This window comes from Amphiprion ocellaris, chromosome 5, assembly GCF_022539595.1.
Source record: "Amphiprion ocellaris isolate individual 3 ecotype Okinawa chromosome 5, ASM2253959v1, whole genome shotgun sequence".
In the NCBI taxonomy this organism is placed as follows: Eukaryota; Metazoa; Chordata; class Actinopteri; family Pomacentridae; genus Amphiprion; species Amphiprion ocellaris.
In genome coordinates this window covers 36,490,860-36,616,663 of record NC_072770.1, presented here as the reverse complement: position 1 = coordinate 36,616,663, position 125,804 = coordinate 36,490,860, and the positions used below count along the sequence as shown (strand labels likewise).

Here is a 125,804-nt window from a genome sequence, read left to right as displayed (position 1 = left end):
TCAGCCGTAACAGCAGTGTTTTCTCTGCTTACTGACACCCTCAGCTTGTGTGCCCATGAGGTCGTCTACGCTGGTCCTGTTCCTCCTGTTCAGCGCCCGGACGGTGGCCACCATCAGAGGGGAGCAGAAGGATCCAGGCAACTCCCCCAACTCCATCCCCAACGTGGACCCCAAGCTCTTCACCAAGCGCCACTACCTCTCGCCCAGGGTGCTCTTCAGCTCCCAGCCCCCCGATGCAGAGCCGGAAGGGTCTCAGGGTGGCGGCAGAAGGACCCGTAGGCGAGCGGGGCAGCCTCAGCACCGCGGGGTGTACTCGGTGTGCGAGAGCATTAGCGTCTGGGTGGGCAACAAGACCAAGGCGACGGACATCAAAGGCAACGAGGTGACAGTGCTGCCGGACGTGAACATCAACAATGTCACCAAGAAGCAGTACTTCTTCGAGACGACGTGTCACAGCTCTCAGTCGGGCAGCTCGGGCTGTTTAGGGATCGACGCGAGACACTGGAACTCCTACTGTACCAACTCGCACACTTTTGTAAGAGCGCTGACTTCGTTCGAGAACCTGGTGGCGTGGAGGCTCATACGCATCAACGTGGCCTGCGTGTGCGTGCTCAGCCGCAAGTCATGGCGGCAGTGAGGACTTCATCTGCACACACACTCAGATACAGAACGTACACAGACATGCTCATGCTAACATGCAGACAGCTGTGACTTTGTCTGCATGACTTCTCACCAAAGACTTCTCACTCTCTGCACAAAGTAAATTATTGGTATATGTCCAAGTATCAGGACTGCATGTATACACACCAGACCTGGGTCAAAGAGTATCTGCAGTTGGTTTGTTTGCTGTTAACTGTTTGGAGTACCAAGGGTGTAGCTGGGGTTCTATTTGAGCTATAGGTTGTAACACAGTGAAAAAACTCTAAATCTTACCAAGTCTATGTGTCTTATTTTTAGTCAAAATGTCCCATCCCACTTGATTTAAGATAAATTCACCTAACAAGTGACAATTCAGCAAGGCAATGCATCTTAAATATATTGTTAAGTCAAACAATCTTGAAATTATCTTGTTTTGAGTTGAATTTTACAAGAAAACTCAAAATAAGTTTAACCCTCGTGTCGTCCTGCGGGTCAAAATTGACCCGTTTTAAAGTTTGCAAATGCGGAAAAAAAATATATTTTCAGAGTGAAACTTCTGATGTTCACATTTTCAACATTTTTGGAAAATCTTTGAACATTTTTGGTGGGAAAAAAAGAAATGTTAAAAATGTTTCTTGAGAACATTCACTAAAAAATCAAACAAAATCCAGCAAATTTCGCTGGATTTTGGTTGATTTTTTTGCGAATGTTCTTAAAGAAAATATTAGAAGTTTTACTGATATATATATGGAATCACTTTAGATATTTTTAGGATTTTTACTCATTTTTTGAAAATATGTACAAGGATTTTCTTCCCAAATTTGGGGGATTTTTTTAAAATTAAACTTTTAAGGGAAACTTTTAAGGAACTAGTGGAGTTTTCTTCCTGAAGGTTTTGCAAATTTTCAGAAATTTGGGGAATTTTTTTGCTGATTTTTGGGATTTTTTTCAGACAAGGAAACAATGTTTTTTGGTGCCCGTAAATGAAGACAGCAGGAGGGTTAATATATCTCAAATTAGGAGGTTATATGAAAGCGAAAATCTATTTTTGAGTGAAAAACTGTTTTTCTTTTTAGCATGTCTGGCTTATTTTAAGACACCTAAGATTGACAATCCTGGTAAAATAGAGCTTAAAATAAGTTTTCCCATCTAATTTTAAGATCTCAATATTCTAAATATCATATCTTATTTCAAGAAATGTTACCAAGACATTTTTCACTTGTTCTATTGGCAGATTTTTTCACTTATTTCAAGGTAGACGTTCCTTGAAATAAGTTTTTTTTTCTTGTTTTGAGAGGAGCATTTTTTTCCAGTGTAGACTCTGTTTGTGAAGGTTTAAAATGCAGCTAAGCGCTAAGCTAGACCTGGACTGAACACAACTTATAGTCATCGCTCTGAAAAACGCTCTGAAAAGCTAACTTAGTAGGAAAATTATTCCTACTAAAACTTGAGACTAATCATTCAGAGCATGTAGGATCTACTTGTAACCAACGTAAAACACCTTTGGAGCGTGAAAGTGGAGGAATTTTTAATTTTATCTTTCACTTCCAAAACTTCGCTTTTCCCACTTTGACAATGACAGGCCCGAGTTCAGCTGAACCACAGCTAAACGGCAGCTTAACAAGATGTATGGTGATTACAAGATCCTCCCCAAACAGCCACAGGTGATGCAGACTCGGAAAACGGCCATTAAGGAAACTGGTTTCAGCTATCTGATTTTGCTTGATTGCTGAGTGCTCAGGAAGGAATTTCAAAATACCGCTGAAACAATACACAGCGCGCGCTTTATCGTTTGTAGTCTAGTTACACTTTTGATAAACACAGACATCTTTTTGTAGAATTTTGTTTGATAAATTTTGATACAGATGCAATTCCGTTTGTGTATTTAAACCTGCCATGCAGAACTTTTGTCTCTAACTTCTGGCAGTTACAGTATTTACATAAACACTGTCGACACACTTTTGCTTATCGATCGCTTTCTTTTTTTAGACTGTAATCTTTCTTTTGAGCGCTAAGTTTCCTTTTTATCTGGAGCATCAGAAACTTTTCTTGGATGCTTCCTAGGTTTTCCCACCTTGTTGCTGTAGTCTAATACATCTCCATTGCTATGGTTGCAAATCAATCAGTGCTGGTTTACATAAAATGCATCGATACTGCCGTGCAAACGTGATGATATCGCCACAGGTACCAGATTTAAAACTCCAGTAGCCTATAATGCAGAATAGAATGCTACATTGTTTTAGCTAATAGTGTTGAAAGGCTCATTGATGATTAGGAAACCCTTGTGCAATTATGTTAGCACATGGATAAAAGTGTGAGTTTTCATGGAAAACATGAAATTGCCTTTGAAACTTTTCAGCACTAGTGTACATGGATGGAATTAATTGATCTCCATAGTCTGTCGCTTAATTAGTAATTTTCTCTGAAGTCAAAAATAAACTACTAGTATGTGAAGTTTCTGAAATGAATGATGGCAGTTTTGATGATTTAGACCAGGGGTGTCCAACATGTGGCCCGCGGGCCAAAACCGGCCCTCCAGAGGGTCCAATCCGGCCCGACTTTGTAAAGAGTAAAAATTACAACGAAGACATTAACTGCAGATTTGTAAAACTTTAAAATAATTTCTAGACCATGACAACTTGTTTTGATCATAAAGTAAAATACTAGATTGTTCACTGTTCTTTTGTCATTTTGTGTCATTTTGTCTTGTTTTTGTCTTTTTTATGTCTGACTTTTGTTGTTCGTCTCACATTTTTGTCGTTTTGTTTTTTGTCTTATTTTTGTCATTTTGTGTTTTGCTTTATTGTTTTGTGTGTCGTTTCATTTCACGCTTTTGTCATTTTTTGTCTTGCTTGTGTCATTCACAGCTATGATGCTGTGACTTTACTGGTCACTGCAGATCAAATTGGGCTGAATGTGGCTTCTGAACTAAAATGAGTTTGACACCCCTGATTTAGACTAATCTGCCCTTATACACTGAGTTATATGCAGAATTATATTCTACCATTTTTCAGTCTTCACAGCAGCCTTTATTCAGGTGTGTTTAGTTGATGTCTCTTGGACACAGCATCTCGGTTTAGACTAAACCAGAGGTGTACTTTAACCTGCAGCTTCCAGCGAGGATTACAAGACCGTGTGATTGTGCTCCAGACAGCACAGGCTTAAACCTGTATTAATCCTAAACTGAGGCTAAGCTAGCGAGAGCAATAGCCTCTAGGAGTTTTGGCACAATAACACAGTGGAGCTACTTACAGTATTTTTCTGCTGCCTATTATCCCGTCTTATAGCACATCCCACTCACTGTAGAAGTCACACCCACTAATTTCACAAATACAATTTGACCCAGGCCTGACATAAGCAAAACTTTTGTTAAAATGTTGTTGTTGATATTGTTATTTATTAAACACTTACAAACATGCGCTGTGTGTGTTATGAAGTTGTCTAGCTAACCTGCTGTTCTTCCAGTAGACTGAGGAAAGCCTTGACATGAAAATAAATTTCCTTTTCGGCTTGTATGGAAAAAATGAAGAAAAAAACCCATATGGCTTCATTTTACTGCCATTAATGTGCTGCTTTGGCTTTGTGTTTGCCTCCTGTTCTTCATTCTACAGTGGATATTTTTAAAAAAGGGAAAAAAAACCAAACACAAGATTTCCTATGAGTCGAGAGGCTAACTCAGCCTGATAATATCATGGCTTGCCATTTTCTGTGCTTTGGCAGTGACATTTTGGTGTTGTCAGCAACAAATTATACTCCCAGCATTCATATCAACCATTATCAGTTGTGATTTATTTTTAGGCTCGCAGCCCAAATTAGTATTATGGCCACAGTCTATGATCACAGCTGGCATTTGGGATGTCTGACTCAGACAGCTTGGAGCTTAAGTGGAAACAGAAACAAAGATCAGCTGTTGAGATTAGGTCTGTGGAATCAAGAGTGTTAAGAGAAGCATCTCCTTTAGAGTCTGTCAACTGAAATTTCCAGAGAAAGCTTAGTTTCCTACTGATTTGTTCACCTCAAACTAATGCATCACTGCACTGCACTGAAAAACAAAATACAACACTTCCCTCTAGAGGTCAAACACTGGAACACATCCAAGCTGTCTGCAAATAAAGCTCAGGAATTAGGAACTCTGATGCTAATATATTGATCACATGTTAACCAGGACACAGAAAACGTATTTTAATTTATCGCTCAGACGTAAAAGTAGCTTAATTAAGTCGAATATCAATCATTAATCATGAATCCCGTCTAAAAGCAGCGCACAGGCTTCGTGGATTATATTAAATATCCAAAATATAATTTTATCCCTTATAACACGAGCTTCAATGGTTACAAAATAGTTGTATACGAGAAAAATGTATTTTATCTCAGTAACAGGTGCTAACTTTGGAGAAGCTAATTCCAGACCGTGTATACTACCTGCGCATGCGCCGTGGTGCGTTCATGGTTTGTGCGGTGCCCTCGGGAAAGACACGGTTTCTTTGTTTCGCTGCTCTTTGTTTCTTTTTATTGAACCCATTAATAACAGAGAAATGACAGGTAGTCATCCCTGTGGCGTCTTTTCAGCCATTATTTATAATATTACGTGACACAAACACAGGATATAAATCATTTTCATTAAAATTTAAGTTTTTGCAAGAGATAGTACGATGTCCGAGGCAACAGAATACGTCCTTAATGAACGGGTCCAATGAATTATTTTTTATTATCCCTTATTAATCCCTCGAGGGGAAATTCTGATTTTCGCATCTCTCCCCAAATGGGAGAGAGCGACGGGTCAGCCGCGGTACAGCGCCCCTGGAGCAGGAAGGGTTAAAGGCCTTGCTCAAGGGCCCAACAGTGGCCACATCGGGGCTTGAACCTCTGACCTTCTGATCAGTAGTCCAAACACTTAACCGTTGCGCCACCACTGCCCCGATTACTATCACAAGTCCTACAATACACCACAGAAAGCAGGACAATAGGTTTAGGTTTATATAATTAGTGTGCTGATAGCATTAAAATCAAAATGACATAAGTGAAATAATCTGTGTTTATGTCGCTGCTCTGTTGAAAAACAAAAATTATATTTGCATGTCTGGATTTAAGATGAGCCACACAAAGTTGGGGATTCATTTCATTTTGCATCAATTCATTTCTGATACATTTCATATATATGGCTGCTGACTACATTAATAACTCTATCTTACCAATAATAACAATAAAGTCATAATAATAATAATAATAATAATAATAATAATAATAATAATAATAATAATAATAATAATAATAATAATAATAATAATAATAATGGTGATGTGATGTGATGGTTATGATCACTGTTCCCTCTAAGCTGCGCGCGTGCGCAATTGCGCACTGCTGACACGGTCTCTGCGCACAGAAAATCTGCGCTGTGCACAAAAAAAAAATCCATCTTAAATTGTAAAGAAAATAAACACGTAACAATTCGTTCTGTGCTATTTTTCAATGTGAGTCAGTGAGTGACCGGTGACTGGCTGCTGCAGCCAATGATGCGATTCACATACGTATTTACCATAGACTGTATATAATGGTATTTACGCAGCTAATCAACGTCACGCGTCCTTATGTGCAGCCACCGTTGTTCTCATAGATATGAATGAGTAGATAGGACACGCCCCTTTGAGCTGCGTGCTACAGCGAGGCTAAGCTAGTGGGAGCAAAGTTTCAGTGCATTCCGTTGGTGTAGACGGCGTGAAAACGGAAACAAGTATGCCGGCTCACTGTGCTGCATACAGTTACACACTACGTCGTACGATTGAGACAAGGAAACTTGGAATGACTTTTCATAGGTAAGAATAGTTTTTGGTTCTTTTTTCATTATGAAATCTTGTTGAGAGCTTCCAGTCTATGAGAGCTAACGAGTTAGCCACTAGCAAAACGCTAAGGCGAGCTAGCAGCTTGACAAGCAAATACCAGACGATTAATAGTAGCTGTAGTATAGTTGTACAAGCAGTAGTAGTAATACTAAATGTACAAGCAGCAGTAGTAGTATGAAAAGCTGTTAGAGTCGTAGAAGTAGTATCAGCATTTGTAATAGTATTACAAGTTGTAGTAGCAGTGCCAGTATCAGCAGCAGTAATATACTACCACCACTACTAGTAGTAGTCCCATTACTATTACTACCACCAATACTACCAATAGTAGTTATAAAGCCTAACTCATGTATATCCAGATTACCATCTATGTTCTTCCTCCAAACCCATTTTATGATTGGGATTACAGGCAGTTCTTTAGGACTGCTCTCAAATAATTGAAATGTTACTAAACAAGGTTATACTAATCAAATTAAATAGCTCTGGTCTCCAGTATATTGGCGAATTCGGTTCTTTGTACTTAATTTATTAGCATGATTTCTTTTTAATATGCTGTGTACAGACTTAATTACTTCTCTGTCTACTTTTCTTACCTGTGCTCCATGTAGGTTTCCCAGAGACTATGGGTTGAGGAGGAATTGGAAGTTTGTCGGCTTAGACCTGGTGTCATTCCATCAGTGTTAAACTTCCCGGCTCATCTTGGAAGAGTACGTGCCAGAAAGACCACGACCAAGCAGCCTTGAGATCTTAGGCAGCGTCTCCCTGAGGTGGGTGTCAACGGTGTTCACGGTCAGGTCTGTGGTAATCCTGTCAAAAAACAAAACAGAAAAAAATCTAGATTATAAATCAACATGTAACCAAAGCACTCTGTGTATAACGCCATAGTATAGGATGTAGTTCAGAAAATGTCAAAGTATAGTATGCTTTACTTAAGAATAACATAGTATGGTCTGTAGTTCATAGTACAGCATGATGGCAAGAAAAAAAAACAAAACAGATTATTGTGGTTCAAAAAGCGCAAAATGATAGGATGTTGCCTAAAATTGTCATGTATGATATGTAGTTCAAAAAATGTCATAGTGCAGTATATTGTCAAAATAGCATGTAATTCAAGAAAACATCAGAGTATAATATGTCATCTAAAAAATACCATAGAATAATAATTTCATTGCACAAGTAAAAGTATAGTAACTTTTAAAACTGTTCGAATTCTTATATGTTGCTAAAAAAACAAAAAAAACTAAACCAAAAAAAACCGTCACAGTAATATGTCAATTAAAAAAGCCTATAGTATAGCGTGTCGCCCAACAAACATCATAGTATAGCATGTCGCTCTAAAAACATCACAGTATAGCCTTTAGTCCACAGCTGTCAGTAGGTGAGGAGCATCACAAAAACAGTCCAAACGCTGCTTTCCAGAGGGTTAGACGAGAATTTATTTCAAAGAGGAAGTTTACAACAACACAACATGTGAGGGGTTTAAAAACAAATGGTTGTTAGTAAAACAAAAATAAATAAACAGAACTAAAAGTGAACTTCATGTTGACATTGATGGGCATTCCAACCAGGAACAAATTAAAAGATAATCAATACTAAAAAAAACTCTTCCTGTTCATCTCTTAAAACCCAAAAACACACCTCAGTAGCACCTAAACTAAAACTACCAATGGGTTCCCTGTTTTCCTTTGTGAACAGTTCAAAGGTCCCTCTCTATCTCCCCACACATCCACCAACCACTGGAACACATCTCCAAAGTTCTGCCTGACCAGCTCAGCTTCCCCTCAGAAGAAGTGCTGCCACCTGCCAGATGAAGGAGCCTTTTGAGAGGCAGCTGGCATCGTGATTGGACTGTACTTTGGTCTGTTCCAGTCCAGCTTCAGCTCCAGAGACGGCAGGCGGGACGAGTCAACGGAGGCCGGATGGACGAAGGCATGCAGCTGAGTACAATCCAGAAAACAACAGAGGAGGAGTGCAGCAGCCCAGAGCCAGAATAAACAGAGAAGCACATTATGTCTCTTAGAAAACATCATAGTATAGCCTTTGGTATGAAAAAACACCATCATATACATCGTATATTGTACAAATAACAAGTCAAAGCAAAGAGACATACATTGTAGAATTGTAGTAATTGTGGGCTGACTGATGTACTGATTATCAGTATTTTATTTTTTATTGATTTACGGTAATAAATACATTTAAAAATGGCGCTACTTTGGCTCTGAACCTTTATCTACCTGTGGTCGCTCAGTCTTCTGGAGTGATTTGATTGGTTATACGTCACGAATAAAACTCCTTTATCTTAACATCTGTAAACAAAACAAGAACGTATCAACAACGTTTTCTGTTAGTTTGTGTTCTTGTAAGTTTAACTCCAAGATTTTAAATACTTTCATTTACTGCAAATGAATATCTACTCCAAATGTCTCACTAATAATCATTATCAGCCTTAAAAACCCACAAAACACCCCTTTATACTTGACCACACTTAGTACAGTCCGGTTCCCCCTTCTATAAATCTGCTTGGAATCTTCCACTTCCTGTTTGTCAAAGTGGCCTTCTACCTGGACAGGTTTTGTTGGAGCTCATGCAACAAACATTTTGGGTAACTGCACTTTAATATGGATGGATGACACTGAATTAGAGTCTGTTTTAATGAGACTGAGTTCAGATGTGTAGCTCTGTCATTAAATAGGAAATTATTTCTCAGAATTCACAGAGGAAAGTCTGAAATGTTTGCTAGGTTAGCGTCCCACATGTTCTTTGGCTCAGCTAAAGCTAACTCTCTCCAACTTCTGGATCTCTTGAATTGCTTGTTGTTAAAATATTTTGCTAGAGGTGCTGAAGCTCAGAAAGTCTGAGATGTTTGTTAGAAAATAAGCTCATTCTCACGTCTTATCTGAACTGCCTTCTTTTGTTTGAACTTTCCCTAAACTTAGGAGTTAATGACAGAGCAGCACATCCAGGCTCAGTCTCATTTATGTAGAGATTAAACTTCAGTGTCATTCATTGATGTTAAAGTGCAGTTTTTCAAATGTTTGTTGCACATGCTCCCGACCAAACCAGTCCAGGTGGAAGATGATGTGAAGAGAAAGCTCCAGAGGATGAATATCACACATTTACGTTGGAAATAAATGTCCTTTAATTAGACATTGTCATGCAAATGATGTTCAAATCTTTGAGTACTTTGCTGATGTTTGTTTCTAAGTGTTTTTTGACACGCGGCCCCAAAGATTAAAACCTTTTATGGCTCACAAACTGCAACAATTCACACATTATCAACTATCTTTCTGACTAAACTAAGATAAAAAGTGAGCAACTGCCTGATTCCTGCATCATGAATGTAAATCTTTTAGGCTTTTATGACAGTAAACTGAATATATTTGGGTTTGACATTTTATAAACCAAAACAAGAAATGAATTAGTGGAGAAAACAATCAATCAATCAGTTTTTAAGAGACTAATCGACAACTAAAATAACTTTCTCCACTAAAACTAATAAACGTGAGGTCAAATAGAAGGAACAGTTTTAAATACTGCAGTCCCATGACGACAAGAATAAAGTTTGTCAAAAAAAACTAAATCTGCTGGTGGATTCCATTAAAGTCCTAATAAATGATAATAAAGTGTGATACTAAAGGATTGTGGTGCTAAAAATCTCAGAGTAAAGATATGAAGTTGAACATCTGGATAGAGGCTGATAAAAGTTGACGTCCCTTCATTTCTCTGGAGCGACTCCATGGATTTTATGGATGGTGGTTAAAGACCTGCTCTTCTAGTGGTCTTCCTTCTAGTCGCTGTAAAAAGTCAGTCCATCCTGGCCGACTTCAACACCTCTTCATGACAACTTGTTCTGCCTCTGACCTGGTGGAAACTCAAGAAACTCGGGAAAACCCATCGAGACTCGAAGAACTCGTGGAGACTCGAAGAACTCGTCGGGCGGGGGAAGGTGTGGTGGGTGGTAGGGGGGAGGTGGGGGAGTAGAGGGGGGAGGCCGCCACCCACCTCCCCGCCTACTCTCCGCCCTGACTCCACCCAGACTCCGCCTTGGCTCCACCCATGTGGTGACTTCAGAAACTACGATGCCAAAGGGACGACGAATTTATTTCTTTTTATCTGATCTGTAGCTCAGTGAGTTAAGGATTTGCCTATGGAGCTGCAGGTCGCTGGTTCAAGACCAGACACTTCTTAAATTTTTTGAAAATCCTGACAAAGACAAAGAAAGAAAACTGCCAGTGGCGGGTCTTGAACCTGCGACCCTCCACTTGGGAGTCTGTCTTCTAACTCCCTGAGCTACTCGCTCAGATACTAATTCTTCTTTTTTTTGCGCATTTATCATCTATTTTTTGTCGTTTTCGACTTTTTTTTTAACTCGAGTCTCGTCTCAACTGTTTTTGTCAGGAGGTTGGACTTCAGCCTTTGTGCTGGAGGGTGGAACCCTCAGTTCCAAGACTTTACAAAGCCTCCACACCTCCCAAGTCCTCAGGACCTGAGCTTTCAGACAGTCTGAAGGGTGAAATTTTCTAAGTTACACAGTAGATCTCTGTTAGATTTAACTTCCAGACAGTCCAAGGACTGATATCTTCTAAGTTCCTGAGTAGTTCTCTGTTAGTTTGAACCTTTCAACAGTCTGAGGACTGAAAACCTAAATGTTCTTGAGTAGTTCTCAGTTAGTTTGAACCTTCAGACAGTCTGAGGGCTGAAATTTTAAAAGTTTCTCAGTACTTCTCTGTTAGTTTGAACTTTATGGTTAACAGAAGCCTTAAAACTTGTGACCATGAGTCTTGATTTCACATTTAGACCATCCATCTGAGTTCTTCTCAGACCTTCACCTGTGGGTTTTTTAGAAATCCTCAACAAACTTTGATTCTCTTCACTGAACAGTAAAGTTTGTGGAGATCACAAGGTAACATTAGTTTGATAAATGCCTTCAACTACTAGTAGACTTTATCTGGAAAGCAGTTTTCTTAAATGAGTTCTTAGTAAATCTGTCCACAATCAAATCAAGAACATAGAAAGAGGAAACGTTTGAAGAGACAACTTGATGTTTTCATTTCAGACTAGAAAACGCTTTAAGACCTTTATCTGTCATTGCTCTTTTTCATCGTTTTATTGTCTCTTCTGTTTAATTTTATCTTCTAAAGTTTAACTGGTGTCTTTTCAAATGTTTTGTCTTTAGTTTGATTCTTCTTAAATGTTTAGTTTTGCTCTTTTCCCACCTTTTATTCTTTTCTAATGTCTGATTTGATTTCAAAATGTTTTGTCTTTTCAATGTTTAATTGTTTTTTCAAATATTTTATTGGCTTGTTTGAATTTTTTTTTCTTTCCCAATATTTAATTTTTCAATTAAATCTTGAAGGTTTTTCTTTTTAAATGTTTTACCACCTTTTAATGTTTATTTTTCTTTTTAAATGCTTCATTGTATTTTCAGTTTAATTCCTATTTGAAGTTTTATTGTCTTTAAAATGTAATTTTCTAATTAAACATTTAATTTTGTAATTAAATGTTTTGTCTTTTTAAAGGTTTAATAATCTAATTAAATGTTTTGTCTTTTTAAAGGTTTAATAATCTAATTAAATGTTTTGTATTTTTTTTCAATGTTTAATATTCTTCTTTTTTAATTGTATTTTTTTGAATGTTTAATTATTGAAAATATTTTATGTATAATTTTGAATATTTGTATTTGAAAAATTCTGTTTAATTTCATAGTTACATGTATTGTATCTTGTTTAATTATCTATTTCAATATTTTGTCTGTTTAATATAGTTAAATATTAAATACAATTAAATTCTATTAAACAGACAAAATACTGAATTAGATAATTAAACAAGATACAATACATGTAACTATGAAATTAAACAAAATTTTTCAAATACAAATATTAAAAATTACAGATAAAATATTTTCCATAATTAAACATTCAAAAAATACTTTTTAATAATAAACCTTTTTAAAAGTTTTATTGTATTAAATTTTTTTCCCTTTGATTTAATTGCTTTTTGTTATGTAGTTTATTTCTTTAATCTTCTTTTTCTGGCAAGATTTTAACCCCAACCTTAAAAATGAAATAAACCCTTAAAATACAATGAAAATACTTCTGTTGTCACAATCATGAGTTAGTCAATTATTCAGTTTATCAATTCAACTTTATTTGTTTAGCACCTTTTACAGAGATGACAAAACTAAACAAGCAAAGAGAAAAAAATATGCTAAAACTATGATTAAAACTCAAAAACATTAAAAAAAAAAAAAAATTTAACATGGTAATAAAATATGTTGTGTCCAGGGGATGGAGGGAGTTTATTGAAGTCTTCTTGGGCTCACATGGGAAATCATTTAAAATATAAACTTGATATTCAGTCTAAGGAAACTGCAGAGCGACAGAAAAACCAACAATATCTCCTGTTTTCTCCTTTAATGAGTCGACTCTTCTTGTGCTTTCAGACCAAAGAACTACAGACTCTTCACAACCTGCTCAAACTCTTGGTACAGGACCTCACCACACGGGTCAAGAAGGTTTCCTTCTCCTCATTTCTACTCTGAAGCTCACCTTCTCCTGCTCAAACTGCTGACAAATGTTTCTGCTGCTCTAAAGTTTGGTCTCCAGAACTTCCTAAAAACTCTCAAAGTCTCTTCTGCTGCAGGTTGCTTTGTAGAACTGTTCCAGAAAACCTCACTAAACCACATGGAGGGGCCTCAAGATAGTCGTCCAAATGAAACCATACAAAAACCAAACTAGCACAACCCAAACGCTAAAGTCTCCTGCAGCCTACCAGAGAACCTCTGAGAACAGAGAATCAGGACAGGAACTCTTACCTTCTGGACAACCAACGCTGGTTCACCAACAAGAATACAGAATGCGTCTGACCAAAAACCTCTAAAGACTCACTACAGCCAAGATAAAGACACAACTCAGCTGCAGCAAATCCACTAATCACTGCACACATTAGCACCATGTGCTACCTGTGGCTAAAGAACCACCTTTACCAAGACAACTATCCAGTACAAAGCCCTAAAACACACCAAGAAACACATTAAAGACAATTTTACTGCTGGAAGCTGCAAGCCAACGCCTAAAGAGCAAACTAAAGCAATGGAGCCAAACCCAGGTGAAGAGAAGCAGAGGAAATGTTTGTCTGCAGCTAAATAAAGCAGGAAGACACTGAGCTGCTCAGGTGTTCCTGATAACACCAAGCAGCCACCTGGACAGCCAATAGGAACACAGCTTACTGGAAGTCCAGAGGGCTGGCTTAGTGAAGTAAATTTAGTTTAAAGTTGAAGCAGAAAGTTAACAAAGAAAGTTGAAAACCACCTTCTGATACCTGAAATCTCTGAGTTTTCACACAAAGAACACCTGAACATGTCAAACTGGTTCCATAGTAGAACCATCATTGTAAAAACGTCATAGTATGGTGTGTTGCTCAAAAAACATTAGGACCTGGCTGTCAGGGGACAAACATGTAAGAAACATGAGAACAGAGAGAACCCAACCAGTAGGTCACAGTTTATCATCATCTAATCATCTCCTGAAGTCCATATGGTGAGAGACATCAGTATCTGGTTGTTAATTTACCAGAGGATGCTTATAATCATGCTGATGTGGTCTGTACTCTACAGTATTTTAGTGACTCAATAAATGCCTAAGTTGTTTTTTTTTTTTAAATGCTTTTTAGTTTTTAATAAACATTTAACTCAGAACTCTGATATGTTAACAGTACTAAATAAATCAATAAATACATGCATACACACAAAAATAATACATTAACTGTGTTAAGATAAGATTTAGATTTTTAAAAAAGTTGTTTATGTTTTTGCAGAATCCAGTATTGCTCACTGGTTGGTCATTACATTTTATTAGTTTGATTTCACTGTTTAAAATGATGCCACCTCTTTTCAGACAGAACCTGTGATAATAAAACAATACAAAATTTTTAGTTCCGTGTTAATAAAGCACTTAAAGCTTTAAGTATGGCTAAATGCTTTTTTCAAAATTAAATATATCACTCCTTAGGTGGTAGTGGCCCCAAGTTCAGTAAAGCTGGAAAGATATTCACAGATTCAGACTTCCAGCATCAATAACTCATTAGATATAGGTTGTCAAAACATAAACGGTGCCTCTTTCCCATTGTTGCAAGGCAGACAATGTGCTACAAGCCCAGTTTTATCAAAAGTAGCTGTCTTTCAAGCTACAGAATAACATTGGTGTCTATGGAGTGAACAGGGTCCGTCTGCAATTTGCAAAACCGCTGCAACAGTAAAGAGAGACAAATATTCAATAACTTCACTCTTATACATTGTAGTGTCACTAAAATCACTGCAGCCTTCAACTGGCTCCTGTTGACAAAGTGTTTTAACAGAAATGTAAATGCTGTAATTTGATTCTTTTAATGAACCATGTAACTTGAATGGATGCGATGCTGGTGTGACCACAGTGCACACGTCTGATGTTGCTCACAGTGGTCCAAGGGACGCTCAGGGAGTTTGTGTGTTTGCTCACACTCAGGAAAAATTACAGGGAACATTGGTTATGATGATATTTTGTTGGGGATTTGTTAATATTTTTAAATGTTATTGTTTTTGTTTCATTTATTTTATTGTTTTTTTAAGATAAAGTTAGGAATTTAAAAAATGTGAGTATACAAAAAAATTGTGTTGAGGGTGATCATAGAGTTTATAGAGCAGTTTGAATTTGACACAATAATCTTATATCACTGAGACTGAGCTTTTTCTCTCTCTAATTAACCAATGCTTATTTGATTAATAAATAAGACAAAAAAAGCAAACAAACAGATGATTAGATATAGGATCAAAGGGAACATTTTGGGGAAGTGGCAGTAATATCTAATATTTACCACTATGACAAAGTGACTGTTTTCATATAAAGTAATGGATACAAACCACAGCAGACAGACTCCGTTGACATTTCTGACTCTGTCCACTGGATGGAGATAATGATATGTTCCAGGTCAGACCCATAATACTTGTATATAAGCCCAGTGTTGTCATTTTTGCACTTTGATTTGGTATTTTGTGTTGGTGATGCATGTTACAGATCATAGAAATGTATTGTTCTATGCTTCAGGATTCACACACACTGTTTATTTCCAATTCAAGTTGCCTTTCGAGACTTTGGTAGTAATTACCCAATTATTTCTGATAAGTATAAAACTAGAATGACCTGTCCTCAGACGGTTGTCCAGTTCAAGGATCTTTTGGCTGTAGTGTCTCTTCACCTCTCATACTGCTCGGATCATAAGGATGACTCACAGCTTCAACATATGGAGATCAGGTTCCATTATTGCACTCGATTTACATATCTGGCATGGTAGAAGAGGGTGAGGAGGATGAGGAGAGGGTGGCTGCGGAAAGATAATAGGATTTTGACTCCATTATACCCTGAGGATATGGTTTCAGTTTGGGAGTGGTAATTACAGGTCTGAATTCATGACAGGATTGGATGACCAACCTGATATTAGGTTAACATTGACACAGTTCAGTGATCCTATTCTGGGTCACATGGAAGCTATTAATCATTCTGAACTCAACAGTCGGTCTGTCTGTCTGTCTGTCTGTCTGTCTGTCTGTCTATCTATCTATCTATCTATCTATCTATCTATCTATCTATCTATCTATCTATCTATCTATCTATCTATTTATAGTCTGTCTATCTGTCTGTCTGTCTGTCTATCTATCTATCTATCTATCTATCTATAGTCTGTCTATCTGTCTGTCTGTCTGTCTATCTATCTATCTATCTATCTATCTGTCTATCTATCTATCTATAGTCTGTCTATCTGTCTGTCTGTCTGTCTGTCTATCTATCTATCTATCTATCTATCTATCTATCTATGCTGGCGGCATGATAAATGAGTCCTTTCATCATTTTTCTGTCTCTTGTTGGAGTTGTTAACAGAGGAGGTAGTAGGCAGTGATGTGATGTGTCTCATGATCCACCCAGACTGATCCTCACTGATACTCTGGCAGATAAACAGGGGGGTCGCTGTTTCCCTCCCACTTCAGTGCAGCGAACAAAGGCAGCGCAAACATGAGAAGCTTGAATGTCAGAGCGGCTGAACCCGAGCTGACCTCCCTCCACCCTGCAGGGAACACACAGAAGGGCTTTTGGTAGCTGCTCCACATGTGTTCTTCACACGCATGAACTGGCATGCATTCAGTGTTCAAATCCAACAATCCATACCTTATCAGATCAACTAATAACTGCATCTTTGTGTACAAAGCACGTCTCATATGCTGCGTAGAATAAGTTCACTGCAGCACTAAGACATGAGCTACAGCTTCAGCTCAGGCCTGTAGATCAGGAAGACTGAGGCTGGGGTGAATTTATAGGTTAATACCTTTACTTATTTATTTAAATATACATTCAAATGTGTATAAATATGCTTACTTTTGCGCCATCAAAAACAAATAAAGAGTGCTGGAGACCAACTCCGGAAAGGAATGTGGCGGAGTAATGTGACGACTGGCGTACTTGAATCCGTCTGTTAGCAACATTACTCAAAAACAGACAAACAGATTTGGATGAAATTTTCAGGGAAGGTCAGAAATGACACAAGGACCAAGTGATTAGATTTTGGTCATGATGAGACTTATAGTCTGGATCCACGGATTTGTTTAAAGATTTCCGTATAATTGCAAGATAGCAGCACGATGTCACTGTAACTATGACAACAAGTGAATGCTACATGATTGTGATCCTACTACAAATCCACCGCTGTGGACTTATCAGGACTTATCTGTCAGAAATTATACAAAGAACAACTGATTAAATTGTGGGGGTGTTTCTGAGTCCCATCAATTTCCACCACCTGCTACATATTTAGGTCACATGATTCGGTATCCGTACATAATGTACACATGCAGAACACACACCTGTGCTCAGCGCAAGGTCATTTTTTTAAATTAAAGTTTTCATCCGTTGGAAATGATACAACAACTGAGCAGCCTTGGTGGAGTGCTACGCTCTCTGAGTGCTTTTCTTGTTCATATTCTATTTATTTCGCATCCCGGCTATGACCCAGCTGCTTCTTCTTATAACTGTGTCAGACAGGGACTTATTTCAGGTCACTGTGTTTTTGGTGCACACAAAGTGCTTTGTTTTCATAACAAACGGTGAAATCAGTGACTCGCAAAGGACAAGTCTGATAAAACGTCTGATCCGAGGGTCATATAGGTGCTGGGTAAGTAGAATTTTCTCGCCAAATTTGGGGGATTTTTTAAAATACAACTTTTAACGGAAACTTTGAAGGAATTATTGGAATTTTCTTCCTGAAGGTTTTGCAAATTTTCAGAAATTTGGGGAATTTTTTTGCTGATTTTTTTAGATTTTTTTCAGACAAGGAAACACTATTTTATGGTGCCTGTAAATGTGGACAGCAGGGGGGTTAAATTCACTCTAAAGTAGCAGAAAACCGTGGGCTGCAAACAGATGGCTGTTTTCTACATCTCCCAGGCACTTAGGCTGCTGTGTAATTTGGTATTTAGACATATCTACAATCTCATTTCCTTTACAAATGAGGTTTACTGGAAATGTGATTAGACTGTGTGCTCTTGTGTGGAGTTTTTTTTTAAATTATCATTATTATCTTTGATTAAATATAGGCTATATCATGCTCTTTTTTCCCCACTTAGGCAGTGATATCACATTAACCTCTCCCTTATGTTATCTGCTGATCTCTTGGGGGGGTCCCAGATCGTCACTGAACCCCGCCTCAATACACGCACACACACACACACACACACACACACACACACACACACACACACACACACACACACACACACACACACACACACACACACACACAGAGGAATGGGCGGTGCAAGGCGGCGTGCAGCCCGTGCAGCTTGTGCGCATGTTTTCATGTCTGGATGGTGTAACGGCGCAGGTCTTCATCATTGCATGGGGTTGATGTCCAGCTGGCAGAAGCGAAGGATTTGCAAAATAATAACTGGCCTTTGAGATCGGAGACAAGTCGACAAATCAGCTGACATCATGGGCAAAGTGCAGGGCGGGATGAAATGCGTGAAATATCTGCTCTTCGCATTCAACTTCATCTTCTGGGTAAGTCCGGTGTGCATGGAAACAAAACGCTGCTGCTATTTTTAATGTTTAAAGAGCCAGAGCATCTTTGTTTCGTTTTTTTGACAGATGTGGAAAAAAAACCTGTTCTAGTGTTTTGCATGTTCAGCATCGTGCAGGCTGCAGACTGTTGACACCGTTAGATGTGGTTATTAATTAACCCTCCTGTTGTCCTCATTTACAGGCACCTAAAAATATTGTTTCCTTGTCTGAAAAAAAATCCAAAAAAATCAGCAAAAAAATTCCCCAAATTTTTGAAAATTTGCAAAACCTTCAGGAAGAAAATTCCAATAATTCCTTCAAAGTTTCCATTAAAAGTTTTATTTTAAAAAATCCCCCAAATTTGGCGAGAAAATTCTTGTAAATATTTTCCAAAAATGAGCAAAAATCTTCCAAAAAATCCTAAAAATATCTAAATTGATTACATATATATCAGTAAAAGGTTTAATGTTCTTAAGAAACATTTTTTAACATTTCTTTATTTCCACCAAAAATGTTCAAAGATTTCCCAAAAATGTTGAAAATGTGGACATCAGAAGTTTCACTGTGAAAATTGATTTTTTTTTCTCATATTTTCAAATTTTAAAACGGGTCAATTTTGACCCGCAGGACGACATGAGGGTTAATTAACCCTGATGGTTCAGGGGAGACTTTGGGAGGGAATGTCATCCTGCAGATCCCATGATTGCACCTGCTCTGCCTCCTCCTGACTCCCTGAAGTTCTCAAACCACTCCTGAATTGTACGACTGATCCTCTCCTATTCATTTCTGCCAGTTAAAGTGTTTTAATAATTGATGAGTAAATTCATTCAACCTGTAAGCCGCCACCCTCTTAGCACTCCCTGTGATTTATCTTTACTGCAGCGCATGCATCACAGCTGCAGTCTGCTGCTACTTTTCCAACACAGATCCTCTCCCATGGTTTCACATTGTGCTGGGATGTCTTAATCTGTTTTGGGAACATCATGCCGGGTTTTGTTTTGGTTGTTGTGTGGCTCACATCAGGTTACCAGTGGGTTCACTTTCTGTTTTCTGTGCACCAACTCACCATCTGCCATTAATGTCAGGTCCTGTGATAGTCTGATGTTTGGTGGACAGGTTTCAGAGCAGTGCTTTACAGGTTTGGAAACAACTTGGAATGAAGATTCTTCCCTTTCATTTATTTGATTTGAGTCATTTTTAAGAGGCCTAAAGAAGAGAAACAAAGTCATAAAAGAAGAAGCGTAGCAGGTCAATGGAGCAGAAATATTATTCTTGTGAACACACATCAGTGTCAACTTCATTTGTTCACGCTGCTGTTGCAGTTAACTACTCAAATCAAATCAGTCAAATTAACCCTCTTGTTGTCTTCATTTACAGCCACCAAAAAAAATTGTTCCCTTGTCTGAAAAAAATCCAAAACTCAGCAAAATATTCCCCAAATTTATAAAAAATTTCCAACATCTTCAGGAAGAAAATTCCAAAAATTCCTTAAAAGTTTCCCTGAAAAGTTTTATTTGAAAAAAAATAAATAAATCCTCAAATTTGGCAATAAATAAAAATTTTAAAAATAAAAAAGTAAAAACAATGTAAATATTTTCAAAAAATGAGTAAAAATCTTCAAAAAAAAATCCTAATAATATCTAAAGTGATTCCATATATATCAGTAAAACTTCTAATATTTCCTTTAAGAACATTCACAAAAAAATCAACCAAAATCCAGCGAATTTTGCTGGATTTTGGTTGATTTTTTTCCGAATGTTCTTACAGAAAAATTTTTTAAGCATTTCTTATTTTTTACCAAAAAAATGTTCAAAAATTTCTCAAAAATGTTGAAAATGTAGAAGTCTTCACTGTGAATTTTTTTTCTCCACATTTTCAAACTTTCAAACGGGTCAATTTTGACCCACGAGACGACACGAGGGTTAAATACCTTTATTGTCATTGGATATATTTACAACGAAAGTTGAGTGAATCTCCTTCATGGGATAAAATATCTAAATAAAAAATAGATATACTATGCAAAATATACATTATATATGTATGAAAATAAATAGATAAATAACATACAAATAAATAAATAAATATTGCACAAACCCACCTCAAACTGCAAAGCTGCTTTTGTTAATTCAGAATGATCATTTTCTAATCTGTGAGGACGCAACGGTTGGAATAACAGCAAAGATGCAGGAAAAAGGTTCAATCTTATGTTTCGTGTGATATTTTTTGTCTTTATTTATTTTATTATTTATGTTTTTTATTGAGTTTTTAATGTTTTTACCGCATTTTTGTTGTTTTATGTGGTTTTTACTTTTTAAATTAGTTTTTTTATTGTTTGCTTACTGGAATGCTTGTGTAAACTGCTGCAAAACAAATCGCCCTTCAAGGGACAAATAATAAAGTTGAGTTGAGTTAAAACTGAACCCAACACTCCTTTTAATTACTGACTGGAGGCTTTGAGCTCTTTCAGTTCTTGGATACTGATGTTTTCCTGAAAGCGATACAGTATATATGAGTTTAGGCGGCTGCATTGACTCATCTGTGCTCTGTAAGATGATCACTTGTGTCACCCAAACTGACAGCGGCTTCTTTGTTTAGCAGTTTTGGGACTGAAAGCAGAGCTGTTGTGGTCGGAGCCAAAAGGGGCGTACAGTACGCTGTCATTTTGGGGTGCAGAGCCAACAAGCAGCCAATGCCAGTGCGAGTTACATCACCCAGGCACTGTGAGGCTGGCACAGCCTGTGGCTGAAATGCACCATGGGAGATGGAGCACTGATGCTAATGCTGGTCCTCAGATGTGACGCTCTGATGGTCCATGAGCTGTCGGTTGCATCTAGTCTTTCTTGAGTCACAGATTTTTATTTGTACAGTAGCTCCCTGGCTTTGATCTGGGCGAATATAAGGAATGAAGCCAAGAAAAGTGACTAAAAATACAGTTTGGTTAGAGATGAGATAGAATGCTGGGTCCACTGTTGGAAGTTTAAGGGTTTTTAAGTGTATTTTTTAACTTGCACAATCATCATCTCACTGTGACTATAAGATAAAGAAATACAGGTTGGAATTTTGTCTTTAGATTTTTAGTTTTTTCATCTGTGGATCTACTTTGATGCATATAAAACTGTTACAAGGCTAATTATCCTTTAGCAAACCCATAGACTTGTGGACATGTTTATTATCTGTCATATTCCTGCTTCATTTTAAAACGGGTCAAATCGACCCGTTTTAAAGTTTGAAAATGTGGAAAAAAATATATTTTCACAGGGAAACTTTTGATGTCCACAGTTTTAACATTTCGGGGAATTTTTAGAAAAATTTTTGGTGGAAAAAACAATGTTAAAACAAATGTTTCTTAAGAACATTCACAAAAAAGTCAACCAAAATCTACTGAATTTTGCTGGATTTTAGTTGATTTTTATGTGAATGTTCTTAAAGAAAATATTAGAAGTTTTACTGATATATATGTAACCATTTTAGATATTTTTAGGACTTTTTGGAAGATTTTTACTCATTTTTTGAAAATATTTACCAGAATTTTCTTGTCAAATTTGGGGATTTTTAATTTTTTTTATTTTTAAGTGAAACTTTTCAGGAATTATTGAAATTTTCTTCATGAAGGTTTTGCAAATTTTCTGAAATTTGGGGATTTTTTTCTGAATTTTTGGATTTTTTTCAGACGAGGAAACAATATTTTTTGGTGCCTGTAAATGAAGACAACAGGAGAGTTAAACTAAGCAATGCTATTTCAATGAATATAGAAGGTCAGAAGGATTCACTTTCTCAGGTTTACACCAGATTTCCATCGATCGGTTTATTTCTGGTCAAGTTATCCCAGGGAGGAATGATGCAACACAGAGAAGATACTTGGATTTTTTCTTTTTTCCTTTTTTTAGCTGTTCTTTTTGAAGAGCCTTTAGTCACTCAAGAGGAGAAGCATTAACATTTCTGGCAGGAGTTTGTCTAAAATAAATAGAAGGAAAAACCAGGCAGGGAGCATCAATACCCACTTTACTGACAGGACAAAGACGAGAGAGCCATCTGCAGAATCTTAATTAACTGACGATACAATAGAAAAAAAACAACACAAGGGGCTTCACTCTTTAACAGTGAAGCGATTCTGGACAAATGTCGTCAGAGGAGCTGTCACCCAAGACTAAGTCATACAGGAAAGTTTTGAAGTGTGCATTGTTATTTTAGTATCATTATTATTCAGTACAAGCGTGAAACTATGGCATGAATACTGATGTTATGATTCATGGACCCTCAGCTGTCGGGGTTGCTGGTGCTGGCGGTGGGACTGTGGCTCAGGTTTGACCCAGAGACTGTGGAGCTCCTGACAGGCGATGGCGCTCCTTACACCTTCTTCATAGGTACGTCACCGTTTGTACAACCCGCCTCACCTCACATCTACACAGCATGCAGTATGACCCACAGGAAGGTCATGGTACTGAATGAAATGCTTTCAGTTTTTGGTCAACATATATTCTGCACACATATATTAATATATCGCAGCATACCAGAGAAACAAAAGACAAATAAATTAGATAAATGGCATGAAACGAAACAAAAGACCCAAACAAAATGGACAAAAAAAGCCCCCCCAAAAAAAAAAAAATCACACAAATGACACAAACAAGGCAAAAAAAGAAACAAAATGACAAAAACATGAGACAAATAACTAAAAAAAGACAAAAAACAACAAAAATAATACAAAATATTTCAAAGATAACACAAAATGACAAACTCAAGAAATAAAATGACAAAAAATGAGACAAATGACACAAAACAAAACAAAAAAAGACAAAAAATTTCATTAAACACAAGACAAAAAAGTGAACAAAACAGACAAAAAATTGAAAAAAAAGTTGAAAAAAAACACCAAACGACACACAAAACAGCAAATAAAGCAAAACAAAAAATGTCAAAAAACAACAAAAAACACAAGCGAGACAATAAGGAAACACAAAACGGCAAAAACGAGAATCAAAATGACAAAAAGATGAGACAAATGACAAAAGTCAGACTAAATAAAACAAAAAACAAGACAAAATATTACAAAAATGAGACACAAAAGAACAATGAGCAACATAGTATTGTACTTTATTAATAAAACAACTTGTCGTGGTCTAGAAATTATTTTAAATCTGCAGTTAATGTCTTCTCTGTAATTTTTACACTTTGAGGGCCAGATTGGACCCTCTGGAGGGCTGGTTTTGGCCCGTGGGCCGCATGTTTGACACCCCTGTTTTAAACTGTTCAACATCTTGAGACAGATACACACTCTAGGTATAAACTGCTTTGATTTAAAGATGTAGTACGCAATTTTAATCCAATACAACCATCATCTATGCACCGCTTAATCCTCATTAGTGTCATGGGGGTCTGGAGTCTCTCCCAGCTGACTGAGGGTGAAGACAGGGGACACCTGGACAGGTAACAGTCTATCACAGGGCTACACATATGACACTTTTCCACTAGCACCTACTCGGCTCGACTCAGTTTAGGTCGTTTTCCATTACAGTTGAGTACCACCTCATCGTGGGTAGAATCCTCATAGCACAGCAGCCCGGAAGTCCCTTAACGTCCTTTGTAACGCAAACGCAACACAACAATGGAGGACATAGAGGCAATGCTACACCTGCTGCTCTGTCTGTGGCTTCTTGTCAGATTCAAAGTAAAAAAAAAAAGCGTACTGTTGCCAGTTTTTTTTTTTTTTTTTTTTTTTTTTTTAATGGCGAGTTTGGTTTTTGTGAAGGAGTCGCTCTCATGTGTCATCACTCCCTGTCCAATCAGTGTCCTGCACTCTGTAGACGTCACATTATCGGCTCCACTCAGCTCACTGTGAACCCTGGCCGAGTAGGAACTAAAATAGAACCAGGTACCAGGTACTACGTCCTAATGGAAAACCTCACAGACAGAGTAGAGTCGAGCTGAGTAGGTGCTAATGGAAAAGCAAACAATCACACCTACGTACAATTTAGAATCACCAATTAACCTCAGCATGTTTTTGGACTGTGGGAGGAAGCCAGAGAACCTGGAGAAAACCCACGCCTGCACAGGGAGAACATATAAACTCCATGCAGAAAGATTCTGGGAAGCTTCAAGGCTAAAGTGCTGACTACCAAGCCACTGTGCAGCCCTAATCCAATACAACTTTTGTTAAATTCAGTGTTTATCTCGGCGCTCTCTGCTAGCTGTCCATTCTGGCGTCTGTTCAGAGTCTTGGCTCTGTAAATCTGAAACAGATAAAGTTGCTTTACCTGATCCACACAACACTATGTCAGTGTGTTCTGTGCAGAAGCTCAAATGTGTAAAAGGAAGGTGAAGGGAGATGTGTTGGTAAAGCTATCTAAATGTGCTAAGTAGCTAAATATCAACAGAATTCAGAATTGTAGACTTCACCTTTAACCCTCCTGTTGTCTTCATTTACAGGCACCAAAAAATATTGTTTCCCTATCTGAAAAAAAATCCAAAAATTCTGCAAAAAAATTCCCCAAATTTCAAAAAATTTGCAAAATCTTCAGGAAGAAAATTCCAATAATTCCTTAAAAGTTGTATTTTTGAAAAATCCCCCAAATCTGGCAAGAAGATTCTTGTAAATATTTTCAAAAAAATTGTAAAAGTCATTAAAAAAATTCTAAAAATATCTAAAGTGAAACCATTTATATCAGTAAAACTTCTAATATTTTCTTTAAGAACATTCACAAAAAAAATCAACTAATATCCAGCGAATTTTGCTGGATTTTGGTTGATTTTTTTGTGAATGTTCTTACAGAAAAAATTTTTTAAGCATTTCTTTTTTTCCCCACCAAAAAATGTTCAAAGATTTCCCAAAAATGTTGAAAATGTGGACATCAGAAGTTTCACTGTTTTTGTTGTTTTTTTGTCTTTTTTTTATCCCACATTTTCAAACTTTAAAACAGGTCAGTTTTGGCCCGCAGGACGACACGAGGGTTAATAAAAAAGCTCTGTGTCTTTGCTGAAATATCTTTTTACTTTTGAGAGCGGCTGAATGAAGAGTTTCTTTGCAAAGCTTGTGGTAAAACACACAGTAGATTATTAAAACATACAGTAGACAAGACAAACAGCCCTCAGTGTTGAGCGCTCCATACAATAGGCCCTCTCTGTGTGGCCGAGCGTAGGAGACGACGCTCAGAATGAAGCCTATTCTTGTTACTCCCGTTCAGACCATGACCTAAAATGGTGACTTCACTTCATCAGCTCTGGGCTGTGCCTTCATGGAACTGGCTGCCCTCAGGACATGAGCAGCAGGTTGGGTGGGGCAGGTGACAAGAGACTAGACTCCTATAGGAGCAGTCACAATATCCTGCAGTGCAAGAAAGAGCGGCGCTACATGCAGCAGCTTGTGCTAATGTGAAGAGGAAGCCGCAATCAAAGGCGATGTCTTAGTTTGTAGCTTTTATTTGACATGTTTAAGACCTCACTGAGGTTAAAATCTCTTCTTTTGGAGGCATTTTGCCAAATATACAGCCTAAAAACATGACAGGAAATACAATTTAAAGTGAATATACACCGCAGAGGAGCTTCACCCTTGTGTCGTCCTGTAGGTCAAAATTGACCCGTTTAAAAGTTTGAAAATGTGAAAAAAAAAAATAAAAATTTCACAGTGAAACATCTGATGTCCACATTTTCAACATTTTTGGGAAATCTTTGAACATTTTTTGGTGGAATAAATGAAATGTTTAAAATGTTTATTAGGAACATTCACATAAAAATCAACCAAAATCCAGCGAAATTTGCTGGATTTGGTTGATTTTTATGTGAACGTTCTTAAAGAAAATATTCCAAGTTTTACTGATATACATGGAATCACTTTAGATATTTTAAAGATTTTTTTGGAAGATTTTTCCTCATTTTTTAAAAATATACAAGACGTATACAAGACGTTTCTTGCCAAATTTGGGGGATCTTTTTAAAAATAAAACTTTTAAGGGAATCTATTAAGGAATTATTGAAATTTTCTTCCTGAAGATTTAGCAAATTTTCAGAAATTTGGGGGATTTTTTTTGCTGAATTTTTGGATTTTTTTCAGACAAGGAAACAATATTTTTTGCTGCCCGTAAATGAGGACAACAGGAGGGTTAAACATTATCCAGATCAGATATTTTGTCACAGTTATCCGTTTAATGCAAAGTAAAGCAGTGGAGATATTTTTTTTTTGTTCATGCAAATATCCCAGAACTTCTCCACTGAAAACCACACACGTTTCGAACACGTCTACGCAACTTTTTGACTTCTCTTTTTCTCTTAGTCAGTTTTGTTTTTACTCACCACGTTTACACTTCATCGGGTTAAAGCAAATGAGGTATTCCACACGTCTAGACCAGAGGTGTCAAACATGAGGCCCACGGGCCAAAACCGGCCCTCCAGAGGGTCCAATCCGGCCCTCAAAGTGAAAAAATTACAAAGAAGACATTAACTGCAAACTGAAAATTAGTAAAACTATAGATTTAAAATAATTTCTATGCAAGCTGTTTTGATCATAAAGAATGAAATATTAGATTGCTCATTGGTCTTTTGTGTCTTTGTGTCTCATTTATGTAATATTTTGTCTTGTCTTTGTTATTTTTTGTCTTATTTTGTCTGACTTTTGTCGTTTGTCTCGTGTTTTTGTCATTTTGTTTCCTTTTTGTCACACGTGAATTTTTTGTCTTATTTTTCTCATTTTGTGTTTTGCTTTTTTCATTGTTTGTGTATCGTTTTGTGTAATTTTTTGTCTCGTTTATGTCGTTTGTCCATTATTTTGGCGCTTTGTAATTTTTTTGCCTAATTTTTTTGTCTCTTTTCTGTTTTGTTTCGTGTTGTCTCATTTTTTTTGTCGTTTTGTTCTCGTTGTTGTAATTTCGTGTCCCATTTTTGTAATATTTTGTCTTGGTTTTTAATGTTTTTTGTCTTTTCTTGTCCGACTGTTGTTGTTTTGATCACGACTAAATGTTTTGTGCCTTTGTAGACACGTTGTGATCTGTAAGTTGTAATGTGAGGCAAGTTATTGCTGAAATTGAATTTATTTTTCTGAAGAAACTTCAGGTTGTTCATAATGCTTTGTTCATTAAATGTAAACATTTGAAGAACATGCTTTTTTGCACAAAAAATTTGGAGTTTTATGGGTTATTATGCTGTGATTTTACTGGTCTGGCCCACTTAAGATCAAATTGGGCTGAATGTGGACCTGAACTATAATGACTTTGACCCCCCTGCTCTAGACTGTATTTCTGACTCATTTAATGTTATCTTCATTGAAAAGAAAATGCTTTTCTTTCAAAAACAAGGACATTTCTAAGTGACACCAGGCTTTTGAATGGTGGCGTTTGTCACTAAATGAAGAAATCACTCAGGCAGGATGTTAACTGTATAGATTTTGTTTTGTTAATCGTGGTTTTGTGGCTCACATACAGAAGGAACGTTCAGTTCTGCCGGTTCAGTGAACAGCATGAGACACTTCCTCGTGACAGTTGGTAGGCGTAAAGATTAGTAACGTCCAACTAATCTTGATTTAAAGCTTTAGAATTCAAGTGGCTGCACTGGAGGAGTGTGCCAATAAACTGTAGGGAGTAATTCTGCGTATTTAACCCTTGTTTCATCCTGCAGGTCAAAATTCACCCAGTTTAAAGTTTGAAAATGTGGAAAAAAAATAGATTTTCACAGTGAAACTTCTGATGTCCACATTTTCAACATTTTTGGGAAATTTTTGAAAGTTTTTGGTGGAAAAAAGAAATGTTAAAAATGTTTCTTAAGAACATTCACAAAAAATCAACCAAAATCCAGTGAAATTTGCTGGATTGTGGAAAAAAGACAATATTAGAAGTTTTACTGATATATATGTGATCACTTTAGATATTTTTAGGATTTTTTTGGAAGATGTTTAGTCATTTTTTGAAAATATTTACAAGAATTTTCTTGCCAAATTTGAGGGATTTTTAAAAAATAAAATTTTAAGGGAAATTTTTAAGGAATTATCAGAATTTTCTTTCTGAAGAAATTTTTTTGCAAATTTTCAGAAATTTGGGGAATTTTTTTTTCTGAATTTTTGGATTTTTTTCAGACAAGGAAACAATATTTTTTGGTGCCCGTAAATGAGGACAACAGGAGGGTTACCTCTTTTTTATTTAACTCCTTTTTTCCCCACTTTGCCCTTACGAAACAACTGGAGTGAGTTGCATAGTTGAACGATCCTGCAGAGGATCAATCACAGAGGAGCCTTTGCAACAAAACAAATATCACCATGAGGGGAATAACTGAGCGTCGTTGCCTATAGTGACCTCTAGCAAAGAGACTAAACAGTCTGATACCATAATAAGGCAAAGTGATAGCATTCCCTGTGGATGATTCACTTTCCACCTTTGTTGCTACGCTCTCAAACATGTTAACAGCCGTTATGTTTGTGTATAAGATAGGGGCAGAGTTCAGCTGAGAAATGTTAGATATTTATACCCACTAATTTGTATTTGTAGCTGACACCTGCTAACAGCTTTAACAGGCAGGAAATGCACTTGACAGTCGTCTGCTCGATATCAGCGGAATCATTAAGTTCTAAAAGAGTGAATATTACAGACGGCGATTAAGTGATGGAAAAAATAAGCAGCCATGATCAGTCCTGTGCAGACACTTTGTATAAACAGTGGAACTTTTCCTGGCTTGTGTATTTTCCACTGCTATTGCAGACAGTTTGCTTTGAAGCAACGTGTCCCTTTAGCTCAGCAGTCTCTTCACCTCATCTTTACCTCTCCTTTTGTTCGACAAGCAGGAAAACAACAGCTTGCATTTGCCCCTTGTGGATTAATTAAGTAGCTGCAGTGGTTGCCGTGTGTGTCACTGATTAGGCCCTTAGCATGGACCTCAGGGAGCAGCCTGGTGTATAGTTACAGTGCAAAGCGCCTGGTAGCCAGGGCTGGGAGCAGGGGAGCATCACCCAGGCTGGAGATGGTGGCAGACATAGTCGAGCTCTGCAGCAATCAAACCCCCCCACGAAATCCGATTTGCCATTTTACTGGACAGATGGCATCTGTTTTACTGCTTTACCCTGCAGGAGCATGAAGGAACAACATCTGAGTAACTGGAAACCACATTAATGCATCAAAAGAGTCAACTGGAAGCCTCGTTCCTCAGCGGACTCTCCAGCTCTATCAGTTTGGATTCAAATCTGATTAGGAATCTGCACAGAGTCTGTAAAAGCCTCAGGAATCTGGCCTATATATGGGCAGGGTTTCAAGCTATATTTGTAGCCGTTCAGAGAGGGAAAGAGTCAAGCATCGTGTTTTGTTCACAACCCACTGACTGAGTAATTTTAGACATTTCAACAAGACCCATGTTGTAACTCATTCTAGTTCAGGGCCACATTCAGCCCAGTTTGATCTCAAGTGGGTCGGACCAGTAAAATCACAGCATAATAGAGAAACAAAATGACAAAAAATGAGACAAATGACACGAAACGAAACAAAAAAGCCAAAAATAAAGCGCAAAAAAGACAAAAAAAAATCACACAAATGACACAAATGAGAAAAAAAAGACGCAAAATGACAAAAACATGAGACAAATAACTAAAAAAGACAAAAAACAATAAAAACAAGATAAAATATCACAAAAATAAGGCACAAATTGAGAAATAAAATGACAAAAAATGTCATTGAAAACTTAGTGACAAAAAAGTGAAAAAAGCAAGACAAAAATTACACAAATGACACAAAAGAGACAAAAATGACAAAAAAAGAAATAGTACGACAGAAAATAGTCAAACTACACAAGCGAGACAAAAAATATAAACACCAAATGACAAAAACGATACACAAAACAGCAAATAAAGTAAAACACAAAATGTCAAAAAACAACAAAAAACACAAGCGAGACAAAATGGAAACACAAAACGACAAAAACGAGAATCAAAACGACAAAACCATGAGACAAATGACAAAAGTCAGACTAAAAAAACAACAAAAACAAGACAAAATATTACAAAAATGAAACACAAAAGAACAATGAGCAACATAGTATTGTACTTTATGATTAACACAACTTGTCATGGTCTAGAAATGATTTTAAATCTGCAGTTAATGTCTTCTCTGGAATTTTTACACTTTACAAAGTCGGCCGCATGTTTGACACCTCCGTTGTAACCGGTATTTTTATTTAACCCTCCTGTTGTCTTCATTTACAGGCACCAAAAAATATTGTTTCCATGTCTGAAAAAATTCCAAAAATTCTGAAAAAAGTTTCCCCAAATTTCTGAAAATTTGCAAAACATTCAGGAAGAAAATTCCAAAAATTCCTTAAAAATTTCCCTTAAAAATTTTATTTTTAAAAAATCCCCCCAATTACAATTCTTGTAAATATTTTTTAAAAATGAGTAAAAATCTTCCAAAAAATCCTAAAAATATCTAAAGTGATTACATATATATCAGTAAAACTTATTTAAGGACATTCACACAAAAATCAACCAAAATCCAATTCACATTTTTTGTGAATGTTCTTAAGAAACATTTTTAATAATTCTTTTTTTCCACCAAAAAATGTTCAAAGATTTCCCAAAAATGTTGAAATTGTGGACATCAGAAGTTTCACTGTGAAAATATATTTGTTCCCCACATTTTGCAACTTTAAAACAGGTCAGTTTTGACCCGCAGGACACCAGGAGGGTTAAATCAAACACAATGACTACTGTTGCTAGTCTAGACACTCATTCTAAAGTGATCAGAGAAGCAGTAAACCTTGCAACAAAGACCGCCAGCAGCTTGTCGGAGATTTCGTGTTTCAGATCTCTTTCATCTCGATTGAAAGCCCTAAAATTCCCAGCGAAGGAGTAGGCTGATAATCAGACAGGACAGTGGGAGGCGACTCAGAGGTTTGAGGCTTCTAAAGAAGTTTCCACCTACATGTGCCTTCTGGTAGTCCAACACAACACAAACAGCCCTTTGATTTTCTGTCTGGGTGAACGCATGAAAGCACTCGTTCCACGCCGCCATCCTCAGTCAAAGCGGTGAACTGCAGTCAGAGTTCATTACATTCCTCTTCACTGTTTGTCTATTACAGGGGGGTCAAACATGCGGCCTGCGGGCCAAAACCGACCCTCCAGAGGGTCCAATCCGGCCCTCAAAGTGTAAAAATTCCAGAGAAGACATGAACTGCAGATTGTAAATTTGTAAAACTATAAATTTAAAATAATTTCTTGACCATGACAAGTTGGTTTGATCATAAAGTACAATACTATGTTGCTCATTGTTCTTTTGTGTCATTTTTTGTCTTGTTTTGTTCACTTTTGTTTCGCTTTAAGTTTTTAGGGAAACTTTTTGGTCTCTTGTTTTGTTTTATTTTGTCATTTGTCTCATTTTTTGTCATTTTATTTCTCAATTTTGTCGTTTTGTGCCTTACTTTTGTAATATTTTGCATTGTTTTGTATTTTTTAGTTATTTGTCTCATGTTTTTGTCATTTTGCTTCTTGTTTTGCCTCATTTGTGTCATTTGTGGGATTTTTTTTATCTTTTTTTGCCCATTTTTTTGTCTTTTCTGTTTCATTTCGTGTCGTTTGTCTCATTTTTTGTCATTTTGTTTCTCTTTTATGCTGTGATTTTACTGCTCCGGCTCACTTGAGATCAAACTGGGCTGAATGTTGCCCTGAACTAGAATGAATTTGACACCCCTGCTCCATTAGGTCTTCTGCTCTGTAAACTCGTACGTCATGACGGGGATTTTTTCATTCTCTAATTGGTTTAATCAGCAATTTGAAAGGACTAATGCATGTGCTTGAATCTCTCCTCAGCTGTGTACATCCTCCTCGGTGCAGGAGGGCTGATGATGATCGTGGGGTTCTTCGGTTGTTTCGGGGCGGTGCGTGAGTCGCAGTGTCTCCTCGCATCGGTGGGTTCAACAGCTCCAAAGTGTTCCCTTTGAGGCGTTTTTAATGACTGTGTTTGTGCCTCTCCCTGTTTTTTTAAATAGAAGAGCTGGCCTAAGTGATTGACTGATTTATTATAAGGATCCAGAATTTTCCAGATAATGTTTTCCTAAAATTGAGTCCTAAAGTTTATTCTTTAGCGGCTGGCCAAAAGAGTCCCTGAGGCTGTTCCTAATAATCTTTCTGAAGTGTCCAGGAAAGAAATGTGGAGTTATGGTCTTCTGTACTAATGGGAAAAATGCTGAATTTAAATCAATATCAATCCATTTCTGATTTATTCTTTACTTTATTAGTCAGAAAAACTTCATTCTCTGAGTTCTATGATTGTCTGCAGACAGTTTTCAAATTGGTTTCACAAGCAAAAAGTTGGAATGAAGTCATTGAAAGTGTACCAAATAAATGTTTGCTCCCTAACTTTAGTGGAAAATTACATGGTTCCTTCCAGGAAACTTCATGGAAATGATTAACAAATCAGAGATCCATAAAAATAAAACATTACCATTAACCCTCCTGTTGTCCTCATTTGTGGGCACCAAAAAATATTGTTTCCTTGTCTGAAAAAAATACAAAAATTCAGCAAAAAAAACTCCCCAAATTTCTGAAAGTTTGCAAAACCTTCAAGAAGAAAATCCCAAAAATTCCTTAAAAGTTTCCGTTAAAAGTTTTATTTTTAAAAAATCCCCCAAATTTGACAAGAAAATTCTTGTAAATATTTTCAAAAAAGGAGTAAAAATCTTCCGAAAAAAAATCCTTAAAATATCTAAAGTGATTACATATATATCAGTAAAACTTCTAGTATTTTCTTTAACCCTCCTGTCATCCTGCAGGTCAAAATTTACCCATTTTAAAGTTTGAAAATGTGGAAAAAATAAAAATTTTCACAGTGAAACTTCTGATGTCCACATTTTCAACATTTTTGGGAAAGCTTTGAACATTTTTTGGTGGAAAAAAAGAAATGTTAAAAATGTTTCTTAAAAAATGGATTTTTCAGTGTGAAAATATATATATTTTTCCCACATTTCAAACTTTAAAACGGGTCAATTTGACCCTCAGGACGACACGAGGGTTAAAGACAGCCCTCTAATAATAAACCTTGTTTCTGTCCTGCAGTTCTTTGCTTGCCTTTTGATAATCTTTGGAGCGGAGATCACTGCCGGCGTGTTTGGATTCCTAAACAAGGAACAGGTATGAAATAGTAAAATGTTCTCTCACTTTGCAAAAAAAATAAAAAATCCTGTGAGTAACATATTTTTATTCTGTTCTTGATTATTAACAGATTGCTGAGGAAGTCCAAAAGTTCTACAGTAGCTCCGTCTCCGATACCAGCAATCCCAATGGAACCGCAATAGCGTTAATTTACCACAAAACTGTGAGTGAAACCTGGATTGTGTTTAGTCACTTTTTGCTTGTCTTAACTGGCCTTCGGATGAGCAGAGTCACCTTTTATCTGTTTTATTTTATTGTCTTATTGTTTTTCTTTTATTGTTTTGGTATTGTTGATGATATATTTCCATCCTGGACAACACTCAGCATCCTGTGCACAGGGCTGTGATCAGTCAGAGGAGTGTGTTCAGTTTTTAATCACCGTTTCTTGAAATGTGTAAATACTGTACATTGAATTTTAATTACATTTAGTATTCTGTAGATTTTAAAATTAGAAGTGTTTTTATAGTATTGTCCTTCTATCTATCTATCTATCTATCTATCTATCTATCTATCTATCTATACTATATTGCCAAAAGTATTCACTCACCTGGGTTGACTCGCATATGACCATAAGTGACATCCCATTCCTAATCCATAGGGTTCAGTATGACGTCGGTCCACCCTTTGCAGCTAGAATAGCTTCAACTCTTCTGGGAAGGTTGTCCACAAGGTTTAGGAGTGTGTTTATTCCATGAAGCTCTCTGCTGAAGCACTGTTCTGGAGCTAATCTGAAGGCCACATGAAGTTTGAAGGTCTGTAGTGACTGACTCTGCAGAAAGTTGGCCACCTCTTGGCACTATGTGCCTCAGCATCCGCTGACCCCACTCTGTCAGTTTACGTGTCCTACCACTTGGTGGCTGAGTTGCTGTCGTTCCCACACACGTCCACTTTCTTATAATACAGCTGACAGTTGACTGTGGAATATTTAGGAGTGAGGAAATGTCACGACTGGATTTGTTGCACAGGTGGCATCCTATCACAGTTCCACGCTGGAATTCACTGAGCTCCTGAGAGTGACCCATTCTTTCACAAATGTTTGTAAAAGCAGTCTGCAGCCTAGGTGCTTGATTTTATACACCTGTGGCCATGGAAGTGATTGGAACACCTGATTCTGATGATTTGGATGGGTGAGCCAATACTTTTGGCAATATAGTGCATTTGGTTGGCCATTGGCCTTTTAAAAGTGCTATATAAATAAACCTGACATTGACACAATACTATTTTTTACTGTTTTATATTTGCAGCTGAACTGCTGTGGAAGTTCCACACCGGAAGTGACTAACATGTTGTGTGTAGATGTTCCAGAGGACACCCAGGTAAACCCTCCTGCCTGCTGTGACACTTTATACCCACATGGTGGCAGTAAAGCACCAATAAAAACTGGATTTACTGCTGAAGTATTTGTACAGTCTACTGGATTAGCACTATGAATGTTTTTTAGGACTGTCTGACGGCAATAACAGATTTCGTCAATGAAAAGCTGCACATCATTGGATACGTAGGGATTGGAATAGCTGGAGTGATGGTGAGAATTTTTTTTTATTGTCCACATTCAAGTCAGTGATTATACTAGAGTATTGAAACGCCTCATCAAGTGTTGTTAATGCTTTTTTCTGTCTGATTTCAGATCCTAGGAATGATCTTCAGTATGGTGCTGTGTTGTGCCATCAGGAACAGCAGGGAGGTTATATAGATGATGAGCTGATCCCCCTCCTCTCCAACCCCACCGACTGAGACCACCACACACTCACTCAACCCTTCGTAATCAACCCATCCGCATGAGAAGGGCACCAAAGTTCCATTCCAGTGTCACCTCTTGTAGTCCAGATTGTGGTGGGGAGGTCCACCGAGAGACAACAAGAACTCCCACTCAGTCCCAGTTGTCCACAGACCACGTTCAACACGATACGCTGGATCGTCCACTCCTCCTCCTCCTCCACTCCACCAGCACTGAAATACTAATTTACTTCTCTGTTCGTTTCCATAACACGCTCTGCTTTCAGCGCAAGCCTGTGACATTCCTCGCTTTTAACATCCTGATGTTAGACCGCTGGTGCTGCGCTGCAGCTGAACACGGTTCATGAAGCCTTCTTTGACGCAGGAATGTTGCGACTGAGGAGTGTTGCTGTAAATACGGACACCTATTTTACAGGGCTGGACCCGAATATCCGAATATCCGAATATTCGGTCGTGACGGTGGTATCTGAATATTTATTTTGAGATCCGAATATTCAGATTCCATCCCCCAACCCCGTCGGACGATGTCACGTGATCAGTATTCGTCTCGTCAATTCGCCTGACGTATCTCCCCCGAATATTCGGCTATTCGTCATTAATCGGCCCAATATCCGGAGCCCATAAACTGCTATTCGGGCCAGCCCTACTATTTTATACATCTGCTGTTAACATTATTTATTCTGAGCCCTTTCTAGCCCCTCTAGGCCTAATGCCAATCATACCTTGTGTGCTTAAGTGTTTTGAGGACTAGCCTACCTTTGCAAAGTACATTTCCGTTACGTGCCTATTTAGTCACACAGTCAAGCCTCCAACTACTGTACTATCTGCCTACTTGTTGTGATCTCAATATGTACATTATGACTGTGCTCCCTGCCACCTCTCTCAAGTATTTCTACTGTAAAGCACAATAGAGAAAGTGTAGACATGATATCAACCCAAAGGGTTAGGACGGTCTTATGATAAACTGCCCCTCTAAATCTGCAATTTTAACTGAGTTTATAAGTGAGTTACTTAACGTTTTGCGCTGAGCTCTTCTGGAGCGTGTCTGAACTGTAACAGTGAGCTAGTTTGCATTCTTTTTGTGTGTGTGTGGTTTTATTGTGGATGTAAATTTTGTTGGTGTGCCAATAAGATGTGAATCATAGAATAATATAGTTTATGTCATACTGTTAACCATAATAAAAACATCGGGTGCTTTTATCAACGTTTTCATGTCTGGCCTCTGACGTGCACGCATCACGAGTTCACTTCTGGTAAAGCAGCAGAGGAAGATGTGGAATTAGTGCAGCGCTGCAGATTTTGCGGTTGGCGAGCTTCCTGAACATGTCAGCACACGGTGAAGGTTCAGCGACGAGACACTGCAGTCACACACTTAAAGAGTTACATAATGTTGGCAAAAGGAAAGGAAAAAAACACATATTACTACAAATGATCTGATCAGAAGACTCCAGTAACGTGGGATTCATGAAACAATACAGGCAGTGGTAAATGTCTCTGTACTGACTGCTCACTCTGAGAAGCTGGGGAAGGCCACAGCATGCAATGAAAGCTTTTGACCTTGTGTATTGCTGCTTTCAAGGTCAATATGGAACCTCTGAGCTGAAATACTACACTAACTGCACCATCAATGTATGATTTCCAACTCTACTTGACTGATGTTAACCCTCCTGTTGTCCTCATTTATGGGCACCAAAAAATATTGTTTCCTTGCCTGAAAAAAATCCAAAAATTCTGCAAAAAAAAATCTCCAAATGAAAATTTGCAAAACCTTCAGGAAGAAAATTCCAGTAATTCTTTAAACGTTTCCCTTAAAAGTTTTATTAAAAAAAAAAAAAAAAAAAAAAAAAATCCCTCAAATTTGGCAAGAAAATTCTTGTAAATATTATTCAAAAAATTAGTAAAAATCTTCCAAAAAATCCTAAAAATATTAAAAGTGATTACATGTTTATCAGTATTTTGGTTTTTATCAAGAAAACCATGAAAAATGCATAGATATCAGCTCTTAAATTAAACTCTTCTGAGCTATTTTTGTTATTATATTTGTCCAATCAAATGTAGCTTTAGTGGTACCAGGCATTAAAATGAACAAGAAATTGAAGAAAACAAGGGTGGTCTAATCACTGGAGGTTCACTGTTCATAGCTTAGCAGCAGTTTAAGGTTTCCACAAAATGTCTGCTACAAACTTACATAAATGTTATACGCAGAACATATTTTTTTTTAAAAAGAGCTGTATGTGAATTGATATTGGTTTATTTGCATAGCTCTCATTAGATTCAGCCAAATAAAGTCCATGTACAGAGGAGGTGCATTACAAGGTTTAATGTATATATTCAGTATGTACAAAAAGCCATCACAGAGTACAGTAACAGTCATTTCTCACATGTTCACAGTAACTACAATAATGCTTTTTCTGCTCCTCAGAATCACAAGCGCCATTTTTTTTCCTTTAAGGCATAAACCAGCCTTTAGAGTACAACTGTTGCTATGCATATGTAAATATTTCAGGTGAAGTTATGTGGACAAACACATGAAGTCATGCATGGATGCATCTCAAGTTTTGCAGACATTAAGATACAGAGACAGCTGTTCACAGAACAACGGCTGCAAGGACAATATCAAGTATTTACGAGGACACAGTTCATGGTTTGCTTAACTGTGTGGTCCCATGTCAGTAGGAAGATTCATTATCAGTCACACACTTAGAAATGCTGAAAATGTATGTCGATGTAAATTTCAAAGAAATAGCAGATCCTTTTTGCGATACACTTTAAATACTGTATCACCTATTTTGAATTGTAGTTCCAAGTTGAAGTCTTTGTAACATAAGACAGCAACTGAAATGGGAGATAATTAAAAAAAAAAAAACAACAATACACAGAGTACTGCATTGACTGATTTAAAGTACACTAACATACACATACAAAAGAATATGAAAGGTTATTATGTTAGAAAACACAAACAGTAGGTGTGTCTTTTTGATGGCATTTGCTCCCCTCCCTCACAGAGGGAAACTGAACATGACTGTTAGGGACAAAGAAAGATCAACACTACAACTCTGAGTCCCCAACCCAGTAAGGCTAACAGCTTCAAGTGCAAACGATGGCCACAGCCTACTGAATAAGTCACAAAAGTGTACAAGTGCAACACAGCTGTCAAACCATACAGGTGGTGAAATCGCAGGGCTTCACATCCTGATGTCTTCCTGACTCAGTCCTCTTCTGTAAACCGATAGTATGTAGCTGCCAGTTGTTCCACCAGGTCCTGTGCAACGCCAGTCAGCGAGACGATATGGTCTCAAGCTGCCAGGAAGCTGAGAGGCGAGTTGTCCAGGATGTATTCACCGACGCCAACAAAGTACATGACCTGTGCAATTCCAAAGAGAGGCGCGATGACCAGCGCCCGGCAGCCTGCTCCTTTCAGGAAGGCAGACGGCCCCTCCTTCCGCAGGATTTTACTGTCGAGACACAGGAATGGGTTTTACTCTATACACACACGTTTGAAAGCAACAAAAGAAGGACGGTTATGCAGCCATGAATGACTCGCCGTCATACCTCACACAATCCACAACTCCATTGTAAGTCTCCTCACTGGCCCCTTTGTTCAGCGACTGCAGTCTGGTCTTCACCACTGTACAGAGAAAACAAAAAAAATTGTTAACATTCCAGCGTCATTATCGACTCCCAACGGGGCACCTCATGAATGAAACGACTCAGAAAACTCACCGTCGCAGGGGTTAACAGCCACGGCAGCAGTGGATCCCGCAACGCAGCCCGAGAGGAAGGCCCAGTAGAAAGGCGACGACTCTTCTGGGCTGGGTTTGCCCAGGTGGTTCAGATTCGCAAACAGTGGGAAGTAAACGATAGAAAAGGGAACATCCCTGGAAAAAAAAGAAACAAAAAGGTTGTTTTAGACTCAAAGGATTACACAAAGTAACTGGCATTACCGTAATGTCCAGATTATTGAGCACACCTGAATATAAGCCGCAGTTTAAAAAGAAAAAAAAGTACATATACAGGCTGCACTTATCTATAAGCTGCAGATGTCCATGTTGTAACATGAGATATTTACACAAAGATTTTTTAACCTTTTAATAAAATACATGCATTCTTCTCCAAACAGTGCCTGTAACATGGCAGTAACACGCATTAAGTCAGTTCACGCTACCATCTCCAACGTCTCACCATGGATTCATTGATACCAAGCTAACGTGCAGCAGCTCTATTTCCTTCTTCAACAGCCAGATTGATTGCCTTTAACTTAAACGCTGCATCATATGCATTTCTTGGTGTGTTTTCCATGATCAGGGTGTGTGCATGAAGCCCAGAATGACTGATCTGAAGAACTTAGTGTGAGTGCGTTTGATTTAATTAGAACAGTTTCACTGGTCCACTGTGACCTGTTTGGTAATTTCATTGGTCTGATGTGACGAGGCTAAACGTATTGATGGCATGAAGCTAATCTATACATTAGCTGCATCGTTATTTAAGCCACAGGGTTCAAAGTGTGTGAAAAAAGTAGCGGCTTATAGTCCGGAAATTCCGGTACTAGTTCACTTCTGCTCCCTCAACAGCAGAGAGTAAGAGTCTTACCTCATCAGTGTTGCCCCCAGACCCTTGTAGAGCCCCTGGATGCCCTGCGTCAGGAGCAGCTCCTTTGCGATCTGAGTGGCTGACACGGCTCGTGGAGCGGAGACCACTGCACCGGAGTTGAAGGAGCGGCTGGGCACGGTGTTGGTGGCCACGAGTTTAGCTGAAGACATCATGACCGGTTTTTGCTGCTGGGCCGCTGCGAGGAAAAGATCACACACATGTTGATATACACGGATTTGGATGCAGCGATAAGAGTGGAATACCTCCACTGATAAATTGCAGTGTTTCCTCTACATTGGTTTAGGAGCGGTGGGCTGCCATTACTAAATCCTAGCCGCCGCTCCTTCAAATTTCTCTCTTTTTAATTGTTGCAAATCCACCACTGCTGCATGTCTCCACCTTCACAGCAGAGTTCTGCACTGTGTCAGGTACTCGCGAATACTAAGGTAAACTACAGATCTTGCTCAGTATCTACTCTTTGATGTCGGGTTAATACAACATTAATTACTCGCGAGAGCACGGCCTTGAAAGTGACGTCATGTCAAGCATCCAGGCAACAGGACAGAGAGTCAGAGGAGTGTCGTCTGGGAAAATAGGGCAGCGACTTACCGGAGAAAAGTTATTAGAAAAGTTATAAGATAACTCATAATAGATTTTACAAGTTAAACAGACATTCACAAAATATTGATATCCAGCTAACGTTATGTAGCATATCGTTAGCTTCAGTTAACTGTGCCCGGTGCTAACTCAGTGTTGCTAACATAGGTAAAATAACTGATAGCATTAAGATAATATCTACACACCACAATGTAACTGCTGACTGCGTTTTCAGCCTGCCGCCGCTGCTAAAAAAACTCCTAGAGGAAACACTGAATTTATGATGAAGTTTCGTTTCTTCTTACCCAGTCTGCCTGCATCCTGTAGCTGTATCTTGAGCATTTCCATGGGGGTGGTGACAACGACTTGGCACATGCCTGCACCACAACCTGCCAGCATTTCTTTGAACACCGTCAGTCCCTTTCTGTTAATGGATGAAGGAGGTCAGATGTAAACCAACCAATTAAATATTGCACATTTCTAATAAAGGTGATTTCATACAGTGCTCATGCTTACCCATCTTTGGAAAGGTGATGGCGTAACAAGTCATTAGCGGCCAGCTTGATTGCCTTCTCGGGGGTGACCAAGGTCAGATTTACAGCAGCACCTGAGGAAAAACAAACCTGCAGTTAGCACTGAAGTCACCATCTGATGTTCATTCAACACATGATCACAAACATCCCCTGCCACTACCATTACAACATCAGAATGTAATTAGGCCATTGGAAAGCTAATCTAGACACAGACAAGACAAATGCTCAACTTAAAGTAGCTTCAACAATAATGATGGATGGAGATTATATTAAGAAAAATTACACTTAAAAAAATGTTTAGTTTAGAGTTTTCAAAAACAGTAACGAGCAAAATACAAGACAGGAGAGGAAATGATGGTATGGTGAAAAACCAGAAGATGATGTGAACATAAAATCTAACAAGTACAGCAAGTCAGAGTGATGACAGGGCCCACAATGAGTGGAGAAAACTTCAAGTAAGGATATCTTTGTGTCTAGTGAAAGGCTACAAGTCAGTAAGTAGATTAATGATAACACAGGAAATGAAGAGATGTTAGTGAAAGGACAAAGTGACACCAGGACTATGGATTGTGTGCAGACTTTAAGCTTTGAACTTAAAAACTGCCCTGTGGGACTGGTCACCATCTAAAACAACCTTCAGCTCACCACAGAGTCATTTTCAAGATCAACCAAAGCCTATAAAGACACGATTCATAGTCTGGAAAATGACAATTCACAACAAGTTGACAGGACAGTGAAGAAGAGACAGCCAAGTAGTTATTGACAGGAAGTCAGATTACAGAACGAATAGATGGCAAAACAAAATTTGTGCCTATAGTTTTAAATAGAGCAATATTGTAAGAACCATTTAATGATTTGCCTCCAGCGTGGCTGCGCCTTATCGGCTAGCCTTCAATATCCCAGGGGGACCCAAGTCTGTAATATGAAAAACACAGATGCAAACAAACAGCATTCCTCACAAAAGCAGAGACCCACACCAAAGGTCTCATTTTCTTTGTAGATTCTACTGTGCCTTGTCTACGTCAATCGATGCATTGCTACTGAAACAGAACATGAGTTCTCTGTCGACTGCGTGTATCCCATTACATGTAACCGTACAGTCAGTGCACTTGGCAAAAACACTTTGTGGTGAGAGGAGTTTTGATTTTAAGTAAATCAAGTATCTCATGCACTAAAAATAGACTTCATCTGAACCGTAAGTCAACAGTAAATGTACCTAGCAACAATCAGTGTTCAACCTCACCACAGAAAGAGCTTACCCTCTCCTACATTTAATGATTTTGTAGAATATCTACATATGCTATTCTACTGCTTCTTAAATTCAGACGAGCATGAATCTTACCTCTGTACATTCCAAAGCATCCCTCTGATCGAACTGTCTTGACAAGGCAGTCCATCCTACAGCCCAAAAAAGCAAGGAAAGCATATGCTTTAATAAAAGACACTTGCAACATCTGAATATATTTTATAGGAGATTGTTAATATTTTAAAAATGTTAAATAGTGTTTAACATTTCACAGTGGCTCCACTTAGAAATGTAGATGCTGGGAGGGGAAATGGGGCAGTAAATTTCCACCCTTTAAAGGCATGCTAAAGGACAAGGACCACAACACTGGAGTGGAATGAGAAAGATGAAGTCATCTCGGCCCACCGAGTGAGGAATGTCCCTAATAGTACACATTCACCACGAAGCCATGCCTGTGTCATTGTGAGATTAACAAGAAAAGTACAGGATTACACATGGGTGTAGTGGGTTTAGGGCCAAGGGACTGGGAAGCGAGTGTTGTTGTGAGAGACAACAGTAGCTTTTATTACTTACATGCTCTTGTAGACCTGCTGACCTGGTCTCTGATTCTGTAACCTGGTCTTTGCCAAGTCAATGGGGAAGACGCAAGTGACCCCAACGATGCCAGCAATGCCACCGTTAATGAGCTTGGCTGGGAGGCTGAAGGGACACGACAAAAAAGGAATGCCAACACTTTAATACAGAAACACAGAAACTTTGCTCACGTGTCAAACCGTGAGCTAAAATAAAAACTGTCAACATAGTTTGATAAATCCTCTATTTGCAGGATTTGCAATTTCATTTTACAATGCAGGTTCACCAACCATGGTCAATCAAAACCACGGTATAATTAATATAATTGTTAGTTGCAGCATTAACTAATGCTAAGATGCCTATTATTTAATTAGGGAGTCTGTAATCATTCGGTGTAGCAAATAGGTTAACAGTTATGCCAATCAGAGTTTTTTAAGCCCAAAAATGTCGTTTTCAGTCCAACAAACTGTCCAAACCCCAAATATAATCTGTTTATGATGGTATAATGACAGCAAATGAGCAGTTAAAACTGGGTTTGACAACGGTTCTGTGGTAATATGTCAACATATGTGATTCTTACCTGATCTGCTGCTGAGACATGACTGAACAGGTGAAGACAGAAGATTTACAAGTGAAGAAGATATGCAGATTCAAGTGTTCTTCAGTCAAGTGAATAAATAGAGTCCTGAGAAAGAGAGAATTCAGGGTGTTAGTGAGAACCAAAGGGAGGTTTCTGAGTGATCACAGACAGAGTACACAGTGCTTAACCCTCCCACGGGCTTTGACTTATCTCTGTGGCTCAGGGTCACAGGGCCGTGGCGTGGCGGCCCAGACACATGCACCTTCAGTAGTACAAGCCGTGGGCGGGGTTTTAGCTCACATACCGGAACACCATATAAGGACATAACCGCCTTTCATAAAGCGTGGATAGCGATCTAACGGTTACCGCTCAATTTCCAAGTAACTTAACATCCACTAAGAGGCGTGGAAGCAGATTAACTTCAATGTAAAACGGTGTTTTTTCCCTCCTCACGTCTATGCAAATCAATAAGACGATGCTTTCGTGAAGATACGACCTTTTATACCTTTTGTCGTATTTCAAATAAACGAGCAAATGCATGTGTACAAAGTTTCATTTTTTCCTCAGTAAAAATTATAAACGATTTGAATCAAAGAAGAACAACTGTTTACATTCCGCAGCTGTCTAGAGCTTCATGCATACCGTTCAGCAGGCGCTGTTAGCTAGCTAACCGAACCCATTCAGAACAATACCGTTGTTAAAAGTGAACAAACCGGCGAGTAACGCTAAGAGAATCAAATAAAAACGCCTCCAAATTTACTAAACTAGAAATTAAAAGCATTTACTTACCTAAAGATTGTCTTGTAGTATTTAATGAAAGATTGCTTCGAGCCGTTGATCTCCACTTCCGTCCCTTTCTCCGGTCGGGTCTCTAATATATCAGTGAGGGGACAGACTGGAAATTTCCATTGGGTTTTCAACGGAGGAGGGGGCGGGCCCACACGAGTCACGTTGTAGGACTAAACCCATCCAATACACCCATCAATCAACCTGTTCCACCAATCACACAGTCAGAACGACGTGTAAGAATCTTCAATGAAAGAAGAGTGATGTAAGTACTTACATTAAACAATTTGAAACAGAAGCTTAAAGTTAGACATGTAAATTTTGTTTGATTTCCCCAGAGAGATTAGTCCAGTGTTGTGAAGGACTCAAAGCCTCATTTCTCAATAGAATCTTAAGATTAAGATTATCCTAATCCTATTAAGATAATCATGGCATTTTGACTTTTCAGGTAAACTTCCGCCAGAGGGGATGACATCATTCTATTCTATTCTATTCTATTCTATTCTATTCTATTCTATTCTATTCTATTCTATTCTATTCTATTCTATTCTATTCTATTCTAGTTGGTTCTGTTCTAGTTGATTCTATTCAGACATCTATTGGACAGAGTGGTGTAAATATGCACTATTGGACTAAAGTGCATCTTTAAAACACCTGTACTTTACATGTACTACATTACATTAGATTTCACTGTATTGTCATCGTACAGGGTGCAAGTAGTAAAAGTGCTTTGTATGCAGCATGGCTATATACTGTATGATACTTGTATTCCACTACTCTGTACTTTGCCCCACCACACTTAGCCACAGCTGCTAATTACTTTGCAGATGATTATTTTTTATGTGAAAACATACTGCCAGTTTATAAAATATCATAAATTGTACAAAAGATGAAGTTCCCCACCAAATTCTACAAGTCTTAACTTGCTCACTCTGGGCCTGTTACAACATTAAAATGCCTTCCGTGTCATTACTGCACCAATAAATACAAATCTGCAACACATAAACCTTAAACATGCATACATAAAGTACAACTTTTTTAAAGGCTGTTACAAAGAGCCATTACTCATGTTACTCATTATGAATTATATTTAACTACAATGCTGATAATACCTAGAAACATTTACCAAAAGGTAGTTTTTGAATGCAGGACTTTAACGTACAGCTAAGTATTTTTTAACTTATTCTTCCATTCCTGGTTCGTCCTTTTTCATTGCTGCTCTTTCATCTGAAGAATGTGGCTGAGAAAGTTTCCCCCTTCTCCTATTACCCATTGCTGAGGTGCTCACTGAACTCCAAACTTTCTGTGCACGTGATTGTGCGAATTCAAAACAGGATTTCACTGAAGAGGAGACTACATGCTCAGTTAATCCACATTACACAAACAAAGGTATTTATTTTGGGAGATTAACACGGCCTTTCTTTTGTGTTGTACAAATTAGGAACAAAAGGTAGCTGATGAAACTACTCAGAGCAATGCTGTGTGGGTGGAGTCAGAACATCTGGTTCATTCTATTGGAGGCAGAGTGCAGAGTTTTGACTGCATGGTATAGAAAATTACAAGCTGAATGCTGAAGAGAGGAGTGCTTATTTAAGGTGTTGGTTTTGAATGCAAAGAAAACATTCCAGAGGCACCTGTCTTTTTACTGCTAGCACTCTGCCTGAAGCTGAAAACTTATGTAACAGTGGGTGTTGTTCATCCTATCTGCATATCAGTCAAGTATGCAGTTTGGGTCTGAGCAGCATCTCATATGCATGACATTAAGTTGTCTCCTTTTTGTGCACTAGCTTTACTAGCGTTAATTAATACTAGCATTAATCAGAAACCTTGTAGATTTATCCTGATTAATGAATCCACAAAGTCTGCATGTTTTATAAGCGGTTTTGGAAAACATACATGTTTACAATCTAAGTAGAGGCAACATATTATAAAACCGTGTTCTGTTTACCAGAGAAAAATTCTTTTTACATGCATGCATTTGTAGGTCTTCTTAAAATGATCATTAAAGCATCATTTTATTAACCCTCCTGTTGTCCTCATTTACAGGCATCAAAAAATATTGTTTCCTTGTCTGAAAAAAATTCAAAGATTCAGCAAAAAATTCCTCAAATTTCTGAAAATTTGCAAAACCTTTAGGAAGAAATTTCCAATAATTCCTTAAAAGTTTCCCTTAAAAGTTTCATTAAAACAGAATCCCCCAAATTTGGCAACAAAATTCTTGTAAATATTTTCAAAAAATGAGTAAAAATCTTCCAAAAAATCCTAAAAATATCTAAAGTGATCACATATATATCGGTAAAACTTCTCATATTTTCTTGATGAACATTCACATAAAAATCAACCAAAATCCAGCGAAATTTGTTGGATTTTGGTTGATTTTTTTGTGAATACTCTTAACAAACATTTTTCACATTTCTTTTTTCCACCAAAAAATATTCAAAGATTTCCCAAAAATGTTGAAAATGTGAACATCAGAAGTTTCACTGTGAAAATATATTTTTTTTCCACATTTTCAAACTTTAAACCGGGTCAATTTTTTATGATTTTTCATGTGAATGTTCTCAAAAAAATGCCAGTTTAGATGTTTTTAGGATTTTTTCTGCAAGATTTTTAATCATTTTTTGAAAATATTTACAAGAAGTTTCTTGCCAAATTTGGGGGATTTTTTTAAAAATAAAACTTTTAAGGGAAACTTTTAAGGAATTATTGGAATTTTCTTCCTGAAGGTTTTGCAAATTTTCAGAAATTTGGGGAATTTTTTTGCTGAATTTTTAGATTTTTTTTTCAGAGAAGGAAACAATATTTTTTGGTGCCTGTAAATGAGGACAACAGGAGGGTTAAACTTGGTGGGACTCCATTGGATAGATGTTGAAGTATTGACTTAAAAAGTTGACATTTCGACAGGCTTGATGCACTACTTTAAAAGCCCCCTATAATCATTAAGAGATATAATTGAAGATCATTACAGTCAGCCGGTCAGTGGTGCGAAAGCTGAAGATATTACATTTCAGTCTAGACAGGAGTACTGGACAACTAACCGACCAACAGTCCAACAATGCCATCCCTGGAGCCATGCGGATACCAAAAAATTCTCAAATGTTTTCTAGTTGACTAAATACAACACAAACAAAACTGTATGGTTTGTCTGAATGAATGAGAGATCGGCATGTGCCCCACATAGCCGGGCGCTTTGGAGCGCTGATGGAGGCAAATTCCATTTCATCCTCTGCTTTATCCATTCGGGTATTTGGGTTTTCAAAACACCACTACACAATTTAAGCCGGGCAATTCAAGCCATTGTGTCCCATCAAAATGACGATTTTAGAGTCACATCAGGTCAATCTATAAAGTATATACTATAAAGTATACAGCATAATTAAGCCTGGTGCTATGCCTCTTAGTGGGTAATGCTTTACTAGATCACAAGAGCCTTTTGTACTTTTTATTGAATATTTCCCACAAAGGCATGAAAAGCTAAAAAACAAACCTGTAAACCTTTGAACACCTGTAAGTTAAATGAAAAGAAGCATATATACAGTACAGTATTCATAATGTGTGATAAAGACATCCAGCAAATATGTAATACTCCACCATTTTTTCAGCTGACTGTCTGCAAGGTTGAGGAGAGTATCAGGTTGTCAGAAGTTGCACAAGCTCAAGGTGGTAGTGGCCTTTTGTAAACCAGTTTTCCGTCTTTATTTTTCTACATACAGGTAACTGGGTCAAATTTGGCTTGCTTCATTCCTGTCAATAAACCATGCCAACACACGTCTCACCCTCGGGTTACTTCATGTTTGGAAATGTCAAGAATCATTTCAGCCATCAGCGGCTCAAAAGTTCATATGAGCAAGTTAACACTCCTGTTGTCTAACAAAGAAATCTAATGTTTTATTGGCTTTTATGTCAACCAGCTTTCTTTTCTATTTTCTGATCAAACTGCTTCAGAGTTGCAGAACCAACAAATAAGAAAAGAAATATTTTTCCAGCAACACAATGACTTAGAAATAGAGATTAGCACTAAAGCAGAAGAATGCTGTAATATATGTGAATGTAATATGATAAACGTATTTTTATTTAATATTATAATAAGATGATGAAAGACCTACGTCACAGAGACCCACATGATTGACTTATCATCATACATTCTCCCACTCTGAACTGTTGGGCTATTTATAAGCTCCAGCTGTCCGAAATTCCCTTTGTGAAGAGGAAACCACGCACACAAACACTGCTTGGGATGAGGCAGAGTCACAGTTAACAAATTCACACATTAGGCTGGTGAATCACACACTGTGCCAAATCTTTCTGGTTTAACATCGTCACTGCTAAACCATTTAATAAGAAGTATTGGGTCAACAATCAAGTGCTGTCCGAGATGACTGTCAAGGCAAATATAGTATCCTGAGCTTACACTGGAGAGTGTCAAGGCCCTGCGTTTGTTATGGCGTAAACAACACTACGGTTGAGCGCAGGATGTGATTAAGTCAAGCACAGCTTAGTCAGACGGCTATTTAGAGGCTTCAGCTTTAATTGAGTTGTAGTCAGAATGTCCCTTCAGAGTAAACATAATAAGTCTGGGAGTCACACTCACATGAGTGTACAGAAGGATTAATAACAATGGCGACAGAAATATACGCAGGGATCAACCCCCATTGTAAACCGAGAAGCAGAGCTGGAGGACAGAACAAGTTGGGCAACAAAGACAGGATAAAACAAGCTGGAACAGTGATGGTACAATGTGTAACAGTACACACAGTGCAGACATTGCTCTACTCAATATAATACACTCATCTGGCTTCAACATCAAAAGAAAAAGGTAGTTATGAGAACATGAGGATCAAAAAGGAATCACAAAGTTGCTCTGGCCAGGATAGAGGTAACTACTTCTCACTGGTTTGGTGCACTTAGTTCCATCTGTGCTGGCTCTGTGTGTACATTCATTGCTGTCAGTCTTGCAGGAACCACAGTGGCAGCTGAGAGCCACAGGGTAGGTGAAGAAGGGGTTGGAGTCACTAGGGCAGCCATGCAGAAAGGCTGTGTGGTATTCCACCTTGTCATATGTACAGCCTCTCTGGATCAGGAATCGTGGGCCGAGAATATCCCTCACGTTGCTGTCCTGCTCGTCATACACAAACACAGCGTTAATAATAGCTGGATGGTGATGCTGTAATATACTGAAATCCCTTGAGCTTATTGTTACGAATCATTATTTCAAATAAAATTGCTACTGCTAATGCTACAGTTTGTTGTTCCATTTTGTGTCTTGTTTTGGCTGTTTTGTGTCTTGTTTTGCTCATTTTGCGTCTTGACTTGGTCATTTTGCATCTTGTTTTGGTAGTTTTGTGTCTTGTTTTGTAGTTTTGTGTCTTGTTTTGGTTGTTTTGTGTCCTGTTTTGGTCATTTTGCATCTTGTCTTAGTTATTTTGCATCTCGTTTTTGTCATTTTGTGTTTTGTTTTGGTCATTTGCGTCTTGTCTTGGTCATTTTACGTCTTGTTTGTGTCATTTTGCATCTTCTTTTGGTCATTTGCGTCTTGTCTTGGTCATTTTGTGTCTTGTTTTGGTCATTTTGCTTCTTATTTTGGTCATTTTGTGTCTCGTTTTGGTCATTTTGTGTCTTGTTTTGGTCACTTTGCATCTTGTCTTGGTCATTTTGTGTCTCGTTTTGGTCATTTTGCATGTTGTTTTGGTTGTCTTGCATCTTGTTTTGGTCGTTACACAAAAGAGATTACCAGAAAGTCGTTTGAGAATTTTCATCAGACATGGCTTGTGTTTTGACATTATTTCATTTTCTGTGCAACAACTAAAGCATAAAGTGTTTTTTTTCTGTTATGAGAAATGATAATACATACCCTGGAGTAGCAAAATCCTGTGCAGATGGTGGTATTGATTGCCACACAGAAGTCACACTCTGGCTTCTCCACATACAGTGTGAAGTCGGTGGGTGAACATGTGGGAACAGCTGGACTAAACAGCAGAAAAAGGAGCCAGCAGGTGAACATTGCAGTCTCCATGTGAAGCAATGTCTTTTTCCAATCAGTCTTGGTCCTGCATGGGAAATAAAGACAAAGACAGAAATCAAGAACAACGTAAAAGAGTAGATCAAATGTTTGGCTTTGTAAATATTATCTACTTTTCCTCTGGACATGTGAGTCACCTGTTCAAGAGATGTGGGCACTTGCAGACCCAGTGATTCAGTGAGTCCCAGCCTCCCTGCTTAACGGTATTTATTCAGACATTATACTGCATAATCCACCTTCATCCAAGCTAATTCTTATCTTCCATCTGTGACGAACAGGAACCACTGAGCCTTTAGTCCATTATGTGAATGACATGAATAATGGTTTCCTTCATGAATGAGGTTAATGCGGTAATTATCTGATTCTGTCCCAAGTACTCTAGTGTCCATTAGACGTCTCAAAACATCCAAGAGGTTCATTTGTGTTGGAAAGAATGCATATTATATAAAGAGCCACTCAAAATATAACCAGAGTTTTACCTCATCTTCCAAAACAAACCATTCTCTCATTTGAGTAACAAATTAACTGCAGCTTCTTAAAATGCTAAATTTCAGCACGTTTCAGTGCACGCACAGAGAATACCTTTTACACTGTCAGTAAAACATCAACCTTCAAGAACAGGCAGCAATGTGAGCACGTCAAAACAAAATGTCACAGCTGAAAACGTTTCTTCTCATTTGAAGAAAAGTTTCAGAGTAAGCTTATCTTATCAGCTTTTCTAGGCGGCTAAATAAAAAAAACTGCAGGAGTGGATTTTAATGTCTCAGCAGTGAATTGTTCAGATATGAGAAACTCACTGTTGACGATACCTTTTTAAAACATGCAGAGTGCAGTTCTCCACCCTTTTCCAATCTGCAGGGATTTTCTTATCTGAAATTTTGTCTAATGATTGTCAAGAATAGTCAAAGTCTGTTGGACTATGATAGTTTTACCATCAAGTGATAGTTTTGAATGCCGTTGTTGCATTTGTGTTTATCCAGTTCACTAGGATACATATATAAAAATAAAAACATGCTGTGCCATATATTGACCAACCAACAAGCACAGAGAAGTGCAAGGACATGCTGAGTCACTTCTTTTACATTTTAATCACAGTGCTTCGTCCAGAATAAAAAGCATCATCTAATAACAGTTGCCTGTCACAGGACATGTGGTTGACCTGCTGGCACATGTGGTCATCCTTTAGTTTATCAGTCACTCAGAATATTGCTCACAAAAGGATTGCAATACTCAAAACAATTTTAAACAGTATAATAAAGTTCAGTGTCTGTCTGAGCTGGTCGTCCCTTCTCTCCAGCTCTGTCATAATTGAAACTGTCTTCAATGAAATTGGCCATAAAGTCTGTAATATAATCTGTTGTTTACTATGCTGACACAAATGTCCAGGGACAAAGCTTACACCTATGTTTTTTCTTTCTTTTCTGACTGCAGCCACATTTTCCCCCCACCACTGACGTGTTTGGGTGTGAAATGATGTCTATGTATCACTGAAGACACACTCAGAGATAAAGTTACTAAGTAAGGTAGCATAAAGAACGGACTGTAACAGCACCTGCCCTCCTCCTGAAATTCCTCCCATAACCACTAAGTACTGAGTAACTTACAGTTATATATACTGCTTCTGGATGTGTCAATATGTCACTTCTTTTCATAAGGACATGAGACGTTTTCTTAACAGAGGACCTCCTATTTGCTATCTGAACACATTGCAAGACGCACCACAGAATCACTTTTTACAATTGCTGAAATTATGGGAGGCTTCAACACCCTGTGGCCTTGATAGATTATTAACTAAAGCGAACTAATCTTTATAGTCTGCTGAAAGTATCAGAGCGGACCAGACTCGTGAGGATTGCAGAGGAGATAGTTGGACTATCTGCTTTATCTATTATCAGTCGGAGAGGCGTCACTGATGGGTAAAGTGACAGAGCAAGAACTTGGACTAACACTTGACAGTGTTGGGATCCATCCATGTTTGAAGGTTTGAAGGCAGACTTTTCACGACCGCAGCTGATTTCTGAAGAGCCTGAAATGCACTGAGAGGCATTTCTCTTTCCAGCTTTAGAGTATATTTTTGTTCTTGTTATTGGTCTATGCACAACAGGACTTTCAGGACAATTATAGGATAACTCAGAGGAAAGGACATCAACATTACCAAGATTACATAATACAGAAATTCTGCTGAATCTAGGCATTCTTAACGACAGACTAGGCAGAACTATCAGCTGAAGTAACCATGGGAGACGTCGGTACAGGTGGTTCAGTGGCCACTTTCTCCGTGTGGGATTATGTGGTTTTTGCGGGAGTTATTGTGGTGTCGGCAAGCATTGGCCTATTCCAGTCTTTCCGAGGACGTAAGGAGTCCACCAGCGCAGAGTTCTTGTTGGGTGGACGGCGAATGACAGCTGTACCGGTTGCCATGTCGCTCACGGCCAGCTTCATGTCTGGCATCTCGGTCATTGGCACACCTGCTGAGGCCTACCTGTACGGAACCACCTACTGGCTCTTCGGGTTCTCCTATGCCATCATGTCTGCCATTAGTGCTGAGATTTTTGTACCACTTTTCTACCGATTGGCCATCACCAGCGCCTACGAGGTAAGGAGAGGCCACAAACACTTGTACAAGGTGCAGCATGAAATAAAGTGTTAAGATCAATAAAGCACATGTGCTTGATAGCTTTTCTACAGAGGTGCAAGACCTTTAAAAGTTAATGTAGGTAATGATTCATCCACTACGTATGCCAACATGTCTTGCCTATCAAAGGTTGTACAATATCCAACTGCAATAAAAGCATTTCCTCAAAAAAGTGTGTGAAAATTAACTAGAGCAAACAAGCACACCTTTAATATTTTGTAAACTTAGAGTGGACCAAGTCATCTGCTTCACGATGCCTGATGTCCAGGTTTCCTTTTCATTTCCAGTACCTGGAGTTGCGCTTCAGTCGACCCATTCGGATACTGGGGACAACAATGTACATTGCGCAGACGGTAAGAAAACATACTTTTATTCTTTAAAAAAAAATAAAGCAAAGTATAGAACAATGAACAGAGGAACAAATGTCCTCAGTTAAAATGCTACATGTAACATGAAAAAGCACCTGGCCTTCCCCCCTGCTCTTTTTGCCTTATGTAAAACTGACTCTTGATACCAGTTCCTCGAAACCATTAAAATGAATCACAGACTTGTTGTCTTTCCACCTAATCAACTAATGGTGACTTTTCTTCCCAGGCCCTGTACACCGGTTTAGTCATCTATGCTCCCGCTCTTGCACTAAATCAAAGTAAGCCAAAGCACACAGAAGCTCACAGAACAAGGGTAGACGAGGATTTTTTCTGTTTGTTTTATTGATGTGTAACCTGGTTATACATTATTCTATCTAATCCTCTTACAGTGACATGTTGTCTTTAGTGTGTACGCGACATATTCTCTCTTGTGTGTCTTACACCTTTTTAAAGAAGGCTGTTTAAATGAAGACAGAAGCTCTATCTAGTATCAAAAGCTGTATATACAATCATAACTGAGCTATTTTCTCATTACTCAGTCACTGGACTTCACCTGTGGGGAGTGCTGGTGGCTACAGGAGTAGTGTGCATCATCTATTGCACTTTGGTTGGTATTGTCTCATTTCAAAAAGTATTTGTTGGGCAAAGTATATTTGTATTTCCAACTACAAACAGTTTGTTACACCGTAGTTTTACACTTTGCTACTATCATCCATGTATTTCAGCTTGCGGTCAATAAAACTATCCGATGTCCTTGTGAAAGTAAAGTTATCCTCTACATGTTAATGCATCGCTGGATTTTGTTTCAGGGTGGTCTGAAAGCAGTGATCTGGACAGACGTGCTGCAGTTGGTGATCATGCTGGCAGGTTTTGTGATTGTCATAGCAAGAGGAGCTGTAATAAAGGGGGGCTTGACACAGGTCTGGGAAGATGCTTGGGAAGGAGGCCGACTACATGCATTCGAGTGAGTACACAAGCAGACTTGTGTCACATTATTGTTAGGGTTTGTTTTTAATTACCCCTCTACATTTACAGCCACAGGACAAAGCTAAATGAACTTTCCTATGGTTTTGCACTCAGTTTTGAGGAAAACTGTATATCACTGATGAAAAGCCTGCTGACTGCCTCAAAAATATCATCCTACATTATCGAGTTTGTACTACTAATTTCCTGAAAAAGAACCTACTGCATTCTTTCACATCTTGTTGAACTTTCTCACCACAGTTTTGACCCAGATCCTTTGAGGCGACATACTTTTTGGACCGTAGTGGTCGGTGGTAGCATCATGTGGCTGTCTATCTACTCCATCAACCAGTCCCAGGTGCAGCGCTACATCTCCTGCAAAACCCTGGGACACGCTAAGATGTGAGCATTCCTGCACCGCAATGAAATGCATTCTAATGGCTGCGAGCAAAGTTTCATGTTCTAACAAGTCTCCTGTCATTTGTCAGGTCTTTGTATGTGAACATGTGTGGCTTGTTGGTAACTGTGAGTCTGGCTATGCTTTCTGGCTTAACCATGTACTCCATTTACAAGAACTGTGACCCAATTTCGAATGGTGATGTTGGTACTTCTGACCAGGTAACCACAGCTGCAGTTTTGTCTTTACTAATCATTGCACAGACCCCATGCATTTTGTTATGTAAGAAAGCATCATGATTAACTGTGAAACATTTGTCAACTAGCTGCTGCCCTACCTCGTCATGGACATTTTGGAAATCTACCCTGGAGTCCCTGGTCTGTTTGTGGCTGCAGCATATAGTGGCACCCTGAGGTGAGAACTCAAAAACAAATTAAAGCTGCAAGCAGCGTTGGTTGGGTCCTCGCATCCTTGTTGGTCAGCGACTCCAAGCAAGTCCAACATGTGTAATTTCGGCCTATGGCCTTGTGACTGTATATCGGCCCGTGAATGTCATCAGGGTTGGACTCTGATCACATATGTAAAGTTTGAGGCTGATTGGAGCATGTACAGGCTAGATATGCAGCATTTCCTGTTTCATGGCGAAACGTCGAAATTCCGCCAGCCACCATTTCCACGCCCTCAGATTTTGTGGAGCATTTTGATAACTTTTGATCACCCATGCCTGCTGCACATCCTGGCCAAATTTCAGCTCTGTTGGGGTTACCCTGATTGAGTTCATAGCTTTTGAAAATGTCCAGAGTTGACCCAAAACCGTTCAAAATATGACACATAATTCAAAATGGCAGACTTCCTATTGTGTTTTGGGCATGGGTGTTAATTAGAGTTCTGTGCGTCTTGACGTGTTACATATGTGTACCAAATTCCATAGCTCTAGGTGACACATATTCACTGTAGTAAATGTTTGAAATTTTCCAGGTGTCACTATTGAGCCATTTTGCCCCACACCTATATGCAGGTCCCCACCAAATATAAAATTTTTTGCTGGTCCTGATGTGTGTGCAGAGTTTCACGTGTTTTCAAGTATTTTTAGGCCTTCAAAAGTCCAAATGAAAAGTCTGCCAAAAACAGAATAATAGTGAAGAAGAAAAGTAATCTTTCCTTGCATTTCAATAGGGTCTTCGTACCATTCAGTGCTTGGACCCTAACAAGGAAAAGCATATTATTTGAGTATTCGAGTTCTGCAGTGATAAGGAAATGTTCTAGCACACAATGTCCAACTGTTAGGGCAGAATGAACAAACAAGCTCTATTACTGTCAGAGGGAAGTCCACATCATTGCTCCACTGACTACTACTAATTATTTTTGCTACTACTTTTCGATCATCGTTTTAATACATAACACAATAAACCACCATCAGTATGTTAGCTGAGACTGATCTCTGCTATCTAATCTTCCATTTCAGTGAATCCACCTGACTGTTCTATTCAGTGTCTAAAAGCTTACAGTTGCATGTTTTTCAGCACAGTGTCTTCCAGCATTAATGCCCTTGTAGCCGTCACGGTGGAAGACTTTCTTGCTCCGGTGTGCAAAAATCTCACAGCGAAACAAGTGACCTGGATGAACATGGGCCTGAGTAAGTAGTAAAAAAAAATACTTTTACAGTAGCCCAAGAATGAGCAGGAATTAGAAACTTTAAGGCAAAGAGTGACTCAGTTCTACAAAGAAAAAACTGTTCCAAGGAATTTTTCTTGAATCTTTTCTATTTGTTTAATAGCCGTCAATCTGGGAATGAGCAAAAGCCCTCAAGTGTTTCCTGGTCTAGCATGAGTTTGCGGTACATTTTTTCTATGAACGCCATACAGTGTAACTTTCATAACCTCCAGACCCCCCCTGGCACTGACATGAGACCAGTAGACACCAAGATAACCATTATCTTATCTCATTACTCATAATAGGTATTTAAAGCATTACCAGTTCCCCGGAGTTATGGCGAATGTGTCAAAAAGAGATGTCAGTCAGCTTCCGTGATGACTGTGAACAAAGGAGAGCTTATTAATTAAGCAACAATATTCAGTCATTAAAATGCTTTTTTAATTGTTTCCACAACCAGACTTAATAGGAAACAGATTAATGGTACGATGATCTAAAACACCACCAGTCAAAAGTTTAGACACATTCAATGGTTTTATTTAATTCTTTTATACATTGTAGATTAATACTGAAGACATCAAAACTAGAAAAGAATATATATGGAATTATGTGGTAAACTAAAAGAGTTAATCTTCAGTATTAATCTACAATGTAGAAAATAATGCAAATAAATAAAAAGCATTGAATGAGAGGGTGTGTCCAAACTTTTGACTGGTAGTGTACGTAACTAGGCAGATTTATTGAGAGAAAAACGGAGTGGACTGGATCTATGAACATGTTTTATGAGGGTAAGATGAAGATAATGGGTCTGCTATCTCATTTTATGTGAGACAACTTGTGCAGCTAAGACAATACAGATTTTTCTTAACGCAATACAAATGGTTTTTATCTGTATGCTGTCTGTGCAGAGGTTCTTGTTCACTAGAGTTCACTTTTAAGATTTAAGATAAGATAAGACTTACTTTCAAATTATTTTTCCAGAATACGTAAAACATTAACAAAGGTTAGTGGAATATACACAATTACACAGAGGTTAGTAGTAAAATAGAAATAACAGAGAATACAAAGTACAAAATGCACAGTACAGAGAATTAAAATTAAAATAAATAAGAAATAAATAAGAAAAATAAAATAAAATAGCACAAGTACAAGATGTAAACTGTATACTAGTACTATTAGAATTTAGAATGGTTTTATTGTCATCACTATTATTAGTAGTACCATTAGAATTTAGCATTCTAAATTCTAGTACTAGTATACAGTTTACATCTTGTAAATGTGTTATCTTACTTTTCTTATTTATTTGAATTTTAATTCTCTGTATTAACAAGAAAGATTAACAGAAATTGAATTGAAGTAAGATCAAACAGATGTATTGCACTTGAACTACTAGGAAAGAGTCCGATGATATTGCATGTGTAAAAGTTCGTTGACTATGTATCCCTTCTGCAAAAGGGGGAGGAATTGTACAGTCCACAGTTAACAGTTATTGTAATTTATTCTAAACACACAAAGGAAAAAGACTTATTGCTTTTTAAGTCTCTTTGTAATACAATGATCCCAACAAGCACTTTTCTAATGTGTATGACCCGCATTACTATAAAAATGTTGCTAATCTGCCTTCAAATTTGCACCAAAGAGCTTCTGGATGTGCACTTTAAAAGTTGCACACAGATTTCGTTTAATAATGCAGATTTCCCCTTCTCCCAGGTGTATTCTTTGGAGCTGTGTGCATTGGGATGGCAGGAGTAGCTTCAGCCATGGGAAGCGTTCTGCAGGTAGACTTCTCCCAACACCACTGCAGTCATTTGTTGCTCTACAGCACCACCATGAGCCGAATGCGGGGGACTGCAAACCTCCTGACAATTATTCTATTTTCAGGCAGCTCTGTCCATATTTGGCATGATCAGCGGGCCACTTCTCGGTCTCTATCTGTTAGGCATGCTTTTCCGAACATCAAATTCAATAGTGAGTATTTCCTACTATTGGAACACTCAGTAGCACAGCCGCACCCTCCAACAACACAACTGTAAAAACACAAATGTGCCACAATGAGGAAGTAGTTGATTGCGGTCATATTTACTTTACAGGGAGCACTTTCAGGACTGATCACTGGTCTGGCGTTGACTCTGTGGGTGGGGATCGGAAGCCAGCTTTATCCACCAACAACTGAAAAGACTTTACCTCTCCCACTTAGCACTGCAGGCTGCAACAGAACAATGGACCCAAGCTACACAACAGTAACTCCCTGGACCACTCCAGAGGCAGAGTAAGTCCGTTTACATTAACCCTCCTGTTGTCCTCATTTACGGGAACCAAAAAATATTGTTTCCTTGTCTGAAAAAAATCCAAAAATTCAGCAAAAAATTTCCCCAAATTTCTGAAAATTTGCATAACCTTCAGGAAGAAAATTCCAATAATTCCTTAAAAGTTTCCCTTAAGTTTTATTATTAAAAAATCCCCCGAATTTGGTAAGAAATCTCTTGTAAATATTTTCAAAAAATGAGTAAAAATCTTCCAAAAAAATCCTAAAAATATCTAAAGTTATTTTATATATAGATATATATATATATAGAGATAGATAGATAGATAGATAGATAGATAGATAGATAGATAGATAGATAGATAGATAGATAGATAGATAGATAGATAGATAGATAGATATTTTTAACATTTAAGAACATTTGAGAACATTTGCAAAAAAAAGATTTTTTGTGAATATTCTTTTTTCCACCAAAAAATGTTCAAAATTGGCCAAAAATGTTGAAAATGTCACTGTCAAAACATTTATTTTTTCCACATTTTCAAACGGGTCAATTTTGACTTGCAGGACAACACACGGGTTAAACAAAGACCCCTCTGCTGCTACTCAAGCACATGATATGGTCACATCTTGACATATTAAATGAAAGTATACAAATGATTCAAGAGCTAGTTCTCATTCTAGATTTGCAGCTCAGCAACTGCTTTGAAAACAGATGAAATGTTCGGTAGAAGAGGGCATCAGCATAGTATATATTCCGTTTAATAACCAGTCAGCCCTACTTTGTACAGCATATCATCAGAAGGGAGTTGCAGGCTTATTACTATTTTTTTTCTACTTGCTGAGTCAGTTTCAGGCCAGCTCTTGCAGACACCTGGTACTCTCTGTCCTACCTGTACTTCGCTCCATTCGGCACATTAGTCACAATAACGTGTGGCCTACTGGTGAGCATGATCACAGGTGAGATATCATTTCCTGACCTCCACATTCACTGCAGAAACACAATGAGTCCTACTACTGTGTGGGTCAATATATAATTGAGGGACTTAGGGATATCTTGCATACATTTTTATTAAAAGTAAAAAAAACCCAAATGTTTTTATGTTCATTATGATCATGTCTTTACAAATTCCATAATTATTTATTATGGAAACAATCACTTATTAATAAAAAATGACCGGACATCACTAAAATTTCAACTAAATAACCATCTGAATTTAACAACCACCTTCTAATTAGCTAAACAATAATAAAATGAGTTTATTCAAAATGTGTTTTGATTGTGTTGTTTTTATTAAGTTGAGATAATCATGACAGGTATTTCTTTTTTGGCCATGTACCAAATTTTATATGGAAAATAACAAATTGTATCTGTGTCTGAGAAATCCCTTTCAACCAAGTTACCCATTACAAAAACACCTCTCAAGGAAGTCACATGACCTGCTCCACATGATGTCATTTCCTCCTGGAGAAAAGACTGGCCAGACTCCAAGGCTTTCTGAGTTATTTAATATAAAGCAGTGTGTGATATTACTACAATATCTTTATAAATAACTTTCAATTTCAATTTTGCTCAATTGTATATGTAATATTTTAGAAGAATCTTTCTCTTAAAATGCCATGTGGTGTTTGGTTACAGTTGTTTTATGTTGATTTTAGGTCTGAAAACAGCAAAAATGTGTTACAAAAAGTTCCGCAATTACATATTGACCCGTGTAAATGTCTGATCAACTGTGCAACAACAAAGGGATCACGTCTCTGCCTTTTATAGGTGGATGCAAGCAAAGGCATCACAATCCTGATCTGTTTGTGAAGAAGGGTGATTTGCTCTGCTTCCGCTATTGCAACAAATCACAGGTAAGAAGACCCGCACCCTTTGCTAGAAAATCAAAGGATGTACATACCAGTAATCTAAACTGCACAAGACTTTTAATAAACCTGACGCTATGTTGTCAACCCGCTACAGGTAACAGACTTCAAAGAAAAGCCTCCGAAGGACATTTCCATGGGAGCAGACAACCTGGCGTTCACAGACAAAGATGTGACAGACAAAGATGCTGAAAAATGTACAAGACTGTGATGTCACTCGATGAGGAACCTAAAAGAGAAGTCCAGATGCTTTTTTACCGAAGCTCCTATCTTAAACATAACCAGGATGACTGGGATTCTACACACACATGCTATATCAATACAATGTTTCACTATGGAGACATTTCAACACAAGAAACACAACAAAAATGACAAGCAAATATTACTTCAATATCAGCATCTGCCTATTTATGTTTTAAACTTGTGAAAATGAAATGATCTCTGTAGCTACACTCAGCACTTCAACATAAGAAAAATAAGCAAGAGAACAGAAGGAAAATGCTTTCTAAAACTAGTTGTGGTTAGCATAGCCTATAGGCTTTATAATAGCACAAGGTCACATGTCCTGCCCTGAACTGATTGAGCTGCTCCCATTTCCTGTTTGAAGGTGTTGTGGCAGCATTGTTTTACTTTTATTGTCCTCTGTTCAGATGTTCTTGCTGATACCAGATACTAGCTCCATGGTCTACCTGAACATTGTCCCTCGTTTTATGCTGACGCAAACTGGAATGTTGTTTATTTTACAGTATGTATGATGATGAGGGCATTGCTGTTTTGAAGAAACAATGGCTCTATTTGTTTATGAACTGGTTGTTTTTATATGGAAATTGTGCCCTCTTGATAAACTGCCTGTACACATTGCTAATTAATTGTCAATAAATATTTTATACAAAGTTCAAGTTTGGTGCTAAGCCTGAAAACACATACACAAATGCATAAATGTTGTATGTATGCAAAAGGAAACACAGGTTAATGTAGCCAAGGAAGACGTTTATGGTGTAGCTGTCAAACATGTCTCATCTACTGAAGGGGAGAGTAATTTGTTTGAACTGAGCAAGAATGAGCGATTGAGCTTTGGACTACGTAATAACTGTGTCCTTTGTCTCCTTGGCAACGTACAATAGAGGAAGTTCACAAAGCACTGCCCTGCCCACTTTTACCTGCCACTAGGCCAGAAAATCAACCCTTTCCTTGTTCCAGGACTTGTCGACTGTGACATGAAGGAACACGGACGACCGGGGAAGTAAACTAAGTTTGCTTTTTCACTGATACTGACTAAAGAAAAGGTGAGCTGGATTTTTATAATAATGACTGTACTGGTGGTTTATCAGTGTCTGGTTTTAGTCAACAGACATGTTTCCGTCAACTTAACTACAACAGACCAGTGAATTGATAGGCCACTATGTATTTTCTTAGTGCGTCATGTTCAGTGTGTCGCTCTCTAAATATGTTAATGTAATCTTTAAAAGTGTTTTAAATGCTTCTACAGACATCATGTTTAAGGTATTCTTTTCATTGCAGACATCATCAAGGGCTTGAATTCAGATTTTGGGTTGAGACTGAATATTACTGAGAAGGGAAATAGCTTTATAGTTGTAGTTTTCCAGTGTTTCTATGCGAGTGTTTCTCAGTCCATGCTTTGCTCTCCAGTGCAGGATCTAATGGCCATGGATACAGTTGTTGCTGCCCTGGTTTGTTGCCTTCTGGCACTTTCTTTTGCTGTGGTACAAACAGAAAACAACACAGTCACAACTCCAACAGCACCTGCTGACTTTAACCTGACACAACATAACTCTGCGGCACATGTAACTGATACATCAACGTTCTCCGAGGACACGACACAATATACCGGCATGACCGTGGACAAAGGAGCACTCACTAAAACCACAGCAGCCACAACTGAGAGCACAAGCCAGCCCCAGACGTCTCAGTCAACAACCATGTCGCCTCCTCTAACATCACCGAAGACCACAATACCAACCTCTCAAATTCCAACATTTACTACACTGACTACACAAGCAAACCAGACCACAGCAGACAACACAAGTACACCCGACACACCAGTAATTCCAACTGAAAATTCATCACACACTGTCAGTGCAACTTCACAATCAGCGAATAGGACCACTAAAGGTAAGCATCAGGCTCTATGTTCTGGTCTGGAGTGTCATCAATAAATTCACTCCTTCCTTTTTTGCTGCCACTAGGTTTGGGCCTCAACACTTCTGAAAAGAACATGACTATTGTCTTCAGTGCTGTACTTGGAGCGTTTGGTGCTGCGTTGCTTATATTTATGGTTCACAAATGCAAACACAAAATCCAATTTATGCACCAACCTCTTCATAGCACAGACAACACGGGTAAGGAGTTGTCCTTCATCATATAATCAGTGCAAGCCATTTCATTTATTATTAATAGTTAAAAATACCTGCTTCATTTCCAACAGATGGATTTGTGGCAGACGACGACACGCTTGTGATTTCTGGAGGACTTTATGATGGCCATCCAATCTACGATAATGTACCTCCACTTCCTCGAAACCAGTCTCAGTTTCGACTCGAGTTCATGTAATGGAGAGATAGAGTTCCTACATTTTGGTGCTTGACTGGCATGGACAAAACTAATTTTCATCATCTGCCAATACACATATTTTTAAGACTGAAATTTCACCCCTGGGGAATTTTAATTCTTCACAAGGATATGCAAAGAAGAAAATGTAAAATGATGATGGGAGGAACATTCAAACAAATACAAAGCTGACTGATTTAAACATTGAGTTTACTTGTATCAATACCAAAATTACAATGAGATATATTCTGTAAAACTACTACACCTTTTCGAACAGCAACAATATGAACTTGTGCAGAATGAAATACGTGCACGCCAATAAAGAAATTATCTCATACAAGAGCATTTCAACAACTGAATGTTGTGGGTGACACTACTGTCACTTAAAATTTACCTATAGACCTGAAAACAATAAAACTTTAAACTTAAAGACTGAAATCTGTCCATCAACAATACTGTTCAGTTGACATGTATTAGTGCTTTACATGCATGCCAAGAAAAAAATGCCTGTTATTATTAGTATATTTGCTCTGACAATATTATCACTAAATGCTAAGCCACTAAGAATACAAACACTTAAACTTGTCTAATATTATCACTGTCTGTCTGTTCTGTAACTACTCATGCAAAGATGTGGTCACTGGTCATTTTTGTCAAAGCCATTAACAGCATAAAGATATGTAATTCATACAACAGTGCTACAACATTTTTTTTTTTTTGGTCACACTAGTCATGTAAAATCTAGATATACACCTGAAAACAACCTTAAACCTGCCTCCATAAAACTTGCAACTTGAACAATGAAATCTTCCCCACCACCAATAGTTTATTTGATCTATAGCAATACTTTCTATGCAAAGAAGAAAAAAGTCTGTTATTTTTCATCTGTCTGATACATAACAATATTACCACTAAATGTAAAGCCAATAAGACTATAAAAGCCTACCTGTCTCATATTATTACCACAGTTCATCTGATCTGTAACAGCACTACTTATGCAAAGATCTTCTCAGTGGTCTTTTTCTTTTTTTTGTCACAGCCAGTTACAGCAGTCCAACCAGCATCTCTCATCCTTTTCATTGCAGCCAGCTTTAAGGAGTTCCCTGGTGATTTATGAGTGACTGGGCTCTGAAGCTGGGAAAACAAACAACTTTATCCATGCAGAATAAGTCGATCATGGATCATATATTACATCATGACGCACCACTATGGTCATATTACCTTTTTGAAGATGTTGAGTTTGCAGTGTGGAGCAGAAACATTCAGCTCGGGTGCATTTACAAAGGTCTATTCAGACAAGAAACAAAAGACCAAATCATTTCTTGTCCAAAATTTTGCAGACATTATTCTTTTAAAAAATCATAAAACCAAACAGGCTTCTGGCAGATTTCTAACAAATCAAACTCAACCAATAACATTGTTGCTTACCAGGAGATCATTTTGATCAGAGCTGTCAGACCTGGGATCAAGCTCAATGGTCCTCTTGCCCCACTGTGCTGCCTTTTCAGCAGAAGGGGGAGTCCTGATTCTGTACAACTACAGGGGATTTGAAGGAGTAAATGTCAGCAAAATACATTCATATTTTATTTACTTTGGAAAACATCAGAATGACACAGTATATTACTTTCATCTTCGATGTGCCGCTGACTCTGTTTGTTGCTCTTCCTGGCGTTTTCAGGTCTTTGGTGTAAATGTGCTATAATATAAAGTCAGTGTCAGCCTGCCTTATTATAAATGCTACAGGTGAGATTCATATTGATTAATGCTATAATTACCTCTATCACTAAAACCGAGAACATTTTGTATATGAATACATTAAACTGTCATCTACCTTGGTCCTCAGTGTTGTTTCACTTGGTGTTCTGATTGATTCAGTGGCAGATTCCTTAACAACAGAAGACATAAATTGTTACACAAAGTTAATCTCATTTGCTGGCAACAAAAAATCTTCCCAGTATCATTTAGTGATACCCAAGAGTGACACGCTCACTGAACACTTCTACACATGAATACACATGGTCCTTTGGCCTGTTTGTTTGCGACTTGCTTTCTTGTCTCTTGCAGGTAAAGATAATAGGCAGGACCTCCCACTAGACTGACTAGCAGACTGTAGGTCCAACATTCTCAGTCACCATAAAATCCGCCATTCTAACCACCCACCATATTTCACAAACATCCATCCACTGGCATTACTTTCTTCACTGACTTCGCTGATGTCCACATTGCTTTCCTTTTTGCAAACTGGTCCATCAATAAATCTGTAAATGTAATTGTTTGTTCCCCCTCACCCTGATGAGTAAAACCGGCCATTATTAAGAGTTACAAGTTTGCTTTAATTAAAATCTGAGTAACCAAGATGTAAGAGTGTAATGTACAGTAGATTACACCAATTTGATTTCCAACTCAACACTTTACGCTGTGCCTGACATAAGACTATTTTTTTTTATCTGTCTAAAACTTTTTGTTAGATCAAACTCACCGTTTCTTTAATAACTGAGGTACCCTCGTCATCATTCCTGCAGGAAGGAGTTTTTCTGGTCTTGGAGAAATCAAATATGTGAGTCTTTGAAGAGCTCTTGACCGGAGTTTCAAAACATCTCCATGGTTTATAGTTTGGGTCCGTTGACTAGAATAATAAAGAGGTATTCTTAGTTCAGTTAAAATGATTAAAAAGCAAACCACTATTGGCTGACTTAAATGTACCTGCTTGCTCTTTGCTTGTGAGGGCTGACTGGTTTTCACTGAAGACTTCTCTTTCTTCAAATCAATTAGCTTCTTCTGTAGGTTTTCCTGAAGGTAAAGTGTTTCTCATATAATTATTTTTCTGAAAAGGTAGCATGCAACCTGTTTCAGTACAAAGCCAAAAACTGAGAATGAGGCCGTACCTTCTCTGTTGTTTCTGTCTTCAACAGTTTCTTCAGCTCATCATTTTCTGTTTTATGCTTTGAAAGGTCCAACACCTGATTTTAAGAATTTAGTTTAGGTAATATTAGCACATAGCTTATATCTTGGTGAATTATTATTAAATGGTCAAAAATGGTATTTTTAGTACCATACCAGTGATTTCACCTGGGCAACTGCATCCATCTCTTTCTTCTTTATCTCATCAAGCTCTGCATCCTTTTCATCAACCATCCGGTCATACTGGCTCTGGTAATGACATGTGACGTTTCTTCCAATGCAACATACTGTAACTGGACATTTTCAGACAGCAAAAATGTGCTTTATGATAACTTTACCTTGTGTTTTTCCATTAGCGCGACCATATCTGCTATCTTGTGTTGACACTTGAGTTCTGTGTCTTCCTTGTTCTTAATGGCCTCTGTAGCTGTTGAGCTAAGCTTTTGTATCTGTAACAAAATGTTTTTAGTTTTTAAAAAAAATAAAATAAAAATAAAAAATTCTGTAGAGCTAAAAATATTTGGCATAATATTTCATTATAAAAGACACCTCATTCTCAAGCTCTGCTGTCAAGTTAGATTTGGATTCAAGATCTTTAAGCAATTTCTGATGGTCCTCCTCTTTAAGTTTTTTAAGATTCTGAAACTCCTCCTGAAGCCTCTTGTTCTAAAGAAAAACAAGCATCCACATTAAACTGGGTAATGCTCAGTTACTTAAATGTTTAACATCGATACTACGACGTAGAAGACAAAAAAGCATCACCATAACATTTCAAATTGACTGGATTTTGCGACCTCCTTACCCATTTGTTTCTTAAGCATTTTATTCAGAAAATATACAAGTCAAGCCTTCCATGTACTGCATTTCTGCAGCTTCAGTCATGACAAACCTCTTTCTTGTATTCCTCCAGGGCTTTAAATCTGACTTGAAATTGTTTCCTGACATTGCCCAGCTAAAAAGGAAAGAATGCCGTGTTAGTTCCAGAAAATGATGAAATAACAGCACTTGCAATTTTTCATTTATTTACCTTTGCTTCCACAGTTTTGATCTGCTTTTCTTTTTCTACAATTTTTTTCAGCAGATGTTGATGCTGTACACAAAAGGAAAAATAAATCACCATTTACCACATTCAAAGGATCTTTGTCGAACCCTGCATTTCTATGTAAAGCTGGTTTAGTTAGCGTACTTACATTTTCTTCAATTTTCTTCTGCAGAGCCTCTTGGATTGTGTTTTTAATGGAGCTTGCTTCCTCTCTATTTAATGAAAATGTAAAAATGTAAATCTGAAAGGCCACGCAATGTCAAACCTCTTTAGATCTCAAAAGCGCAGACTCACCGTAAACGACGGTTTTCTTCTTCCAATCTTTCAATTTCTCTTTTGAGTTTTACTGCCTTCTCCTCACTCACCTGATTTAAAACAGTTTTCAGATTTTGAGTTCACATGATAAAGCAAGTAATAAATAAACAAATGCAAATTGAAAATGGTCTATTGCATTTGACTAGATAATTCAGACCTTCATGTTTGCCTCAATAGCTTTCACATTAGAGAAGCCATTTTCAAACTGCTGTTGAAATGCTGTCTTCTCAGACTGCAGCTCATGAAAGTTCGATAACAGCTCTTCATACTTTACTCTTGAAGATGACATAAATGAAACATTAAGCATTCAGATTACAACAGTTTATTATAATATTCTATAGGCAAATGTGATACAGGAGTTGGCTATTAAGAACTCACTCATGCTGCATGATGTCAGTCTTCAGCTGTGCAATCTGAAAGGTGCATTCTTTACTTTTCTGCATTTCAGTGAACAGCTGTCCCTGCAGCTCCTGCACTTTGATCTGACAGCATAATGACATATAATGCAGTAAAGCTAAATGATGTGTACATTAAACCCCTATCACTTAATATATTAATTATAAAAACGAATTTCCTCAAGAAAAGACTATACTACCAGTCAGAAGTTTGGACATACTTTCTCATTCAATGATTTTTATTTAATTATTTTTTACATTGTACATTAATACTGAAGACATTAAAACTATAAAAGAATACAAATGGAATTACTTTGTAAACAAAAAAGTGTTAATCTTCAGTATTAATCTACAATGTAGAAAATAATACAAATAAATAAAAAGCATTGAATGAGAAGGTGTGTCCAAGCTTTTGACTGGTAGTGTATGTGTCAGGGATGATAAGCAGAGCAAGATAATAACAATCATTTAAATACCTCTGTCAAAGTTGTCTTCTCCTTTAAATCTTGCTGTTCCTTTTCAGCAGCTTTACAAGCTTTCTTCAGCACAGTATTATCACTTAGGGCTATCTCTGCTTCATTCTGAATCATGAAAAAAAGAAAAAAAAAGGTTTTCTAGGCTATAAATTATATAAGGTTTCTGCAGGAAGTATCTATAGTATTTGTATCACCTTTATCAACTGGATTTCTTCCGTTTTCTGTGAAACATCAGCTACAAGTGTCTGCACTCTGGCTTCAGTGACATCAATCTTACTCTTCATTGACTCAATAGATTTAGATTTTTTGTCCTAAGAACAACAACAATGTATAGAATTGTTATTCCATCTTCTGTAGTCCTCAGGCTGCAATCAATGTTTGTCATAACAAAGAACACTTTTTCAACAATATCATAATATACCGTACCAGTTCATCTTCCAGGATTTTGATGAGATCATCTTTCCTTGCAATCTGCTCCGTTGTCTCTCCTGTTCAGTAAAACAAATTCTGCTTGAAAGAGCAGTACACTACCAGTACACATTTCACTAGTGAGGCTTACCTATAAGTATGTTTTTCCTTTCAAGTTCTGCGTTGTTTGCCATGAATTCACCCTGGACATCTTTAGCCCTTCAAATTGAGTCACAATAAGAACTGAATCAAATCAAATCAAATTTATTCATAAATCACTTTAAAACAACCAGAGTTGACCAAGGTGCTGTACAGAAGAGCAAAGACATGATCAAAAGATAAAAATAATAAAATTAAGATAAAAATAATAGAACTACATAAAAATAATAGAACTAAAAGCAAAATCCGCAATAAAACAAACAATAAATAGACTAAACAGACTGGACTGTCCATCCCAGATACAGCATATGTGCACACAGAAACAACAAACCTATGTGACGTGAAAAGCCAGAGAAAAGAGGTGGGTTTTAAGAAAGGTTTTAAAATTAGACAGTGAGGAGGCCTGTCTGATGTGCAGCGGCAGTTCATTCTAAAGTTTGGAGCTGCAACAGAAAACGCTTGATCCCCTCTGAGCTTCAGCCTTGTTTTGGGACCCTGAGGAGCAGCTGGTCAGCTGACCTGAGAGATTGGCTCGGTGTATAGGGGTGAAGAAGCTCAGAGAGGTATGGTGGGGCAAGACCATTTAGGGATTTACAAACAAATAAAAGAATTTTAAAATTCATTCTAAAATGTACGGGCAGCCAGTGGAGTGAAGCTAGAATGGGTGAAATGTGCTCAAACTTTCTTGTGCCAGTTAAAAGACGTGCAGCGCCGTTTTGAACCAGTGATGGAGGACCCACTAACTCCCATATAAACAGCATTACAGTAAACCAGCCAAGTGGTCACAAAGGCGTGGATCACTGTTTCAAAGTGTTGTCTCTGGAGAAAAGGTTTTATTATTGCTAGCTGCCTTAACTGGAAGAAGCTAATGACAGAGGAGTAAACAATACAGAGGTAGTATTATACATCATCTGGAAGATGTGGTGAATTTTCAAGAGTTCAGTTCACTATACCTCTGTATCTCCAGCTCCAGTGAATTTTCTAGCTCCTGAATGGTCATCTGAACCTGCTCCAGCTTAACTGCTTGCTGACTGTTAACTGTGCTGAGCTCCTGCATGCTGAGGTCTTTGCTTTGGATGATCTGTGCATACTCTTTTTTATTTTGTTCCAGGGCTTTAGCAACAGTTTCCAGAATTTTCTTTTAGGAAATATCACAATTTCAATCAAAGCAAATATACCACAACAATGGAGCTTAATTTTACTTGAAATGACAAGAATCTCAACACACTCACCTCAGTTTCTTTACAGCGCTGCTCAGCAGTATGCAGTTTTTGAAGGAGAGAATTCTGCTCATTTTTTGAACTTCTGAGAAGTTCAAGTTGTTGATCTTTAAAGGTAGTAAACATACAATAGTTTGGTATCCTCAAAATCCCAAAGTGCACAAATACTGCACTACTTAACATGGACAGAACACTACAGAATGTAATCATCATCTCACTTGCTGCCTCTTGAAGTTGTATCAACTGCTTCTGAGTTTCATGGAGTTTTGCTTTTAGCATTACAACCTGTGGACACAGTGTAGTCCTAATGGTGACTGTTTTGAACCTCGTGCTAACATGTTTCATATTAGAAGTAAGGAGTTTTTTTTACATACCTCTTCATCTTTTATCTTATATTCTTGTTGATACTTCTCTTGTAGACTTTCAAACTGCAGCAAGCCCTCTTTAACTGAAAAAACAAAGTGGTCAGTTCTTATGCTGGTTGACATCTCCTCTTTCTTGGGAATCTATCACTAATTCATCCAGTGTCACTTAAGGTGGATTTTCTCTTTTATGTTATTTCTGACTGAGTAACACATCTTAAGATTTGGAGATTTTGAAGCAAAGAAATCCAATACTTATACAAAGCAATAAATATACCTTTCTGCAATTCTTGTTGGTCAGCTTCCACTTGGATACGCAGGCTTTCAAATCCTGCAGTTAGTTTCTACAAAAAAGTAACTTGTAAACTGACAATCAAACCTTAATACTTTAATTCACAAACTTCTGTCCAAAACAAAAACTGAAAAAAAGAAAACCTTTACCTTGACATTCTCACTATTTTGCACAAAGAGTTGATGTGTTTCTTCTCTTTCAGATTCAACTACAAACATGCAGAGATCATAAAAATGCACCTTCATAATATGGCTCATTTAAAAAATATACTGACAGAAGATTTAAAGCAATTTACTTACATAGATGCATTTTCTCAGCCGACCATTGAAAAGTATCTTTAAGTATATTACATAAGTTCCTTGTCGCGTTGTTTCTGTATATAAAAAATGGACTTTTAACATTTTATACTAACAATTACAGAAACAAAACATTTAAAGTGACCAATCAAATTATCATGATTATCTGGCTTTTAAAAAGTACATCTTTAAAAGTCAGAAATTTTCAAACAAACCCCCTACTTGTTTCTCAAATCCTCATTTTCACTGATCTGTTCCTCCAGCTTTATGCTGAGACTTTCATTTCCAAACTGTAAAACACACAAAAGACACCCGATATCAAAGGTGTTACCAGTGTGTTTCTCATTATCAATGACCCTTAAACAAAAAAAAAAAAAATAGAAGAGCAAGACAAAAAGTCAGGAAAAGAAAACTTGTCACCTGCAGTTCCTGAATAGCTTTGCGTTGAGTTTCCATCGTTCTTCTGTTGTCCTGGAGTCTCCTTTCCTTTTGCACACTGTCAGAATCAACTTTGACCTTCCAACACTTAATTTTTTCAACTTCATCAAACAGCTTGGAGTAAAGCTGACCAGGGTTGCAATTATTCTGGGGGAAGAGTCACAAAGAAAGGAAGTAAACAGACACATTTTACAATACACAGGCTGCAAAGCCCAAATATAGCCTGTTCATGTGACACATTTTTGTACAATGAAAATATTACCTTGTCTTTTTCTATTGGTAGCACAACTTTCATCTTGGGGAAGTCTTTAGAAGAGAAACAAGTACAAACTGGAATAATGTGCAAGGTACATGCCAATTTTTGGATTGAAATTTTGTAGCCAGTGTTGGGAATTAAAAAATACCTTGTCTGGTTGGTTTAGTTGGTGCAGTCAGACTTGTATTGGGGAAAGGCATGGTTGGCTCTTTGTCATGACATTTATTGTGACTCTAATGGAAAAGAGCAAAAATGTTTAGCGAGTCAATGATCACATTGTCTTACAGCAGGGGTGTCAAACATGCAGCAAGCAGGCCAAAACCTGGCCGCCAGTGTCCAAAAAGTGCAACGATAGATAGTTCACTTCAGCTATGCGTCCAGCTTACAACAGGGAAAACCAGGAGTTTAGACTAGATTTGAGACTTCCATAGCTGGTATTCAGTACATTAATCATTGTACTGCAGGATTGTGTCAGTGCTGAGCTGGCATGATAGTGTCAGTCGTGACTTTATTAATATTTAACTTAGTTAACTAATTGTTGGCTAGCTTATTTATTCACTTACCTCCTCCACGGTATTAATGAAATCACCAAAGTTCTCAACTCTTCCCTGAGGTCTAACAGCAGATACTTCTCCGGTGTTCACCCTGCGAGGTACCAACAGTTTGAAGTTAAAACCCCGGTCTCTCTCCATCCTGAAATGACAAAAAATACAACACTGTCACATGTTTAAAAGACGGTTTTTTTTTTTCATACGATGACAAATGTCAGTAAACTATTAATTTTTAATTCACTTCGGACGCGACGTCTGGCAAAGCTAAAAGTCTAGCTAGTTAGCTAGCTAGCTAGGAAACGAACCGGTGTTACCTGAAGTTAGCTTACATGGCTAACGGTTACCTTCAGTATATTAGCTTAGCATTAATTTCCACGAAGCAAAAACAAAACAGTCACCGGGTCGGGAGTTATTCTTTCGAACAACCGCCGGTTAATTACCTCGGTATTATCGGTGGTGTTAAGAGTAAAGAAAAAAAAAATGGTTCCGTTAACCGGTCGAACCGTTAACGGTTTTCTGGCTGTGCAAGCGCGAGCGAGTATTGAGGATTCTATGTGACGCACTTAGAAGGTTTGTTCAACCGGCTCAACGGACGGTTTAACAGGGTGCATCCATTATCGGACAACGTCGACGGTTCGCCTGTATTGGCGCAATGTTATTAAATACATCCGCTTTTTAAGTTGTTGTGTGGCGCCGATAACACAACAAGAAGCTTAAGTTAACCGTTTACTACTTCTATACGATTCAAAAGATTAATAAAATAAAGGAGAAACTGCCAGTGTCTCTGCCATCAAAACCCTTCAACTGTTCGGCTCTGGTTCATTAAGGGATCACAAGGTCAGAAATGACAGTGTGGCTTTAAAATCGCTGAAACCGTAAGTAAACTCTTCCTCAGATGGTGGCTGGTCTGTTGCGGCATGATGTTTCTCCATCTTTGCCATTAACTCTGAAAATGACAAAAAAAAAAAAAAAAAAGTTATTAATGGGAATCATTCAGTGGCACTGATTACATGAATTACTTAGATGTGTTTTACTTTCTTTGTTTTTTTTTGACTGAGCCTGCTTTATGAAGTTACTTTATTTTTTTTTCATGACATGACATGAGGAAGAGTAAACAGCTGGAAAACTCTTTCCTGCCTCTGATGACTGGACTTTCCAACAAGACAATGCCTCTTGCCACATGGCAAGGTCAGTTAAAGCCTGGATGGACAACCAAAACATTGGAACCATGCCTTGTCCTGCTCAATCACCAGATCTAAATCCAATTGAAAACCTGTGGAAAATCATCAAACGCAAAATAGAGAACCACAAGCTCAAAAACAGATATCAGTCTCTTTTTTTTTTCAGTGATATCAGTCTTTTTTAAAATTGAAAATTGGATATTACTTTGAAGGTTAAAACTGAATATATTTAATTTGGTATCTTTATTAATGATTTGCCTGTTAAGAAATCGTTTATTGTTAATCTCATTTCATTATTGGCAAAACTTCATACTCATGCTAGCAAATTTGCCAGTCAGAAACCCAATTTTGTGGTCTTTAAAACCTACTTAAAATCATACTTGGACACTTGAATTTTGCACAAATGTTAAAGCTGTGAAAACTAAAGGCTTATGTAATGAATTTAAACGATATTTTTTCTTCTTTTAACTTAGTTTACCTCTTCTTTTCTTGTTTATCTTTACATTTTCATTTATTTACTTGCCTCGAGCATGGTGCTTCACCTGTTTGTTGCTGTTGACCGCTATTGAACCATTTTGTATACAGCATTGTGCTAATAAAGTTCGAAAAAAATTGAAAAAAAAATCTCAAAGTTCAAGATGGCGGTGCTTTAGCAGGCGACAAAAACTTTTAAACTGTTCTCTGGTCGCTAGAAGACTTTTGGAGGCAGATATTTTGTTCCAGCGCTGTGAAGGAAGCATCCCTTTGTCTTCCTCTTTGTGTCGTTTTTTTTTTAAAAATATGGATTTGGGACCGTGTGGATTTTTCCAGGCAGCACTTTGTAGTTCACTCGGTAAGGAGACAACGTACGGTTCTGCTTAGAACCGCTGGTTCTAGCAGTCGCTCCCAGCAGCAATTATTCTCCAAAGTCTGGCTCTCCTTCTTCTAACAAGTGCTCTGGTCTGGTGAGTAAAATAGTTGAGATTTTTACAGTTAGCTTAGCTGTCTGTTAGCGGCCACAGCAACGTAACTGCAGAGCTAATTCATGTACAGAGGTGGAGGTAACATTAGCCTTGAGTTAGCATCGTTAAGAACTGATATAAATCAGCAGTGTGACTGTTAAAGTAACAGTCTGACAACAACGACGTGACTCATATGTTTACATACCTCTGGTCACAGATTTATGTGTAAAATGAAACAACAGGCGACGTTTCCAAAATCCAGCAGGTGGATTAGCAGAAGTTTTCCGACTCTGACGGATCCTGAGTCCTCAGAATCTCTTCAGGTTTACAGTTTAGACTGAGACGTGATGAGCTACCTAGCTAGATGTGTAGCTCATGTCACGGAGGAAAAAACACACAGTGGTCGGTAGGGCTGCCACAAGTTACTTTATTTTTTATATACTATATATGCACGATACAGCTATATACTATATATGCACGATACAGCGCGGATGTCCATGCGTGTTCCGTGCTCCACTCGGATGGTGATTTCTGTTGCATTGCGCGCTCACTTCCGCTTTTGATGACGTATCGTGCTCAGGCGATTCGTCGACGCGTCGTTTGTGACAGCCCTAGTGGTCGGGGTGATTAAGTGACTGAGGCTGTGTGGGTCAAAGGCGGTGATTTATTTTAGTTACTGTGTAGAAAAAGCCCCAAAGTTTATATATATATATATATATATATATATATATATATATATATATATATATATATATATATATATATATATATATATATATATATGTTAACATAATGTTAGATTTCCTTTGTAGACTTTCAGGGGCGGGGCGTCGCCCACCTGAGACAGGTGTGGTGAGTGACGTCATGTAGTAATGCACAGCGTGATAGAGCAATGAGTGATTGGTGAGTTAACAGCCGACAGAGAAATCCTCCTTTAGCCGTTGGTTGTGTGTGAATGAAGAGTGAGTATGTCTAAGTGATATGTGTGATGTTGTGTCTAGTTAATGTTATTGTCATGTACATATTCTTTACTTATTTTTTGGCTTGAACTGTTACGGCACTGTGCCTTTGTAAAGTCAGGAATGTGGTGAGAAGTTAATTTTCGCCGTCTGACGTTATGAACGTAAAGTTGCGTCACTTCTGGTTTCAAAATACGAGCGTGTTCATGTTTTTATGTTAAGCGTGTTTTATTTTGAAATGTCAGACAGCAAGTTCTGTGTTAATATATGTCAAATAGCGGCACTATGTGTAATTGATTGTATTTATGGATAAGCTCATGATTGTGGAGCATTTGATTGCATTTCTGTTCCTATTGCTTGCATTGCTGGAGTAAGATTGTGTATTTAGATTTAAGTTATTAAGATATGTTTGTTTCATTTGTAGAAAATCACAACCACAACTGCCAGTGAATTAGCACTCAACCAAGTCTCTGCTTCTTTTGTACTCTGGAGAAACTGGCCTCAGGTGGTGTTCTGGCTGACACTCCCTGTGTGAATCTGGTGATAACGCAGAACTATTGCTGAAACCGAGTTTGTTCTATCTCCCTTACAGACAGCGAAGAAACATTTCCATTTCCATCCTCCTCTGTTCATCAGGGCAGGATCAGCGGCAGCAGCAGGTTTGCGCACGCGCAATTCATTTGACGTCTGGACATGGTGTGGGTCTCCTCCATAGACTGTATGATATATAATATATTTAACTGTATATTATGCCATCTATGGTCTCCTCTAATGTGGCTGCTGCGAGGCTACTGTGAGACTGACCGCCTGTGAGTGCTTTGGGACGGGGAGGGACTAAGAGGATTGGAAAAGTCCCAGATTTAGCCAGAAAGTCGCCAAGTTGGCATCACTGAGTGGAAAGAGTCAAATGTTTGTGCGTAATATTGGAAGGTCAGTTGAGCAAGTAGCAGAAAACAGCGCACCTTTTCTAGTCTGAAATGTGTGGAACGTGCGTCAAAGTTACATTCTTAATGGTGAGAAAAAGCTGAGTTTAGTTTCACTGATGTGGACCTTTGTGTGCCCATGTTGGGATATTTTTCATGTCGATCAGTTTGATTTGGACACTGTAGTTCAGAGGGAAGGTAAAAATGTGGAAGTCCGGAAAATAAATGTTGGAAGTCAGACAATAGAAAGAAGAAATGAGCTATTAGGAAACGCATCAGTAATGTTTTATCAGCATATGTCCAACAAATAGGTTATTCAATTTCTTTGACGTTTAAAAGAAACTTGACTGAACAGAAAACATTGAACTGTATGACTATCTGATGTGTTTGTGTGGCAAGTCCTTAAAGTGAGATGATGCGTTTATTAGATTTACAATTTCTCTGAACAATTATTCCATCTTGTAGGCTAAAGTGGGAGTGAAATAAAGTGGTGTTTTCTTAATCTTCAAAGAAATCTCAGTATGATTTAAGCTGAAATGCACCTGATTGTTGAATGCTTGATTGTATCTCTGGGTTCTGTTCGGCTCCTGCAGATTCTGGTTCACTATTCTGAAATGTGACTCACACACTAATGTTGTGCATCTGTTGTAAGATGTGTTTGTTATATTAGTGCACTTTTACGTGGGCATTATTTATTCATTCCTTTTTTGCTGATCAGAGTTTTTATTCCAGTTTGTCCACTTCTAGGACTAGAGAGAATGCTGCTGAATGTGTTCCAGGAACCTGAAAATCTCCACAACTCAGAACCACACTGACCAGAAAGTAGCTAATAGGTTTGTATTTAACAATAATTTTGAAATACTCTCTACCTGTGTGAGGATGAGTCAAAATTCTTCAAAGCCTGCAATATAAACACTGTGATGTGTATCAGTTAATAGTATCTAAACATATCAACAACAATCTTGTCTTTTCTTTCACCATTTCATATAATCAAAATGATTTCTTTCTAGTTCATCTAGCTTAATGATAACATCTTATTACAATGGTTAGGTGCCATATGTATAAATGTAAATTATTTATGTTTGGAATAATTTTGTCCCTTTTGATGAATTGAATCCATTTAGGAAATTCTGGACGAATCCAGTTGACATGAAGCTTCCACAGACTGTTGATGCCTCATTATACTGTAGCTTCTATTGGAACAGGATGTACGATGAATGTGACATTAAAAGTATCATGTCACATCCATTGTGGATAGTAGAAATCAGTATGTCTTATCTGTACACTTAAAAAATGCAAACCTTTTCAAGTACGAAGGAAGCAATGATGAGTATCCAGCTTATGACTTGTGACCTTGATACTCTAACTGTCCTCATAATTGGATTCTTTGTATTTTGCAGCAGGAAGAGGAGCCAGATACCACAGAAACTCCTGTTGTTCTCCTCACCTTCAGCTGTTCGTTTAACACCTTTCACCCACGTCACATATTCACCTGTTCACCGCGGCGGCTGCATGGAGAGGGGGTGAGTAGCAAGATCGTGTTTTTTAGTTGACCGTTAAATCTAACTGTAAATTGAGCGTTTGAACATCTTGCCTTGCCTTGTTTTGTTGGTTTGTGCAGCGTTGGAAATAAATACAACAGTCGGAAACACGGAAATGGCTATGTTGTTTGTGCAGCGAGTCAGCAGTGCAATGCTTCCTCACTTAGCCTTTCAGTGATTTTGTTTTTAGTTTGGAGTCACTAAAGGATCTGCTGATGAAGTTTGCTGCAAATAAAGAGCTACAGTATGAAGCATGTGCCCAGTGCTTGGAGGGACTTAACATAACCTATTGTATCAAGACACGAATCATCAACACAGTGCAACAGGCATACAACAATGCTGAGGAGAAACTCAGTAAGTACATATTAGATGGACAGCCTGCCATTAACCTTCTTCTGGAGGTCAGAGTATTTGATCCTCGTCATACTGCATTTATAAATGATGATGTGTCCAGCTACAAATCTGAATCTGGGTGTTTGGTTTCATGACCAGATGTAGATGTACGTGCTGAAATATGTGGGATTCAGACTTCCGTTTACTTTCTGCACTGTCTCGTGTTACGTCCTCTGGTAATTGGTGATAGACTTTGTACAGCCTCTTGTCTGGATGGCTTGGGGGACCTTATTGATTACAGCTGGCTGACGATTGAGCTCCAGTTTCCACCTGACATTCATCAGGACTGATTAAGCCTGGAGCTCCAGACCTCCTCCCAGCCCTGGTCCTCCACACCTCCTGAGCTATCAGATTGGTCAGTCACCACGATGCCTCCTCCCACCAGCCACACCTGAAGAGCTTAAAACTACAGCCAAACTCTCAGTCAGGGTGGCTCTGGTGCCTCTGTGAGTGGTGTATGGTTTGTGTTTGGTTGGTCCGTAGTTACTTGTGGTGGGTACTGCGGACATTTAGAGCTTCTGCTGGTGGCTGCTAGTTTGGTGTGGAGACAGTGGCTCCAGTTAGCAGTCTGCCAACTGTATGAAGAAGCTGTTTAGTATTTTGAGTATTTGTGACCTGTGTTCTGTGGCTAGAGGCACCAGTTTAGTTTGTTTTATACCCTGTTTGTATTAGTTTTTGTTCCTTATAGTGGGAGTTGCTATTGTATTTTAAGGTTGGCTAGGGAGTTTAGCTACTTTGTTTGTGTTTAGCTCAGTTACAAACTCTGTTGGCCTTCATTTTGTTTTATCCTGTTCTTCGATTTGGCAACATCCACCTGTCTTGTGTTCTTTGTTATCATTTTTATGTTCCATTTGCTACTGAGCAATAAATTCCTTTACCTGAAACAATAACATCTAGTCATTTTGTTGCATCCAGCTGGCCCTAGAGGTTGGACTGTAACAGTAGGTACAAGTATAAGCTAAAGTGAAGTACGGTGGTTCTATGCTGTTTACTTTGAATGTCAGGCTACCTTTTCTGGATTCAGGTATTATGTGGGTAAAAAAGCTTGGGTTTGCACTGTTTTATTAGGATCTTTCAACATAGATGATGTTTAATGTTTACTGGGAGGTTTAACTTTAAATGCTGTAGAATTTTTTTCAACATAAATGCTGCTGAATGTTTACTGAGAGGCTCTGTGCACTTTAATGTTCAACTGCAGGATTTTAATTGTTTCATCATCAGTGATGCTAAATGTTTACGGAGAGGTTATGTACAGTTTAACTTTAAATCCTGCAGAAGCTGAGGTCAGTAATGCATTCAGTAATTTTCATCAGAGGAAAACCGGGGTTTTACGTTGTTGTGAATGTTTATGAACATGAGTTCAATTGAGCTATTCGTTCTTACTGTGAGGTTCTTTGCACTTTAGCTTTTGAACCAACTCATTGCGTTAAGATTGTTCTACTGTGTTTTTAAAAAAAAATCATTTTGTCATGGGTCAATGTCAAGGTTTGACATTTAGCAATCTTTTGTGCTCAGTGTTTTTTAATTTTGTGAAAGAAGGAATACTTAACAGTGCAGTTTTATTCCCGCTGCAACAAGTTACCTTTGATTTTTAATGAATTATTACAAAACAAAGAAAAAAAATGCAACTTTTTAGCAGTTGTCACTGTCTCTGGCAACAAATACGCTTAAAACATAGCAACTTACGTCACAGTTTTTTTTTTTTTTTTTTTAGAAAAGTGGCCGTGAATTCAGGCATTTTAGGCCCCAACAATCTCAAAAAAAGCCCGTGAAATCCTGGAGGTATTTAATAACAATGATAATTATTATTTGTGATAATTATTAACAAGAGTAGACCTTTAATGAACTTCTCCTGATGTGTCATAATACTAATAATAATGGACAATAATTATTATTGTCGTTATTAACAAGTGCAGATTTGAATTCTGAAGGCTTTCCTCCAAAGCAACATACTAACCTTTCTTGTCAGCCAGTATAAATAATAAGCAAAACTGTCACCTGCTGAATTGAAAGTGGAATATGTGTGTCTTTCCACCTTTGTTTTATGATTACTAAAAATTAGCTCTTATTTAGGAAAGCTACGCTCTAATTGGACGAAGGGATAAAAGTGATAAATGGAAAATCTCATTTGCAGGTGGCCTTTAGCACAGAGATGTGTTGCGTCTCCTGGTAAAATGCCATTGTTTAATGAGAAGAGCAGTGTTGCACTAATCTGTATCTTTGAAGCCATCATGACTACATAATCAGTTTGGCACATTAAGATTACAGTGTTCAATCAGTGAAAAAATAATCACAAGTTATTACAGTCGCGCCGATATTCTAATTAAGGCCAGTTGGCTCCGTGTGAGGAGGCAAGAGCATAATTTGACAGACTGACTTAGTGCTGCGGACACATTTGTCTTAATAAATGCCTATACAAGAAAGCCAATAATGTATTTTCTCCATCTAATCTAATCGCTAAAAGACCCACTATATTATGGTGTCACTTTTGAATAAATACTGTCGGCACACCTCTTTTTCTGTCTCCAGTTTATGAAAAACACAGAACACAGTGGACTTTTATATTCTTGTCAAATGGCCATTTATTTGACTTTCTCATGTGTTCCATTTTTTTATAGCTTATATATACATACATATATGTTGTAGCTTGCAGTCAGTGGCTCATTTTCATATCACGTTAACACTCAAACGATGCAAAAGGTTTTAATGTCCTCAGAATTATTTTTAACTGACATAATCCACTATCAAAAATGGACCAGCAAAGCACATTTCAAAGAGAAATTGAAAATGAGAATTAATACATTTGCAGAATAAACCTCATTATAGTGACAAGGAGGATGTCTGCAAACCCTAAAAAACGGCACTGTGCTGCCAGTTCTTTGAAAAGAGGAAAACGTCTTTATAAATGAGATCTTTGAGAGATGGTGTGGTAAGGAAAGTGTTGTGCAAACTGTCATTATGCACTTTGACAGGGAAAGTGTCTCTTTTGAAAAATAAAGCTATGCTCTGGAGCAAAATAACAGGTACATTTAAGAAGGTTAAGATACTATATATAATGCGTGGCAACAAAATTTAAGAAGAGTTGCTGTGTAATTACCTGACTTTAAAGAGAAGCCATAAAATCCTATGAGTGAAATACAAGACTACTAATCTAATAAACACATTTACCATTCTCAATACGAATATAAGAGGTATTTCATGTGGATTGTTTATTGGAGTTAAAAGGGCTTTAATAGGCGTGCAAATGCTATAAAGTGAACAGCAAGTGAGACTATGATTTCTGTGGCGTTCTTCAAATACAGTGCATTATGAAACAGTAGAGGAATGTTGATGTGGCCTGTTTCACAGAAGCATCTATTTTTCATGAACATCCACCTCACTGACAGCATAGACTTGAACAAATAAGTAAGCTGATGTGGCTCAGAACATTAGACGGTGTCCTCTGTGTTCCTAGCCTCTCCCACCTCTTTGGCAGCATTGTCCCTGTTGGACTTTTGTTCTCGGACTCCCATCCTGCCCCTCCTCTCCTCCTCTTTTTTCTCTTTGTCAAGCAGTCGATAGTTCAGTCCCATTCCCAAAAACAGGAAGACACTGGAGACAATGAGGAGGATCCCACAGCCCTGGTACGTGTACTTGTAATCATGGTAGATGTCTTTGAATCTTCCTGTGGGGACAAAAAAAGGTCACATTTCATTATTTTTGTGTTGTTGTCAACATTAACCTTTGGTAAACTACAAAGTAATCTTTTTTTTTTTCGTATGGCGGGTGGTGTACTCACCAAGCAATGGGGGCCCTAACAGTACAGGACCACACTCCACAATAGTGACCAGCCCAACAGCACTGGAGAAGCGCTGGGCTCCCACTAGGTCCATTAAGGTCTCAAACAGCACTGAGCTCAGCCAGCCAAAAGCAAACCCGAAGAAGATGGCATAAATAACAAAGCCTTTGTAGTCTACTGATATCGGAGCTAGAACGTGACACACACCGTTGTACAGCACGGAGATAGCGAAGAAGTATTGTATTCTGGGCCGAACCCACTTGGTGTTGGCGACAATGCCCATTGAGGGCCGGGCAACCATGTCAACAAAAGCCAGCACAGACAGTAAAAAAGCTGCCTTCTCTTTGGGGATGTCTTTACTTTTGGCGTAATTAGAGAGAAACACCAGTGGTGCAAAGAGACCGAAAAACATGACGATATTGCCCACGATGTAGAGCAAAAAGCCACGGTGTTTGAACAAAGAAAGATCGATGAAGCTGTTTATGGTCTGCATCACAGTCCTCCTCTCAGTAGTCTTCTCTGGAGGTTTGGGTTTTGGTCCGATCGGCCGCATGAGGGATCCAGCGACACAGCAATTGAAGAGCAGGCCACCTAGGATCAGAAAACTTCCCCTCCAGCCAAACTGGTCAAAGAACCAGGTGTTAAGGGGAGCCAAAGTAGAGAGAAAGACAGGGCTGCCAGCCATGGCAATCCCATTAGCAATTGGCCTTCTCTTGTAGAAGTATTTTCCAATCATAGTGAGGGCAGGGTTGAGGTTGAAGGCCAATCCCAAACCTGAAGAATCAATTAAAACATGTGTAACTGTATAAAAAGACAGTTCTGAGCATAGAAAAGTGATGAGAGATTCACAGCAATCCTGGGTGTTTTTATGTTAGAGCAACACTAGATGGCAACAGTGCACAGTAAAAAAAAAAAAAAGGGTGAGTCATGACCAAACTTGAAAATACAGAAAGTTAAAATTAGGTACCTCCCACCACACCAATGCAAAAGTACAGTGCTTCAACGGAATTGCAGAAAGAGGCAGCAACAAGCCCCAATCCAGAAAGGCATCCTCCTGCCATCATCACAGGCCGACTCCCATATTTATTAACCAGGATGCTGCTGATAGGACCTGAAGCAGAAAAAACATTGCACAGATATTCACACACACATTATTAGATACTGAAAGGTGGCGTTTTTTCATTTTAGTAACATGCAGTGTTCCACATTTAACCACCAGAGGGCTATAGTGCCACAGCAGAGGCTCGGCAAATTCAAACAACTTCTGCAATCATTTTTGTCAGTGCTGCACTGCAGTAGATGTGTTCTCATGCCATTAATAATGCGATCTGTCAGAAAAACCACGAAAGCTGCAATGAAATGATCATTTAGTTGATTCAGAGATTCATAAAAAATGACAGAAGAATAATTTGTTTGGGAATTCTTTTTAAATGGACTCCAAGCACATTTGGATGATTATTGGAAGAATCTCATTTCAGACAAGTGGGTGGAGGTATTAGCATGTGTGCTTTGGGGGAAATTTTGGTACTGATGCATTCTTGTGGGTTAAAATAACAATTGAAATCTTCTTTCATGCATCTTTTGGCACCTGGAGCACCAGTTTCACAGAAAGACTGACTGAATGAGGCGACAATAAATCAACTTATTAAGATGCAAGGATGTTGGATTTGACATCGGTTCAGGAAAATTACTATGACTTGTAGACAAATGACTAAAATGCAACGAGGGTTCAGGTCGCAAAACACCATCTCCATCTGCAACTTATAACAACCAGCCTAAATGAGTATGAGGATCCACAAGGAAGACACTTCTGCCTTCCTGCCAAATCCCTGCACTACCCAGTGAACCTAAATGGAAACTGACAGTTTTTGTTTAGAGGTTGTCCAGACTCATTTGCCAGCACAGTGCAAGACAAAGGGTTTTTAAATTGTAATGCAGGCAGTCTCCACACAAACAATGAGTTCTTTCCTTCTGTTTGCAGAGGGGGTTGCTTAGGATAAAAAGGTTGGAGACAAACCAATGTAGAACATTATGAACATAATGAATCAAAAATTGAAGGAGTACAGAGGTGCGCAACAGTAGGCCATTAATGAACTTCTTCTGCTGATGTGCTCAGAATGTTTAACGTACAGACGGCAACACAGCAGTGACAGACACTTCCTCCCTAACTCTAAAATATCAATTATCACACACAGCTTGCCTTCGTTAGAGTGTATTTATATCAAAATGTTGGCATTAAGAGTCGTTACACCTAAAGATGTAGACTGAGACAACGGCAGTTCACAACTTGTTAGAACATGCAGATCTCACTTTTAAAGCCAAGAAAAAATGAAATGCAAACACAGCTTTGATCAGTTATGTGATAAAGCACAGTAAATGACACGGTGTAAAGTGAAAGACAAATTAAGAACAATCACATTCTTATTATTTAACTCTATGAACTTTAACTGCTGTTTCTACTGCCTGCATGTCACTCTGCAGCTACTTGTTAAGGGAGTATGTTGCTGAACAATAAGCAGCCTTGATTCTTTTACAGGAAACACAACACTTCGCAATCAGGGCTTAACTTGAATGTGATGCTTTGCTCTCCTTTGGAATGCAGTCCTGCTGTAAGTAAGTAACACGTGGGAATCAGGTTTTATGGGATTTATGGAGCAGAAGTGTAATAAGCAGGTATTTTTTTGACGTACTATGTTCAAAAGTATGGACACAATACAAGAAATACAAGGCTAGTCCACTTTTATTTAATTGTCTATAGAAATATACACTAATAAATTTTACATTCAGGCCAGAAAAGAACATTTGATGGGAAGTCTTTTCATATGGTGTTTGCTACACCAAGGCAACTTTTCTCAAACTTCCCAGAGATTAGATGCCTGTGTCATCATTTTTCCAGTTTAACACACATTAGAGCAAAGAGAAGTGCAGTGTTTTGATTTCAGAGCAGACGGTCTTGTGGGACAGGAAGAGTTTCTTTGAACTCTATTCTCTCCGTGTTGAATATCATGCAGATGAATAGAGCCTTATCATTACCTGACTGACCAGGCCTGTGTGACATCACCCAGTGTCTCATTTATCTCATCAGGGCAGGAACACAACCAAAACCCCCTGATGGTTTTTCACTCTCAAAGCACAAAGGAAAACAGTCCGCAGGTATTCAAGGCTAAGACCCATTCATGTGCTCCAGAGACAGATAGTGTTGCAACACTTAAACAATGGAGTTACAGTATTGTTTTATCTCAGTATGAAATGTTTGCTTTAATCTGCACAATAATTATGAGAAACCATAGATTCTTTGTGGACAAAGTGACTGAAAGAAGACATTGTGAGCCAGAATTCCTGCAAAAAGCAGTGGATTGACTTTTAACTGAACACTGTAGGAATAAATCTTTTACATTTGTGCTAAGAGCCAGAAATTGATTCAGTCTATAAACCTTCTTGATGTGCTAAATGTCAGGTGTAAGCAAACCCATGTTTGGCAGCTTGTTTTGGCTTGTAGCTCACCTCCGCCGTACATGACTGCTAACATGATGGAGGAGATCCAGGACACCTGGCTACTCGTCACATTGAAGATCACCTCAATCTCTTTGAAGAAGACAGTGATGGACTTGGGAAATGCATAGGAGAACCCAATAGAGATGAAGGCCCCGATCACCACCATCCATCCCCAGCCACCCTCAGGTGGTGTGTAGCCTACAGGACCACCAATGGCAGCCGGCATTTTTCCTCACAAAACTCCTCGTCGAAATTCAACACGTTTCAGAGCTCCTGGAGATAGAAGAAGCAACAAAGAAATTTGCTTAGTTGTTAGTATTGTAGTGTAATATTTTTTGGGTATGATGTGCTAAAAGTAAGAGATGATATAATTATGGCAAATGCTATTAGACTGAAGACCAGAAGTAAAACATATGTTGTTGTTGTTCATCCTTCGCAGGCGAAGATGACCTTGACTTCTTCGTAGGATAGGGTGAATGAACCAGTCCAGTGGTTTCGTCTACGCAGTCCGCCAGAGCCAGTCTTCACATGCAAATATAGACTGTGTCGAGTATGATCACCTGAGGGTTTCAGACCGACCGGCTACCCTCCATCTGGTTTAGCCCGCCTGCCTCAACCCTTGGCCGGAGTGTGGCCGCTGCGCATGCTACAGCTTCGAGGAGCCACAGGTGAGAGCAGAGTGTCAGGTGGGAGCAAACATTGTCCGGGTTATCCTGAAAGGGGGCATGGCAAGCCCTCCTACAGAGGTACTATCCCTCCCTGAACACCCCATACACCCCCAAAAACATGTACTCAAAACATAATGGTGTAAACTTAAGGTATTATAACTTTTAACATATATCAGAATAATAGGCATGAAATCCATCACAAAATAATAAGAGTAAGATGTGAAGCAAAAAATTTGAACATGTCTGGGCATGTTCTCTGACCTAATGATAACTTGATGCACACGTCTTCTGTAAAGTGACCTAGAGGTGAAATATGATAACCTGACGTCATGATCTGACCAATAGATTGAGAAAGGTATGATGATATCAAAACTGCCACTCCTGTCATATACCCTATAGGCGTGTAAAAATGACCAACGCTCACAGCATAAAAGATGGTGCACAGCTCCGTATCTTGAGTTCTTCTTGGGGTGTTATCACTGCTAAGAATTACTCCTGGATTTTTTGTCGATAAATAAATCCTGCTGCCCCTCGAATGCTGACTTTTCTTGGCGATTGTTTGAAGACTTAATTTACACTTCAGTATTTCTTAAAGCATTTTTGATATGTTTGTTTTTGTTTGTATTTGTGATGCGGAAGAACTTTGGAGAACATACTGACAACAGTTCAATTGTTAAGAGTTAGGCTGCACAGTGGCTTGGTGGTTAGCACTGCTGCCTTGCTGCTAGAAGATCCTGGTTCATGTCCCCACCTTTCTGGTATCTTTCTACATGGAATTTGCATATTCTCCATGTGCAGGCGTGGGTTTTCTCTGGCTTCCTCCCACAGTCCAAAAACATGCTGAGGTTAATTGGAATTCTAAATTGTCCGAACATGTGAATATAAGTGTGATTGTTTGTCTCTATATGTAGCCCTGTGCTAGACTGGAGACCTATCTAGGATTTGTCCCCTGCCTTCACTCTAAGTCAGCTGGGATAGACTCCAGCCCCCCCCCATGACCCTAATGAGGATTAAGCTTTGTATAGATAATGGATGGATGGATGTTAGGAGTTAAATGTTTAGGATTTAGATCATGAAATGATTTGAACTATTTCCATTAATAAATGTATCAGCCTGATCAGTCATCTCACATGTATGCTGCCTCAGCTTTGTAACATTTGACATCAAATCAACATTTTAAAAGCAAATTTGAGGATGGACTATATCAGCAACAGTCTAACTTTGTATCTAAGATTATACTGTTACATATACCCTCGAAAGGAGCCTTGCAAATGGTTCAGAATCATTTCATTAACAGATATTTAATTGGTAGCAGTGAATCAAGGCTGTTTATAGGCGTGATTCATTTGTAGACGATAACTGCTGTCTGACACCATTGATCTTTATTGTTTTCATCTATCTCATGCCCTCTGATCTCAATATTAACTGCCTTTAATGCTCTCTGAAGGCCTCTTGGTAGTTTTACTGCATGAATTCTCCATGCAACATACAGTACATGCCTCATATGAAGACCAATATGTTATCCTGAGCACGTCTGCTTTTCTAAAAAGTATATAAAAAGAAACAAGATTTTTCAAAAAACATTTTCTGAACTCAATGACAGAGTTTAAGATTAAGGATGCCGTTTCTGGGCTTGCTTTGCTCTGAATTGCTCTCTGCATGTATTAACTGAGCTCCCACCCGCTGATCTCCTATAGTTTCACTTTAGAGGTGATGAATAAGAGTCCATCTGCAGAGTCAAACAACTTACTGTATTGTTTACACAGGGGAGACTGTCCAGAGAGAGCATCGATCAGACCGTGAGCACAGGTTGAATCCACGCTGCTCAATAGCTCAGGGCTGTGCTCTAGAGTGGGTGATGATATAGTGTTTTTCAGCCAAGGAGGACTTGATTTGGTTGATGAATTGGTTTAGCGCTCTGGAAACTTATTGGATAAGCCAGTTGTGTGCAGCAAGTTGTGAATATTTAATGCTTTAAAGAACTTTTATTATTGAGCTGGGATTTTAGCTGCTGCTGTGCAGCTGTAAATGTGCCTTTTGCATTATTCTACAGATGCAATAGGTAGTGAGGAGAAATAAGAGCTTACAGTTTCTCTCTTGTTCATTATTCATAGTGGGTTGCTTGAAATAATCAGATGGCAACCAAACTGATTAAATGTGCATGTAGATGACATACAAAGGTAACGTATTTCAGCACAAAGTTCCTCTGAACAATGAGGAATGTGTTTTATTATAAACAGAAATGCAAAGATGTCAGTTGGTGTTTTTGTGGAGAGTTAAATGCTGCTACTTTCCTGATGGTTTGTCATTTCCCCTTTAATTTTAGTTTTATTAACTGAAGGCTGAATGTGTCCTACCTTCAGCTCTGTACTCTGATCGTGAGCTCTCAGTTTCACTCTTAGACAGACTGATATCAAGTAAGTGTGTTACACATACACATCCCAGTAAATGCTAATTTTCTCATAACTGATTCTCTTTTTCATGTTGCCTCCTGTTCTTTTAACCCTCCTGTTGTCCTGTGGATCAAATTGACCTGTTTTAAAGTTTGAAAATGTGGAGAAAAAAAATATTTTCACAGTGAAAATTCTGATGTCAACATTTTCGACATTTTTGTGAAATTTTTGAACATTTTTGGTGGAAAAAATGTAAAAAAGAATATGTTTCTTTAAGAACATTCACAATTTTTTTTAAAAAAGTAGATTTTTTTTGTGAATGTTCTTAAAGAAAATATTAGAAGTTTTACTGATATATATGTAATCACTTTGGATATTTTAATTATTTTTAAAAAAGATTTTTACTCATTTTTGAAAATATTTACAAGAATTTTCTTGCCAAATTTGGGGGATTTTTTTTTTTAAATAAAATTTTTCAGGGAATTTTTTAAGGAATTATTGGAATTTTCCTCCTGAAGGCTTTGCAAATTTTCTGACATTTGGGGAATTTTTCTTGCTGAATTTTAATTACTTTTTCAGACAAGGAAACTATATTTTTTGGTGCCACTAAATGAAGACAACAGGAGGGTTAAGCATGTTTTGAATTACTTTTCATATTGCTTCATGCAGAATTTGTCTAGATTGGTTAGCTTCATCACTGTCACCTTTTCTACTTTGAAAACTTAACGCAAGGTAAGGTTAAAACATTTTCAGAGTGAATGCTGCACTGAAACTCTATCTTTTCCGTTCAGTTGTATTTTGACAGCCTGTTAGTATATAGACGTGTGTCTTTTATTGGAGCGTAGGTCAGTCATCATGTCGACCTGATGATTACAAAAAACTTGAGTGCCAAGTAGAAAAGTGCACTGTCACCTTTTTCACTTTGAAAACTGATCTGCAAAATTACAAGGTGAGTTAAAACATTCTCAGTGTGTATGCTGCCTCTCAAATAGGACAGCATGCTGGGGAAATGTCCTGAAGTGGCAGCGCAGACGGTGTTGTCTCTATTTTTAAAGAATGAAAAATTCAGTGGTTGACATTAGATGATGAATGGAGGAACGAGTTAAGACGGACAGGACCCTCCTGATAAAATGGCAAAACTGCAGAAATAATGAATAAAACAGATAATTTCACACTAAGGATTGATCGCTTGGCTATAAAACGGAGAGCCAAGTATCAAACAATTCAGTAAAAACTGCAGAGCCAATCCATTTAAGCCAGGTAGAAAAATGAAATGAGTCGACAAATAGGCAGAGAGGAGAACCCCCTTCACAGTGTTAAGATCTAAATAAAGTAGTCAACGTAGGCGGCCTGAAAGTGCCACTTGACAACACACACATACCAGCACAAAGCAGGAAGGGCTCAGTGAAGGGCTTTAGTAGTTGTAAAAACAATATTTGGTGTCTGTGCTTACAGAATATGAGGCTGAATTGCTTTAACTAATTCATTTTAAATTGATCTGACAAATATGATCCACTTTGTTGCAGTGCTGACCCCAAGTGTACCATGTGAAGCAGCTAATCTTAACAAAATAACATTCAATGGAAGTCAGATTCAAGTGTTTGTTTGAACTGATAGTGATGACTGTCAATATAGACAGTACGGTTGGCTAGACCAACAGCAAAAAGTAGCTTTTGTGATGCTGGAAGAACACAAAATATTACATCTCTGGCTACATTTTTGTGCTTCTAGTAAAAGAGTTTTCATTCATTCTGCCTGCAGCCTTGCTTTGGGCCTCTTCTGACCGCAGATTTCTAATAGCGCTTATGAGAACTGATGAATTTGTCCGATTAATTATAGATGAGAACAGTGTGTTAAATATTTGCTCTGGAAAATCACACACTCACATAATAAGCATTGTTATAACAAAGAATACATTTTTCCCCATGAATATCTGGCTGAAAACTGACCATTTGTGGAAGTAATCATTCATAAAGTGGTGTCAGGCTAATGTGAAATGTGCGTTGTGTCTGCTGTGTCGAGCATCTTACCTTGACAGGAGCTCTTGATCAGAGACAGATGCAGAGAACAAAGTCTCGGAGGCACGTTAACACACTGCTGACATCATTGAATGGGACTGAGTGGCTTTGAATATGTATGAAATCAAAGGAAAATAAAAAAAAATATTACTGCATATGTATCACAGATATTCCAGAAGGGATCTATGGGTCTCTATCCACTATGACAGTCCAAAAGTTGCCAGTGGCACCTCGGCATCGGACTGCATCTGTCTCCACTGAGTAAAGTAAAGTCGAAAAGTTGAGTTCATTCAGTGCTCAGATTAAACAGCTGGACCATCTGGACAACTGCGCTGCTAAATGGGGAAGTCAGTGAAGGTCTTATTGGCTGTGAGGGACTTAGTGCCATGCCCCTACAATGCTTTCTCCACCCCTCTGTCATGTGCCGAGCTCACACACAAGGTCAGAGTAATTCAATGCACGGCACTACGGCATGCGTGCTGGAAGAGGATATAGAGTAATGTCTGCACTCGAAGATATAAGATGCTAAGAGAAGAGATAAGACTTCTTAGATGCTGATTTCCTACGTTGGCTGATTTATCAGTGCTATTCAATTGAATATTGGAAGTCGCGGCAATAAGAAATCGGTTTTACTCAAACAACAGACATTGTTCACCTCGACCACCTGAAAGAAAGACTTTCGACCACTTCAAGGGTCAGTCCTGGTTGAGCCTTCCTCCCAAACTCCCTGTGGAGCTATTAATGAGCCTGTATCAGGGTCTGGGAAAGGAAAGGCCGGAGCACAAGAGGTTATTGAAACAACGTGTACCAGCAAAGGGCCCTCAAATTCTTGACACCGTAGAAACATTATTTCTCTTTGTTAAGTTGTTTAATGTCGTGCACCTCATTTTTTTCCCTCTACTTGAACACTTTTATTGCTTTTCAAACAAAGGATGCAATAGAGCAACACCTACAATTCACTTGTTTTCTCCTGGGCTGGAATTTATTCATAAGTGCATAGTGTGAAGAATGGAAATGGATTTTGGGACAAAAACATTCTCGCACACTCTAATATAAACACACGCCTATTTAAAGGCATGTCCTCATACAATCTGCCTGTACATACTGATATTTGTGAAAACACAAGTACTTTTAGTGTAACCTCTAATTGCACACTTTTCACTTTTGAGCTGTTTTAATGGATTTGCTGCTATTTAATAGGTTGTCATGAAGTGTTACACGTAGTTCCCAGAGGATGAAGCCTGGGATGCCCTGAGTTTTACTGTTAGAGTTTTCACCTTCTCCCAAAAATAACCCACTATCTACACTCTAAAAGGTCTATTTGAAGTGTAGTTGAACTAAAGTGCTGTTTTGAATAGCTCTCACATACCTTTATGCTTTGGTGAAGATGGTTTGCTTTTGTGCGTTTTATCAACTTAAAGTTACATTTTGTGCCTTTAAGCTGGTTCTGGAATTTCAAGAGAAGAGTGAAAATAAGGTTTACTACCTGTTCAGCATTGTGCATCTAGCATTAATGTTTATTCAGATTTTTTCTGCTGCAGTTTAACCACAGTTTTCTTCAAGTAGGATTACTGAATACTACATGGAATGAACGATAAGTCTTATTACTCCGTCAAGGAGCGCGGCCAAGTTATGTTACGATTGGTGTACATTTGTCCGTGTGTTTGTGTTTGTCTCTCTGTTAGCAACAGTACTCAGAAGTGGACTAATGGATTTGGATGAAATTTTCAGGGAAGGTCAGAAATGACACAAGGACCAAGTAATTAGATTTTGGCAGTGATGCAGCTTATAGTCTGGATCCACCGATTTGTTAAAGGTTTCTGTATCATTGCGAGATAGCAGCACGGCGTCACTGTAACCATGACAACAAGTGAACACTACATCAACTGCCTGGTGACGATCACATGATTGTGATCCTACTACAAATCCACCGCTGCGGACTTATCAGAACTTATCCATCAGAAATGATGCGGCTGAGCAACCATGGCAGAGTACTTCGCTCTCTGAGTGCTTGTCTTGTTACAAAATTGTGTTTTACATTTTACATTCAGGTAAGGCGAATAGTTAAGCTGGAAAAATTTGAACCTTCAAGTTGACTTTGAATAAAATGAAATTGCAGCAATGCTCATTTGAAAGGAATCAAATGATTTACTAACTTAACCCAGTGACTTTAATATTATTTGCTAACCTAACTTAGATATATTTAATTCAGTTGTATGTTCACAATTGACGCAATTCATTGTTGTGTTAAAACAATTCTCTTTTTCAGTGTACTTTACAGACCAGCTGAATTGGAGTTGGAATAACTTTTGAGATTCTCTACGATTCAAGGATATATATTGTCAATGCATTTGTGCAGTGAAACTTTGTTGGCACATCCTCCTGTTGGTACCTCCTCCCTGATGGTAGTGGGACAAACAGGGAGAGTCCTAGGTGGCTGACATCCATGCAGATGGCCTGTGCTCTTCTCTGCATGCGCTTAGTGTACACAGAATCCAGGTCTGGAAGCTCAGCTCCCACGATTCTTGGACTTTTCCTCTAGTGCCTCCATTAAATTTGACATTATGGACTGTTTGTAACTGCGTTAGGAAATGTTTTCGGGCAGCCCAAACCTTTGTGCATGTTCCAGCTGCAAGAACCACCCCTGTAGAACCTCTTTCAGGACCATTTTAGGGGAAGAATAAAGTACCTACTATGAGCAGTCTAAAAAAACCACTGTGCAGAGGTGCCCAGGTAGCTCAACTGGTTGAGGAGGTGACCCATGAACAGGGGCTATAGTCCTCGATGCTGTTGCCTGGGTTCGATTCTAGCTCACAGCCCTTTGCTGCAGGTCTTCGTCCCATTCTTCTCCCTGCTTTGCTGTCTGCCTCTTGACTAACCTGTCTAATAAAGCCAACAAAAGGCCAAAAAATTAACTTAGAAAAAAAAAACTGCTGCGCAGGTCTTGACACTAGTTGTTTGAATTTGGACAAAACTAGCGCTGATTCAAGCATCATTTTTCTAGCGTCTTGCTGTCCTCAGTGAGCAGCAGTCTTCTCTCTAACATCGCCATGTATATCATATAATTTGCCACATAGATAAACATAGCAAACCATCCATTGTTCTATGTCCTTCGTACTCAGCACTGAAATTGTGTCAAGTAACTGCTTTTCATTGCTATTTTGTGTGCACTCAGGTAATGCTGTTATCGAAGTTGTCGGATCCTAAACTGTAATGAAAAGCTGAAAAGGCTGATTGCAGGGTCATTTCTGTAAATGTTCTCACTATGCTGTACCTGCTCTGAGTTCCTGCAGTGAAACCTCATTATTGTTTTATTTTAAGTCTCAATAACTACTTGATGAAACAAACTTTCATACATTCATGGTCCTGTAACGATGGAATTAAAGAACTTTGATGGAATGACACCTCGCACCATCATCAGGTCAAAATATGTCCAATACTTTGGTTTATGACTAAATATCTGCAATCAGCTGTACTTTATCTTTGGTTTTAATTAGCGTGATGATACACTAAACTTAAATGGAAGAAGTAGCTCATGTTGAACACGTTAAAACTCACCGTGTTAACATTATTATCAAGGTGCATGCTTCCATTTGGTCCAAGCTGTGTTCCGCCTCAGTGCACCGTCACAGAGCTGTTAGCATGGCTGTAGACTGTTAGTCTTGTTTCTGCATGCACAGTCACTGTTAGCTGCCATTTCTGCTTTCAGTCCGACAAAAGATTCCAGAGCTTCTGTCAGATTAAACCATATCACCACAGCGTACGTATCGCTTGTTTCTCTGAATTTGTCTTTTGTGTGAACTGCGACGGTCTGTACAATCTCTGTCCCTATCTAATCCGTCTAAAGGAATAAAAGTATTTTCTGTCATGCAGATGCTCAGTGGAAGTAGGAAACCTGCTCGTTTTATCAGCATAATCAGACTCCATGAGCAACTCTCAATTCAAAGACTCAGGGACAATGACATCACCCTGTCTCCCCCTCCCATCCCAGAGTAGCTGGTTGTCTGTGTCTACGTGTCAGACCTGCCGTTGCCTTGGGAGTTAATTGTTCTAATTCCATTGTATAAACGGTCAAGAACCAGAGAAGTTTATGACCATGCAGGGGGTCATAGTTAATCAGGGTTTTATGTTTTACTAATCAGGCTGCAGGTTGTACAGACGGCTAACGGCAACAAAACAAAACATTTTCAATTCCGACAGTGAATCAGAGGCTTTGCGCTGCAAAGTAACGACCAGGATGCATCTTGGTTTCAGCAGCACACAGTAACAATAGAATGCACGCAACAAAGTAGAATGCGTGTTGTACAGTGTGACAGAAATAGTTGTGTCAGTAAATCAGTGATGAGGAAAACTAATGACAGGAGTTCACACCTGGCCAATCAATGCATGAAGTGTGTGTGACGTCTCAGCAGAGGTGTTTCATGACATCTGACCAACCGACCAGCACTTTGCTTGGGACATGCTGTACCTTCAGGAACATTTATCTAAGTGGACGATGGTAACGAATAGCTGATGACCACATGTAACAATGAGCTATTTTAGTTTAGAATAACTTGCTTGTTGCTGTGGGGATGACATGGACTGGGAATAAAAACAGAAGCCAATAAAGTTAGAGAATTATTATTTTTCAATTATCTGCTTTTTTTTTTTTTTTTTTGGATGAATCATTTTTCTTCTCCTCTGCTCTTGGCAGAAAATGTTCTGAGGTCCAGAGCCTGGGCTTTAGGAACCACTACTGTAAAAGACCTTATACATTGTCAGAGGGATTAAAATTGATTAGCTCAGCTATGTGAAACACAGGATAACAAGCTGCAGTAAGAGCGCTATATGTTCTCAATCAGACAAGGACATTCTCAGTCAGCATACACCGCCACTGTTCTTTGTTCATTACTGTGACTGATTTTCCTGTAGGCTGCTTGTTTGAAATGCAGAGCTTTGCTTACTGTATACCTTACCTCATTAACTGTGCAGCATGTACCTTTTTCTTTTCTACAGATGTTTCAAATTAAACAGGATCTTCTATATAATAAAAGAACAAGGTGTAAAATACAGTTGGTCATTTATGAAACTAGCAGTGTAACCTGGAACCAGCAAAACAATGCACCACTTCCAGTTTCAACTTGAGTGAATATGATTTACTGTGGCCCACGGAATTGACACTCACAGGTCAAAAGTCGGTGGCAATTACCTTTCGGTCAGGCAAAGTGTTACACGTGAAAGTGGAGTAAATTCTGGCTTGCTGAACTGAGAGAGCGTGGGGTTTTCATAAGGGTCAGGGTGAGGACATAATGTTGCAAAAGCCAATTAGCTCACACATAGAAGTTATAGTGACAGGAGAAATCTCACCTGGTGCAATGTGTAAAAAGGCCTTGCTGCAACCCCCACCACCATCCTCCACGCTACCACTCACATATACACACTCTCTGCTTTTTCTCTGTTCCTTCCAGGACTGAAAAACTGTTTTGGCAGATATTTTCTAGTGTGGAACGAGGCCAAGTGGTAGAGTCTCTGAGACACTGAGCCTGAAAGTGACTGAAGGTCTGTCCAGCTCGGGCTTCGATGGCAGTGCATCATTTGCTCAGGAAAGCAGTTCAGGGTACATTACTCACTTGAATGTCTTACTAAAGGATATAACGCACTTATTAGGTCCTTGAGACCCGAGGCAAAACACTCATCACACTGGGATGCAATGCAGTTTTTTCACCCCAAAAATGTGGTCTGTTTTACTTGATTTCATGGAGTCTAAACTTGAATTATAAACAGATTTGAGAAAATACAGATGGGAGACAGGTGTTTTAAATACAGTAATCTGAGTGAACTGTAGCACTGCCATAAGAGATTTTTAGCAAAAACAATCTAAATTCAATTGTTACATATTTAACTCTGGGAGTTGATGTCACAAACAGTTGCATATTTATCAGCAGCTTTGGCTCTGAGGTAGCATGAACAAACATTTACTTGAACTGCAAGAAACACGGTGGAGTTATGTGACAATTGGCGTATGTTTGTCCGTCTGTTTGTCTGTTAGCAACATTACTCAAAAGCGGACAAACGGATTTGGATGAAATTATCGGGGAAGGTCAGAAATAACACAAGGACCACCTCATTAGATTTTGGCAGTGATGCAGCTTATAGTCTGGATACATGGATTTGTTACAGGTTTGTCCAAAGAACAATTGATTAAATTGTGGGGGTGTTTCCGAGTCCCATCAGTTCCCACCGCCTGCTACATATTTAGATCACGCGATTTGGTATCCATACATAATGTCCACATGCATAACACACGCCTGTGCTCAGCGCAAGGTCATTTTATTTGTGGGTACATCTATATTAAATGGTCACATTCTATAATGATTTGTGATTTCTGCCTTCATCTGTCGGAAACCATTCAACGACTGAGCAGCTTTGGCGGAGTACTGCGCTCTCTGAGTGCTTTTCTTGTTTGTCTTCACTTGATGAATATACAGTCTGTGACAAATTCAAGGAAAAACAAAGTGTCTTTGTAACCACTGGCCCCCTTCGCTGTAGCTATCAAGGGTTTTGGTTTTTCTTTTAATTTGTCACCCATGTATGAGCTGAATATTCATTCTGACTATATCTTTGGTTTGGTCTCCACCAACTCCTGAGTTAATCTCAACCACCTCAGCTGCTTAAGTGTGCAATATGTTCACCAGCTGCAGAATTCGTCTTTGGTTTGGTGCGGAACAAGTGATTTTTAGCTGCAAAAGAGCAGTGAGAGTGAATCAAGACAGTTTAAAGTGAAAATGATTTTCCTGTAGGATGCCTTTCACATGCAAGTGGCTATGCAGTCCATTGTTTCTCTAAGAATATTGTTAAAATCTACCTTAGGCTAATTTTGGAACGCTTTAGAAGATTTATATTGCGCCACCAGGTTGAAAAACACAGGAATCTAATCAAACTTGGAATTTCAAGGTTAACATTAAAACCCTGGTGTCCAAAACAACTTCCAAATTAACCTGATAATGTATCTCAATACCCAAATGCCTCCTACACTTGATGGTACGCATCCTGGATAATGATTACAACACCTACAACACTCAGTTATTTTCTAGACACACCTGAGTGAATTGAACTCATAACACAATTGAATCGTTCTAATTTGTACTGTGTTGTTTGGCTAAACAACAGGGTGACTGTGCATCCTAATGTGAACAAACAGACCAGCACACTGGTCTGTGCCAGGGCTCCTGTGACCCAACACAGAGGTGTTTTATTCAACCACAAAGCATTTTGGGGGGTATTTGAATGCATTGTTACATGTCAGGGAGCACTTCAATGTTATCGCACAGAAATTGAGGCCCACATGGTACACAGCGGTAAACACCAATAGGAAACATCGGAAGCTACAACTCAAAAGTGGTTTTTGAAAAATACCACAGTTACACGAGCTTGTTTTTGATCTTTTGTTTGTTTACAAGCCTCCTTCCCTTCTACGAAACACACACTCACACACATACGCTGTATATTCTCTCTTGTGAAGCACTTCAAGCACTCCTTTGTGCTGATATCCTGCCTCACAATGCTTCCTTCCATAAAGGCTTCAATTACAGCTCACTACAAGTATTGCTGGACTGAAGGTATGTGTCTGAATGTCCAAGCCTGGACTGATTCTCTACCTTTTTTCTTTTCTTCCAGGCTGTACGCTAGCCATTCCTATGGTGGCTGTATTCCTACCTCTATTTCAAAATACAACCTAGCAAATGCTCTTTTAAAATTTTGCAGATACCGTTATTTTACTCCAAATTTAAGATGTCCTGGGGATATTAAAAAACAGGTTGAACAAATGTGCTACAGGGATTTTCTTCCCCATTGAACATTTGTTTAAGATGATTTAAAAAAAAACAAAAAAACAAAATAGTTGAAATTGTCCAGTGACCACATCCACGCTGGCTAGTTTGATGTCTTTTTCATCACTTGCTTTGCAGATGTGTTACTAAGCAGCTCTAAATGTTCCTGCCGGAGGCTCCCCAGCAGCTCCCCTAATAGTGCATACCACAAATCAAGGCTGAGTCCGTATCGCAGCGGCCTGGGTGCAGTTTACTGCATCACATCCCTCCCTCTAACCTGCCATTCCCTTTACTATCACCATCCAAATAAAGTGAAAATGTAAAAAAAAAAAATAAGATGGCACTGGCAGTCAGTCAGTGGCAAAAATGTGGTGCTCTAATGCACATAAACAATTCATACAAAACCCACTCATAGGCTGTTCTTACAAAGTTCCAGTCATCTCAGATTCAACATGCATAGTTTTCAAGCTAAAACCAACTTTGTTTTCTGGCAAGTCCACATAGTAGTTGTTGTTCAGACTTTTACCATATCATGGGATTCTCTTTAGAATGACCTCAAGCTTAGATCCAGGATCAGCAAAAAAATTCTTAAAAATATTAGAAAGATACACACTACAAAACTAGCGTGCAGTCATTGTGGACTGAACATACTGTGAACCTCAAGAGAATTTTTTGCTTTATTTTCTTGATATGTTTCCATTTTAAGGCAAAATGTCACCCCTATAGGCAAAGATGCTCGTGCCCGTGAACCTTCCTTTCCCTTTATTATCACTGTCCAAACTAGAAAAGCACTCAGAGCGCAGTACTCCACCAATATGTTCATTCCCCCATATGGCATTGTCAGAAATGTAGCATATTTTTTAGAAATGCAGCATTTGTTTATTAGTTATTGATGATCAGAAATCACAGCAGCATATAATGTGTCCATTTAATATAGATGCACCCACAAATAAAATGACCTTGCGCTGAGCACAGGTGTGTGTGTTGCATGTGTATGTTATGTATGGATACCGAACTGTGTGACCTAAATATGTAGGGGGCGGCGGGAATTGATAGGATTCAGAAACACCCCCACAATTTAATCAATTTTGAACGGATAAGTCCCAATAAGTCCGCAAGAGTCGATTTTTAGGCCGTGCCGCTATCTTGCAATGATACAGAAATCTTTAACAAATCCATGGGTCCAGACTATAAGCTGCATCACTGCCAAAATCTAATCACTTGGTGCTTGTGTCATTTCTGACCTTTCCTGAAAATGTCATCCAAATCTGTTAGTCCATTTTTGCGTAATGTTGAGTAACAGAGAGACAGACAGACAGACCGACCAACGCAGATCATCACATGACTCTGCAGAGCTCCGCCTCATTGGCGGACTAATTAGCTCACAATCCTTGTGGACTGAACATACTGTGAATCTCAAGAGCCTTTTTTGCTTTATTTTCCTGATACGTTTCCATTTTAAAGCAAAATGTCACCCCTACAGGCAAAGATGCTCATGTCAGTAGCTCTTAGTGCAGATTTTTAATGAATAAAATCAAATGTAATGCAATGATGCATGTCAAGAAAAAGAACTCCTTCATCAGCTGACAGACAGTTCATCTGTGTTTTTCATATACGTTCCTGTGTGCAAATTTTGAAGGCCATAAATATTTCATCTGAAAGGATTTCTGGCTCTGACCCCACTAGTGATTAAGAATCATAACAGTATATGTAAACAGCATGCGGGAAATGTATGTATATAAATGAGGAATATCTGTCTGTCTGCTTCCACCATGAGGCGTTACTCAAGGTCAAGGACCCAAAGTCAGGGAGGGATGTGGAAGAATTCATTCTTGGCTGATAGACTGCACCACTATACATAATATCATAAATTACAACTACCCAATACATTTTTACAAGAATAAAAATTCCCTATTTGCTATATGTTCTGCTGTACTGTCTCTAATATTCTGTTATTGCTCCAATCTTATCTAAACCTTATTTCCTGAAGACCCAATTTCCCAATAGAGATCATTGCAGATTCAACAAATGTAAAATAAAATAAAAATCTAATCTAAACACACACCCCATGCAAAACCCACAGATTTGTCTAGTAAAAAAGAAAAAGTTAGGACATATTAAAATGAGTTTACCTAACATGCTTGGAGAATTACAGCCTGCTGGAGTATTTACACACATCAAACACTCGGCTGAGTAGGTCTCTGTGTAAACAGATGAAATATCTGTAGTGGGGCATGTTCCGTCATTGTAGGGGTCCCATTGTTTCATGAAGCGGCATTTTAGGAAATGATGGAGGACCCCTGCAACAGACGGCCCATCATTTGGACTGAGAAAGTGGGGCAGTCAAACAAAGTCCCTTTGTTTCTTTTTCCTCCTTGTGCTGCTCTTAAATGATTGGGATTTGTCTTTGAACAATACCAACAATCCATTCATGCTTCATCATAAATAACTTTAAACCAAAATTATGTAACTTCAGAAATAAGAAATAACATGTTCTCTGTCTTTCAAACAGAGTATGTGTTTAATTCAATCCATTGAGACCATTGGAACCATATGTGGTATGACAGCAGCTCTAGTACTTAATGTTAGCTAGTTGTGACTTTTGATAGATTTACTAGCATGAGGACTCTTTTCTAGTTGTACTACTGTGAACACTGTACAGTATTTTGCTTTAGATTGTGAAGAAATGATACTTTCTCTTCACAAGACTGAAATCAAAAACAAAACCAACAAACAAGCAAGCAAAAGCAACATTTCTTGTTTGGCCAAACTCTGAAAATTAACAGTGTGCAATTAAAGGAATTGCTAGACATTTTGAAAAATGCACTGTTTTGTTTTCTTGCCAAGGCCTGGATTGATATTACTCGGATGTTTGGGCACTAAATATGAAATATGACTGGAATTAAAACTCAGTAAACAAGCAGAAACAACCGGCCGGCTCTGTCCAAAGGTCATAAAATCAGCTTAAAAGCACCTCTAAAGCTCACCAATTAACACATTGTATCTGATTTGATTAATCCGAAGTCTAAGCACAACAAATTACCATTTCATGGAGTATTATGTGTTGAACTGCTTCTCAGCTTTGAATAGTTGCCAGGGGAAAAAACATAGACTCTAGGTTGTTACTGTACCTGGCCAAGAAAAAGTACGCCACATAACAATTAGTAAAACAGCATATTTTATGTCTTGTACCAATAAAACACATACAATCTAGCATGGGAGAGTTTCTGCTTTAACTGTGCTGGTAGATGGATTCTGTTAGAGGTTACAGAAGGTAATCATGTTCCCTGAAATGTAAAACTTGTTCCTTTCAGTGGCCAGAGGGAATAATTCTTTTTTTTATGAAAATAGTAGGGAATTCCTTTTCTGTTGATCAGTCAATCGATTATTCAAGTAATCTTTTGTTCTCTAGTTATACATTCTACTGTGAGTCTGTGGATTATCCCAAGGCCTTTTTCAGGGGCGTATAAGCAGTCAAGTGTCACCAAAGTTATTAAAATTATGCTTATTTGTCAATTCTTCTTCCTTGTTGTTTTGTAATAACTGACGCCTTGATGTTTAGATCAGGATGTAAAGTTATGACTGTTTTTTTATGGTTCTCTCGGTATGGAGGAAAATGCGTGAAAGGGAAAAAAATAATTGGATTTCTTTGAATAAAAAAATACTAGTGGTGAGACGCAATTAAACTAGTCACAATTAATTAATAGACATACGTGAACTTTAACCCTGTATTTCCTTTTGTATCATATTTGATACGTGAGTTTCTGAAACTACTATCTCATTAACATGGTAAAATAGTTAAATAAATCGGACAAAACTAATTTCTGTTCCAAAACTCAGCTTTGTTGTGAGCACAAAGTTGCCAAAAGTGCCCAATGTATCATTTTCTGGCTATTTTTTGATAGGTCAGAACAACAAAATGTTTGTTTTATTTGTATTTATCTGCATTTTTCATCTGTCTACTACACTCACAGATTACTGCAAACTAAAAGTGCAATTATAGCGATTATATTCAACATTTTAAGACTTTATAGGTCTCTAAAGATGCTTTTAATTTTTGTTCTGAAAATCTGACCTTTCTGTCAGGTTTTGTCCTTGCATTCACAAATTAGTGCTTGATTTAGTCAGCCGATAATGTTGTGGGCCGGTCTGGGCCAAAAAATACCAGGGCTGATTTTTTTCCCCAGTCCACCCCAGTCTATGGTTACCGGTGTGCCAGAAATTAGTGAGCTGAGAAAGGTGCGACTAAATGCGTAATTTTTTTTAACATGTCATTTTTTTCTGTAATTAATTAATTGAAATTAACGCGTTAAAGTCCCAGTCCTAAAAAATACATTACCTATAATTCCCTGACAAAGATTTCTTGTGCTGAGCAAAAAGAAGCTCTGGCAGTAGAGCAGCATGGCATTGTTGTAATAGTGCACATCAGAGGGAGGTGGCCATGAAAGATAGGTGAGTGTTTTACTGCTTTACTGTCCACTTTCCTATCTTCTGAGGTATCACATGCATTCTGCTTGAACAGCTTAAGGGTTTAATAGAATTTCCAAACCTTGTATCTTCTTGATTTGGAGCCATTTTGTGTTGTCAACATGTTCTTTCCCCTCTAACCCCCCGTGGTGCTGCAGGAAGGTGGTTGTAGTCATTAACGTATCTGAAATGTGATTGGAGGCAGGCTGGCAGTAACAGGAGAGCTGTTCAGCTACTTTGTCCAACAGCACGGAGAGCTGACCTTGAGGGGAATGGGGAAAATTGACAGGGGGGGAGAGCGGTAACAAGGGCTAGCTATATATCAGGGAGGCAATTTGGAGCGGTTTATCCGATGAGGGTCAATTCCTGCTGCAGTACCATAGATCAGAGTTTTCGAGCCTGAGCGTGCCTTCATGGGGAAAGGTTGGGATATATCCATTTTTGAATGACTGAGCTGCTGATCAAGCCCCAGCAAATCATTCACACAAAACATACAAGAGTGGGGTAATCAGGAGGATTTGTGATGCAGGAAAACGTGCATCAACAGATTTATCTTCGGCTATTTGTGGCCTTGCCGCTCTGGCTGTGGTCCAAATCAAATCTTCTTTAAGAGGCAATTTCACAATGTTCCCTTCAATTATTTTACATATCAAGGACATGGAACAGGTGATTATCGAGGAGATAGAGGCATTAATATTATTATTATTACCAGCCATAAAAATGAATACCCTCATTTGTGACCAAAGCATATTCCTCCTCTGTATAGAAAAGATATTAAAGATATGCACTAAATCTGTCACTGTGTTTCAGCGCGATTCCAACACAGTTTTACAGATGCCTTTACTCAGTGTCTGACCTTTTCTATTACTGCTTCTATTTTGGATCACTGTCTTTCTGCACCTCTGAGACTGTCCAGATGGCAGGTCTATTGAGTGATAAAATTTGAGAGACAAGAGCACTGTTACACCACGAGACTCTTTGGCTCAGGCCCCAGTTTCAGTCGAGGCTGGAACGAGCACATAACTCCGGCACAACATTTGAATTCCCTTCATTATTTTCCCCTCCTGCGTGGCCAACAGACTGAGTCTAGTTCAGATGTTCTGTGGTTTTTACAGAGTAGCAAGTCAGAATAATGGGGATGGGGAGTTATACAGGATGTCCACATGGCAGTCGTTTCAAACTAAACGCATTATTGTGCAGGAGCTGAGAAGTTCATGATGGTAACTTCTTCATAAAGAGACTCTTAACAGTGTGTTAATGAGTGAGAGCATCATGTGTACAAAAGTTCCACCATGGTGATGCTCCAAATGTGAAACTGGAGGCCTGAAATGCAAATGAAATTCTACAAAAAACGTAATTTCCAACTTCCATATTGGAATGTCCCCCTGAAACTATGCACTGCATTGCATGCTTATGGTTGGCAGAACAAAGTAAAGGATTTGTTGAATAACAAAGCCTTGGACATGTTCTGTAATTCTCTGATTGTTCCGTCAAAGTTGAACTGAAATGACTCCTAGTTTTTCCAATATGAATCTAACTTAGCCTAAAAGATTTAAATTCGTCCAAAATCTTCACATTTAGTCTAAAATGTCTCATAATTTCTCATACAGTACACACACACACACACACACACACACATATATATATATAAACTGTCTATATATACAAAGTTGTTGGGGGACGCAGAAGTTTTTTGTCCTCCAAAAGGGAGCCTGACAGAAGAAAAAATGAGAACCACTGGTTTAGTCCATTAATATGTAACATTAGGATGCTAAACACAACACAGCAGAGGCTGATGAGTATAACATTAACCTCACAGTATTTCATGGTCATAAACCAAAGTGTTGGCCTGATGATGGTGCTGTATTAAAAGCTGAGATAACCAAAATTACATATTATTCATTCAGAATGACAGAATGAGTGTCTCTCCAATAGATGTTAGATTTAAAAAATAAAAACAAAAAACGATAAAAGGACAAATTTCCACCAAGATCATTAGGATTCATCAGCGGGGAACCATGAATATCTGTGCTAAATGTTACAGCAATTCACCAAGTAACAATTGTCATCTTTATGGCTCTGGCACTAGTTTGACTAAAAAAAACCCCAAAAATTCTGACAACAATTAATTTCCTTTTTAAAAAATATGTCATTTCCTGACAACTATTTTAGTGATGAAGTGCCTATCAGAGTAGCAAATACTTTGAAATCTTTCCTATCTTATTAGAATTCAAATATCATCATTGTTTGACTGCTTGGTTCAATGACTCATTCGTTCTAGTCATGCGTTGGTATTAACTGCATCCATTAGTCTCTTTGCAATGCCATGTGCGCATCACAAGCATTCATCCTGGCTTTAGTAAATCCATTTAGCTGTGAATTCGTACCTACATAGCTTTGTTGGGACTATATATAGTGGGCCAATACCTAACGAAAGCACACAAAATGAATCAGAGCCAGAAATGGTCGGATGAGCTCAGCGTATTAACGCAGAGATCATGGGAGAATATTTATGCAATGTGATTGAAGTTACAGTTGGTTCCCTGCTGATAGTCTACAGGATTTTCACTGTATGCCATCACAAAGCAGATATACTACACAGTCGACAGTGCATTTTTGCATCTTATCTGTGCTCTGCTCATTTTCCGCTTGAGGAACTCGGGAAAATTGACTTAGAATTGCTCCATGCAAAGTAGCTGCACTTTCCACTCACATGGTTAGACACAGGGCGTCGGAGTGTGGCGCAGGTATGCATGCTTTTTTAACAGAGACCCAGAGCGTCCATGCTGAAAATAAAAAAAAACCCATCAGCACTCATGCTCTCATTAATGTTCTGAAGTGTGTAGTGGAATTTAGGATGCAGGTTCTTTCCTGTAGAGACAAAAAAATGTTGTGTTTGCTGGAGTACAATAATGGATTATGTAGCAGAAGCACTACCATGGTCTCCTTTGGAAACTTGTAAATGCAGGTGCAGCTCTTTGAATTTCTAACTTAATCTAGATTCATAAACAAATTCCCACATTTGCCCCCCTTTTTTGAACAGCTCACTCTTTGCACCAGTGTCAGCATCGTTACTTGATTAAAACCCTGAGTGCATCGACACGCTACTGCATAAATATGTACCAGTTTCTTCTGCAATGTGTGTGTGTGCTTGTCCTCTTTAGATAAAGAGTGGTAGCGTGCAGCACAGCCACATCCATCATCATAATTTCACATTTTTTAGGGAATAAAAATGGTAATTTGGAAGCAAACACTGAGTAAACAAAGTTCTGAGGAAGTGAAGAAGCCTGTAATACAATTCCATTTGCATTTCATACATCTGTTTCCATGACAGGTACATACAGTTCTTTATTTTTGCCTTACAGAGCTTTCTCTGGATGCTAATTCTGCCTTGCTGTCAAAAGCTTTGTCAGTAAAGGTATGTAGAACTGGACTGTCTGAAAAGCCCCTAATGAATAATTAATTGGTGCCACTGCGGTTAGGGCATAATTTACCTCACTATTTCCCAGTGATTTTATTAAAGGCTGGCGCTGTGGCAGGCCAGTCAAGTTGGAATTCATGCAATATTCATCAGAGAAAAGATACATGGGACAACAGCTCATAGCCTGAGGATTTATTTGGAAAAAACAACAATGACATCAACAAATCTCTTGTAAAATCCTGGCATGCTTCACAGCTTCTCCAGCCTGTGCGTGGCGGATTTGTGGCAACCTTTCTGCAGAAGGCCAAATGGCTTGAGAGGAGCTGTTCTCATACCTCATAATGCCACGGCAGCCTCCAGGGAATAAGGCAGGAGGATGGTGGTGCAGGGCAGGGGAACAGTGAACACACCCCATGCTGTCCTGGATGTGTAGTATATACTGTATGAGCCCCCAAAATGCTCATGACATTTCTACATATTTGGGGAGAAGAATGGTTTTGCTTCCACTACAACTGGCACTAGCGACAATAACAGAAATAGTTTGTCATCAAATCCTAATCAGGAACTATTAATAGCCCTTAGAACTTATTTTCTTGATCAGTCACTTACCATAAATACAAAGTTAGAATCTTATTTTTTTTCACTCTACCACATTTATGTGTTGTATGTTTTATTAATTTTTTTATTTTTCAGTTTTTGGTGGTTTCAAGACACCAAAGGTCATAAGGAGAGTAGTAATGCTACAGTGGAATCAAGCTTTATAGACCTGTATTAGTTCAGTTTGTGACTTTCACAGCTGATAAATAATACCTTAAGATATTTTTAACATACATTTTTGCGTATTTAATCATAAATATTCTGTTCTATAAGGACTGGTGTCTCTGCTGTTTGCAGATGATGTGGTTCTGTTAGTCCCATCAGGCCGTGACCTTCAGCACACACTGGGAAGGTTTGTGTGTCGCAGTTGGGATGAGAGTCAGAACCTCCAAGTCTGAGGCCATGGTTGTCTAGTGGAAACCGATGGATTGTTCCCTTTGGGTTGGGGGTACATTGCTGGTCCAAGAGAAGAAGGTGAGATATTTCTGGATCTTGTTCACGCGTGACGCAAAAATGAGGTGGACATGCATCAGCAGTAATGTGGACGTGACTGCTGGGGTGAAGAGGGAGCTGAACAGGGTCAACAGCTCTGAGTAGTGACCAAAAAAATGGCATTCCCAACACAAGCAGCTAGAACGGGTTTCTTCTGTAGGGTGATAGGGATAGGGTGAGGAACTCGGACATATGTAGTCCTTCGCACCAAAAGGAAAACCTGTTGAGGTGATACGGGGATCTGATTAGGATGCCTTCTAGGTGACTTTCTATGGATTTGTTTCGGTCACGTCCAACTAGGAGGAGACCCAGAACATGCTGGAGGGATTACATATCTCATCTGGCCTGAGAATGCCTTTGGATTCCCCATAAAGGACTGGGAAACATGACTTTCTTAAGGTCTCTACACACTGTGCGATTTTAACAATCTTATGAGCTCACAGCTTGCTACACTGTACAGCATGAATCTAATAATCTTTGGCCACAATGTGAAGTTTGCTGTGTGCAGATTGCATGATGAAAACCCAAGCTGAATCGCAGCCTACGATGTACGTGAGTCGATGTGAATGCGCAATAAGCATACGCCGTCCATCCATGAAAAATAAACCGAAGCATAAACAGAGTACCTACAATCACAGGAAAACTAGCGAGGCATGAACAGATTTCATTTTTATTTATTTAATAGCATAAACTAAGTGCTGTGGCCGCTATTTACAGCAGTGTTTGTGTGTTTGCTAGCCGCTAATATTAGGCTACTAACCTGGGAGCTGCAATTCTGCTGCTATATCCTTCCGTGCTTCGTCCTTTTTTGTCTGGTTGTGGTACGAGTTGGAGGACGTGTCTAAAATGCTTCTGCTGCCACAACCCTTCTAGGCTGTCTTCTTTGTTTAAATTCCACATACTTGTTTTGATGTGTTTTGCTGCCGTAAATCATTTATTTGGGTTTGGCGCCAGTGTCACGCTGATAAGTACGTCATTTCATTCTGCATTTCTATTAGTTAGTTAGTATCGTAGGTCGCAGCAGGGGTCACACTGTGAGACGATTAACCCAAATTTCTGACACTGTCAGAATTTTATCGCAGCTTGTCTTTGGTTGCAAGACCATGACAATGACCGTCTGCGACGGCCAAAAATCGCAGTGTGTGTAGTTGGTCTTTAGCATGCTGCCATAGTAATCTGCCCCCAGATGTGCAGAAGATAATAGATGGAACTGATATTTTTGTTATAGATAAATATATCGGATTTCAATTTTCAGTAGTTGTTTTTCATTTGCAAAAGGTTAATGTTAAGGTACAACCATTTCCTTCAGCAGGCCATTTTTTCCACACTACCCATGCCAGACAAACACAGAGCACACATTTGGAGTTCACATATAGTGTCTTGTTAAAAGACACTTCAACATGTTGACAGTGTTGGCCAGGGATAAAACCATTAACCTGTTCCTTTAAGAGCCAACCCACTCTCCCACCTCAGCTAATGCAGCTGATAAAATGTTTATTCTATACTTTCTTTATAGTACCAGCCTCTAAGACCATGAAAAACTTTAGAGCTGCCAGTGTTTTATGACATTTTATGACCTATTTTGTCCTGCAGTGGGAGACAATTTCAGGTTCTTTGATTTATACAATAATACACTGAGCTTTTAATGTCTTGGCCTCCTCTTAATAAGATAATAGGTACACTACCACTCATAATACTTAAATATTGCTGTACCAGTAATCAACTTTTATGCTGCTTCTTCTTCCACATCTTGCTTCAGTTTCCCTGTTTGTGCTGAATACATTTTTATCATATCTCATCTTTTCTTATTGAGTGACACAAGGTCCCACAAAGTTTTTCAATATCAGACCCGCAGTGATAAATGTCATCAAAAACCGGTCTCACATTTTGTTCAATGAGTTGAAATGCCCATTTCATGTTGTGCGACAAACAAACGACCGAATGCAGCTGTATGACTGACTTCCACTCGTGAACAACCTCAAACCCTCCGTACACGAAACACCGCGGGCCACAACAGTGTTTTAATGCAGTGAACATCTGTATGCAGGCAGGAAGGGTTCGGCAGGCAGGAGAGATGAAATATTCATCAGTTGCTGTCTTTTGACAATGAAGCTACATGACAATGGTCTCACTTTCAAATGTCTGAGGTGCACAAATCTAAGAGGGAACTTACCTTACATAATTTTCACTTGTTTCATTCAGCGTTCAAGTGCCAAAGCAAAGTAGACACTTGAAATTTAACAGCACAATTAAACGTGAGGCTTGTGAATGACTGCGACAGAAAACACTGCCCTTGAAAAAGGCTCACCTACAGAGATAAAACACATTGTATGTAAATATGGGGAAAGCAGCCCATGAATATTTAACTGCGATGTAGCACAGAAGATAAAAATAATGCTTCCTTCAAGTGAGGACCTCTTTATGAAATCGGGGTAAAAGCTATTCTGTGTTATCAGATTTTCTATGACGCCCAGCGTTTCGTTTGAATTGCAACATCTTTTATTTAAATGTCAGGATCTGGCTGTCCGGTGCAGGTGTTAGATGATGACTCCTGCTTTTTACGACTTGCTGAGATCAGGTGGATGAGCGGGACCCAGGAATTGGATTTGATTGAACTGAGCACACAAAAGGTCACTGAGAAAAAGAAAAATGCAGATTTTACACATTTTTTATGGTGAGAATTTTTCTCTGTCTAAGATATGTTTTCTTCCATTAATAACAATTATGCTGTGACCTTAAATCTATTCAGTATCTGACGCCATCAAACAGTAGGATGAATCTAAATCTAGTTTGATCGATATCAGTCTCTAAAGACACCGACAGCCCAGACAGATAGGTAATCTGACAGGTACTGCGAGCTGCATCAGTGCCTGATGTTCTCAAGATGAATTTTTAAATATCAGACAAATAGCTGACACTGAGAAGGAAACAGCATTACACCGAATTTGAGACAAATATTAGGGATGGGTGCAAGTACTAGATTAATCAATCTGTAATTCAACGTCCACTTCAAAAGTTTGGGGTCACCCAGACAATTTCATGTACGATCAAATGACATTTTGTATCTCTCTGCTCCTCGTGTTCAAACTGAAACGGGGGGAAAAAAGCTTTCAGTTGCTCTGCCGCCTCTGCTTGGAATGCCCTCCAATCTGAACTGAAATTCAGAAAGCCAGAATTTGTTTCATTGGAAGCCTTTCGCTCTATCTTAAGAAATCCACAACGGAAATCCTTCTAACAGTGCCTGTGTTCTTAAGTTGTTACTGTAAAATAACTCCTGTATTTTATGTATCTAATTGCTTGTATTGAATATTTTAATGTTTGTTGTTATTGTTATCTTCCTGTTTTTGTTTACTCTGACGTTTGCTGCTGCCATCTCTTGGCCAGGCCACCCTTGTGAAAGAGTTCTCGATCTCAATGGGTCTTTTACCTGGTTAAATAAAGGTTAAATAAGTAATTGAATGTTTTCCATGAAAACTTGCACTTTTATCCATGTGCTAACATGACTGCAGGTTTTCTAATCATCAGTTAGCCTTTCAACACCATTAGCTAAAACAATGTAGCATTAGAACACAGGAGTGATGGTTGCTGGAAATGTTCCTCTGTACCCCTATGTCAGTGTTGCCAACTCCTCAGTAAGGAAAGTAGCTATTGGCCTAAAAGTCGCTAGAAGTCGCTAAATGACATCATCACCTAATTTGCATAATTTCCTGTGTGCATGTAAGTGTAATCAACATTGTAGGAGAGAGGAATAACGTTGTGGGAGAGACAAAAGGTGAATATAAAACACCCAAAATATGTTTTTGAACTAGAGGCTAAATGCAGTGATTTATTGTAGTGTGACAGTGAAGAAACATTTTCATTTACACCCCGCTCTGTAAACCAGGACGGAATCTGCAGCGACTTTGTGCGATTCATCTGCCGTCTGGCCGCGGAGTGATGTAGGTCTCCTCTAATCAGACAGTGGGATGCTGTGGGATTACTGGACTGACTGGCTGTGGTTTGTGAAGGGGAGGAGCTCACAGCGCCACCTGCTGCTCGTTGAGGACAGTAACTGCAGAACGATCTGAGTTTTCATGTCAGAGTCTCCAAAACGGCAGAAAAAATCGCTAGATTTGTCGCTAGGCGCTTTTAACAAAAAAAGTCGCCAGGAGGCTTTGGAAAGTCGCCAGATTTAGCGAGAAAGTCGCCAAGTTGGCAACACTGCCCTATGTAGATATTCCATTGAAAATTTCCAGCTAGAATAGTCATTTACCACATTAACAATGTCTAGACTGGGTTTCTGATTCATTTAATGTTATCTTCATTCATTTTCTTTCAAAAATAAGGACATTTCTAAGTGACCCCAAACTTTTGAAGAGTAGTGTATATACATGATTGATCTATTACTCGCATTTCTTTCTTCTTTTTAGAAGCATGTCCATGGAAGAGATAAGACATGCATATTGAATGGAAAGAGTCTCTTACTGAGTGTTGCATTATGTCTTGGTTGTAGCCTCACTGGGCCTCAGAGTGTCTTCAAGTTCATTTATAGTGAGACTTTTAAAGATAGTCAGGCATATGGGTTCTGTAAAGCGTCTTGAGACAATCTGACCTGTAATTGGCGCTATTTAAGTAAAATTGAATTGAGTTGAATTAAAAATATTTCTTAGCCAAGTTGTACCTATAGGAGTCTCTGGAGCTGCAACCACAAAGGAAAGACCTTTCTGATGAGCCAAAATGACTCTAAAGGTTTCCCCACTGTCAAATGCAGAAACACACCTGGGGCAAAATCTTATCAAAGGCATCCAAGAATTAACAGTGTTGCAGATAATGTGATGCTCAAAAATTAATCTACAGGTCTGCTTGTGTTGTATTATTCCCCTGTTTTATATGTCGCTCTTATAATCGGGCCTGCATAATACACATCTGACCATACAGGCCGTGTGATTCAACATGCCCAGTAAACTTTAACCTCCATATCATCTGCTGGGGCCCTGATTCTGGAAGAACTTGATCATGGGACCATTATAGGGACAATTCCAAATAAGAATCTTGTTAGTGGCTCACAAGTTTGCTGAGTTGTCATGGAGAAGGATCTCTGACAGGATGTGTGAGCTCAGTAGTTGTGATGACTCCATCGCCCTTTAAGGATCAGTGTGAACTCATTAAGACAGTGTGATATGACTGAAGACTTGGGAAAAAGCTTGACGGTGGGGCTTGATTTAGGATCAACAAAGTGATTTTTCCAGCCACAAGTAGACATTGCCTCAGTCGTTCTTTTCAATTTTTCATGATATTTCTGTTGGGGGTAGTTTTTACTAACATTGCTTCATTAAGGAAATATTAAGAGGAAAAGAAGGTTTGTGAGTTGACTTGTTTCCTGTGCTTCCATCCAGGGAGAGTGGAGGTGTCTGTCTCTTTCTTGTGAACACGATATGTCTTGAAGGGAATTTCTTTAAACTTAGAAAACTGTAATTAAACTCCTGGATTAACTGGCTATTTTTTGGAGATTGAGATCACTGTGACATCAAAAGACAGTTTCTTGAACTAACTTAAAACTTCATACTAATTATTACTACCTCTGACAGCTGTCTGATAAAATAGAACGATTAAGTGATGACATTTTGTATTGAAAAGGTCAAAGGTTGATGGATGTATAGATTAGACAGGATAAACTATATTGATCCCTCACTGGTGGAGTTCACATATCAGATAGATTCAAATCAAGCATAGTAGGAAACAAGACAAGAAATACAGAAGTATAATAGTGATACAAATAAAAATATATTAAAGACTATAACAGTGCTACATTGTGTTATTGCACTTATGAAGGTATAAATCGGGGTGTCAAACTCATTTTAGTTCAGGGGCCACATTCACCCCAATTTGAGTAAAATCACAGTATAAATAACAACTCCAAATGTTTCCTTTGTTTTAGTGCAAAAAAGTGCATTTGGAAAACGTTCACATTTAATGAACTATCTTTTTACAAAACATTATGAACAACCTCGAGTTTCTTAAGAAAAATAAATTCAATTTCAACAATATTATGCCTCAGTTTATCATTTACACATTAAAACTTCCCAGAACACAGTGTGTCTAAAAGACAGAACATTTACTCACAGGTATCTGGAAGTGAATGATTATTAATAATGATTATTATTTTACTTTATGATCAAAATGACAAAAGTCAGACAAAAAACCCAACAAAAACAAGACAAAATATTATAAAAACGAGACACGAAACAACAAAAGCAAGAACGAAATGACAAAAACATGAGACAAATGACACGAAACAAAGCAAATAAGTGATAAAAAATTAGACAAAAAAGGTAAAAAGCAGCAAAACAATGGACAAATGACAAAAATGGGACAAGAAATTACACAAATGACACAAACGAGACAAAAAATGACAAATGTGAGAAATAGAACAACAAATAGACAAACAACACAAGCGAGAGAAAAAGGAAAAGGCAAACTGTCAAAAAAAACCCCAGATAAAAACATGCGACAAACGACAAAAGTCAGACAAAAAGACAAAAAACAAAAGACAACATATTACAAAAATGAGGAACAAAACGACAGAAGAACAATGAGCAATTTACTATTTTACTTTATGATCAAAAGAACTTGTCATAGTCTAGAAATTATTTAAATTTGACAGTTTTACAATTTTCCAATTTGCAGTTATTGTCTTTTCTGTATAATTTTTACACTTTGCAAAGTTGTCCCGCGGGCTTTATTGGACTCTCTGGAGGGCCGCTTCTGGCCCGCGGGCCGCATGTTTGACACCCCTAGTATAGAGAGAAACAAACTGCAACTTTACAGCTGCTTGTATTCTTCAGCATGTTTTCATGTGTAATTTTGTAGCTCTGCTATAGTTTAATGTAAAAGTGAAATTCTCCTGCAGATTCGCAGCCACAAACGTGATGGGAGTTATCTTCCTTGAAGATAGGGACTGGCTACAACAGGTTTTTTCAGGCATAGCATCATTTTCATGAACCGATTCATCTGAGAGGTTTGGAAATCAAGGGCATCAGGAGTCTCAGTGCGAACACATGTGATTTATGTGAAGCGACGAGTGTCTATTATGTAAAAATATGCCGCACTTTCTTCAAAGAGTCATGAAAAATGACAGTGGTAGTGGTAGTGTGCATATTTATTCAGTGTTCTGTTGTAATGTAACTCTACAGCAGGGAGAATAAAAGGTACATATGCTTATAAGCTTTTGAAACCAGGAGCAGACTGAAGATGATCTGGTGATGGCCCATGTTCTCAAATGTCAAAATGAGTCTGTCACTCTCTAGTTTATCTGAAAAGACGAAGAATTCCCCTGGGATTGCGCAGTAAAATATTTCTGCATTGACTGAACTGAATGTACAATATGGAATACTGTTAGTTAACCCTCATGTCGTCCTGCGGGTCAAAATTGACCCGTTTTAAAGTTTGAAAATGTGGGAAAAAATAGATTTTCACAGTGAAACTTCTGATGTCCACATTTTCAACATTTTTGGGAAATCTTTGAACATTTTTTAGTGGAAAGAAGAAATGATAAAAGTGTTTCTTAAGAACATTCAGAAAAAAAATCTACCAAAATCCAGCAAATTTCGCTGGATTTTGGTAGATTTTTATGTGAATGTTCTTAAAAAAATATTAGAAGTTTTACTGATATATATGGAATCACTTTAGATATTTTTAGGATTTTTTTTAAAGATTTTTACTCATTTTTTGAAAATATTTACAAGAATTTTCTTGCCAAATTTGGGGGATTTTTTAAAATAAAACTTTTAAGGGAAAATTTTTAGGAATTATTGGAATTTTCTTCCTGAAGGTTTTGCAAATTTTCTGAAATTTGGGGAATTTTTTTGCTGAATTTTTGGATTTTTTTCAGACAAGGAAACAATATTTTTTTGGGTGCCCATAGGTGAAGACAACAGGAGGGTTAAAGAGCTTTTTTTGATACCTACTATTTCTTCAAACAAGGTTTTGCAAGGAAACTGAAGATGACTGGATTTATACATTTTCCAACAGCATCTAACATATGAAATGTGTTATCTTCAGCACTGCTGTGGAAAAACAGCATTACATTCGAGACTCCTGTGATGAATTTGACATCATCTGCGGGCGATCTTTTGTTCCGTGGCTTTGTTGTAGGACCAAAGGCATTGCAATTAAGAGGTCACATGCTGTTGGTCGGAGATGTCGCTGCTGATGCAAAACTTACAGACTGTCTTGCAATTGCAGCCCCCATGAGTCCAGCAAACAATGCAGGCGTACATGCCTGCTCTGCTCACTGCTACAAAGAATCCTTTCTCTTCAAACCTCAAATATTGACAGGCTTACAACAGATGTGGCTCATGACTATCGGGCAGTCAAGAGATCATGCTGTTCTCCATTATGTGCACACGAACATAGGATTTTAATGTAAAGGCAGCGACTCAATAACGTATTCATTTATTTAAAGCCACACCAGGTCCACTTCTAATGTAAACATGCACCAAGATGGATTTTGACAAATGCCATCAAATTGTGGCAATATATATTGTTCCTTTTTCAGAAATAGAAATGTTTTCTGCATTCTGGAAGTGTGTGGATGTTGATGGTTACCACTTAGGTGGCACTTTGTCTCCCTCTTGTGGCCCCTTCTCTTTTTTTGTGTGTGTGTTGCAATACCCTTTGAGGTCAAAACACTTTTTATATACATCTTTCCAATTCCAGAAATGGATGCTTTTCCTGGATTCAGTGCCCTTTGACTGCTATTGGATAGTTCACTTTTAAAAACATAAAATTAAATTTAGCAATACACTAAACTTTTTGTGAACTTTGAGTTTTTTCGTTTTCCCTCATTTGCATATTTTTTCAGAACACAGGATCAATTCAGGAGTAAGATGCGTCTGTGGGGATAAAAGAGGTTTTTACGGAGAAACAACTCGACTAAATGTATTGCAAAGAATAGCAAAGTTACAAGAAAACAGGATTCATAGAAGTACAGACTGATGCACTTACATTGGTCTTTATATCAGGATGAAACAAACTGAAAATCACAAGTGAAAGTGTCATTAAGTCTCCATTGGAAACACAACACAGTAATGAATGCAGCAAACATAAAGTCCACAAGACTAGAAGCGTAAAAAAGAGGAAAGACTCCAAGGCTTTCTGAGTTATTTAATATAAAGTAGTGTGTGAGTCAAGTGTGGATTTATGGCATGTCAACAGGTTTACTACGCTATCTTTATAAATAACTTTAAATTTCATTTTTATTCAGTGGTATATATAATATTTTAGAAGAATCTTTCTCTAAAAATGCCATGTGGTGTTTGCCTATAGACGGCCATGTTGATTTTAGGCCTGAAAACAGCAAAAATGTCAACTATAATACAAAAAGTCCCACAATTATATATTGACCCACCTATACACCACTTTATCCTCTGTAGAGTCGTGGGGGGGCTGGAGTCTATCCCAGCTGACTTTGGGTGGAGGCAGGTCACCAGTCTATTGCAGGGCTACACAAGAAGACAAACAATCACACTTACATTCACACCTACAGATAATTTCGAATCACTAATTAACCTCAGCATGTTTTTGGACTGTGGGAGGAAGCCCACTCATGCACAGGGAGAACATGCAGACTCCATGCAGAAAGATCCCAGGTCAAGGGATCTTCTAGCTGTGAGGTGACAGTGCTAACCACTGTGCAGTGCCTGCAGCTGTAATGACGAGAAAATTTTACATTTTTTGAGATCCAATAGCCAAATAGTCTGGTGTCACTTCGCCAATGTGTCATCGTGTAAGTGCAGACTTTGTAACTTAGTTTTGCAGTAAAAGAGTTTTAGAAACCATTCAAGTAATTACCTCATTACATCCCTACATTGCATCTCCTCTTCTTGGCAGTGCAGTTGACGTCTTCTTTGGACCAAAATCAGTTTTTAGAAATGAATATCCACAGTTCTGTAAATGTCGTTTGCATTTATGAGCCCGAATTTTGTGTTGGCTTTGATGACTATATCTCCAGATACCACACCTTTAACAGATTCTGCCTGCTGTGCCTCCTGCTATGTTTAAAATAACTTCCAAGATCAAAAGATGACGAACTATGCACTATCCAGATATGTGCTGCCGAACCTCAATCACAGAATCATTAAAGTGACACTTGTCTCTCCTGCGGCTTTACAGCTGAAACCCTCAGAAAGCTGATAACCATTTCTGGAATGGTTTCAACCGTAAATTCAATATTAATACCTCACAGCATTTTAAAGGCACTAAGATCTTCGTACGCTTTCTAACTACATGTGACTCACATTTAGCAGGCAGAGTGGTGATGGTGGCAGCGATGGTGAAGGTGGTGATGTTGGCACGAGTGGGCGTTGTCATAGAGACGTCTCATTAGGCCGGACAGACACGGACAAAGCCAGTCGACGTGCGACAGATTTTTAGGACGGGTGATTCGGCCTGTAAGGTGGCTATTGCAAAAGCCGGCGTAGTCTGAATTGGATATTGATCCTGTCGGGGAAACGGCATGAAGCAGGCAGTAACTGCTGAATTGAGGCTCAATTCATTGAGAGTAAGCACAAGGACAGCCTCGGTACAATTCACACAGCCGTTTGAGTGCCTAAACTCCGGCAAGCTGCTCAAATCACAGCGTGGAAGCACAGAACAGCAGGTTCATACCGAGTCAAACTCAGAGAAAGTCAGCACAGTAATATCCGAGAAATCGATGCTGAATGATTAATTACAGAGAATTTAAAAATGACTGCTTGTAGGATGCAGGCTGCAGTTTGTCAGAGAGGGGAGAGCGATCAGAAGAGGCTGGGAAAAGTTTCCACATATTGATTACTGCTGTCTGCATGATCTTTGACCTGTGATTAACAACAGATATTGTAGAATATAAAAAGAACTTTCCAGAAGGAGGTGCAGTTCTTAGCTTGCATGGATAATAATATATTTACATGTCGTGTAAAAATAAATAAAAAACAGTATTTTGATCACAAATCATTATTTGAATATGTTCGAGTAGATGATGTTAACTGAAGGGTGAAGCTGCTGTATTTAACTCCCTTCTTAAACTGCAGAATATTTTTCAAATTAATTGATCAATTTTTTCATTTCAAATATTCAAAATATGCACTTCTCCATCTTCAAACTGCTTGTTTTATTGAGACAACAGTTGTTCAGGATAAAAGCATAAAAGCAGCATAAATGGCCCCCAAACTGAAATATGCAGCAATTTTAACCTTCGGACTTCTGGTAACTCCTTCTGCTTGTGGTAATCACTCGCTTAACCCTATTTGCACACTTTAAACCCAAAGATAATCAACTCAATATCACAAATGACAAAGAAAAACAAGAAATGTCCACATTAGCGAAGCTGAAATTAGAAAGTATTGGCTTTTATTTACTTGGAAAATGATTTAATTATGATTAAATCACAGTTATCTGAGGAACCAAAGACCAATGAAAGTATTATTTCAGCTATAATGTTCATTGTTTGTTGAGGATCTGGAGTCAAACCTCGGTAAACACGTGACACACAAGGACCTTAAAATGATCATGTATCGATTCTGGCCACGGAGAGAGAAAAAGCCCTCTCTGTGATGTATCTACGAACACTGGGCCTGTGGTGTCAACACATTTTTTGTCAAGTAAAATGGAGCAATCGGCCGCACCGAAGGAAGTGCTAAGATCGAGAGGGATTAAAATAGAGCAATCCTCGACGCTGGCAGCCGGTAGAAGATCATTAGTGAGTTTATGGGTAGCTGTTTTGGTGCTGTGAAGGGCTTTAAAGCCAGATTGATTAAAAAGAATTGCTGTTGTTATTCTGTGAAACAGAGACTTAGAGGAAAACTCCTTTTTTCTGTAATTGTCAATAAAAGATTAAGGTTTTAGATTGTTAATCTGAAGTGGACACAAAGTAGGTTGAAATGATGCACAGAGATCATGGAGGCTTTGCACAAAAGCCACTGTTTGCATTTGACCCAGAACTGTATTGAAAAACAGCACCTGACCCCGACACTTCGGGCTGTAAGAGATAAACAATCAGTGAACCTCTAATACAGTATATGTTGTGTGTTTGACAGTCTCAAAAGGAATATTCTGGATGATGTGGAGGTTTTACCCAGGATCCCATCAGCATCTTTCAGCGACCAAAGCTTTTATTTTGTGAGGGTTATTGGATTTAAATGTGTCTAAACCTCCTGTTTTCCTTTTTCTTACTTAAATGTGACTTTAGAGTGAGAAGGGACATGACAAGAAAAACATGACTCCAAAGGGGAAGGAGGGAGGAAAAGGAGGAAAAAAGTAGAAAAAGTGAAAAGAAATGTTGACAGATTATGCGATGTGATGAAAATAAATGATGGTAAATCACATGCATAACAGCCCACACAGTGTCTTAACCTATTCTAACAGATCAGACGGTTGAATGGCACCAAAACATTCCCAACATAAGCAAACACACACCTACACAGAACATACCTTCTTTTCTCAAAACACTGTAAGTGATTCATTATGAATGAGTCAAGTAGGGAAAAAAGTTTCAGCATAAGATATTAATGACTATGACAGATACTAGGAGCAGCCACAACCTGAGTGAAATGAATGTAAAAGTACAGTAAATAAGAAAAAAAACCTTCCATAATATTAACAAGGTTACCAGTCCATAGCTCTGACAGTGAGGCTGCGTTAACATCTGCTGGGAAGCTCTTTCAGAAAGAGTTGCTGAGGCTGCCATTACTTTTTGGTAATAAATAGAATAGAATAGAGTAGCTTTATTGTCACTATACATGGGGGCATGACGAAAATAGAAATAGCTTCTGCTGGACGGTGCATTGATAACATGCAATAAGAAATAAAATATCAACATTAAATAATAAAATCAAATGTACATATAAAACAAGACAATATCTAAAATGACAACATATGCAAAGGAGGCCAGGTATATACAATGTGGGAAGCAAAGGAAATAAAATAATGAACAATAAAATAGAATAAATATGGTCAGGAAATTGCACGTAAACAGCATTAGAACCATTAAAAGTGACACTGTGCGTTCAGGTTTTCAGGTGTTTTGAGTTCAGGAGTCTGATGGACCATGGGAAAAGTGTCTCTCAGCCTGTTTTAATTATTAACCAATTAACCAAAATATTGAACAAATATGTACACAAACCAGGGATCTTCTAGCTGTGAGGCAACAGTGCTAACCACCAAGCCAGTGTGCAGCCCAAAATCAATAATATCTGTAGAAAATAAATGTGAATAGAATGTATTAGAAATTAATACTTCAATAAGTTACATTCAATTGTGTTTCCGTAAAAAGGAACTAAGAATATACACACTGCATAATCTGTGTGTGAGGCATCAAGGTGAGAGAAACCTGTGTGTATGATGCAAATAAACATCTTAAATCAAAAGTGCACCAGAGAAAAATACGTCACAAGGAGAATCAGCTGCAAACGATGTTTGTTCACCCCAAATCTGACACCCTGACAAATGTGGTAAAGACTAAAGTTATGGTTTGCAACATCATGGCGCAGTACAATCTGGTGATGGACCACCTGACTGAACTTTGCCCGCATATATGTGGATTTTTTTAATCTCTATTATCAAAAGGGTACATCTGTGAGCAATTTAGATGGGAGGAAATCCATGTAATTCATGGACATTCCATATCCACTACCAGTCAAAAGTTTGGACACACATTCTCATTCAATGCTTGTTATTTATTTGTATTATATTCTACATTGTAGATTAATACTGAAGATTAACACTTTTTGGTTTACAACACAATTCCATATGTGTTCTTTTATAGTTTTGATGTCTTTAGTATTAATCTACAATGTATAAAACAATTAAGTAGAAACCATTGAATGAGAAGGTGTGTCCAAACTCTTGACTGGTAGTGCAAGTGGACATCTATGGATTATAATTAAACTGTCACTTGTAAAGAATTTAAATATTAGCATAATTAGGGGAAAATTGACTCTGTAGTCATTATTTGTTTCTTGGTTGTTGTTGTTTTTAAAAAAATCTAGATGGATTGAAAGTCCCAGGTGCACGGAGGATCTGTCAAGACTTTCTGAAGACACCTGTGTGACTGAGCTGCAACACAATCCAGCCAACTACAGCTCCTCGGCTCTGGCACGTTTATAAGACATGCTGCCAACAGATAGAGATTGATGATAGCATCTGATGCAATTTACTCCATGTCCAGGGTTGCTGGTTCACATTCTGTGGTTAATGGTGAAAGCACAGGTAGCAAAGAAAATCTCCTGTGAATCTGTCAGCTGGAATTGAACTCTGGGTTTAAACAGCAAAGCCTGTGGATTGGATTTCTTGTTTATCTGCAAATGCAGATGGGAAAATTCATAGGATTTGTGCGGCGTGTAAATGACAACTATACAGGGTTCTGGGTACTTCAAACAATTATGCTGACTGGTTAGAAAACACAAACATGCACTATATTTTGTATGTAAGAAAATGTGACAGAAGAAAGGATTAGAACTCGTTTTAATGAGCTGTTTTTCCAGATACAACGCACTTGCAAGAAAAACAAGAGCAACAATTTGTATTTCAGTGAAGTCGATGTGGCTGTGAGGAGTGTCCGAACACAAGCCTTTGTTGAGCAAATGATCGTTAAAATCTGAAAAATTACCGTGTTAACCACATTAGGCAGGGCAACTTATCAAGTAATCTCTTGGTAGTGTCTCTGAGCAGTTTGATGGATTGTGTTCTGTCTTTCTTTTCCTCTGGATTTATTCTTAATTGCTAGTTGCAATTAGGTATTGCAGTAGAACAGACATAGTGGATGTTCTGTTTCTCCAGTGATATTCTTATTGAAGTTATTTAAAGGTTTCTGACGGTTTGCGCCTGTCTTTATGCATATTACATGAACCATACAGAGTTGTATCCTTAGATCTAGTAAAACACACACACGCACCTTGAGAGTGTGTTTTCCTTTTGGTTCCTATGCTTCAAATTAAATGGGTTTCTCTATTGTGAACTGCTCTCCTGACATATTTTGCATTAGACTTGCATTGCCGCGTTCAATTTATGGCTGATATGAGCTTGGTGTGTATGTCAAGATACTGCAGCACATACACTACCCTTCAAAAGTTTCAGGTCACCCAGACAATTCCATGTTTTCCATGAAAACTCATACTTTTATTCATGCACTAACATAACTGCACAAGGGTTTTCTAATCATCAATGAGCCTTTCAACACCATTAGCTAACACAATGTAGCATTAGAACACAGGAGTGATGGTTGCTGGAAATGTTCCTGTTTACCTCTATAGAGATATTCCATTAAAAATTTCCAGCTAGAATAATCATTTACCACATTAACGATGTCAAGACTGGATTTCTGATTCATTTAATGGTATCTTCATTGAAAAAATGCTTTTCTTTCAAAAATAAGACATTTCTAAGTGACCCCAAACTTTTAGAAGGGTAGCATAAATGCAGAAGATATCTTTGTGTTTGTTTTGGCAGCGTCATCAACATAATGGTCCACTAAACAGACCTTTTTTTTTTTATTAAATGTAAGCTGCCTCTCTCTGCATTAATTCTCTAATCCAACATTTTGGGAAATATTACTCATTTAATACTCATTTGTTTGCGTATAAAATAAAGTCTTGTTTGTCATAGTGCAGTTGACAGGCAGACAGCAGTGAATTAAAGACACCACACTGGGTCAAGAAATAGTCCGGCGTGATTAAATAAAACAAGATACAACATGTTACCCAGTTTGTTTCTTAGATGAACAGTCAGGTTTGCTGCTCCTTCTTGTTTCAGTGTTTATACTAAGCTAAGCTAAGCTAACTGACTCCCAACAGTTGCTTCATATTTAGCACAAATGAGGGAGGTATTGATCTCAATGTGAATGAAAATATTGAATGATTCCTTCTCATAACTCATCCTGACATATTGGTGTTGTTGTAGTCTGCAGTTTGCATGATGTGGCATCTCCTGACTTGTTTTTTTAGATAACTCCTAATACTGCATCTGTCCTTTATTGCAGCTGGCATTTGAAGTAAATGCCAAAGGTTATAACTGTGCAGTCAGGAGATACGTTTTGAGAAGAAACAAGTGGAAAATCAAGTAAGCACTCCCATAAGACACTGTCCACGTGTTGGAGTAGACAGAGACAGAGGCGGGGTCTTTGTTCTGAAAGGAAATTAGACTTCTATACTGTGGATGTATGCATAGATACTGAATAAAAGAATAAAATGGTAATAAAATGACAGCCGCTGTGAGCGAAAGACTGTGCTTCTTAAAAGCCACTTATTTTAGGTGCATTAATTTAATGTCAGTCCAGGTTTCTGAAAATGAGAATGAATTACACTGACCTCTTCCTAAGTGAATTAACATGGTTGATTGTGGGTGTAATTGCTAATTAGCATGACTCGCTGATTCCACAGTCTCACAGGTGGATCATTTTCACTCTCAGAGGGTTTTAAAACCTCATGAACGATGGCGTTCAATTTATACCAACTTTCTTCACGTGTGCGAGCCATTCCTCCTCTTTTCGGGAGCTAAAATGAAAAGTGAGTGATGATGTAGCACCATGCGCATAGCTAAAGTAGGTCTACACCAGACGGAGCCAAGGATTCCATCCATATCACTAAAGGTTAACAGAATCATTTTTCATTCGGCGGTGTGGCCTGTGGTCATGTTTCTCTTGATATCTGGTATCGCACACCACCTTCCTAGACATCAAATGCTTCAGAGACAATACTGTAATGGGAGACACAAACAGACTCTTGCCCTTTGACCTCATGATCTCATAAAAAAGCCAAAAGCCAAAAGCTCCAAGCTCCACTGCTCTTACTGTCACTCCTTCCGGGGGGGGGCTGAAATAGGTGCGCACTTTTGTTTACTTAAATCAAAATCCAATACAATGCCCTGGTGGTTTCACTCCTGTGTTTTTTGCTTCCCCAGCACTCAGCTGTGGCACGACTCAAACAGATGCCCTTGACTTTTTGTTAGGTTATTAACCTTTCGGGAGGTGAGCTATGATTCAGAGGTGGGCATGGAGTCCCGGGAGGCTGCACTGCAACACATGACTCAGGCAGAGAGAACAGAGGAGATGTAACAAGAAAAACAGGTGGATGAGAGGAGAGCAAGTAGGGCAGGTGTTTCTGACAAATGGAAAACAACAGATGTTTAAAAAGTCTTGTTGTGCCGAGTCCCAGTATCACTGCCTGAATGCATAAAGCCTACAACTATTGTTCACAGAGGAATGAAAAACAAATGTGCTATTTTGCCTGGATAGATATTAGCATCATACATCACCAGTTGGATATCAGTCTTGTACTGGAGCTGCAGTCTGGCTTCTAATGCTGCACAGAGCTGTTCCAGGAGGTTTATCTGTGCTTTGCCAAGTCTACCTCCTAGCTTATGGCTCTGACAGACACAGAAACTCTCCTGAAGGTCAGCTAGCATTGCAACAGGTTGCGCTTTCAAGTTGACAGAACGTAATTGTTGTTACACAGCTGCAGTTCACCATCAAAAGATGCCCGATGTGTTAATGAGACTGGTGTTTTAAGTATTTCTAACCATTAACAACACACTAGCTTTCTTACCTTACATACACTGTCAAAGCCCAATGCTAGTCTGAAAATACTAATGGAAATCTAATATAGTGGAAAGTAATTTCCTGAAACAACATTTACCAAATGTTCCTGAAACATAAGAAAACAGTGACTTTATTAAGGACTACTTTCAGACTGATTATAAATGCCTGGGTCCACAGCAATGAAGGGTAATGTCATCCAGTGCAGCAGTGTGGGTTGCTGTAGCAGTTTTTGTGCAATAATTGAGGTCTAGAGCACAGAGGGTTGATAAATGCATGATGTGGATACACATTTAGTGCAGAAAATGAATGGTTTATTAGATTTTTTTTGACAAATGCGACATAGAATATTATCTTTTCATTAACCTTCAAAAGTTTTGAAAAGTAAACTAATGTTTTTTTGTCTAGGTTACAAATAACTTTTGTTTCATTCCTTGCGCTACATATAATCATGAAAACGGTTGATAGAATGATTATATGTACTTAGATATCTAAAAAAAAAAAAAAAAAACGCCTGCTTTTCAACTAATTTGGGCTCAGCTTTAACCTACACATCTAAAAGTCCTTTGATCTTCAAATCACCATCAGTGCTTAACTCTAATGAGGTCTCATCTAAAACATGCCTTTCTGTCAGTGCCATGATGTCACTGTGCTCTTAGATTATCCATCCATCCATTATCTATACACCACTTAATCCTCATTAGGGTTACGGGGGGCTGGAGTCTATCCCAGCTGACTTATGGTGAAGGCAGGAGACACCTGGGCAGGTCACCAGTCTATCACAGGGCTACACATAGAGACAAACAATCACACTTACATTCACACCTACAGACAATTTAGAATCACCAATTAACCTCAGCATGTTTTCGGACTGTGGGAGGAAACCGGAGAACCCGGAGAAAACCCATGCATACACACAGAGAACATGCAAACTCCATGCAGAAAGATCCTGGGACGACCGGGACGCGAACCAGGGACCTGACTGAGGCAGTGGTGCAAAATCTGACCAAAAGTAAACAAACATACAACAGTTT

At 38.4% G+C, this 125,804-nt stretch overlaps 8 protein-coding genes and 1 long non-coding RNA gene across 13 annotated transcripts in view; 5 read left to right on the top strand and 4 right to left on the bottom strand.

The window, feature by feature from the left end:
- The window catches only part of ngfb (nerve growth factor b (beta polypeptide)), a 38,498-nt gene extending 28,396 nt beyond the window's left edge, over positions 1 to 10,102 (top strand). For 2 of the 3 annotated variants that reach the window (XM_035955975.2, XM_055010422.1), the window contains one exon: positions 45 to 4,057. In XM_035955975.2, the coding sequence (XP_035811868.1) occupies positions 56 to 637 (582 nt within the window). In that variant the 5' untranslated portion in view covers positions 45 to 55 and the 3' untranslated portion in view covers positions 638 to 4,057. Of the gene's footprint in view, positions 1 to 44; positions 4,058 to 7,084; positions 7,244 to 8,171 lie in introns of those variants that run through there. The other variant, XR_008601571.1, reaches the window with a different exon arrangement.
- Positions 10,103 to 18,346: 8,244 nt separating this feature from the next.
- On the top strand, positions 18,347 to 36,599 carry tspan2a (tetraspanin 2a). Its single transcript, XM_023287390.3, has 8 exons — positions 18,347 to 18,556; positions 22,818 to 22,920; positions 32,322 to 32,419; positions 33,567 to 33,641; positions 33,733 to 33,825; positions 34,907 to 34,978; positions 35,104 to 35,187; positions 35,290 to 36,599. Exons 1-8 carry the CDS (start codon positions 18,488 to 18,490, stop codon positions 35,353 to 35,355), a joined length of 660 nt encoding a protein of 219 aa, XP_023143158.1. The 5' UTR covers positions 18,347 to 18,487; the 3' UTR covers positions 35,356 to 36,599.
- A 1,105-nt stretch (positions 36,600 to 37,704) lies between these two features.
- On the bottom strand, positions 37,705 to 44,454 carry slc25a55a (solute carrier family 25 member 55a). Its single transcript, XM_023287401.3, has 10 exons — positions 44,308 to 44,454; positions 43,519 to 43,623; positions 42,939 to 43,064; positions 42,462 to 42,517; positions 41,103 to 41,193; positions 40,892 to 41,010; positions 39,990 to 40,185; positions 39,123 to 39,277; positions 38,952 to 39,027; positions 37,705 to 38,854 (listed from the first exon to the last, which is right to left on the bottom strand). Exons 2-10 carry the CDS (start codon positions 43,536 to 43,538, stop codon positions 38,695 to 38,697), a joined length of 999 nt encoding a protein of 332 aa, XP_023143169.1. The 5' UTR covers positions 43,539 to 43,623; positions 44,308 to 44,454; the 3' UTR covers positions 37,705 to 38,694.
- Positions 44,455 to 48,810: 4,356 nt separating this feature from the next.
- tshba (thyroid stimulating hormone subunit beta a) lies at positions 48,811 to 50,645 on the bottom strand. The gene is made up of 3 exons (XM_023269445.3): positions 50,461 to 50,645; positions 50,156 to 50,351; positions 48,811 to 49,420 (listed from the first exon to the last, which is right to left on the bottom strand). The coding sequence occupies exons 2-3, from the start codon at positions 50,315 to 50,317 to the stop codon at positions 49,142 to 49,144; spliced, it is 441 nt and encodes a 146-aa protein (XP_023125213.2). The 5' UTR covers positions 50,318 to 50,351; positions 50,461 to 50,645; the 3' UTR covers positions 48,811 to 49,141.
- Positions 50,646 to 52,029: 1,384 nt separating this feature from the next.
- Positions 52,030 to 61,370, top strand: slc5a8l (solute carrier family 5 member 8, like). Its single transcript, XM_023269438.3, has 15 exons — positions 52,030 to 52,919; positions 53,246 to 53,311; positions 53,553 to 53,604; positions 53,866 to 53,933; positions 54,136 to 54,290; positions 54,551 to 54,691; positions 54,778 to 54,907; positions 55,012 to 55,100; positions 56,210 to 56,322; positions 58,050 to 58,117; positions 58,221 to 58,307; positions 58,430 to 58,608; positions 59,453 to 59,562; positions 60,374 to 60,459; positions 60,569 to 61,370. Exons 1-15 carry the CDS (start codon positions 52,560 to 52,562, stop codon positions 60,680 to 60,682), a joined length of 1,818 nt encoding a protein of 605 aa, XP_023125206.1. The 5' UTR covers positions 52,030 to 52,559; the 3' UTR covers positions 60,683 to 61,370.
- A 246-nt stretch (positions 61,371 to 61,616) lies between these two features.
- On the top strand, positions 61,617 to 64,874 carry si:ch211-105j21.9 (sialomucin core protein 24-like). Of its 2 annotated transcripts, none has more exons than XM_023269447.3 (4): positions 61,617 to 61,757; positions 62,127 to 62,604; positions 62,679 to 62,831; positions 62,918 to 64,874. In XM_023269447.3, exons 2-4 carry the CDS (start codon positions 62,133 to 62,135, stop codon positions 63,040 to 63,042), a joined length of 750 nt encoding a protein of 249 aa, XP_023125215.2. In that variant the 5' UTR covers positions 61,617 to 61,757; positions 62,127 to 62,132; the 3' UTR covers positions 63,043 to 64,874. The 2 variants fall into 2 exon arrangements, with proteins under 2 accessions (XP_023125215.2, XP_023125214.2); XM_023269446.3 differs by having other exon boundaries at positions 61,623 to 61,757; positions 62,122 to 62,604.
- On the bottom strand, positions 64,033 to 73,130 carry sycp1 (synaptonemal complex protein 1). Of its 2 annotated transcripts, none has more exons than XM_023269437.3 (34): positions 72,591 to 73,130; positions 72,163 to 72,292; positions 71,748 to 71,832; positions 71,606 to 71,649; positions 71,326 to 71,490; positions 71,128 to 71,195; positions 70,909 to 70,982; positions 70,759 to 70,817; positions 70,595 to 70,661; positions 70,330 to 70,403; positions 70,174 to 70,240; positions 69,968 to 70,062; positions 69,689 to 69,873; positions 68,728 to 68,795; positions 68,595 to 68,656; positions 68,363 to 68,479; positions 68,169 to 68,273; positions 67,676 to 67,779; positions 67,455 to 67,572; positions 67,277 to 67,347; positions 67,131 to 67,194; positions 66,968 to 67,030; positions 66,830 to 66,892; positions 66,490 to 66,606; positions 66,279 to 66,389; positions 66,097 to 66,189; positions 65,925 to 65,999; positions 65,743 to 65,829; positions 65,519 to 65,665; positions 64,871 to 64,924; positions 64,664 to 64,735; positions 64,468 to 64,575; positions 64,261 to 64,326; positions 64,033 to 64,173 (listed from the first exon to the last, which is right to left on the bottom strand). In XM_023269437.3, exons 2-34 carry the CDS (start codon positions 72,289 to 72,291, stop codon positions 64,033 to 64,035), a joined length of 3,018 nt encoding a protein of 1,005 aa, XP_023125205.2. In that variant the 5' UTR covers position 72,292; positions 72,591 to 73,130. The 2 variants fall into 2 exon arrangements, with proteins under 2 accessions (XP_023125205.2, XP_054866390.1); XM_055010415.1 differs by having other exon boundaries at positions 66,109 to 66,189.
- Positions 73,131 to 76,786: 3,656 nt separating this feature from the next.
- On the top strand, positions 76,787 to 86,238 carry LOC129348845 (uncharacterized). The gene is made up of 3 exons (XR_008601564.1): positions 76,787 to 76,987; positions 77,555 to 77,677; positions 85,801 to 86,238. It is a non-coding gene; the product is annotated as an uncharacterized LOC129348845 (long non-coding RNA).
- slc16a1a (solute carrier family 16 member 1a) lies at positions 80,646 to 90,833 on the bottom strand. Its single transcript, XM_023269439.3, has 5 exons — positions 90,453 to 90,833; positions 85,371 to 85,634; positions 82,834 to 82,977; positions 81,867 to 82,640; positions 80,646 to 81,752 (listed from the first exon to the last, which is right to left on the bottom strand). Exons 2-5 carry the CDS (start codon positions 85,585 to 85,587, stop codon positions 81,517 to 81,519), a joined length of 1,371 nt encoding a protein of 456 aa, XP_023125207.1. The 5' UTR covers positions 85,588 to 85,634; positions 90,453 to 90,833; the 3' UTR covers positions 80,646 to 81,516.
- Positions 90,834 to 125,804: the final 34,971 nt, after the last annotated feature.

Coding starts and splice junctions, on each gene's coding strand:
- tspan2a (XM_023287390.3), top strand. CDS start 18,488: ATGGGCAAAGTGCAGGGCGGGATGAAATGCGTGAAATATCTGCTCTTC. Junction 33,826..34,906: donor CGTTAATTTACCACAAAACT/GTGAGTGAAACC, acceptor TTATATTTGCAG/CTGAACTGCTGTGGAAGTTC. Junction 34,979..35,103: donor ATGTTCCAGAGGACACCCAG/GTAAACCCTCCT, acceptor AATGTTTTTTAG/GACTGTCTGACGGCAATAAC.
- slc25a55a (XM_023287401.3), bottom strand. CDS start 43,538: ATGTCTCAGCAGCAGATCAG. Junction 41,194..42,461: donor ATGCTTTGGAATGTACAGAG/GTAAGATTCATG, acceptor GTTTTTCCTCAG/GTGCTGCTGTAAATCTGACC. Junction 39,278..39,989: donor CTGGGGGCAACACTGATGAG/GTAAGACTCTTA, acceptor TTTTTTTTCCAG/GGATGTTCCCTTTTCTATCG.
- tshba (XM_023269445.3), bottom strand. CDS start 50,317: ATGGAGACTGCAATGTTCACCTGCTGGCTCCTTTTTCTGCTGTTTAGT. Junction 49,421..50,155: donor CAGGATTTTGCTACTCCAGG/GTATGTATTATC, acceptor TATGACGAGCAG/GACAGCAACGTGAGGGATAT.
- slc5a8l (XM_023269438.3), top strand. CDS start 52,560: ATGGGAGACGTCGGTACAGGTGGTTCAGTGGCCACTTTCTCCGTGTGG. Junction 53,312..53,552: donor CAATGTACATTGCGCAGACG/GTAAGAAAACAT, acceptor TTTTCTTCCCAG/GCCCTGTACACCGGTTTAGT. Junction 58,609..59,452: donor TGGACCACTCCAGAGGCAGA/GTAAGTCCGTTT, acceptor TTGCTGAGTCAG/TTTCAGGCCAGCTCTTGCAG.
- si:ch211-105j21.9 (XM_023269447.3), top strand. CDS start 62,133: ATGGCCATGGATACAGTTGTTGCTGCCCTGGTTTGTTGCCTTCTGGCA. Junction 62,605..62,678: donor AGCGAATAGGACCACTAAAG/GTAAGCATCAGG, acceptor TGCTGCCACTAG/GTTTGGGCCTCAACACTTCT. Junction 62,832..62,917: donor TCATAGCACAGACAACACGG/GTAAGGAGTTGT, acceptor CATTTCCAACAG/ATGGATTTGTGGCAGACGAC.
- sycp1 (XM_023269437.3), bottom strand. CDS start 72,291: ATGGAGAGAGACCGGGGTTTTAACTTCAAACTGTTGGTACCTCGCAGG. Junction 70,983..71,127: donor AATGAGGATTTGAGAAACAA/GTAGGGGGTTTG, acceptor TTTTATATACAG/AAACAACGCGACAAGGAACT. Junction 67,348..67,454: donor CTATTGAGGCAAACATGAAG/GTCTGAATTATC, acceptor GTTTTAAATCAG/GTGAGTGAGGAGAAGGCAGT.
- slc16a1a (XM_023269439.3), bottom strand. CDS start 85,587: ATGCCGGCTGCCATTGGTGGTCCTGTAGGCTACACACCACCTGAGGGT. Junction 82,641..82,833: donor TTGCATTGGTGTGGTGGGAG/GTACCTAATTTT, acceptor TTGATTCTTCAG/GTTTGGGATTGGCCTTCAAC. Junction 81,753..81,866: donor GTTAGGGCCCCCATTGCTTG/GTGAGTACACCA, acceptor TTGTCCCCACAG/GAAGATTCAAAGACATCTAC.